The sequence below is a fragment of the Vigna angularis genome, chromosome 1 (genome assembly GCF_016808095.1).
Source record: "Vigna angularis cultivar LongXiaoDou No.4 chromosome 1, ASM1680809v1, whole genome shotgun sequence".
NCBI lineage: Eukaryota > Viridiplantae > Streptophyta > Magnoliopsida > Fabales > Fabaceae > Vigna > Vigna angularis.
The window spans coordinates 12,503,345-12,606,550 of record NC_068970.1 but is presented as its reverse complement, the minus strand read 5'-3'; the positions used below and the strand labels follow the sequence as shown (position 1 = coordinate 12,606,550).

Genomic DNA, 103,206 nt, shown 5'->3' with positions numbered 1-103,206 from the left:
ATTTAATACCACAAAATAAGATACTTAAGGTAAGAAATCATTTTATTTATACGGGTCTTACATCACGCAAACAAGAATCAATTCCATGATCAATTTCATCAAAATTAATATTATCAGAGATAGGATCAGAAGGTACCTCTGAAGAGTCAAGCTAAACCTGTGGAGAAGATTGAGCCAACCGTCTATGCCACAACCATCTATGCCACAACCAAATTTCTTTTTTGTTTTTATCTTGTATGTGATCGTTCGCAAGACAAGCCAACCCTCTTTTATGGTTTGATTGTGAGACATTTTCAAGATAATACAGTCATTCACTCTCTCTACCACTAGCAATCTTCTCCTTGGAATGGATGTTCTGAAAAAGACAATGGATTGGGTAAAATAAGTCAACACAAGAATGTGATTTGGTTAACTTGCTAACGGAGATAAGATTACAGTTTAATGTAAGAACAAATAAAACAGCAAAAATCAATAAGGAGAGTGAGAGGGATATAGTACCTATACCTTCAATAGGAGATGAGACTCCATTGGCATTAATAATAACAATTTTAGAACAATTAGAGGAAAAGTTAGTAAATATATGAGGACCACAAGTCATATGATTAGTAGCACCCGAATCAATTATCCAATCATTACCCTTAATAACAACATAAAGATTAAGGGCAGAGTTAGATATACCTGACTTGGTCACAAATCCGGCAGCAGTAAAAATATAACTCTTGGAAGCAGCGGAAGTTTCAGAATCATGTTTCTCCGATTGATTGTCATCGGAAGAAGTCATCAGAAATATTCAATGAAAAAAGCAATGATTTCTATATTGTAGAAGATATTAGTGTTTGACTCTTGATACCATAATAAAAGGTTTAAAAAATAATTCTGATGTATTATTTCAAAAGAGTAGAGTATCATATATATACATTCAAGGATCCTATAATTCTTCATCTATTAAAGAAATAAGGAATAACAGGTGCACAAATTATAATAATATTTAAATTATAACTAAAATAATATTTGATTACCTAATATCCTTTAATAGAATATTTTACATATCTTACCAATCACTCGTATATATTAGAAAGGCATGGGAAACACGTGTCATGTAAAACTAGAATTTTCAGTTAGAAAATGCATAACGTGTAAAATATGTGTTGTGCTTCTAATATATTTGTTCCACCTAAAATAAAATAAAATATTAATTTACATTTTAGTATTTACAAAATAATTGTCACTATTATTATTATTTTGTAAAATTTTATATTTGAAAAATATTTCTTTATTTAAGTAAACTCGGCTTCCCATTTATCTTCGTGATGGAAAATAAAAAAATATTTGAATTGATAATTGTAAATTTTCATTATTTATTTTATTCAATAAATTCCTTAATAAAATACATCAAACTAATGAATTGGTCACTCTGCCATTGTTTTATACATTGAATTAACTTGACATTGTTTTTTAAATCCTTTTTATACCGTAATAAAATCGATTTACTAAGATTGACTTAATCTTACCGTGTAAAAATAATGAGATGAAATCTTGATCACCATGCAACAAGACATGATATCAACCTTTACAGATATAAGACACAATAATCTAAAGTAAATAGAAATTCCAAAGAAGAATAACACTTTTCTTTAAACAAAAATAATTATTTAACAATTTATTTTATTAAAAATGTTATTATGTTTTTTTATTTTTGTTAAAATGTTCACATGTTAAGTATCAATGTGAACATTTATCATCCCAACCAAAATAATATCTTAATGTTTAAAGGTTTAATTATTCATTTTTTTTTCTTTAAGTTTCAATTGCGTTTTAATTTTTAAAAGAATATTTTTTTTTAAATAATCAAAATAGAGTTATGTTTATACTGTAATGGGACGAGGACGATGAGGATGACGCTTGTGTGCTACTCCTTTATCTGTTGAACGTTCGCTCAACTCTTTGCTCTGTGTGACCAATCGGTGTATAGGAGGTGTGCTGCAGAATACACTCTGACGCTCAAGTCAGAATTTTTCTCTATAGGTTTAAAGTAATTCAATGATGAAAAATCAGTTTACCTTGACATTAAACTTCTATTTATAAAGTTTATAAGAATCTGACAAATTAATTTACCACTTAATGGTTATTAATGCAAACCTTAATCACTTATCTGTAGTTGTTGCTGCCTTGATTGTACTTTAACTTTGTTTAACTGTTGTCGGGACCAAGTGATTGTGAGACTTTTCCATGCACGTGGACCGCTTGATCCTTTCAAGCCAATACACCACCATATTTCATCGGCCGGCTACAAGCCCATAGTAACAAGTTTTTATGACCCTTTTGACTTAAACGTCTTTAGTGAAACTAAAATTGCAAAATCTAGAAGGTAGAAAAAGGAACGAAGAGAGGCAAAGTGGAAAAAAAACATTTACAAAGTGAACGGTGTGTGTATAACTTCATCAAAGGGTAAGGGTGGGGAGGGAATGGTGAAGTTGAGAAAGAAATGAGTGTCACGTATCTAGGATAATTATCGTTCAACATTGTTTGTTATTTCTAAATACATAATTTCGTTTGGCTCACGATGATATAACTCATACATTAATATTGTAAAGAAATGAAATTGGTTCAAATTTTTAAAAGAAACAATTTCAATTTCCCGTTTAAATTCAAAAACTAAATACATATTTAATTCTAAAAAGATATTTATTCAATGGTAAATGAGTTTAGTAGTAGTTCAACAGTGGAGAATTCTTTCTCAACATTCTTTTCTTCTTCTTCACCATGAAACCTTGTGGTCCAATTATATCCAAATATCTTGCATTTTGAAATAATGCATCAATACTTAATTGAGGAAGATTGTAAAATATTTAATATTTATGTTGTATAAAAGAAATGTGTTGTTTTTATAAGTGCGTTTTAGCAAAGGTAGATACTGAAATATCAAATTGATTTGCCCTTTTCATTCATTCGAACCTCTATGCGCTCGTTCTATGATTGGTGAATGATTCACAGCTTTGAATGTCTCCACAGAGAGACCAGAGTCGGAGAAACAGAAAGAATTTAATGAAGAAATCCAGAGATAAAACTTCCTCATCTAATTTCACAACACTTCAATTCGTAACCAGAGATATACAAAAAAATTCGAGTTTTCAAATGAGCTAAGCAAAAAGCTCGCTTATTGAAATTAGCTCACGGGGCCATAAAAAAGAGCATGGAGCTAATTTCACAAATGTAAAATCTGACAAAAACCAATGTAACATGTTACAGTATTTAGTATTTACAGAAAAAAGGCTTACGCGTATTCACAGAGGAAGAAGGGGTTGGTTCCATTGAAGTTTGCAACTCATGAATCAGAATAATGATCACCAAACGTGAAGCGATCGTTCCTGCGGAGGAGAGGAACCCTTGAGTCCAGAAGTTCTAGTCTCGTGGAAGTCCTGTATAACTTTAATCAGGAACCGCGCTTTCTTTGCGCCCTGACTACTCCCACCCGTCACAAGCGAATAAAGCGATGGCATCACCGAAGGGTCCTTCGCCAGAACAGCCACCACCTCCGCCCCAATATTCACGCAAAGCGACAACAAAATCGAAGCAGAGTGCTCTTTCCCCACGTTTGACGTCACAGATCGCAGCATTCCCGTAATTAACGCCAACGCCGAACCTTCCAATATCGCACGCGCCCCGTCAGCATTCTCAGCCAGCGCTGCAAGAACCGCCAATGCTTCAGTCACAAGCTCCTCCTTATCTGAAGAAGCCAAAATGTCAAGCAGCGCAGGAACTGCTCCAGCCGCGACCACCCTTTGGTGATTCCTAGGAAGCAAAAGCAACCCGAAAATGGCAACCACGGCGTTCTTTCTCCCGCAGGTTGTTCCTTCTTTAACTAACTCCACTAAAGCCGGAATCACCTCGGGGTTCTCACCTATTATTTTCCGGTACTCTTTCACCGAAGAGAGATAAAACATGATGGCAGCAGCTACTTGACGAATTTCGAGGCTAACTCCGTTCTTCAGCACGGAGAGAATTACGTTTAGGCCCCCACTGGTTATGATATTTTTAGGTCCATTCGGATGTTTAGAGAGCTTCAATAGAGCGGAGATTGCGTTCTCTTGAGTGGGTTTATCGTTAGACGCAGATGCTAAAAGTTCTAGTAGAGGAGGCACTGCTCCCACTTCAATCAAACAAGACCTATTGAAAATGCTGGTTCTAGCCAGCACGCGAATCTCGTAAGCGGCCTTCTGCTGCTGTTCATGCGTTCCGAACGCCAGCCTCCGCGTCAGGAACCACGCCAAGAATTGCACGGCGTGCGCCGCCGCTGGACTACCTGCGACGATGTTGCGGTTACGGTTAGATGGGCTGTTGAGTGAAATGCCGTTGTCGGAGCAGAACTGTTGGATGAGCCTCTTGAGAGTTGTGTTGGGAACCAACTCTGTGTTGGTTAGCTTCTCCCCTGTTTTGGGACACGTGGTGTTCCCAGCTTTGAGCCATTTCTGAATGGAGGCTCGGTCGTAGGTTTGACCCGTTGACACCGTCACCGGATCCGTCATCAACTCGAGGGAAATCGGGCAGCGGAAATCTTCTGGATTAACGGACGTTAATAATGTTAACGTTAACGGAGTCATCTCGGTACTGCATCTGCCTTCAGATTGATTAATGTCTTCCGTAGTTTCGAAAATGACACCTCTGCAGTAACTTAAGAACCCTACCAAGCTACTGAGCAACGGAACCTCTCGCTCGTCACGATCGCGACACTCTAAGCTGATTTCTTCTTCTAGGAAACTAATCTCTTTATTGCAATCCATCCATGTTCTAATTTGGAGGTAGTCGATGATTCCCTGCATGGAGCTGAGGTCAGGTTCCGTTCCCCTCGCGAACAGCCGAAGAACATTGTGGAGAGTTTTGCACGCTCGCGCGTCGCTGGGGTCCACTTCGAACTTGGCTTTCCGCGCTTGCCTCGTTACTAACTCCGCCAATTCCCTGACTTCAGCGCACACGTCGAACTCTTGAAGAGGCAAAACGTCGAGGGAGGTGGCGACGGCGCGAATGAGGCAGCGGAACTGGGATGCGACGTGTTGCGATTTGGAAAGCATTAAAAGGCGCGCGCCTTGGAGTGTGCAATCTTGCATCAAGAAGTTGATTTTTTGCAAGGCGAAGTGGAGTTCTGCGAGGCAGAGGATGGTGGAGTGAGGGATTGATAAACCGCGGTCTCGAATTTCTTGAAGGAGAACTAAGAGTATACCGATTTGGCGTATCGTTTCTCGTGCGTTGCGACGTTGAGTAGGGAACAATTCGGGTTGAAAGTTGCATACGGACTGGGAGAGAGTGATGAGAGAGGCGAGAAGTGTGGGCGGAGATATGTCGCCGCAAGGGTGAACCGCCGGGAATGATAAGATGCGGCGATCCCTTGGAGTCATTGGATGGTTGGAAGGAATGAAAGAAGAGAAGAGAAGGAAGTTTGTGATGTGTGGATTTGGAAATGAATGGGCACAGGTGTAGGTAGTTGGCGCAAGCAGTTATTATAAGAGGAGGAGATTGTGTTGTGCTGAATGGAGAATCTTCTGGACACGTGGTTGTATCTAACAAAGAAGGGATTGTGAGACTTGTCTGGGACTGGGAGGGAAGAGCGAAGATTCCTTTTATTAATTGGAATTGGGACACGTGGAAGTGTAAGATTGCTGATTTTTTTTTTTTTTAACTTGGAAATGCGAAGGTAAAGTAACAAATGGGTAAGTGTATTTAGATTTGGTAGTGAGTTTGAAGTGATGGGTGGTGGGTCCCACTAACCGCCCTTACCTGACCGACAGGTGGATAAACCATGCGCCGACGTGTACTCCGGAGAAATCTAAAGCTGCTGACTAGAATAATCAAAATCGTTTCTTTTGCTGACCAGTTCAATTCTTTAATTTCAAATAACTTCATTTTTTATTTTACGCTGAATAATAATAGCCTTCTTTTTTTCATTTATAAAATACAGATATTTTTTTTATGAAAGAGAATATCATTTTATTTTAAATGATAATTGTTTTCTCTGTTGCAGAAACTTCAAGTTTTTAACAATTCAAACAACTTATTATCAACTAATTCGGATATTTTTTAAAAATATTTGCTTAAATGCTTGTAATTTAATTTTGCCATACTACTTTTAAAGTCTATAGGTTATAATATTTTAAGAATACAATGTCGAAAAGTAACTCGTTCAAATTAAAATTTAAGAACAATAATAAAATATATTGTTCATAAGTATATTAAAATTAAATTATATGTAAAAAATTTATTTATTCTATAACATCAGATAAATTACATAATTATATTATACGCTTACCAATAATTTAATTATTTTAAATTTAAAATAATTTTCATTTGATCGTAAATTACATGAGTACATGAATTAGAGCTAATGGTAACACAAAAATATTAAAAAAAATTGAAATATCTAAAATGTAAAAGTATTACTATATATTCTTAAGAAAGTGAAACTTTTACTAAGGAATGATATATGCTTCGTGCATTATAAAGGGCTATAGGTATCATAGCGCACAGACGTAGAACAAATACTTACACTTTGACATTTGAATGTTTTGACTGGGTAATATGAGAATCGTGTTAGACGAAATTGACCTTTACATATCAACATCCACCAAAGAGTACACGTGTCTCATACTGAGATCCTTTTTTTTTTAGAATATACAATCTCTCAATGAGGAGATGATAAGATGAAGGAACTCTAAGGAATTTAATTTTTAACCTCATCCAAGAAATGTTGAAAAGTGTGTTTGAAAGTTCTATTTACTAATGATAAGTTCAATTCATTTGTGAAAAACCATTTTTATATTCAGTATTTTATACTAGTTCAAATCTACTGGATATAATAAGAGGTATGGTGACAATTTCATAAGAGAAATTTTTTTATACTTATTTTATATATACTATGTATAGAAAAAAACTTAGTGGTAAATTTGTAATAATCAATAATAATTTTTTAAATTAAGTGGAGCTTAACAAGTATAAAAAGGTTAAAATTTTATTTTTTTAAATTGAAAATAAATATATTAAACAATCTCTATATTCTACTGACGACTTAGATATGAGTATGATGGCTCATCATACATGAAAGAGAGCTCGCCAAAGACCATTAGGGAAGTACACATCTAAGAAAGCAACGAACATATTTAGGCGCATTGTAAGTACCTTAATGCTAACATATTATTAACATATCTTATAATCTTAATTTCAGATATCTAGATTATAAGATGAGTTGGTGGAGTAAAGTGCATACCATCATTTTGAGGACATATTGGTGATTGCCATTGATCGTCCAGAACATCTTGGACGTGTTTGTGGTGTTGAAAAATTTGTTGACATCCATTAATTCTCTGATCTCTATCAACTCATCATATTAAAGCCCATGTCACTTAAGAAGTCCTCATGTCTATCAGAGAAGAAATGAGATAGGAGATAAGGGAGGAGATGAGCGACATTAAGGAGTATTGTGATATGTAGGAATAGTTGAAGAAGGAGTACTCGATATGTGGGCACAATTGTTAGTAGACATGCAAGCAGAGTTAGCCTCTACTTTAGGCCAACCTAGGAATCTCCTTAACAACCTTCTCCTATTTTTATAAGTACAAAGGAGAGTTGTGATGTTTCCCCTCAAGAGGCTTCTTCCACTATTGATACAAACTACAAGTTGTTATTGTTCAAGTCTCAATACCAACTTAGGAGGTTGAGACAGTGGAGCAAGTCCCTAAAATTTTATCCTTTGGTTAATTAGATTATAAAAAACAATTGTAAAGTAGGTCTTTATCTTTAGTTGTTTTAACTATGCACTTTTTTCTATGGTTTAATACCCAATTTTGTCCCCAGTCTCGTTGGCAAATCTCAATTTAATCCCTCGTTACAAAAGTGTTTGAAATAGGATCTTACTTTTAAATTTTTGAGTCAAATTAGTCCCTTCCGTTAAATATAACCAAACGGAGTTAAGAGAGTGATTATCTGGCATAATGCATAGTAACGTGTCATTTTTATATTATTTTTATATTTGTCAAAGGTTGAGCTGGATATTATCATTTTTAAATTGTGAAAAATTATATTGTCTGTTACTCCGGTCGCCCCACTTTCATCACACTGCAGCCACCACCCACTCCCTTTTCGCCTCTGCTTCCGTTCGGCCTCGCTTACATGACGTTCACTGAATTCGTCCTGGGAAGATGGGGCAGCCAAATTTTGTCTTTGATTCACTTTCGAATTTGGGAACCTTCTCTTTCAGCTTCCCCTAAATCCAAACCTAGAAAATTTCTAAACCTAGACAGATCTTCTTCCCACCGAAAGTGTAGTGGCCGTGGGTGAGGTGGCCGCCGGAGGGGAGATCCAAACCCATGATGCGGTCGTGGGGCTGGAGCAGTGCAGTGTAGGCGGCGAAATTGGTCGGAGAACCAGAGTGGGGTTGGACGTTGATGCCCCACCAGGAGGGATCGAGATGGAAGGCCTCGAGGGCGCGGGAACGGCACAGGTTCTCAATCTGATTTGCAGCTTTGATTGGTGGCTATGGAGGTGCTCTGTGAGTTTGGGGTTTGGGTGAACGGAGGTGATGAAGTATTTGTATGTGGAGTGATGAATGAGTTTGGAATTTGTGGAGGTGGGGGAGACATACGGACGGAGAAGGGAGAGAACTTCCCGCCTGCGACGAACGACGGAGGAGGAGAGATTTCGCCTCGACTGGCGATGGCTCCGGTGGCTCGCGGCTGCTAGTCGGGTGGAGGTTTGAACGTGCGATGAAGACGAACCCCTCCCTGGGTTGCCGGTGTCGGAGAGAGCAGATGGGATCGGAGAAGCAGTGGCACGATGGCTGGAGTTGACGAAGCAATGGCGCGGAAGAGGCGCGGTGGCCGGTTTGGCGGAGGGCTTTTCGCGGTAGACAAAAGGAGAGTGTGTCGGCCTCGCGCGTGAAGAAGAGAAGGCAGCAGAAGAGGCGCGGTGGCCGGTTTGGCAGAGGGCTGGATCTGGATCTGTTCCCCAATTAAAAAATCATTTCTGAATAAAATCCTTTCTTCCCTAATTTATTTCCTAATTAACCAACACACATAAGCACATTTTTTGACACTTAATCAATAAGTAGTGCCACATCATTAATCTATTAACTCTGTTTAGTTATACTTAACGGAAGGGACTATTTTGACTCAAAAATTTAAAAGTAAGAACCAATTTCAAACATTTTTTTAAAGAGGGACTAAATTGAGATTTGCAAACCAAACTAGGGACAAAATTGGGTATTAAACCTTTTTCTATTAATGTATACTAAATTTACTTAAGTCTTTAAATATGTATATCAGGTTAGAGCACAAGGGAGAAACATATGAATGAACCATTACCACAACTGCCATAACTGTCACAACTATCACAAGGTTGAGGCTTATTTAAGATTGCAAGAAACACATATTGTCTCTAAAAAGAAGTTGCAATTCATTGTACCAACTATAATTAGTTAATGTTTCAGAATTTTAAATACAATTATAAAGTTTATGATATTCTATGAATTTAACTTGTAGTGCTCGTGTCAACCAGAGAGTTTTGAGTTCGGATATTATGTGATGAGGCACATGTAAAAAATCATATCCACAAGCATTGTTAACTCGTGGGATTTGGTAATATGTAAAATTTATAACTTACATATATTTATCACTATAAGTTGACTCAAACTGTTCATTAATAGGTTTTTTATTAAGCGTCTCTATTAGAGCAAGAGATCCTAAAGGAAGTTTGTGAGTAATGAGCTTCGTTCCTTTTAGGTGTTTATAATAGATTAGTTAGATGATTTTATGAGGTTAGGATTGTATTATCTTTTATATATGTATTACAACAATAATTGAATATATATATATATATATATATATATATATATATATATATATATTGGTTGGCTAGTTTGGATTATTATACATTATCTTGTTGTTATGGACTATATAGTATGCAAGTTTGTATGCGGTAAGGAGCAAATACAAATTTGTCATTTTTTAAAAAACCCATGATTTTCTATATTGGTTCATTCACTAACAGGTATAGAAAGTGAATATTTTTAAACTGATTGGTAAACTAGGTATAGAAAGTTGACTTTTTAAACCGGTTAAGGTCCCAACTGATTTAAAAAGTTAGGGTCATACATATAAAATTTTGTTTTCCAAGTAAACATTTTAAATTGACTTTCCAATCAAATGAACTTTTTAAATAGATTATGGAACTAATTTAAAAAGGTTTAATATTTTCTATATATCTGCTTCTATACCTATTCGAAAGTCGGTTTAAATATCATTTTTTAAGTAGTTTTAAAAAGTTTTTCTCTACTAGTGATTTACATTATATAAATAAGTGCAAACTTCATCTTAGAAGTGGATTTCGTAAGATTAAATTATGTTTAAAGTCTGTTTAAAGTCAATTTCTTAACATAATATTAGAGTTTTGAGTTTGAATCATTCTAGTGAGATTTGTTATTTGTTTAACCTATTATATCTCTTAATATTGAATTATTCATTAATGTTTAATCTTAGGTTTGATATGTATATGTTTCAACGTGAAAAAATATATTAAAAATTCATATTAACTAATAATAAAATAAATTTATAATATATAAATAAGTGTAAATTTTATTTTATAAATTAGTTTATAAAATTAAATTATACTTAAAATTCTTATAATGAAAATGCCTAAAGATGAAATCAAAATCTTTATAAAGACCAAATTTTGTCTATCTCCTTCGCCGAACATGAACATGGTGTTTCTTCAACAGTACGGCATGATGAAACATGAATTAATGCAAATGGGTCCTTATTACGTGCATAGCTTCACAGATCCATATATGATTGTCCATGTCAAATCCTCTGTTTTCCCACACATTATTTCTGGTCACACATTCATGCAGTGCTTCTTCAATCGCTAATCCAATAACGATATGTGAAAAAACGATCCAGGCTGCACGTGGACCAATCACGCTATGCCTAACACAACGCGTTTCCCTTCTTTATCACAATTATTAAACGAAAAAATAATAATAAAAAGATCCAAGTACAGTATGAGAAAGAAAAAGTGTTAGCATCGCAAATCTGAATTAAAATAAAGAGAGAAAGTTAAAAGTCATCGTGGAGAAAATGACAACGCTTTCAACTAAAATTAATAAAATTTATTTTTCTTTTTCTCTATTCATCTTCTGAAAACCAAATAAAAACATTGTGATTCGGTATGATTTGAAAGGTAATAACTAAATGTGATGAGGTTGCTAGACAAAATGGAAATTGGGCAACGTATGTAGTTTATTTGTAAATCTATGTTTGTCCTTTCAAAGCATTTGTTGTAGCGGTCCACTGGGAGAGCTGTCATGCTATTGCATTCATGCTTGGAAATTGGAAAATCACTTAGGATTTTTTTTAGGAAATCACTAAGCACTGTGTGTCGCTTTCATATATTAGGCATAATCTACGCGTTAATAATAATTATAATAACACGTAACTGCAGCCTTCGATTCTTGAGTTGCCACGACGACACGAAATTGGATAATAATTTAGAAGAAACAACTACTACCATTTCACACTTAGACACTTAGCCAAACTTTTAAATTAATGTATGAACTGATCACGATTGTTAGAGTTCAGGTACTATGTGGGTGCCTAATATTTAAAAATAAATAAATCAAAATTAGAGCGCATTAACAACTTACGTAAAATTTTAAAACAAAAACACTATCTTGTTTGTTTTAGGATTGTCTCATGGCCATTTTGATTTAATTCCCCTTCATTGTCTCTCACCTAACACCATCTAATAGTTCAGGTCATGCATTTTCTTTTTCTTTTTGGTGTGTTACACTCAGAACGGATAGACCCATTTAACAACTTTAATTGGTACGATAAGAGAGTGAAAATGATGAATAATAAAATGAGGTTCTATTTTTTTTTTTAAAACTTAAATATGAAATTATCATAATATTATTAAAATGAATTTAAATACTAACAATGTAATTTTAAAATCTTGGTATGAATTACTCACGCACTCCAATTAAAAAAATTAAATACATTAAAAGTTTAAGTATGAATCTAAGTTCAATATTAAATAAAAATGATAAAATTGTATATCATTAATTATCTTAAAATATTGAGTTAAAAATATATATTTTTTATATAAATTAAGTTTAAGTCTTATTAGTATTATATATTTCCAATAAATTTTTCTTCGAAAAAACCATTAGAAATATGTATGTTAAAAAAAATAACAACTAGTAAGATTTTTCATAAGTATTGATGAAGTTAATAAAGAATATAAAGTTTAAGATAGTATAATTACATTTGAATAGATAATTATTAGCTTTTTAATTTGATGAAAATTCAATTAAAGGGAAAAATATATGAAAAGAAAATTTAAAAAATATTGAATGGGCAACGCGGAGAGCTGTTAAGGTGCATCATCATCAGCCTTCAAAATGAATAATTGTGATTGAGATGTTGTAAGGTGGATATTGATTATTGGGGAACCTCATTGATTGGTTTGATTTTGTTTTTGGTGGAAGTCAAACTTCAAAGCAGGAAGAAGGTAGGAAGGTAGATTCTTCAACCACAAACGCAAACAATTGGACTAATTGAAGTGATGGAAGTGCCAGATATTTATTCGGATCAAAACAAAATGTTGTACATTAAAAATATTAAGATATTAAATATTCAAAAAATTATTCGTATCTTTAAATTTAAAAGTAATTTTGTTAATATATTCTTTAGTTTAACTATACATAAAAATTCATCTACGTCACGGTTCTAATACAATAATATCTATTTACTCAAATTAAATTAAACTGAAAACACTTTTAATTAAAAATATGTTTGCCGTCATTATTAACATAAACTTTTCAATATAATTAAATTTTATGAGAACGAATTCAATATTTTAGAAATTTTATAGAGAAATAAAATATATTTTATCTGTAATTATATCAAGGTTATTTTTTATACTTTAAAATTTTCTTGGACTGTTTTCCTTCCTATTTCAGATTAAAAGATGTCCCAAAGAAGTAAAATACGGAAATATCTGGCCTCTTACATTTATACTAAAATCTTCGTTGAATGTAATTAAAAAGGAGCTATTAAATACCGTTTTGAAATAAAACAAAATTATATTAAAAAATGTGGAAACTAGAGGAAGCTTTTTTCAAATATCAAACATGAATAAACAAAGCCTTGTAATGTTTCTTTTTTTTGTTCTCCCTGTTCAGAGCTATATTACTCTAACAACCTCGTAACACCTTGAATGAAGTTCCATAAACAATGAAAACTCATAATGTCTTTAATTTGTATCTTCCGATATAGATTTTATTGAAACTATAATCCTGGTTTCAAAATCAAGATTTAAAAGTTGTAAAATTGTAACATCTTATTTACATCTTATATATGATTGTGGTAGAGTAAAATTATTAAGATTGTTAAATAAAGTCGTAAATCGTGGATAATTGTTTTTGTTTGAATTGCCCACTCGTTCACCTTTATTGATAAGTGATTAATTCAATTAAAAATATACAAACCTAATTAAAAATTAATGGGATTAAAAATTTACTTTATTATTAGTTGTAACACTACGTTAATGAATAAGATTTTATTAAAACAAAATTCAAACTTAATTAAAAATTAAAAATGTTTTTTAGATAACTATATAAGTTCTTCAAGAAAGTTTCTTGGTTGTAGGAACCCTCCCTCCCTTCGGATCTAAGGTTTCGATATCAGTTGTTGGATTTTTTTTTTTCTTTATCAGCATCAATGGTTGCAACATAAAAGACATTATATCATTTATTGAGAAGAAACGAAGTATTTATACAGTGAGAGAGTTTATTCTGGAAGGAACAGAAGAAACAGAGTATCTATATCCAAGCAGGATTCTTCAATGGTGTGACAACAGCTTTCACCTGGAGGTAGTTGTGAAGACTATAGATTCCTTTCTCCCTGCCAATACCACTCATCTTGTACCCACCAAAAGGAATCGCAGCATCAAAAACATCAAAGCAATTGATCCACACAGTTCCAGCTCTTAGTGCCCGCATCAATTTGTTGGCCGTGTCCACGTTCTTAGTAAACACGCCTGCCGCTAGACCATAACGTGTTCTATTTGCCCGTTCAATTACTTCATCAGTGTCCCTAGTGTATGTCAAATTTTATTAAAAAAAAATACCCAGATGCCACATTAAAATCAATGTTTGGTTTTTGTAGTATTGCATTAGGATTTCACAAAATGAACGATGATGATGATGATGATGAAATTAATACATTTGGAAGAATCCACCAATACCAGGATGATGTATCACCACATAGTTGCGGAGTTTATTTGATTAATAAGTTTTAGTATGAGAAAGTGGACAATCAAATTTCACTCACTTGAATTTCAAGATGGACTGAACTGGGCCAAAGATTTCGTCTTGTGCTATCAACATGTCATCCTAATTATTAGCACGTGTTAGAAAAAGCTTCAGTATAGAATCTTGTCTTACTCCATTTATGCAGATTACTTGTAACAAATAATCAATACCTGCACATTTGAGAAGACAGTTGGCTGGATAAAGAATCCTTTCGAGCCCAATCTATCCCCCCCACATTCAAGGGTAGCATTGCTTTCAATCCCAGACTTTATGTACCCAAGGACTTTCTCAAATTGTTCTCCATCAATCTGGGAATTTTGCATGAACCGTGAAATAGTGTTTAGTTACACCAGAGAGTATGATCAATTATGTACTGTTCTATAAAACGTCAACTTTTTGGATGCACTCAAGATTGCAAGGAGGAAAAAAGGTAAAAGAAAGAAAGAAAATACAAGAAGACATTTGTCACTTCGAAAGAAAATTACCTGAGGACCTTGTTCAACACCTTTCTTGAATGGATCTCCAACAACACGTCTCAAAGCTCGTTTCTTTGATTTCTCCAAGAACTCATCATAGACACGCTCATGTACAAAAGTACGAGACCCAGCACAACAACATTGCCCCTATAAAGAATCCAACATTAGGCATAAGCTTTCTTCTTGACACTTGCATTTTAGGTTCAAGGAAGCAATGGAGTCTGACTGAATAAACCTGATTAAAGAACAGAGCAAAGTGTGCAAGTTCAACAGCCTTGTCAACATCAGCATCGTCGAACACTATGAAAGGTGATTTCCCTCCAAGCTCCAATGTCACTGGCTTAAGATTGCTTCTTGCAGCCAATTCAAGTACAACTTTTCCAGTATCTGTCGATCCAGTAAATGCTAGCTGCAAAATTATAATATCTTTGAACTTTATATGTTGACAAAAATGGTTTGCGTACCACTATGTAAAGAGTAGGTTCAAAGCAAAGTGTAATTTAAGTTTAACCTTATGAAATAGATTTCCATGGGATTCAGACCAGACTGTACTCAAATATAATACACCATGACAGACTGTAACCTTAACACGTTTAGCAATCTAGAATTTCAAGATTACAACTAGAACAAAAGCATGTTTAACACCAAGACAGGTTCATTCTTTACAGAGCAATAAGAGAGTCTAAGATGCTTGGTTCTTTCCCAAAATACCTTGTCCACGTCCATATGACTTGCAAGAGCTGCACCAGCAGTTGGACCATACCCAGAAACTACATTCAGAACACCTTCCGGAAGACCAGCCTGTCCAAAAGGGTGAAAATTACATAATACAAATTATGTCGAGAAGCAGAAATGTAACAGAAATGGCCATCAGAACCAAAGAGAATATAGTACTTCATTGACCATTGACATATCATATCAAAACATTCTGTATTTCTTTATAGCTTCTGTAACATGACTCCAAAATCTATTAAGATAATGAATACCTCATGACAAATTATAGAGAAAAACATCCATGAAAACTTGTTCTGATTGTGACATAAATGAACATTGTACAAACTTCATATATTAAGTACACATTGACAAAACAAACTGTGGTTACCAGTAGATTTTTAAGTTCATCGGCTATATACAACCAGGTAGAATTTATTAATTAGAAAAGGGTAGTTCATGGATGAAGTTCCATCCATGAAGGTGAAGGGGTGGTTTCCCCAACTAAGAGAACGTGATCTTTGCATCATTAATTTTCCAATTTTGTTGGCAGGTAAAAGTACAATGAAGTGCCGCTAGAGCAATGTTAAAGGGGAATAAGCAATGACAAGCTCAACTAACAAGTGTTCAGTTTATGTCTTCATGACTAGATATTTGACTGTGTCCATGCTTAAGAGTCAGGAAAACACAGCTCTAGTTAGGAGCTGACCTCATGAAATAGTTTTGCAACAAAGAGAGCTGTTAGTGGTGTTTGCTCAGCGGTCTTCAGGACAATGGTATTACCACATGCTAGAGCTGGTCCAACTTTCCAAGCAAACATAATTAAAGGAAAGTTCCAAGGTATAATTTGTCCTGCTACACCAACTGGTTCATGCAATGTCTGAACATGATAATCTCCATCAGCTGGGACGGTCAACCCGTGAATTTTATCCGCCCAACCTGAACAATAATACTTGTTAGGATGAGGGAATCAACAAGAAATTTCTTAAAAAAAAAAAGATGGACTAGCATAATAAACGCCTAACTCTTGTTACAGTTATTACCAGCATAATAGTGAAATAAACGCACAAACAATGGAACTTCTGACTTGGCAGCCTGTTCATAAGGCTTTCCATTGTTCCATGTCTCCAGAGCAGCTAGCTCATCGTTGTGTTTCTCAACCAAATCAGCAAAGCGAAGCAATATTCGACTTCTTTCCTGAAGGAGTAATCCATAAATCATTATCAAACATTAATTGAAGGTTGAACAAGAAAAGAGGATACTCAGGAAATACCTACATATGCACTCATTTTAGGCCAAGGCCCTTCATCAAAGGCCTTGCGAGCTGCTGATACTGCACGGTTGATGTCTTCAGCATCCCCTTCAGCAACATTAGCAATCACTTCTCCCGTTCGCGGGTCATAAGCTGGAAATGTTTTCCCTGAAACCACGAGAAATCGAAGATAAGGTCCATCACATGATTTTGCAAGTGGGATAAGCAAAATTCTTTTCACTTCCACTCCCAATACTCATTCTTAAACACGTTAGTAGTACGTGTTCAAATTTCAGTTGGGAGAGTTCAGAAGTATTTTTTACTCTCCGAGCAACAAATTATTCTTTCTTCGATTGTGCATTAAAATTTGCAAGAATACTTTCCCAACTTTATTCTAAACGTGATCTTATCTGTGGGGTGTTCAAACAAGAATTCGAGCATGCTACTACAACATTTTTTCCAAGCTAGACACACCTGATGCAGCATCCACAAATCGTCCATTTATCAGGTGCTGTGTATAACGTATTGGAACTTGTGGAGTGATTAGGTCCTCAACTGCTGCAGACGTGCTAAATCTATTGATGTTTCTCCACCCTCCGGAGTTTCTTCCTGGGGGAAACAAAAAAATTCATGCGCTAAGTTTCGTGAAACGAATTGAACTAAGCTTTATAATCTTCTAGCTTTGAATCGCTATATTTGATATTGATATTAACTACTCCGTACACCATTTTAAATTACATATACATGTCCTTCAATTATATAATTATATATTTGTTCTTCCGAAACAAAAGTGAATTTTGATATGGTTTGAAATCTGGGAAAGTCATGGGCATATTGGTAAAGGATTAGGAAACCAATTAAGTATTAACATAAGAAAAAGATGAGGGTGAAACTGAGTTGGTCACCTAATGAGTGAAACAAAGAAGCTCCAGAAGAATGGGAAGAGAGAGACCGAGAGAGTAACCAGGAAAGTCTGCGAGCAGCCATAGTCAAAGATATTTTTTATGCTTCTTCGACTTACCCTCCAGCTTCTTGCTCTTATGAATCATGAAAAGGCACTCTTCAAAGATAAGAATGGTTTCACGATGAAGTTGTCATCATCAATCGCTGTCGTGAAGTGTCACGTGGTGAATGCTTCACTTGCGGGTTTTATCTGTGTTGATTTTAGGTGTAACATTATCAAGAAGGATAATTGATATTTGAAATACTTGGTTTACATTAGCCTTTCCGAACTAAGTTGATGGTAACATACAATCAATGTCTTGATTTTTGCGCGGGAGGGATTCATCATATCTGTTCAGGAAAAAAAAGTTATTTCAGAGCACCATTTACTATATTTGAAAATTCTTTCTGACAAAACTGAATTTTTGTATTTAAAATAAAGCAGTGAAAAATAACGAAGAGTAAAAAACTTTTTGATATCAAATAGCACTGTCCTTTTCTAAGAGGTTTATATTTACTTCTCTTTCATTTATTAATTATGAAATTTGTATCTTGTCATGATTGGATTGAATAGTGGATAAAACGATACTTGTATCCAGACTCTATCTTAATATCTTTGACATTAATAAATACTTTTTTATAAAAATTAAAAATCACACGCAATCTCATATAATTATGATATTTATTATTTTTTATAATGTTGATTGTGATATAAAAAGAGAGAGAATATATGTTTTCTTTTAAATTATCTAATAAATTAAGGATTTATATCATTAAATTGTGAAAATTAATAGCTAGACATTTTTATAAAACAAATAAAAATAATAAAAAAGTAAAAATTATTAAGTTTAGAGCTGTCAAAATGGGTTATCCAGTTCGGCCCATCACGTGTTGGTCACTTAGTGAGCCCGGCTTATTTATTAGCGAGCCAGAAAAATTCAAACCCGACTCCACCTACCACGGGTTGGTGGATAAACGGGTTAACTCACTAGTTCACTTAATTACAAATTTTTTTAAATAAAAAAATTACAAACTTTCTATAATTTAAATCTAAACAAATTTCACTTCATGTTTAATTAATTTTGAAAATATGAAACTTAAATAATTTTTTCAAGCAAAAACAAAATAATAAATATTTTTTATAAAATTAAAATTAAATTTTAATAAAATAAAATTAGACAGGTGGGTTGGTGGGCTAACCCGACCTACCACAGGTTCAACTCGCATGAACCAGATTTAAATGAGTCGGGTTGAAATCTGACCCGCATAAAAAAGTACAATTTTTTCAAACCCAACTCTTCTCAAACCCGTGGTGGGCCGAATTGACCCGCAGGTTGTGATAGCTCTAAAGTTTATGTTCTAGAAATAGAAATGATTTAATTTAGTAAAAATTATGTTTACAGTTTTCGATCAATACGAAGAAAATCACACAACGAAACATAAAACATATAATTAAAGTTGTAATGAGAAAGAAATATTTTTAGAATCTAAATGAATTTGCTAGACATTAAATAATTAAAAAACATAAAAAAAATATTTTATTTAACAAAAGAAAAATTCATAGAAAAAATAAAAGAACTAAGAAAAAAAACAAAAATAAATTTTAAAATAGTACCTAATACATTAAAAATACTTTAATAATTCAATAATTTAAAAGAAAATATATAGAAACAATGAATGAGTAAATAAAATATTACTAGTATCCATATTTAATTAATACAACACTTCCACGGTTAAACTTGAATTTAAATAATACTCATCAAAGAGTATTTATTTGTGTTCATGAAAGTTTTGAAATAACAAAGTTTTTAATTGAATTTGTTTGTATTATTTAAATTTTGTAATAAATTGTGTCTAGAGATAAGTCATGCAAAAAAATGGTTATATTTCTGTTAGGCAATAAAAGTTGTGTGAAGGTGAAGCGGTTTAGGTGAACCGGGATGAGGACCAGGACGGAGGATACAATGAAGCTTCTTCTGTTTGTACATGTGTCCTCCTCTCTCGTGTGTTGTACAATTGAATCTTATTACTTTGTGAATTAAAAATTTAAACTAAATTTTTCCCCCAAACGGACTGTGTTTGTCTGCTTAATGCTAATGGGTGTATAGTTTTAAACTAAAACTATTGTTAAACATGTGGTTTATCTATTTAATCCATTTAGACCTAAATTAATAATTATTTTTTTTTAATCTTAGTAAGTATTTTTAAAAATTTTCTCTTTTTTTATTAAATAACTATACACTCTTTCAATTCTGCACTCCTCTAACAAATTTTTAAAACTTGTTTTTTATTTATAATTTAATAAATATTTAATTTAATTTATAAATCTAATATTATTTAATATTTTTTCATATTTTAATAATTATTAAAAAATAATTTGTATTATTATAATAATTATATTAAACAAATTAAAATTAAAATAATTAAAATAAAAGTAATAAAAATAAATAATAATAAACATAAATAATAATATAAAATCTGATTTAATATATATAAATATATTAAAATATTAAATTAAATTAAATTATTTTTAAATTTTAAATAGAAAATAAAATTAAAAAAAGAATCAATCATCGGATATTGGTATATTATTGGATTTCCAATTCCAAAAGTTTTTAAAAATTTTGATTTTGATTTATAATTTATTAACTATTTAATTCAATTTAAAACTTTTGATATTATTTAATATATTTTATATTTAAATAACTATTAAAATATAATTTATGTTATTATAATAGTAATATTAAAAAAATTAAAATAAAAATAATAGAAATTAGGAAATCTAAAAATTTCAAAATCCTATTTCATTAATTTAATATTTTAATATAATTTAGTATATTTATATATATTCAATTAGATTTCATATTATTACTTTTATTATTTTTGTTTTTTATTTTTATTATTATTACTTTAATTTTAATTTTTTTAATATAACTATAATAATATTACAAATTATATTTTAATAATTATTAAAATATGAAAATATGTTAAATAATATTAAATTTTTAAAGTAAATTAAATAGTTATTAAATTATAAATAAGAAACAAAATTTTAAAATTTTCCGTGTAAAGGAGGTACAAGATTACTTTAATAAGAAAGAGAAAAAGTTAAAAAGATATTTATTAAGGTTGAAAAGTGAATTTTTGAAAAAGTTAAAGATGCATAAGAAGTGTTGGAGGTGTAGGATTGTCTTTATGGATTAAGTAAGAGGCCCATATATAAATGGGCTTCATATTAAGAAGCCCACAACTCTAATGAGCAATGGCACAAACAGACTACCTTAAACCTTGTGATATATTTATGATATCACGTAAATAATTTATTTTACTAATTACACATTAAAAGAGTACTATTACTAGATAGCTAACACTTGAAGTAATTTCAAATTTTTAAATTTAAAAATAGTAACAGTTAATTTTATTTATAAAGAAGTACTATCAAATAAAATGAAAACATTTTGTCAGCAACCATATAACCAAGGTTAGTGTCTAACTTATTCCTCTACTGCATAGTTCTCTTTTTAAGTATTGGATTGATTTGTTTAAAATATAATTATAAACTAATAAATCGAGTTTAAAAGGATAATAAAGTTTATTATATAGATTATTCACGTTCTGAAAAATGATATGAAAAAAATAAGAAAATTTTAGTAAATTTATTATTATATCTTAAGAATAATAACCAACAAGATTTATTAAGTTAAAATTTAACAACAACTTATTAAAACATTCAATTATTGATGAATTTTTCTAATGAATTATTTTTTTGATAAAAAATTTCATCAATAATAAATATTTTAAAATTTGTGGATAAAATTTGTTATTAACAAACTTTTTTTATCAATAAAATTTTGTCTGTGATTACAATGAATTTTGTAATCTAATGAATATTGTTTCACAAGAAACTATGAATTATAAATTGCTAAAATGGATAAAATAAAAAGTTTATCATTATGGTTTAGATTGATACTTCTTTTAGTGTAAAGTTGGAGATTAAACCTCTTTGCTTATTAAAGTTGGAGATTGTTTATCCTTCTTTTTTTAGGCTGAAATACCTACACCACATGAAGAAAGTTATGAGAGTGATCACATTAGTATTGTTGTTATATTTTATTAAAATATTAAATGTCATGCAACTAGTTAGACGCTAAATGCATGATTTTCAATAAAATCTTAAAGATAATATAATCACGAAAAACACGGAAAATAAATGATTATATCACTGTTAACTTTTACGGAAAAAAAAACATATGAAAGAAAGAAGAAAAGAAATAAATACATGGATATTAAGTCGAGTGCTACAATAGAGTTCATTAGCTTTTTATTTCACATTAGAAAGTTATTTTTAAAAAAATAAAATAACATTTAGGTTTTAGAAGTTATTAGTAAGTGATTTTTTGAAAAATAAAAAGTTGCATGATTCATATTATACACTTTTTAGCACATATAGAGAGCATTGTATTGACTTTTTCTTCCCTTAATGACTTAAATATGGAAAAAATAGTGTTCATTGGACTTTATAAATAAGTAAATTTCAATTCCCTGAACTCTATTTAATGTTACTTTAAAAAAAACTTTATCTTTAAACTTAAACATCAATTTAAAGGAATATAACTGAAGATAATTATACTTTTATTGTTTAAAAACAGGAATATCAAATGAAGTTTGACCATTATTCTTAATAAATGTAAAACTACTATTACTTACTTCTTTTTTCTTATGATTGAGTCTAGAGTACACAATTTACAGCACTAAGTTTTAACCTTTATGAATAATTTGTCAAAAAGAAAAGGATTATTTGCTAAAATTTTACCTAAAGGAATGAGATCCATTGTGGCCAAATAAAGATGTATACAATGAGAATGATTCAAATATGATGTAATATTTAATAATTAAGCCTAAGATAAAGAGATTTTTCCTTAAGATTTAAAAGGATTTATTAACTTTGAGAAGGATTTGGAAGAAAACTCCCGATACCTTTTAATCAAATGAGAATAAATAAATACAAAATATTAAAATGAGAATTAAATAAACAAATTGAAAAGAAGGAAATAATGCTTTATCTTACTATGATTTTGGATTAAACTATTATAACTAGGTAAAAAAAAAAAGGTATAATTGATAGTTAGGATATAATTCTTTCTGCGTTACAATTCTGATAAAGGTGAGTTCAAATTGACTTGTTTAGAGACAAATCCAAATTTACATAGTTTAATGTGGATTTGACTCAACTTTGCATAAGGTAAACTAGGTACAATTCATTCCATGGTGGCCCAACTTGATTGCTTGAGGTGAGTTTGATATGACTCGACTTAAATTAGACTAAGTAATTCAGTTCGACGTAGGTCTAACATAACCCCAATATAAATTTATCACGACTTGGATTTGATTGGACTCGACTCGGCCTTATGCGAATTCGACTTGTCTCAACCTAAGGTGGGTTGGACTCAATTCTGCTTGGGTTGTACCAGACTCAATTGAACTCGAAATATACCGGATTCAATTCGATTATGTCTAATGTGAACTTAATTCAACTCAACACAATGTGAACCCTATCAATCTTAACTTACTTGACATGAATATGATCAAACCATGTCTATCTTAGCCTGTGACCTACTCACACAAACTAATCCACAAGTTGAGTCTGATCCATGGAACTTTTATTATCACTTTGTCCTGTGAACCTAATTTTTCTTGTTCTATGATATTTTTTTTATATTTCAACTCACATAAATCAAAGTCAAACCTTAACCAAATTGAAAGGTTTAATAAGCATATGGTTTAGCTTGTAATAACTAGAAGAGTTAACAAGCGTGAAAAAAAGTAACATTATACTATATACTACAAAACTTAAAATTAAGTATGAAAAGTTGAAAAATGGAATAGAATAAAAGTGATGGATGATGAACTTTAGGTTTTCTAAACTTTTGGGTTTATTGGTTCATATAATCTTTACCTGACTCTGTCTTCTTTTAATTTCTATTAGATTTTTTCTCTTTGGTGGATGAACGGAGGAACCCAGTTAGAACATTTTAGTATGAAAAGTGTAAGAACCCAACTAGAATATATATTTGTTGACTAATGAACTGTATTGAGATATAAGTTGTTTTTAGTTTTAGAGGTGGATGATGTGCTTATTACTATGTTTGAATTGTAAACTCGAGATTATTACTAGTGGGACATTGATTAAAAATGTTCTAATATCGTTGTAGTTTCATTCTTAATAAAATAAAGGGAAAATTTTTAACATCAATGAAAATATTCAAACCTTTAGTTGTAATATGCATGTATCTTAAAAAATAATTTGTTTACTATTTCTTAAATTCAAAATCCTATGATGAAGTTTATAAAGGTAATGATCTATTTTAATGAAGTTATACCTACATAATTTACAAAATAAGATGAGAATATGATATGAATAACGGTTTTGATTAAATTGTTTGGAGTAAGTTTAATTATTAACAAGTAACTAAAAGTCTCTTAAAAAATCAATTCAGAAAAATGTTGATCAATGGTTAAATTTGAAAGTTTGGTATATTTGATAAAAATGACACTATCTTAAATATTCGATATTGTTATCAAACTCAACAATATCTGACCAAGTTTATCAACGTTCTTACCAATCTCAATAAACGTTAACAAAATTCAACAAAACAGTTCTTAATATAACAATGTTACATACTCCTTCACAAATGGAATTGCATAAAAAAAAACAACTTGAAGCATGCACACAAAATTCAAATCAATATATATAGTCAAACCTAGTTGGTTTTGAATTATTTCTATCTTTTTATTAATTTCAAACACTTACACTTAATTGGTTAGTTTCTCTCGTTATAGATGGTACCAATTCGTAAGAAACCAGTGATGTTCTTTCGATATACTCAAAGTAATTTGTATCTGGGACCTTACTGGCTCATGAACCCACTACATGTATACTATTATTTGTAAAAAAACTATATAAGTGCAACAAAAATAATTAGTGCAGCAGATACTGTGGCCATTAATATTTTTGAATTAGATATGAGCATGACAGAATCAGATTTGCCGCATCAATTTACGTTCTCCTAATTTATTTTATAAAAGCTTCTTAACCCAAAATATTTTAAGTTTTTCTTTATATTTTTTTGGTAACACATTTAGTTAAGCCCCATGTTAAAAATATAAATATTTTATATAACTGTAACTCATTGAACCATCATAATTATTTAAAAAATCTATTTCTTTTACATTTAAGAACATTTTATTCTTTTTTTAAACATTAACCCGACCATCTAACATACCTGCACTTTTTTAGGTACAATATCCATTTTAATAATGCTGAATGATTAGATTTAAGATCCAGGAATGTGAGTCATAATGTATCTACCAATTCAACTCTATTGGCTCATTAAAGTTATCAGTTTCCAATGGTATATAGACCCCCTCAAAATTTCATGAGACACTAGAGTACTAAATTAATTTCCTTCGCATTTAAAAAAATAAATAATGTTGCAAATCCTAACATAAACATTAAAGTCAAATAGTACAAGAATGTCATATTTATTCAGGTTCATGTTCCGACGATGAAGAGACATGTGAACCTTTTTAAACACAAAAGGAATCCTCTTTTCATGTTTACATTCCCGGACAACAAAAAGGTTGATACTCAATAATGGAGTGTATCTTTGTTACCTGCATCTCTTTTTGCATTTTTTTTTTGTTATAAATAAATAAGAAAAAAAATCCATTACGTTTTAAGTATTGGTTATTAATTAAATTGATCTAAATGAAATTTATGAATAAGTTTATTAAATAAAAAAGGGGAGTAATTTGAATCATTACATGAGATTCAATATATTTTAACATATTGCTAACCTTTGTTATGACAACAAAACATATTGAATGAGTAAAGTTATTCCTCTTCGTATTCCTGTAGAGTCAAACTTTATATTAGAGGCACCCCTTTGGCTACAACTTTTAAATTTGTATATTACTTAAGCTTACCTCTAGTATTTACTAAAAAAAGGTTTTCTTTATAGTATAATATTTGTTTTTATTCATTTTAAAGCCTTTATGTTTCGGTTGAATTGATCCGAGGATCGATCGTTCTTCCTTACTCTGTTCTCTTTTGATTGTTCAATCCTCTCTAAGAATGCAATCAACTCCGATGGGTTGTCGACCTGCAGAAGACACTCTGACGCTCAGGTTATATATGTTTGATAAAGATGTCTATATTTTATTATAATAGATCAAGATCCCAGTCCATCGATTAACCATTAGTGCCATATATTTTTAGACAATACAACCTATCAATCAATCACTCGTAAATAGCGTATATCCGCATTCAATATGGTCATTAAATGTATTAATTGGCCATAAATGATATTTACCTTTCCGGTCAGTTGCCTGTTTTGACTCTAGATTCTCATTAGCCGATTGGTCACCAGGGTATAATACAATTTATTTAACAACATTGCATTCCTATTTTTAAAAGCTAGTGGATAATTAAAAATGAAATTAAATTACGAAGATAAAAGAATTAGTTTTTCTAAAATGTAGAAGAAATTATAATGTATCAAGAATCTTGATGAATTTATGTGTTCAAAACTTAAGTTTGGGTGTAGGTGTAACAAAATATATACTCATGTTAGATGCCAACTAAATAATTCAACTAATTAAGAGACTGTTTTTCAGCAAGAAAAATGGGCAGTTTTAGAAAGGGTCTATTTGAAGATTAATTCTGTTTTAACTTTGTATTGGAGGTAAGAATGGGTAAATGCAAGAACAAAAAGAAAAAGAAAAATAGTGGTAAATAAAGTCGTAAAGAGCTAAAAAAGTAAGGGCTTGAAAAAGTAAAAAGATAAATAAAGAAACTCGTAGATTAACTTGTAAAAAAATAAAATAAAAAGACTTGTAGAGCTAAAGATATTGTACAATTAACATTATAAGCTAATAAAATAATTACTCCCACCCAATTTGTCATTTTGGGTCTATAATCACTAATTAATGTTTATTACATGTGTGAAGTTCTAGTAAACAATGATATAATTGCTACACTATTTGATTTATGATCATTATTCTAATTTAATTAATAACCTATATTATCATCATAAATCATAATATAAGTTAAGAATACCCATTACATATATAATATATACATAAGTGTAAATAAGAGATTAAACAGGTATGGCCAATGAAATATTTTATACACTCATCAGCACTCTATTATCAATTTAGTTGAGTAAGTTAGTATTTTCAGCCAATTCGCCAGCATGTTTTTTTAAAAAAATTGATTAAAATAAAAACAAAAGGACTATAAACATGCTAAATAATAAATACTTACTAATTAAATTTTAATTATTAATTATGATTGGAGTAATATTCTTTTTCAATTTATACCATTAGAGATATTAATCAATAAATTAAAAACTTATTAAACATTTTCATAATTTAGTATGGTTTTAAAAGTATATACCTTTAGTTATGACATGTCCCACTTTTTGATTTCATATCCACCATAGTTTTCCACCTATATATATTAAACCAGGTGAAGGCTAGGAAACGCATTAGAACATTCACTCTCTTTTCCCTTCTTTGTTTTCCCTACGAATATTGCATAAACTTTATAAGGCAGAGAAAATAAAAATATAGAATTGAATACCAAACTGAAAGGGGAAGCTAACAAGTTTAGATAGAAAGCAAAGTCCCATGGCATCTAGCGTTGTCTGTCAATATCCGACCAAAACACAACTTCAGGTTCAGAATTTCGATGATGAAAACGTTGTAACACCAGAAGCTAATAATGGAAAGAAGGAGTGTAATGTAGCACCTAAAGACACATCTCCTACGCTTCCTGGGTGGTATGCTGACGTATCTTGGCCAGGTACTCTTTCTTTCCTACTATCTCTAATGACCCTTCAAATTCAATTACTTCACTCATTTATTTATATATCATATCATATAATTTCATATATGCTTTATTCTAGATTTTAATTCGCTGCCTTTTTTTGGTCAATGCTCTAAATTTGGTGTTTAACTTTTTGAGTTTTCAGTGGGCGTTTGTCACACCTATCAATTGGTACAAGTAGTTTCCTGAGAGGAAAGAAGTAAAAAATGGTATCTTAATAATATTAAAAGAACACACATATTGATAAAAAATTTACTGAGTTTCTTAATTTTGTGAAGTTGTTTAAAAGGTATAAATAAGTTTCAAAACCAGAAAAAATGTATTATTGATTTGTGTTTGTATCTATGCTGATATGTCGTTTTCAAATTTTTACAATAATATAAAAAGTGTTGGAATGATTTTTTGGTACTTTTTATAAAAGAAGGAACTGTGTAAAAAGTGTAGCAAGAATGAGGCATTACTATCTGTACTAGCAACATTTTGAACTATTAACCACACCAACAACTGTACAGGAGAAGCACACATATATAAAATGGAGAAAATCATATTCCAAGGGAAATCAGAATTCCAAGAGCTTCTTGTATTTGAGGTACCTATTCTTTGTGAGCATGTCCCATACTTTATAATCATTCGATTTGTTTTTTATAACTTTGTTACTATTTGATTTTAATGCAACTTTTCGTAATCCATTTTTTTCTCATCTCTACAGTGTAGGGGTTACCATATCATCACACTGATGCATGTTGAAAGTTTGCTCTGCAAATTTCTTTAACATACTTTTCTGTATTTCTTATGAACAAAATAAAATACTGACGGGATGTTGTGAATTGTGTAGTCATCCAGGCATGGCAAGGTTGCAATTCTGGATGGGTATATCCAGCTGACAGAGAATGACGAATTTGCTTACCAAGAGATGCTCACTCACCTTGCACTCTGTTCCGTTCCAAATCCAAAGAAGGTTTTCTGTTCTTCATCCACTATTGCTTTTTAAATCAACTTTCAATTACTCAATATCCCTCAAGCCTGTGTAATGGAAAACGTGATGTGATTACCAAATTTGTTAAACAAGGGTTGATGAACATTACAGGTACTGTTAGTTGGAGGGGGAGATGGTGGAATTCTTAGGGAAATATCACGTCATTCATCTGTCGAACACATTGATATATGTGAAATAGACAAAATGGTGATTGACGTAAGTCTTCTTAACATTCCTTGGATCCACGCTGAATGAACTTTCACTGAAATGAACTACAAATAAAAAACACCCCTCTCAAAGACATTGCTTCTGTTGAATATTCTTACAACCGTGCTAATTTGTGATGCTTTTTGATTATACCCTATATAGGTTTATAAGAAGTTTTTCCCAGATATAGCCGTTGGTTACGAGGATCCCCGAGTGCATGTTCACATCAGAGATGGTAAAAATTTAAACCACTTGTTTTAATCTTACAGAACAAACATGATATATATGTATATAAACGAACCACAGGAGTTTGTGTGTTGTTATTTATAGAACAAATGTTGTAATAATTTCTGCACACGGAAGAAAAACAGGAAAAGAGAGAAGAGAAAAGTGTAATAAGATAGTTGCTTGGGGAGAAACAGAAACAACAGAAATTGCTGTATGAGCTACGTTACTCAATATACTTGTACGAATTTTGTAACAAACATATGCAGGAATTGCATTCATCAATTCTGTTCCTGAGGGCACGTACGATGTCATTATATTGGATGCTTTTCAACCAATGGGTAAAAAACCTTTCTTTCATTCAATTCTTTTACTTAAAATTGGAGCTGAAGTGAGAAAAGAACATAGACTTTGTTACCTTAAAAACAAACAGAAAGTAGTTTAAAGGCTTGAAGGAACGCAATGTGATGCAGGACCTATAGCGGAAGTTCTTGCTGATAACTGCTTCTTAGATTCAGTAGCAAAGGCTCTTCGACCTGGTGGAGTGTTGTCTGCTCCAGCAGACAGCTTGTGGCATAAGAACTTCGTAGTTGCAGATACCATAGCAAAATGCAAGAATGTATTCAAAGGCTCGGTTAACTATGCTTGGACCACAGTTCCTACATATGCAAGGCATTTCTTATATAACTACATATTTACATCTCTGAACTCTAGATATTATAAGAGAAGCTTTTGGTGAGAAGTGTTTATTTATTTGTTTTTGTTTCACAGTGGGGTGATTGGGTTCATGCTTTGCTCCACAGAGGGTCCCCCAGTCAACTTCAAACACCCAATAAATCCATTGAACACGAAGCAAAATGGGGTCGCAAAGGGACCTCCTAAGTTCTATAACTCAGAGGTAGTCCATTGAAACGGTTTCAGTTCAATTTCCTTTGCTTTTTTTCTCTTTCTTTCCAAGTTAAGAATTAACTCCTCTTTGGCCTTTTATTTTTCTTACGACAGATCCATTCTGCTGCATTCTGTCTTCCTTCTTTTGTGGACAAGGATGTTGATCCAAAAAGATATTGATAAAAATCTCAAAAGTAAAAATAAGGAATTGTTGTTAACCCTTTCTACTGTGTAGGTTTCACATGCAAAACTACCATAAAGTTTATAAAAATGAGAAGTTGATAACTTGCCGCCATGTTATTTCTTAATTATTACTCCTGATTCCAATCAGTAGAAATACAATTGATGAATAATGCAACTCATGCACTTACTTCAACTTAGATATTTATGATTCTAGCGACAAGTTGTGCCGAGTCCCACGCTACCAAATATCACGTAGTTTGATGCTTGAACAAAGCAACAACAAACCACCGTCAGTGTCACAGGCTTCTCCGCAACTCCGCCACTGGTCGTAGTGTCCGGTAATGAAAACACTAAAAAGACAACTGAATTCAAAACTCAAATGTAAAACAAAGAATCTATCCGTCAATTGTACTAATCCTCTACATTCATCTACCACCACCCGCTAAAAAGTCGCACAATGACATTTGTTAATGGGGGAATGGACAAGAAAGAACCCTCTGAACAAGTGAGGCAAAATTGAAACCAATCTTTGAAGAATGTATAAAGTTTAACTTTTGAGCTACGCGTACAAGTATCAGATCTACAATCATGAGTAAAAACAGATAAAATGTAAATAAGTTCGTAGATTGGAATGCGAGAAGAGATAAAGTAGAAATTAATCATGTTTGATTTAACAAACGAGAAATGAAAATCAAAATAAAAAATTGAGAAATATATAAAAATAGGTGAAAGAATGTAAAGAGTTTCATTATTTTCAATTGAGTGTCAGTTACAATTGTTTCTGTATATTATATACTCAATTTTCATTTTTTATATTTTTTAACTGAGCGTGTATTGTTGATTGTTTCTAATTGGGTACATGTTATCTTGCTTCACCACGTGTTTAGAGACATAAGATTTTACGATGGAAAAAAGATAATAAATAAAAATATTAAAAAAAGTATAAATATTTAAATGTAAAACATAAAAATTATTTGATTCAATATTATTAATAATACACTATTTAAACATAACAATATAAAAATTATGATAAAATAAAAAGTGATATGAGTAAATTTAATTTTATGAATATAAAATAAATCAAAACAATAAAAAAAGAAAATAAATATGTCTAGAAAAAAAAATAGTTATAAATGTAAAAACATGGGTACTTTGGTAATTTAAACAAGATTACATGTAGAGTTGTCAAAACAGCTAATCCGGTCCGACTCACCACGGGTTGATCACTTAATCCAACCCGACTCAATTATTAACGAGCTGAAAAAATTCGAACATGACCCGACCCATCACGTATTGGTGTGTTAACCATATTGACTCGCTAGCTCATTTAATTATAAGTTTTTTTTAAATAAAAAAGTTACAATTTTTTTTAATTCATCTAAATAAATGTTACACTAAAATGATTTTAAACTCCAAAGACAATTCAAAATAAATAAAAAAGTATCTATAATCCAAAAACACAAAAAAGAACAAATAAGTTTTTAATATTGATAATTTTTGTATCACTCCCATTTATAATATTAGAGTCTTGAATAGATAAATTTATAATATTTTTCTTTCTTGAAACATCTTCTTTATCATCGTCTACAATATAATAAAAAAATGCTAACTGTAACATCCCAAAAATACAGTCTAAAACTATATCATAGAATAATCACATTAAATAATATCACAGATCAGTCTTACATTAAAAGAGAACGTACGGTTGTGGCCGAACGGCCTTACAAAGAAGGACAAGAAATTTTTAAAACTCTACAGAGTGCAATTCTGACCGAACGGTTTACAAAATACTATACCGAACGGTTCTGCAAAAGAAAAGGGAAAAGGTGATCGAGCGATCACCTTACTATCATACTATACTATTGACCGAACGATTCTACTGTTCGGTCTTAACTTCTACCTCGACTAGGTTTTCTTCTTCTAGTGCCCCTTTCAGCAGCTCGTCTCCTTCTGCTCACATCCACATGGATGATCATTGCAACAGAAGGACAACCGAACGTACAAAATAGACAAGACAGAAAAACATAGGGTAAGCTTATGTAATTTAATTCATGTATAAACATACATTTCACACAATCAACCAAACAAGATAATTCATCATTCGTTCATGCAAAGCCTAATACTAGACTAACTGTCCGGACTGTATGAAATCTGTGTAGCTACGATGTTCGTGCACCCGGGTGATGTAGTAACTGGATACCCTCAACAGCTGCCACCCGAGGTTAGTCCTATCTGTCCAAATTAACCATAAAGACTAGGACCTCCTGCCGTTCCCACACATGACTTACCCTCCTCTACATGAGGACGAGTAATCACGAAACATCAGGATGAACCGCCAGCTTAGCATGCCCACATTCATACTTTACAAATTCCAATATACATTCATGAGCTATTCCTCCCCGGAACGCTCGTCCATAATCCAAAACATTTCATCTATATCATATTCTCTTCATCTTTCATTATTAATCATCTCAATTTCACCCTTCGTGCAAAGATTATTAAGGACACCAAATACCGAACGTTCAACCCCAACTCAGAACGAGACCGAACACTTGGAGCGAGACCAAGAGGTCTCCAGTTCCAGAACAGATTAATACCGAGAGGGTTACTACCGGGTTGAGAAAGAAGCCGAGTACAATCATATATCACAAGAACGAATAGAACGAATGTTACTTACAAAGTGAACCAATTAAATGAACTGACCCTTGAGAGCTCAAACTGAACACCGAAAAGACCATGCCAAGTGCTAAGACTCTAGGCCCAAACCAATGAATGCAGACACTTCAAAGAATAATACTTAGAAGAATTCACATGGAGAAACCGTATGCTTATAAATACTTAGCTTATTTGAGTTTACATCAAGAAAACCGAATGTCAGTCAATGACCGAGCACGATAGAGAGAGAACTCTATTGAAGTTGGACGAACGTCATTTTCATCAAGATAGATTATAGAAAAGGGAATGAGCGCTTGGTGTAAGACCGAGCACTACTAAACTTATAGTAGAAGGCTTGATAAATATAATAAGATACCATTTTAAGTAGTGTTTAAGAACAAACGAAAATATACAAATACATATAGATATACTTAAGTTTATAACCGAATACCAAGAAACAACTACGCTTGGCCGAACGCTCATGCACAGTATTACAAAACAAAGACGCTCGTCCTCGACTAGAATTCTTCCCAAATGAAAGAATCCAATTCCAACCAAGTTCACTAGAAAAACCGAACGGTCAAGGACCGTTCAGTGACGAACGTACACTTTCATAGGGAAATTTCATACTAGAATTATTTATCTCAACTCATTTCTCAACATTTATCTTCATAATTTCATACATTCATATCATAGTAAATTTCAATACTTCATACAATCAAAACATAGCAACCATCATATTTCATATTAATTCGGTCAATTCAACGAACGTACATGCAATACAAGCAACATACAATTAAATTATATAAGCTTCCCTTACCTCTGAGCGTGACCGAACGTTCACCGAGGCAGAATACAATTTCACCACTACAGGTTCTTCTACTGTCAACGCTCGACAATTCAAACTACACTAAGTGAAAACCCAACACTATCAGAACCACTCATTTTGAGAATGGTGATCAACACATGAAATCAGAACTGGGTTTGCATGTCTAGGAAAACGAACGACTGAGTGAAGAGAAGGACTTACCAGCTCAGCTTCACAAACCGAACGGTTTATCTGGAAGCTCTTGACGCCGGAAGTACTTCTACGGTGTCTGAACGGAGATCGGAGAAGAGAAAGGGTGAGATTTCGTAGAGAGAAGGAAGGGTTTTTAGAGAGAAGGAGGAGGAAATGGTTCAGAGATTTGGAGAAGAAGGTTGCATGCAGAGGGAGTGGCGTGAGTTTTGAAAACTGAGTTTTACTACCACCGTCAAGGACGAACAGCCTCTCCTCTGCCCACACCTGTCTCCCACTATCTGATTTTCGGATCCTCTTCGCTTGACAGCTGGCGTCCGTTCAGAGGGATTTTGGGTGCGTTTTAAATGGGTTCTGACACTAACTAATAATATTGAAACATAAAATAATAAATAATTAAATTAAATTAGGTGGGTTGGTGAGCCAACCCGACTCACCACAGGTTCAACCCGGTGAGTCAGGTTCTAAATGAGTCGGGTTGAAAACTAGCCCACATAAAACAATTACATTTTTTTCAAACCCAACTCACCTCAAACCCAACTCACCTCAAACCCATGGTGAGTCGGGTTGGGTTGACTGGTAGGTTATAACTCATTTTGACAACACTATAATTATTAGGATCATGACGAAGAAAATTGTTCCGGTTTGAACAATACTTATGGAGAGAGGAGTTTATTGGAGTAGGAAGCAACTTAATTAAGACTAGAAACTGCCTGAACTAATTATTTTGTGTTTTACTTAGTACTAAAGTTAAAATCAAATGATAATATATAAATTCCCATCTTTTAAATTGAGTTAGATTTTTAACCTGTACTTCCTATTATAACATGTTCCATATAGAAAACCACATTTGCTTCATTTTAATAACATGAATACAGATTAAACACGAAAAAGCTGTCAACATGACTTTGTGTAGTGTGTGTATATATTTATTGTAGAATTTCTTAATCATCCAAACAAATTTAACGTTAACACCTTCAAGAACCTTTATTCGAACAGCTGAATCACTCATAATGAGAGTAATAAAAAATGGAACTTGTACATTCCATCACTTTGCAACAGGTTCATGTTGAAGAGTGGAATAAGATACAGATAACAATGAACACTCTATACAAGTAAGTGGAATAAAAACCGCAGGGTCAAAAGAATCCTGATCCAAACAAGGAATGAATGGGGAATTTTACATATTGCTGGTGATTGATTGTACTATAAATACTGTTAAAGGGGAATTTGATTTGTATCAGGATCTTTTGGGGACATAGACATTATGCACAAACCGTAAGGTAGGAAAAAGTATAGAGCTAAAAACACAAGAACACCAAGATCAGCCTCTTCACCAACTGCTGGACGACGCGGACTGATCCAGTATATCTGGACTGCACACCAAAAACAGTACAACGAAGCTATGCATATCATAAGTAGCATCGACTGATATGACTTTTTCTTTATGGAGTTTGAAGAACTTGCTCTGCATGGAAATTTAGGAGAGCAAAAGTTAAAACCATTGTGTGTTTATGATATACGTTGATGATTAACGTTCTAAGTAGCAAAAACTAGAAACCTGTTGATGTAAAAAAAGCCGATGATTAAGCAAGCACATAAGAAGCCAACTACAAGAACAGCATCTGGGGTGACTGGTGCTCTGCTTTGCCACCAGCCCGTGCTCAAAATCCAAGTGTACGTGGTTGTTTTCCCATTCTCCTGAATGATTTGGGAGATAATATATGTTTGTCAATCAATTGTAGTACAAGAGTAATGGTTCAGGACAAATTATGTCAAATTGCAGCATTTTTCTTTTCTATGCACACCATTACATAATTTGCAGTACTGTCAAATTCAGCTCAATTCCAGGTTTGCCTTTGTTTCCATATAAAAAAATAGCTAACACCGTTATATTTAAATGCTATCATAAATAGAAAAGACAAATAGTAGTTCAGTAAAGTCAGCCACGGGAATCAAAACTTTCAAATTACCCTTTTAGAATTTAGACTAAATAGATAAGACATTTAGTTAGACGTAAAGTCCAATTCTTCGTATAGTTTAGAATCTCTTCAATGAAATTTGTTATTTATTAGACATATCATTCTACTCGTTATTGGACCATACATTAATATCTAGTCTCACACATGAAATTTATATACATTATGTGTGAGGAGTGTTGAAAAAACTACATTGATTAGAGATAAAATCAATTTAGAATATATATGTGTATTAAAACCTATTTTTACAAACTGATTTTATGGGATTAAATTAGAGTTAAAGTTCCCTTCTTAAAATATCTAATATAAAGATTTTAAAATCTTTGTTAGTCCATAAGTTAGTTCAAGGCAATTAATTTAAATCATTTATACATATTTAATATCTATAGCAATTTTGTACCGAAAAAGGCTAAAATGTAAAGTCCAGGTCTGTTCAAGAGTTTATAATATCTCAGGTATTGAAATGTATAATTCATACACTTTCAAAGACTAATTAGGGGTTACTTCTACCGTGGGAGAGCAGAAAGGTGTAATTCAAAGAAATGTAATTAACTTGTATATTATACTTTTACATTAATCTTAAATTACCCTTAGTCCTACTTAAATGATATTTCAACAAATTCCTCAGCGTTTCCATTGTTTGAGTTGAACTGAGGTTTGTTCGTTATCATTTGGTATCAATCAGGGTAAGTGCACAATGATCCCACACTGGCAGAGCGTGAGGGATGTTAGGCTCTTTATGGATTTATAATCTGAAAATCTAGTTTCTTTACTTTAAATGTCCATATTAATAATTTAAAGCGTGAATCCAAACATTATTCATCCTTGTGTGATTGATTACAAAATTTAGTGTTTAAAGGCTTGATTGAAAGCTTACCTTATTAGAAATAAGAGAGATAGAAAAGAAAAACTGATACATATATATACACACATAAATATACACTTTGTTATTGAATTTATATTCCACATTGTCTAACATGTGATGGAAAACTTTTATTTATTTTTCCCACATTTTGCAGTTCATCTGTTTAAGTTTCATGATAAATCTCATGGACCTATTGTAGTAAAAAACAGACGATAAAGAGTCAGATTTAATATGCACTTAAATTCATCTCCATCAAATGCATCTAAAGAGTCTGTGAATGACTGATGTAACCCATTTGATTTTATACAATTTGAACCTAAAAGCTCAAACAAACCATCACAACTACAAAAACATAAAAATCAAAGAGGAAATGGATGTATCATATTTATACAATAAACAAGCACTAACCCTTTAGACAATGATTCCTTTTCACATAGAAGAAACAAAAACATGACACGCTGATTCAGTCATCCCTAGTCACTGATTATGCAAGATGGATGGATTTCATAAGATGTATAAGACGTAGTAATATCCTTAAAGACTTGATACCGCTTGAACTAAAGCTTTTGGGTTAACTTACCAATTTATTAGATAATAGAAAACCAGAGATGTAGGAAAGCAAACACAAAAAGGCCGGCAACATAAAAGGTGCCGACATGTTACCTCAAACAGATGATCAAGAAAGAAGTGGGTAAAAGAGCCAGCAGATATCAAGAAAAAACATTGCATCCTGGTAAGGGGGACCTGCAATCGGAGGTTAATAAAGTAGAAAATGATGAATTTTGAAGAAGGAGGAAAGAAAAGGAGTGAGACTGACCCTGGAGACGGAATCAAGAAGGTGTGTGCGAAGAAGATAGGTGGATATCCGAGAATAGAGAAAAGAGAGAGGAAGACCCAAAATAAGTATGTAGTAGAAAGGATGATGGATGAGATTTGCAAGAGCGGATCCCAGAGACTGAGCAGGGCCATCAGAAAGTGAAGCAAGCCACTCTGAGAAAGAACCAATATCAGGGCCAAAGAAGGCGTTTACTGTGTAGGTAAGTGTGTGGTGAGGACTAAACCTTCCATTGGTGATGGTAGTGAGAGCTAAAGCAGAGGCCATGGCATACATGAGGTGAGGACCAGGGCCTGGCATTGCAACCTAGTTTCACTTTGTTAGTTCAGGTTTTGGTTATTCCACAAAACTAACCACCTCAATAAGTAATCTAATCCCATTTTGTTAGTTATGTTGGATACTGATACCGTTTCTTTTTTTGCCACTTTTACCCTGCAGCTTCCACATCAGCCACACCATCAAAGCTTCTCAATTAGTCCAACCACCTACGTCTCTGTTTATAATACAAACATTTTCAAATAATTTAACTTTAAATAACTTTTAACTACCATTCTGTTATTATTTTATTTTAAATATCTAACCAAATATTTTAAATTAAATATCTTATAAATCATCAAAATTTTAGTTTAAGTTTCTGAAAAGAAATTAATTTTTTCTTCTCATGTATTAGATTGTATCTTTAAATGACCATGAAGTATTTTTACACTTTTCTTTTTTATCTTTTAATTCGCTATCATAACAACTAGTGTTAGACTCGTTTTTTTTTTTAATTTATGTTAAGAAAATTAATTTATTATTATTATATTTAAAAAATATTTTATTTATATAATTAAATTTAAGTGTTATAATTATATAATCATAAATATATAATTAAATAGAGTTTGATAACAAAAAAATTAATAATTAATTACAGGTATTTATTTTTCTATGACCTTAATTAAAAATAAATAATATTTTAATATTTATTTTTCTAAGTTAATGTAATAGATTATAGAAAGTACCATTAATAATATCAATACTATATGGATTATACTAATAATAGTACTTAATAATAAAAATAATAACAATACCAATACTAATAATAATAACACAAATAATAATAATATTTGAATATGAATTTGTATATTTAAATTATAAAATTGATACAACGATTATTTAATACCGTGTGGTAAACAATTTTGTTGTATGATTAAAATATATAATTAAATTTTTTAATTATATATTATATTAAACTCAAATACGTATCTATCTATAGTTGTTAGAATAAAATATAAATATATTACGTAATGTGATTTTATATAAAATAAGTATATTACAAAATTAATGTTAAATTTGTTAAATAGAAATACATATAGATAAAAAAATTTAAAAGAGAAAAAAATATTGAAAAGGTATTACACTGTAGAACTACAGAAAAATTAAGTTTAACTTAAATAGAATTTGTAACATTCACAAACAATATTGAAATCATAATAGAAACATCATACAATCAATAAGATAGATTTGTTAACATGTTGAAAAAAAAAATATAAACCATTTCTATAGTTATTTAAGATAATCATAAAACTAACTTTATATTCAACAAGTATAAGTATAAGAACCTTTTACAAAATAGTATCTCAAAACCACCTATGAAAAGATAAAAATCAAGGAAAATAAAATATTATATCTACTAAACATCGGAACTCTTGTCTTCTAAAGTTTGTTCAATCATCACCTCCTCAAAGCTCACACCTACCAAATTATTATCTTCACAAGAAAAGAACACATAGAACAACACAACCAAGAAACATATAAAAATGATAAACTAATTGTAAAACAATTACATATGGTAAGATCAAATATAACATACAAGATTAATCACACAATAGTATAACATATTTCTCAATCACATCAAAGACTCATATTTGACCAACTCTTTACAATCTAATACAAATGTCGAGTCATGAAAAGGTTTTTCACTTTTTTTTTTTTCAATAATCATCTTTATGGTGTGAGTTTAAGAAAATGTGTGAGTTTAAGAAAATGTCAAGGGTAAGCATGTGCTAGAAACTAATGGAGCTAGAGCGTATAATAGAAAGCTTAGTTTCAAAATTTTCTTTTTTTTATAAATACCTTATTTTGTTTTTGGTTAAAAATAAGAAAATATATATTTTAAGATAGCAAATATTTTTTTATTTTCATAATACTAATATCTTATAAAAAATTTATCTTAATAATTTCTAACACTTTTATAAAGTTGATTAACAAAGTGTTGAAGACTACATAAAAAGGAAATAATAAGGCCGTGTTCACTTCTAGGAATTTTACTGTTCATAATTGTTTGTGTAGATGAATTATTGATTAATTTATGTTTCTTTGGGTTGATTTGTGAAGACTGAATTGCACTGATTTGCGAGATATCCTGATTTTATTCATCTCGTTATGTTACTTAGATTTGTAGGGAATTGCAACAAAATGTCATAAGTGCCCCAAACTATTTGTAAAATACCACAATAATACTAACGTTATTTGAGTGTTTGAAACTCAAAAAAATGAAGAAAAATGAAATTTGACTCACACATATTCGATTCGAAAAATGGATGTATTTGATTCCAAATTTCTGAACAAAAACAAAGGAACTCGTATTCCGTTCCAATGTGTGAATCTCATCATTGGACTTTCATTTTCGTATTGTTTTTTAATATATTCATTTCTAACATTTCAACTTGTAGATATTTTGTCCAGTTTTATGTCTATGTAATTCATTACTGAATCATTATTGTTTTTTCTCCTGTAGAGCAAGCATCTCTCTCCTCCTATGCTCATCAATTTTGTTCTCTTATTTCATTTTACTAAATTATAAACTTTTAAAATTAATTTTATTTTTTTTTCTTTATAAATATTTTTACAATTAAAAATAAATTCATTTTACTAAAATAATTTTTTGTAAAATATTAAAATTAATTTTAATAATTAATGTTAATTTTTGACTTTTTATAAACATTTTTACAATTAAATATAACATTAACAATTTTAATTTTATATTACTTTAATAACAAGGGGTATTTTAGTAATCTTTAATTTTTACAAATTAAACACATTTTTTTATCTGTTACATTAATCAAATCCTATACTAATTCTCACACACTTTATTTCCAAATCCACTCTCAATTATCTACGGAATCCACTAAAAAAACAACACAAATATTACTTTCAAATCCCCTCAAATCCATTTAATTACTCTTTTCCAAATCATCTCCTACAAATCACCTCATGTGAACACACCCTAAATAAAAATGGTTTGATAACTTTTTTTTATAACTAATTAATAAGCATTTTATAATAATTTACATATATCATAAATATAATAATAATAATAATAATATATTCTTATAAATAATGAAGAAAGTATTAATTTTTCAAAGAAAAATCATTTTAGAATTATTTTATTAGTAGAGAAAAAAAGATGAAAGTCCTTGCTAGCTAAGTAAAGTTGGTTGTGATTAAGTAAAAAGTAGAAAGTCCTGCACAAGCAACCGTCTTCACCATAGTTTCTTTACCAAAATGCGATCCTCTACTATGCGATGCTTCACCATATTCACCCTGGTACTTCTCCTTTCGCAGGGACACGCAGCGTCCCATAAGCTTCTCTCTTCTCCATTTTCAACCGCTCTCGAAACCCTCCAAAAACAACTCGGGTAAACCCTTTCCCTTTTCTCTCATTTTCTGTGTTCAAGCATTGCTCAAGTTTTTGTTTTTTCTGCGTCAGCTACACCTTTAAGAGCATTGATCTTCTCCGTCGCGCCATGACCCACGCCTCCTTCTCCGAAGAAAACAACAAAGCTTTCGCCATTCTGGGCGCCGCCGTCATCGAAACTTCCGTCTCTTTTCACTTACTATCTAAAGACGTTGATATTTCTCCTAAAGAGCTTAACCGTCGATTGTCCCAAATCACCAGCGTCGACTCTTCCTGCGCCGTCGACGGAACTCGATTAGGTTTGCAAAAGATCGTTCGCGTCTCGCCCAAAACCAATTCCTCCGCCCCTGCCGTCGTTTGCGGCGCATTTCGAGCAATCTTCGCTGCCATTTCTATTGACACCGGCAAGTCCGATGATGCAGGTAACGTCTTCTGGAACCTTCATGGCGGCGACCTAGGATCTGCCGTGGCTCTTTGAACTAAGTTTAGTTTTTAAGTTTCTTATGTTTGTGTTTGCTGCTCAAGATACTTCATAGTGACTTGTGTGTTGGTTGTTTATAGCTTCTTTTTAAGACAATCTAGTTACTGTTATTAGTGTTGGACCACTAGTTATGCTGTGAAGCAGCGAATGATAATCTAGTGTGATCTATAACTACTTGTTTGCTAACAGAATGAGTTATGAAGCAAGCTATGTAGCTTTTTTTTTTTTGTTATGAACTTGTCATGTCGTCTGGCTATGGTCAAATGTCAATTATTTATGCTGTTATTGTAAAACTCAATGCTTAAATTGACTTACACATAGGATATTAAATCGGTCTGCTATAAGGGTGAAGACATGAATTTGGTCCTCTAATAAAGGGTGTTTTAAGTCAGTTTTATCGAGTGTCAATCTACTTTTTTTCCTCGAAATACCCTTGAAGTTGAATACCTATTTGGTCTTTTAGTTGATGTTTATGTTTTCTTTACATCATGAAAGACAAAAATGTTGCTTGAAATGTTTGCAGGACCTATTCTGATGTAAAGTTGGGGTTACTGGTTTAAGTATTTTAACCAGGTTATTGTCTCTTTTCCTAATCATTGCCTTGGTCTGTTTTGGGTAAATCTTCCTTAGTTTTTACATCCGGTAAATTCTCATGAAGCTGGGAGGAGTAATGTGTGAAATTTATCACTAAAAGCTGATGCTTGTTTCATTTCACCGTTTTTAAACTCGTTTTCTGGGAGCTGATACCTAACTGCAGGTGGTGCAGAACCGATGTTTCTTACTTATCCTTTTATCTTTGAATAATACCTTCTGAGGGGTGTGTTAAGGTAAATAACATAATTAGGTGATTATGCAAGAAAGTTCAAGTCACAAGCGTTGAATACGATAAGGCATTATTCAGTAAGTTACTCTTTGAATCTTACTGAAATAAACTTAAAAAATAGGCCTGTAGTTATAGCCGAACCTCAATTTTCATTTTAAATGTTAATGTAAGTTGAAATAAAGCTTGTTAAAGCTCTCTTAAAACCTGCTAAATGTTGGAGAAGGGAAGTAAGACTGTGTGATCCTCATGGCTTTTGGAATGATGTGGATTATTTTCAAATACCAATGTAACATTATATGATGACAATGCCTTCATATTAGAATCGTTGCATGAAATTGTTCTCGCCACTATGGTTTGTTAACTGTCATTAGATGAGTTTGATAATGGATGACACGAAAGAATAATGACTAACAGGGTGCTCGAGAAAATAAGTTAATGTGAAGGATACATAAAATCTGAAAAAGCATGGGTGCCCATTAATTCAGATCTAAATAATTGGATTAATCTATATTTTCTAAAATAACATTTTTAAACAAAATAGTTTGTTGCCAAATGCATATCATACACATGTTATTTTCATACAAATTCAATTAATATTTAGTGAGACCCATATAAAGTTTATTCAATGATGATTAGTGTGCATGACAAAACTAATAAAAATTGGAATGTTGCACATTAGTATTCATTGCTATTCAAAACAGATTATAAAGTTAATATATACTTGACAGATATAGCAGCAAGAAATCACAATTCTAAAAATATCACATCATTAGTTTTACATGCATGTTAGTTATAAATTTTTGGGAGAATCTCATAAACTATATTCTAAAACACATTAAATAATAATTAAGGATGTCATGTACCAGAAAGAACTAGTCAAGAATCAGAAAAAATAGTTATAGGTCTTCAATATATGTTATAATAATTAGTAAGTCTTGAGAATGGATATTAGTAAGCTAATCAAGCTACTTAATTTATAATTTGTTCTTTTAAGGTTTACGTCATGTGTTTAGTATAGTGTAAATATGTTAAAAGTTTCTAAGTCTAAAATGTTAAAAATGGTTTCAGCTTATATCTTTATTTAAGAGTGAGTGAATTGGTTCTTTAGTAAAATTTGGTTTTTTAGTTAATAAAAACAATTTTCAAAAACTTCTTTAATCAATGATGTTTAATTAAGGTAACAATCACCAACATACAAAAAAATTTAATGAAAGAATGTACAATAGATACAAGTTTTTATACTGCTTCAATTTTATACAAATTTACATTTAGTTATCTAATAACATTAGTTAGATATTCACTAATAATATCAAAAGTTAGAATTATAAAATTCACTTACATAACTTACACTCTAGATATGTAAAAAATTTGAAATTTTTTCAAGATTTACAAAAAAAGAATAAAGCTACACACAATTACTCTAACTTATCACTAATAAAGTGAAAAGAACACAGAAGAGATAAATAGAAAGAAAATACAATAAAAGAATTTATCTAATTTCTAAAGATGTTATAATTTTACCTAATGTGTAGTAATAGAGTTTTCAATAAAATTTGACCTTAATATTTTTTTAAAAAGACTTTTTGCAAATGTTAATATCTTAAAACATTCTCTCTCGTGTTCTTTGTAATATAAAAAGAACTGATTAAAAAAAACATATATTTGCTTTAAAAAAAGCTGTTAATGGATTAATAGGAAGATAAAAATAATATTTCATTTTTTACTATCTTAATCGATTATCCCAAAAATTAATCAATTAATGCAAAGAAGAAAACATAATTTTAATTTTACATTTTAATATAATCGATTAAAAAGATAATTTTTGCATATAATTGTATTCATGTGAATTGAATGAAGGTGCTTTTATAATTGTTGAAAATATAATATAAAGAGAGTTGATATTTTGTATCGTATTTGTAAAGTGGAAAAAATAAAATAGAAACTAGATAATTGTGAAATTCAGATTGAAATAAAAATATGATCCAAATCTATAGTTTGGATTGTGATAGGCAATGGATCATTTAAAATATGAAGATATTAGGAGACCTTTTTGTAGTGATTATTGAACTCTGATCTTCCACAAACGTCCGTCCAGTCTAATAAATTTTATGATTGAGATGTTTGGTCTTTAATAGGATGGGTGTGCAGTGGAATTTTCATGATGAACAAAGTATATAAATAGAAAAAAGGAAAAACGCAATTTTGCTGTTAATGAAAACAATGAAATTCCTGACTTTAGTGAATGAAGTCAACGTTGGCTCTTCCTTTGAAATCGAGAATTGAGTGACCTATCCGGCCATCTCTTTGTTGCACATATTTTGCTGTTAAATAGTTACTTTGACCTTGTGAACCAGGCAGAAGCTATGATTTTGATGGGAAAGTGCATAGTTTATGGGGAGAAGTGTTGATAAGATATACATTGTTTTTAAGAGCTCAGTGTTACTAGTCCAAGCAGTCAGACCAATTACAAAATCATCTTGTTTTTCTGTGGGCGCCAAAACCATCTCTTTTTTATAAAAATAAAAATACACAAATACGATGTGACAGATAGATAAAAAAAAATAGGAAAAAGGAAATAGTGAGAAAAGTGATATTAGAATATTTTGTACTAAAACTAGGGATGGGGATAATATTAATAATTGATAAATAAAATAAAATAAAATAAAATAATAAAAGGGGTAGTGAGTGAGTGGATGGTGCGTAGTGAGGATGAAGAGAGAGCCTATTAATATCTGGAGAGCCCACTCATCTTTTTGCGTTTCTTCAGAATAACCCAAATCTCATCTCAGTTGCTGACATGTCCATCGAGTTTGAATCTCAATCCATTTCCACCCCGACGGCCCAAGCCCAAGACAGATCCAACTCCGGCTGCGCCTTGCTATTGCCTTCCTGCTGTCTGGGGCCACGACGCCGTTCCTCATGGTGGGAGCGCGTCCGCTCCACCTCCTGGTCCCACTCCAATTCACCTTCATCCGGTGACCGATGGTGGTCGCGTGGCCTCAGGGCGCTCAAGAAGCTTCGCGACTGGTCCGAGATCGTGGCCGGCCCCAGGTGGAAGACCTTCATTCGCAAGTTCAACCGCAACCGCGCCTCCAAGCGCATGCCCAAGTACCAGTATGATCCAATGAGTTACGCCCTCAACTTCGACGAGGGCCATAACGGGGATTACAGCGACGACGCCGCCCTCCGCAATTTCTCCACGCGCTACGCCGCCGTCAACGTGAAGTCAGTTTCCCCCAAGGCCCGTGACACCGACGACGCCGTTTTCGTGTGAGTGGTGGAGTGGGCACGGTACTACGCGTGGTTAACGCGGTGAGTCCTTTGGTTGGTAGCTGAGGCTGCCCCTTCGCCTTACTTTTCACTTTTCATTTCCTATCGCCAATTATTTACTCTTATTTATTTTCCTATATAGTATATACATCCCATATAAATCGGAATGGTCACATTACTGTGTATATACACTTTTTTTATTTTTTTTCCATATTCTATCATAAGTAATTCAATTTTTTTTTTATGGTTGGAGCTTGGGTTGGGTGGGTGGGTGGAGGATCCAGCAATTCATCTTTGATTTGACTTGATAATAGCATTTGGTAGTGATTATGAATATTATTATTATTATTATTATTATTATTATTATGAGGTGGGGGTTTGCTTTTTGAATAGGCAATTGCAATTAATAGACTTAGGTACAAATTGGGTATTTGTTTGAAGTATGTGACGTTCTTGAACCCTAAAAATTGTCATTTTCATGAATGTGATGAATGAAAGTGGGGTGGAAGAAATGCTCTTGTAAGTAGTGGAAGATACTTTCTTATGACAGCCTACACCCTGTAAACACATTATTCAATCAATAATTAGATTGTGACATTTCTTATCTTTTATTTTTACATAATACCACATCTTAATTGCCCTCAAATCGTTTTCTTTTTCTTTATCTATATAACCAATTCATTTAATTTGTTAAAAAAATATTATCAATGTACTAAATAAAATTCTTTTTTATTACTTTTAATGCAAAGCACACATGTTCGTAATATTTAATAAAAATCAATAGAAGAAAACGTTGAGGTAAACAAATTTAAAGTGTCGTAAAAAATGTTAAAATTTCTTAATGTACAGCAACTTAAACACCTACGACGCGTTATCTATAGTTTTGTACTTGGAGCTTTTATTTGCATTTATTTTAATATGAATGCAAAGTTACATTACGTGTTTGTTTGATAAATTCATAAAACATGCTAATAAAAAAGATTAACTAAAAAATTTTAAAATTCCATTTTGTAATTATACACCATTACAATAATTACAGCTATTAATTCAAAAATAATAAGTTTGATCATAAAAATATAAGAAAAGACTTATTTGCGTGAGGTTATATTCGATAATACTGATAGTTTTTACATATTTTAATAAAATGATATTCACATTTCCTCTATTTTTAAGATTGGCTACAATGTTTCTCATGTCTTTATGAAATGACGTCAATCTTCGTTATATTTAAAGTTGACTTCAATACTTATATTTCTAAGAAATGACATCAATCTTTGTATTCTAAACAAAGTAACAATCATATTTTATATTTTATTTAACATATTATATTAAATGAGGCTTAAATAAGTAAAAATATAAACACTAAAAATTAAAATTTAAAGATTAAACAAATTTTCATAAAGAAAAAATAAAATAATTTAAATACAATGAGAAATGTGAACGTTAGCTTTTTTTAAAACACAATAAAAATGAATGGTACCTATTAAAAATATATAGATGTGAACAATTATTTAAAAGTGAAACATGAAAAATATGGTGCTCGCTCCATTGATGGTCTTTATGGGCAATGAATTGACATTATTAATAATTAAGGAGCTAATGAGAAGAAAAAAACTAAATCCTCAAATTAGTCTTCTAAATTATATGAACTGTTTCTAGTTTTAAATACTTTAAAAGTCAATGTTTCATTGGAAAGTAAGACACTCTTATATAAATAAAACTACATTTATTTTGGTACCGATGTAATAAGAGGTTAAGATTAATTTGTTTTCGTGAACATGGGATCCTAAGATCATATTATCAATCTCCCATGTTTCAGGTCTTACTTACTTCAGACGTATATTATAATTATTTCCCACAAGCTGTCAATAAAAAATAATCAAAACGGATAACTTTCTGTAAAATAAAAGACTAAATAAATGTTAAAAATCTCAAACAGTAGAATTTTCTATTTATACAATCTAAATAATGGAAGAGTAAAATTCTGAAAAAGTTTGTCCGCTAATAGGTGGTATAATGGATAGGATTTGAGATTTTGTTTGAGACAAGACAATGAGATACTCTTTCGTTGCTTGTCTTCAATTCACATTGATACCAAACTAGTGCGCAAGGCATGTTAGGTCATATTAATCAGCTATTGCCCGAGCGTGCACATAAGAATTCGATAAATTCTCTTACAACTTTCACTTCAATGAGTACGAATTTAAATCCTCTAAATTTTTGCACACAGAGAATACGACATTTTTAAGATTTTGCAGCAACTCAACCCTTTTTTTATTACAGAAATTAATATGGATTGCAAACTTTCGTTCCACGTTATCAAATCCAAAATTTACTACGAATGAATGTCTCTTTTCCTTAGCATAAAGATCAACCTTCAGAGAAAGTTTTCACATTATGAATTACCTAATCCAGAATTTTAAAAAAAAATGTACATTGAGATTGTTGCTATACAATAAGAAATAACCCTCCATGTGATAGCTCTATATATACATATAAACATCAAGTCAATGACACCAGATTTGCAAGTACAGCTAGTAAATATTTATAATGTCAAATAATATAACAATAACTTTGCCAAAATGTCTCGGACAAGGTGGCACCTTATATCAACACGTTTGCATAGACTTGTTATCTTATGCACACAGCATCAGAGGAAGCCTTCATCCTTGAACTACTTTATTTGTAGACTTTATCTGCAACAAAATCTCACCAACTATCCATGGGAAGCTAAGAAAACACGATCTTTCTTGGCAATAATAGCTGGGGTGATAGGTCACATGATACCATGCAGAAGCCATAGGACGATATTCGTGCGGTTGGCAACTAGTTTCAAACCATTCTTTAGCTTCGCACTGAAGATTCTTCACTGAGAGCAGAATCCGATCTTTCATATCACCATATCTCCTGTTATCACGCTGCAAATATGAAGCACGGTTTTGCAAGTTACCAAGTAGCATTTCATCCTCAGTCTCGGCACCGTAGAAGTTCATCAAACTGCTCATCTTCTCTGCGTACATTTCTTTTTGACTTGAGGCTGTCTCAAGGAAGGCCTCAAAACCATTCACTTCAAAGCTGCGATCATATGCTTCTTCAGCAAGCTTCTGTGACCAAACAAAACTATATTTTATTTGCAGTTGAGACTCAATTATAGCACGATAAAGTTTTCCTAGTACCCCCTTGGAGATGTACATAGGCTTGTCCACCCTCTCCATGAAATCTGGAAACTCTCTTGGTTTCAAAACTCTTGGCATTGCAGCAGGTGCTCCGGTCTTTGCAAAATCAACAGCCATGGAGTGAAGCTCTGCTAACTCCAGACATTTTCTACTCTTGGCTTTATCTGGTTCACGATCAGCGTGAACTAGATGCGCGGTGGAGATAGCACCCAAAGTATCATTGATCATGTAATCCACGAAAAATTGTTGGATTTCCTGCTCAGTCAGGAAATAACAAATGAGGAAGTTGTTCTACACACATCAGTGTACTTTTCCGAGAAAAAAATAATAACTTTGATGAAAATTACCTCTAGGGTCACCTTATGATCCATTATACGAGGACTACGTCCTGTGTAGTCCATTGGAGCCTCGGTTTGACATGGTATTAGATCTTTGTCCCAGCTTACGAAAAACAAATCTCCATCGAGATCACCTCCAGAGCATTCATTTGGATGGGGCCTGAAGGGCAACCAACAAGTATTAGAAGCAATAAACATCCAAGATAACAATGGCTTCTTGATGCAGAACCAAGGTGCCTAAAAAACTTGTTATAACTAAGACAGCAAAAGAACAGAAATTTAATATCACCACCAAATGTCCTTCAGACAATGAACCTAATACACACCAAACGAACCCAAACAAAAACCAAGTGGCACTTAGACCATAATAAACTGATGATGACTAGAACACCAAATTATTGAAATATATGAATAACATTTTGTTTTTGCACAACGAAACGAAAACATCGAGAGTACATGCTGCAAGTTCTAGAATATAGACAATAAGTGCGACAGTGATAGCATAGCTAAAAACAACACCCCCCTTTCCCCTTGTATCTCTCAACCTGCAGTTCACATCTTTTGTTAGCATATGATTAAATGACTCATGGTAGTCGATGACACCACACAGGACCAAAGATAAATAAATGTAAAAAATGTGTTAATACCATGCTGAATAAAAAAAGGGTTACAAGCAAATAGGATTTCAAATTTAGTTCATTATATACATACCTATGTCCGTTTTGTGGAAATACAAGGCAATCCCTCAAACCCTTTTCCTCTAATTCTTCATTGTAGATAGCATCAAGGACTCTTACGTCTCCAGGGTGAAGACAAGGATTTTTCGTGACCACCACCTTTCCCACTACTATACGTGTGCTATCATCGTCATCCACTTTCCTTAAGTTGTCATCAAAGTTTTCCGTAGTTTTTTTCACCGTTACACGAACAAATACTTGACCATAATTCAAGATACCAGTTTCATCCAAGCAACCTACTAAGACCCGACCCTTGGGAACAAATATTCGGCATCTACTTTTCAAGTCAGATAATTGGTATGCATAGTAAGCCTTAAGCATCATAGATAGGTAAGGCTCACTGTTTGGCTCATTAAATTCATGCAACATCTTCACTAAAATGCTCCTTGAATCAGCTCCGTTCAAACTTTCCAAAACATCCAAAGCTGCCTTACTATCAGTCAACATCCTTCCCAACAAATTCAATTGGTCCTGTTGCCTTGCCAAAAACACTTCGTCCTTTACTCCTAAGGTAGTCAGCAGGGATATAATCTCTCGATTGAGAAAGCAAGGCATTGACTCACTCCATTTAGTGACACAAAGCATCCTATTTTTGGATTCAAACTTCAGCATGCTTCTGCGCAATGATAACTTCCTAAAGGAATGGCGATCAACAGTAATGACACCTTTAAATCCTCCAAACCGAATTTGAAATGCTGAAGGACTATGATCTAACTTGAGCTTTTGAGCAACTTGCCTAGCAAAAGATTGGGAAATTTTTCCGATACCATCTGAGAAACAATAGCTTACACCATCAGTGGTAACTTCAATATCTGGAATTATCTCAACATCTTGAGGGGACACTTCAAAAGTTTGCATGGAAGAACTGAACAACTGACCCATCCTCGCTGCACATTTAGAAACACTGCGGATATTGTTGAAGCATCCCATCCATTCTCTGATATCTGTTGCTTTCAAATTGTCATTAGAAGCAAATAACCAAACAGAATTTGATCGCAGCTGACTAGCAGAGAAGGCCAGGAACTCAAATCTCTTTGATCCAATAACAATCCCATCTCGAAGAATAGTCAATATTCGATTATATATTTCAGTTTTAGAAGGCTTTGAAAATATTCCCTTTTGCACACCAGTCGATACTGCATAATTTGGAAGCTTATTCCAATTCTCTTCAACAAAGGTAATCCTCATGAAGTCTGAAGCATAGGATGCAAAATGCTTTACCACATGGTTTGACGTTTCAAGCTCAGGACCAAGGCAATAAATCTTCGTTGGGGTAATCAAGGCTCTATGACAGCTCATAATGTTATTATCTGTCAATCTTTTCTGTGAAGATTGTGGTGGACTTTTTTTCTTATTACTCAGCACATGCAACTGAGTCTTCACGAATTTAAGAGGCTCATAACAAGTGAAGCCCATCTGGTGCAATTTCTGAAAAATCACAGCTCTAATTTCTTCATCTAAGCCTCCCAAAAGGTCAATCAATTCATCATCCACCGAAGCAAGACTAATTTTCTGAGTATGAACAAGAGAATTCAACTGGAAAAGGGCCTCGTAAGGTAACTTGGATTGCGACGCACACTTTACAAGAGGAACTGCTTCCGTGGAAGAACAGAATTCTTCCCCATCCTCCAGAGCCAAATCTGTCATATTTTCCTTGTAGAGCGGGAAACTTGTAAAAACATCCGAAGCCAAATGTTCTTCCTCAATTTCCCAACAAAATGAAGTAGAGTGCCCAATTGACTTCAGAGCCGAAAAGTCAGTCGTCCGCACCCAAAGAAACTCAGAATCCTCCTTACAAAAATGGTACCTATCACTCTTAAACTTGGTTGCCACATCTGGCCCCGTCTTTTTCTTGTAAATCCTTGGCCCAAATTTAAGCTGAGAGGGAAAAAAAACACCGTCAAATAAAATATAAAAGAAAAGAAACTCATGAATCGCACAAAACAAAAATCCCAAATACTTATTGTCATTGAACAAGACAATTTATATAGAGTCCCTAAGTGTTTTTTTAATGCTGCTACCCAATCATAATAAAATATGAAGAAAATGTACCTTCAAGAGAATGGCATTGAGTTTGGCTTCTTCTCCCAAACAATAGCCATGACACTCCAAAATATCCTCAAAAAAAATCTCGAGTCGGTAACAGTCGCCATCATGCCACACCAAGAAGTCAAGCCTCCTCCTTTGGGCCACTACCAACCCCGCAACGCCCTCCCAGGAGTCGAGAACGCTCATGCGGTGGTCGGAGAGCATGATGCCGGCGTAGAGGACACCATTTTGAAGGCGGTGGAGGGGGCGGAAGATGATGTCTTCGGAGGTATCGGAGAGGCGGAGGAAGTGGGAGTGGATGAGCAGTTGTTGAAGGTTGGAGAGAGATAGGGCGCGGGACTTAGCGTCGAGGGTCTCGAACTGGACGCGGCCGGCGCCGCGGGACTTCCAGTTGGCGTTGTCGGAGAAGATTTCGAGGGCGAAGACGGTGGAAGTACCCACCTTGGATTCGAGGAAGTGGAGAAGGTCCTTGGCGGTGGCGGAGCGAGGAATGTTGAAGACGCTAACTGTGTGCGAAAGAGGAGTTGTTGTCGTTCCCATGGTGATGATGAAGATGCCCCTTATTTGCAGAGTGAGTGACAGTGTCACACACAACACAGGGAGCGTGTTGCCATACAAATTATAAAATAGTTGAATTTGATGTTACTGGAAAACATACAAAACCCATGTTTCCTTTTACAAAGGACTCTGGTCTTCCACACTCAACTATGGGTCACAGTGTGGGCCGGGCCGAAAACAGCTTTTTTGGACAACTTATGAACCCAAGTCCACACTCACATGTGAAAGAAAAATTGAAAGTTCTTTATTTATTAAAAAATTATAAAAATACTTAGGAAAATTTTTAGTGTATAAAATTAGAACTGGATTGCTCCTGCAAATTTTGAAGCTTTTTTATTTCATTTGTTTGTAATTTTTGTGTGGTTTAATTTATAATGATTATTTTTTTTACTTTATTATAATTCTTAAATTTTCTAATTTGATGTTATCTTTTATTGTTTTATTAATTGAGTTGTTGATTTGATTCAGATCATGACTTTTGTTTCATTCAAATTCAAATTGTGTGACAAATATATTCAAACAAATTAAGATCTATTTTTTTCTAAATCATAATTAGATTGAATCGCGTTATCATCTCCACACTTTTCTTCCTCTTGTTTCAATAGAATTATTCATTGCTTTCTTTATTTGTTAATTAAGGATAAACTCTAATATTCTTGCTTTATCCGTATTTTCAACATTTATGTTTTTGCCTTTATTTATTTTTTCATGTAATGCATGGTTGACTCTACAGTGTTAAATGAGAGAGAGAGAGAGAGAAAAAAAAACAAGAAAGAAAGGATTGAGAATGTTGAATTTAAAATTCTATCGAATATGAATTGCATGTTAAATTCAGGCATCATATTTAAGATTTAAATATTTGTTTTTGAAAACATGTCACTTATTTTTAGTTCATGTATTCTTTTATTTTTTTTCCTCCAAAGTATTTTTTAAATCTCTACTATTTTATCTTACTTTAATATTTAATGTTAATATTAACTAATAAAAATGAAGATTTAGACAAAATTAAATACTATGTTTAATATCTTATTATTTATGATTTTTCATTTTAACTATTTATAATATTAATTTTTATTTATTAATAATTATTGTAATAGTTCATTATGTATTTATCTTTATTAGCACAATTATAAATTATTATTGATTATATTTATTCTTTATACGTATTTAAACACATGCATGATGAATGCAAATCAGGCGATATCTTTTCTTACTTTAGCATTCAAAATTTTGATCTATAACTACAACAATCATCCGCGATCAACCAGAAAAATGGCATCTCATCTACCCTCACTATCAAGTTGGATAGAAATAATTATCTACTATGGGAATCTTCATTGCTAATGATTAGAGACCGCAAACTTGATGACTATATGCTATGAACAATAGAATGTCTTGACCAATTCATTGTTGCGAATAATACGATAACAAAATTCAATCTTAATTATGAGACTTAGGATCAAGTCATTTCAGGATGACTGATCAGTTCTATGTCAATTGACATTGCAACTCGATTACTTCATTGTGAAACATTTAAACAATTTTGGAATGAAGCTCAAAGCTTTGCTGATGTGCACACTAGATCGAGAATCGTCTATATTAATTATGAATATCATAACACACGGAAATGAGACATGAAGGTGAGTAATATCTTGGCAAGATAAAAAAAACTTGCTAATAAGTTAAAGCTAGTAGGTTCACCAATTTATAACTCTGATTTAGTGATTTAGACACTAAATAATTTGGATTTTGATTACAATCCAACAATTATCAAACTAATCATATTAATATCGGATTGAATTGCAAACCCAATTATTAATTTTTGAAAGCCAATTAAATCAACTGAATAAGTTCAACAACCTTAATAATCTTATGTATCAAGGCCCAGGATCAAGTCATTTCAGGATGATTGATCAATTTTATGTCAATTGGCATTGTAACTCAATTGCTTCATTGTGAAACATCTAAACAATTTTGGGATGAAACTTAAAGTTTTGTTGATGTGCACACCAGATCTCGAGAATCATCTACATTAAATATGAATATCATAACACACGAAAATGAGACATGAAGGTGAGCAATGTCTTGGTAGATAAAAGAATCTTATTAATAAGATAAAGCTTGTAGGTTCACAAATTTCTACCTCTAATTTAATGATTCAGACACTAATTTTGATTTTGATTACAATCCAGCGATTATTAAACTGATCATATTAACATCGGGTTGAATTGCAAACTCAATTATTAACCTTTGAAAGCTAATTAGATTAACTTGATAATTTCAACAACCTTAATAGGAATGTTTGTGCAACCTTAAATTGATCACATTCACGATACAAATTTTATTTAACTATTCACAATATCAATTTTTATTTATTATGAATAATTATTGTATTCATTCAATATCTTTATAACACATTGTTATTATTATACGTTATTTTTTGTATTTATTTTTTTACCCACTCTTTATATTTAAAGACATTCACAATCATTCAATATCTTTTTATACTGGTTTTGTGAGAGTTTTTTAGTGTTAAAACTTAATTGTTCTATTATGTGGCTCAATGAATATTATAATGCTTTTCGCATATTGTTTGGTAGTGTTTATTAGAGGTAATAATTTTATAACATATAAAAAATGTGATGGAAAGAGAAACATAATAAAAGTAATCCACCAAACATTTTAACAGATATTAGTTACCAAAAAAGTTAATAGATATTTCACCGATAATATGGTTTTAAAACGTGTTTATATCAAGAGTTTAAAATTATGATTGGAGGCAAATCTTGTAAATTGATTAATTTTATTTTATTTGCTTATGCAAAAGTAAAAAAATATGCAAATAAATACGATACTAGATAAATAAGATTTGTCAGTATTTAACCTATCAATCCTATGTTAGAGAAAGAAAAATGAAGTCCCGTAAATATCACCAGTTTTAATATAAAATGAAATATTAAAAAATAAATGGTATTAAAATATCTTATTTGCAAATAAAAATAAATAAGTTTATTTTTATTAAAATGTTAATAAAAAAATTAAATACAATGTTTACGTAAAAAAATGACATTATCTTCATAATAATATAACAAAAAAGCTTGGTAATATATATATATTAATTTTTTTATTAAGTTGTCTTTTGAACCCCACATAAATAAAATGTGATTTAGTTTAACTTGATTTTAATTTAAGAAAGAAAATTCAATCAAATAAAAAATTGTGGTTCGTTTTGATGGGTTTAAAAATTTTCTATTGATTTTGAACTTCTACGTTACACTATAAAAGTAAATACAACATTGATATAGTTTTGTATTAGGGTGGTGAAAAGTGTTATAGACAAATAAATACTAAACAAAGCTTTATAATAAATCCCTTTAATTATTAATTGAAGTAAAAGGGAACAGAGTGTAAAAATCAGAATTTTCTCTACCAATCTATAAATTTGATTTATTTTTTACAGGTTTTCTCTGATTTTTATGTAACGTTCAATTTTTATAATACTGCTTTGTTTGATACTGAAAAGATCCAAATGTTTGTAATAATACTTGTTTCTGAAACTAATAATTAATCCTCTCAACACACAGGAACCCTTCGTTTGAAGGAAGAAGAGAGAAAGAAGCAGTGGCATGTTTAAATCGGTTTTTATTAATGGTATAATGTAAAACATAAATAAAAGCAGTATACTGTTGATAAAAAATTAGCTTCTTCTTCATACATGTTTTAAGGGAAAGGTGCATTAGAAGCATGAAATGTATGGTTCTTGGACCAAAGCCATATCTTGGAAACAGAGAAGCTCTCACCTTTGGTTGAGTCGCTTATCCTCTTTCCCTTCACATTCTCATTTTCTGAAACATCACCAGATTCAGATAAAACCACTTGCAGATTGGAATCACGAACCACATACCTATATGAACCCATGGAGTAGCATCTTCTCTCGTTCAAGCTACAACTATCTCCATTCCCTAACTCCATCCCATTGTTTCTGAATTTTCCAAGCCTCACAGAAAACACCCTTTTCCCAACTGATCTTTCACTCTCTGAAAACCCGTTCTCTTCCTCACCTCTCACCCCACTTGGCAGAACCAAGGAATTTGAATTCCCAATACCAACATTAAACAAAATAGGATTTTCATTTTCATTTTGATTCTCCACGTAGTTCGAGAGAGACGCCCTGCAAAGAGGACACGTGGAATTCGAGAGAAGCCACGTGTCAAGACAGGTCATGTGAAAGGCGTGTGTGCACATAGGAAGCAACCTCAGCTTGTCGTCCTCGGAGAACTCGCATAAACACACGGCACAATCAAACGGTTCCTTTGAACCCAGCAAGTCTTGGTAATGGAAAACTGGTAGAGCGTCTATGAGGGCTTGGTCTATACCTGAATCGTGCAAGCGGAAGAGTTGTTGAAGCTGCCTCTGAAGAACACGTGAGCGCATGGATTCGTGGAACCTGTTGGAGTTGTAGATTGATGAAGAGGTTGGTGTTTTCATGAAAAACCATAGAACCAAATGGACAAGTCCATACACGAAGAAGATAACTGCTAGAATAATTATGACCAGTAAAATGAGTGGACTGATTCTGCTGAGAGATGACGGCGTTGTTGATTCTTGCTCGTTGGTAGTGTTACCATCGTTTGGAGCTTGATAAGCTGAGAAAGGAGATTGAGGATATGACTCATACGAGTACTTCACATCACCGTTTTGCTTCGTTTCAATCTGAATGTTGCGCATTTTGGCAGGCGAATGTTATTTTTTTCAATGTAGAATGACAACAATGATGTTTGTGTCCAACACTTCATGTGAATTGTTCAAATTGCTAGCTAGTAGGTTGACTGTAGTAGACTTTAGCACATGAATATTCTGAAAACTGATTGGTTTTGAATGTGGGAGTTCAAGGGAGCATTTTCTGGCGTTGAGTTGGACAAGAGAACAAAGACTGTGATTATGAAGTTGTACTCTGTGGAAGATTCATTCCAGTGCATTAGAAAAAGTATGTTATGGTTGAATTGTTTCCTTTTTTTCTAGTTAAGATGGAAGGAGATATAGAGAGCTTATAAAGAGAAAAATGAAGGAAGAGATGATAGATGGAAGAGTGCATGTTAGCTTTTTGATAAAGTCAACAACCATACCGCATTGTCAGTTCAGTGGTTGGTTGGTGGACATGAAAATTTGTTTAACTTTACTTTCACACATCAAAAGTTATACTACTATTTAGATAGGTTTTTAATATACAATTTCTCACGTATAAATACTAAAGTTCCTGTACTAATCTTTCATGTTAATTTTTTCTGTCTCTTATTGTAGGATATGAATTTCTTTTGTATCTTTTTACTGATACACCACGTATACTGATTGGTACCGCACTTGATGACAACAGGCATTCAAACACAGTAAAAATAACTTTTTTCATTTTCTTTCTTCCCCACTGCCTCTTACTTTTATTTTTGGCATGCCAATATTATTAATAATTTATGCTAATAATTAGGTCCACTTACCCCTCAACTCATCATTAAGATTGTTAATCTCTCTGATATTACAATCATTTACGTTTCAAAACTATTTTTACATTAGCTTTCATTCTTTAATCTTCTTTTTTTATTATCATTATGAATTATTAAAATAAATTATAGTTTCTGTCCCTCGATAATGCACAAATAAGAGCATCTCCAATGTTGGCAAAGTGAATTGACAGTTTTATGCAAAGATTTCATTTTGACTTGTATGGTAACAAATACACATGTCTGTAAGGAAAAAAAAACAGAAAACAAAGAAAAAAAATAGCCAAATGATTAAGATGTTGACTTTTATATCCAATAAAAATCGATAAGTTTAAATTCCAAAGCTGTCTATTTGTAGGGTGTGTCTTCTTTGTCGAGTATAGAATCATTGCAGATAATAATGACCATTCCACGCCAATCTTGGCATGATAGCTGCAAAGAAAAAAAACAATAAAAAGTGAAATGGGGAATTTTTATTTTTTTTTCATACATGAATGCTATCTAAAGATTAATAGTTTGAACGGACCCGTGAGTTCTAAATCTTTGTGTGAGAATTTGAAAATGTTGGTGGTTGAAGGCTCGAGTTGTAACCTCAAGTTAAAGTGTAAACCTATGTAGTGTCTTTTCCAACTTCTATAGGCGTGTTTTGTTACATCATACAAGCATTTGGGCCACATTTAAAAGTTGAAATGATGAATGTTAATTCCTATAAATCGTAATAATGGCAACGGGGTGAGAAGTTCACGAGGCTCTCTTGTTAACCTTTCACATGTTGGGAGGTGATGGAAACTACAGATATGGTGAAAAGACAAAAGTAAATGGTAGGGTCGAGGATTCTTGCACGCATGGCAACTAATTAAACCTATGATTGTGTCTGTCCGAACCCCGTAGTAACCAGCAAGAAGTCAATAACATGGGTTCTGCTCTCAAGCATTCAGATGTTATTCCCTCCACAAAACTGGCCTCACTTCCTGTTCTCTCAAGCAAATCATAATATGATGGAAAAAATAGTCATTTTAAGTTCAAAGGGTTTTGATTATCTTTTGTAATGATTATCTTTTACTCTTTTACTCAATAAAAAACACGACTTTACAAATTGTTACACACCTAGAAAAGCAAATCTTGAGGTTCTAATCTTTGTCATTATACAAAGTATTCTCTTTTGACGTACAAAACCTTCTAAATTTATATCTTTTTTCATCTTCCATTGAAAATTATTTTGCACTCTGATTTAATCTCTTAACACTTCAAAAGTTTTCTGCATCTTTCCTTTTTTCTTAATTAATAATTTAGATCCATCACAAATGTGCCAAGTTCAGTTTTTAGCTTTTGGATTCGTGTGAATGTTTTGTTCTTTCTTCTGGCTATGTAGTTCCTTTTTGAGGAAAGTTTAGAGTGTGTTTGAATTAAACCGTTGAATGTGAGTCCATAGGGATCAGAAAGTGAGAAATCTAGATACCAAATGTGATTTTAGCTGTGTCCTTTCTTTGTACATCAACTTGGGTAAAATGGTACTGGTAAAAAATAGGGAAAGTTTGAATTAACATAGAGGCTAACGAAAAAAAGTTTTTTATGATCCATATTGAACGGAAAGTGTATAACTAAAATCTCTCTCGTTTCCTGTTTCATTGAAATTGCCATTCCATCACGAAAACTTTTCTCTTACTTGGACTATCAGCAGGAGAAAAATTTATACATTTTAATGCCACTTTCAACAAGTTCATCATTTTACACTAGCCTTGTGAAATAAGGACTTGTCAGAAACTCAAACGGTCCGTTTAAAGTTATTTTTGAAGAATTTTGTGTCAGATAAAATTTCAACTAATTACAGGAAAAGTCCCTCAATTTTGTGCAATTATAAGCTACAATGGCTTTGCTTTTAATTCTTTGGTTTGCGTGGAACAAAGGGCAGGATTTCATGTTTATTTAAGCTACATTGATAAAAATATGTAGTTAGAAGTAGGAAGAATTTTACCGTCATAACTGGAAGTAATATTTTTAGATAACTATACAAGAGAAAACTGAAATTTTGAACAAGAATATTCAACATCTTTTCTTTTTTGAAATCAATGAACTACATAATGTAAAATTCGACTAAAGCGCTAACTATATATTATATTATAGCTTTTCATGAAATTACTGAGGAATGAGAACTGTAATTTTACAAGCAGAAACAGTGAATATAATCCCTACGTCTTATAATTGAACAAGTAACAATGATGTAATAATGCTTTGATTGGTATTACATGGACCCTTTAAAGGTATAATTGGGAGACCATCAAACCCGCTTAAGGATCAGCATGACCAGGAATGTCATCATCACTAGATCCACTGTCTTCTTCACTGATGTCTTCCTCATCTCCACTCTCCTCACCAGCTGTAGAGTTGCTAATGTTTTCCTTCTTAGCATACCGCTCACAGTACTCTGTCCCCACAAATAGCAGAGCAATGTTTATATATCTTTTTTCACCATTAAATAGCCCCCCATTCACCAAAGCATCCTAACTTTAGAAATAAATCCAGACATTAAGAAATACATGAAGCAGTCTCGGGTACAAAAAATATCATCGTGTTTGAATAATTTACAGCCTTTGGTCAAAATATAGAATGCTGAACCATTGCATTGCATGATACAACTTCCTGATCTGGGCAGGGCGGGTGTTAGGAGAATAAAAAGGGAGTAAATACGGGTCCGCAGCACAAGGACGGTTTTATCATTACAAACCAAAGTCCAGATGTGATTCGCCCGGGAGGTTAAGCTATTCAATCAGAATAAGGAGATTTGTAAAGAGGATTACACCAAGAGTCCGTTAAGAGCATGTAATCACAATCGTAGTTGAAATGCAATTGAATTTTGGTTTAGAATCATGATTCTACTTACCTTCGGATTAAGCAAAAAAAAAAGGTAAGAATTGAATTATAATTCCATTCTAACTAGAATTACAACAAATTTAATAAAATAAAAAATTGATCCCCAATTGGCGGCGGCAAAAGGTGATGATGACAACAACGCGGTGAGCAAGCGATGGTCATGGTGGCAAAAAATAGTAACAGTGATGAAAATAGTAGTGGTACTAACAGAAATAGCAAATCAATTCCAATGTCCAATTCCCATTCTATGCACAAATCCAAACAAACACTGCCAATCAGCATACAATAGGCATTGCAGTTGGATGACTAAAATAGGGAAACCAATATATAACGTGTCTTCAATTATCAGAAAAAGTAGCCATAACAAACAATTGCTCACCTTTAACTTTCTGGTCATACAACTTTTTATCCTTCATCATTAACGATGCTGCATCGCCATTGAGAGGATCTGAAGCATTTGGATAAAGCAGGAGTTGTGGAAGAAAAACTTCAAAGACATTTAGAAGATCTGAAAAACACAATAAATCTTGGTCATTTATAAGAAACAAAAAACATAACAGATTAGCCACAAAAAGAGGGAGGACATTAATGGAGGATAATATTCATGTTGAATTTTCATTCAGATAACTATATATCTCAGTGTACATAGACTGAAATATGACACACTAATAGAACCTTCACACAATGATACTTGAAAGTTTTACTATGAAAGTATAACTGAATTACCAAACATTGGGCTCCAAGATTGGTTAATAACATCCAAGCATACAGAGCCAGATCTGAAATTTGATGAAATGTGCAAAGCAGAATAAGTCAGATCCACCAGTGCACAAACAATAGCAAGTTGTTTCAGTGACTTGATACTCCTAAGAAATATCTTGTACAAAATCCCAAAACAATGAAATATAAACAGCAGAAAGCAATTATTGACATGTATCATGGAACCCAAATATAAAGGTAATAATCCATTGACCCATATTAGTGCAGAAACTACATAGAGCAGGAGAAATATTCACCCAAAAAAATAAAGATTGACTAATAGCATATGAAGTGCTCACAACTCATCGACATTAGGATGGAATATTTTGTTCACAAAGCCAATAGAAGGGGATTTATATGGGTAAGCATCAGGAAGCTCAACACGAATTTTCCAGACACCGCCTTCATAAAGACCTGCAACAATCACGTAAATGTGATAAATCAAAGAACAACCAAATAACTTAAAGACAAGTAATTGATCTTTGTGCTCACAACCCCATTTAAAGACAAGGAAACCAGTGTCAAGCTAGAAGAAGAAGTATAGCATGCAGATATTATATGGACATTTGTGCTGATAGAAATAAAGCAGCTTCTCATCAAACTCTTTGTCTTCCCTCTTTTGTCTTGAGAAAGGAAAAAAGGGGAAATATTTATTTTAAAAAAATTGAGTGGTAAGTAATTCTTCGTACACATTTACAGTTTCATCAAACATAAGTGTAGGTTAACCAAAGAATTTTGACAGTACTTTCTTTTGGACCATGAAACTCAACATTGAATTCACTAAGTCCATCGTTTATCGTCTCCACTGCATAATCGCTCATCATCCTGAAAAGAAGTAAGGAATGTTTGAGAAATATGACTACAAAAAAAAACTTGCTGCGAGTAATCGAGCATACATGACCATGTGGATAAAATGCCAAGAGTGATAGTCTTGGACTTCAGTTCATCCAACAGATATAAGGAACAGTCATCAACATGAATTTACAAATTAGTACATGCATACGCTTTCAAATTCTAGACTGATGATAGTATATTAGCAGCATTTGATCAATGCCAAATCCCTCAAAAAGTTCAAGCCCTTGACACCATTTGGATAAACTTTTAACAAGTACTTTTAGCAGAAAAAAAAAGGAGAGAGAGAAAATGAATGGAATTTCTCTCCTAAGTTAAAATTAACTTCACATATGTCAACTGAGAAGCTCGATGATATAGCTTTTGAAAATTTGAGCTTCATAAATTAATTTTAGCTTATAAGAGAAATGGGGGTATAATTACCTTTTTTTCTCCTACAATTGTTCGTTGGAAAGTTTACTCATACTAGGCTTTTGCGACTTTGTTTTTTTTGGGTCCTAATAGAAATGCACATACTTCATATGCCTCACCAATTATGCAATGCATTTGAAGCATACAAAAGTCACTTGATATTGTTGTTAGGCACAGGTTACTAAATTATATAATTTAAAGTTTGACTACACTCTCTGATCATGTTCCTGTAACGATATCTACCAGTTCATTGTGATAACAGCCTATAAGTACCAAGTGGCACCACATAATACTATGGCATCTTTCAGTGTAACACCTTTTATTTAGGCAAAAAAAATATGCATAAATGATTATGCTACCAACACACCAACATATCATCGTCACTTAGTCAAAAACCTATAATAACTCATTACAAGACCAACAGAGTTTTACTAATTGAGCGATGTAAAGAATAGCAAGTATCATATGTTGTTAAGACATTTAATTTTTGGGAGGCAGAAAAGGAAAGTAGAGGGAATGTTCCTCTGAAAAATAAAATTATAAAAAAAGCAGTGGTTTAGTCCCCTACCACAGGGAAATATGATTGTATGACACAAGAAAAGGCACCATGGGGAAAACATAAACTGCCAACAGACCAAAACTAGGTAAGAATGTTCTTTTTCGCTTCTTTTTAATTTCCTCAATTGTTCTTAGTAATTTGCAGATCCTTATTCCCACTGAAAAGGGCAAAGTCTATGTTATGACTAAAAGTCAGCTTATGCTAAAACGTAATGTGATGGTGAAAATCATAAGCAATTTTTTTTCTTTTTAATTTTGGTGTTGGATTCTGTGCTTGGCATATCATACTATGATGAATTTGATTGTCACTTCGAGGTGATTTTTCATGACAGAAACAGTCAATTCATAATCCTGCCTTATACTATGATGAATTTGATTGTCACTTCGAGGTGATTTTTCATGACAGAAACAGTCAATTCATAATCCTGCCTTCTATCATGAATGTTAATAAATGGGGAAAACAAATTTCCTATCAAGTATTGCATTTCTAAACTTAACTCCAAAGTCTACTTTTTATCACTTAACCCTCTTGTTAACCCTCTTTTTATCACTGAAGTTTTTCTTTATCATGAATCCCCGTAATTTGTTTATTTATTACTCTTAGAATTAACTACTAAATTAGAAAAAAATAAGGAGTCTCTAAACTTTAAAATCACTACATGACTCATCTCCAGTTGATATGAGATCTCAACTATCAAGAAGACACGTCCTGGTGGCCACCCACTATAATCCTTAACTCGGCCTTTATGAAAAGGCCTCCCTCAAGGAGCCCTTTTCAACGAAGGGGTGACTGCAATTAAAGAAGTTTTCCAACAATCACATTAGGCCCCTTCAAATCTGATTTTCAGCGTCTTGTAAGCTTCTCACCGATCAAATAACAGATATTTTAACTTGAAAACAAAACTACACGGTATTTAGTAATTAACAAAAACAAAAAATTATGGTAAGTTAGGAAAGGCATGCACTTCAACGGATTTGGAAAAATTTTAATCCATTATAAATCTTACAAATTATTATATATAATGGCTATTTCATTTCAACAAAGTAGTTCAGGTCCTTTAGTGTAATTGAGCTTTAGTTTTTAAAGGGGCTTCTCTTTAAGCCAAATTAAACTTACTCAAACCCACCCACATTATGAACGTGGTTTCAAGATAAAATGATACCTCGAGAAAATAACCTACAATGTGCCAAATGTGCTTACTCATCACGTCATACTAACAGTCAAAACAAACTAACCATAATACATTTAAAAGAATTTGAGTATACCGCTTGCCACCTACTTATAGAAAAAATATACAGTAAATAATTCAAACAGTTAAAAATAATGTAACCATAAACACTCATTAAAACAGTCTACTTACAATTTCATAACATCCATTTCTCTTCTCTTGCTCGGAGATGACATTTTGATTATACAAATCACTTATTTCAACCTGCTACAGATACAATAAAGAAAGTTTAATATCTGCCAAATGTACATATCTGTTCTCATCTCCATCAAATTGGAAGATACGAAAACAAAACCCAATTTCAATGTGCAGTCTATATAAGCTCTATTCATTTGTGTTAAATTTAAAATAGGATTAGGAACTTGATATATAAGCTCAATATGTTTCTGGGGTGCCCTACATATCAAACCAAAACATATTTTTGTCCGAAAAAGATTCACCATAAGCTGATAAATGATACAGAGAAGCAGAAAACCCAAATATAAGAAACTTTAATTGTCTTGATGTTGTTGGAGATCTCACATTAACTAAGGATAAGGTTACTTTACCGTATATAAGTGAAGACAGTCCTTTCTTTACAAGCCAATTTTATGATGATGAGTTAAATTTAAATTGAAGTACGGTATTAGAGTCTATTATGACTTAGTATGGTATTAGAGTATAAAAGTGAAGACAATCCTTACTTTACAAGCCAATGAGATAAATTTAAACTAAGTATGGTATTAAAGCCAATTTTGTAAGAATGAGTTAAATTTAAACTGATTAGTATGGCCTATCATAACACCCATTATTGGACCACCACATGCATTACATGTACATGTCTCAGTGTGGGAGAGATGTGTTGGAGATCTTGACTAAAGATAAAGCAAATTTTCATAATATATAAGTGAGGTATACTCACTTTACAAGGTGCAAATTTATAATATGTAAGTGAGGATAATCCTCACTTTATAAGGTGGCGATTTTGAAAGAATGTAAACTCACTTCTCACTTTTTAATAAATACAAAAATCAAGATCAAGAAGATCTATATTGAGCTCTAAAAAGGAGCCACATCCGTAAAGAAAGACACCCTATATCATACAAAGTTAATACTCAACGTGAAGGAGGCTATTGAAGATTTTTACACCCTGTATCATTTAAAGATAATACTCAGCATGAAGGATATTGGAGATGTATTGAAGATTGTGAAGGAGGTCTATTGAAGATTCTGGATTATATAAATAGGAATCCTCACCTTGCGGTTCTGTGAGGTTAAACTCACTTCTTAATAGATATTGATCCATAAAAAGAAGCCAAATATGTGAAGAAAGAGGCCCTATATCATATAAAGATAGTACATGTTCGAAGAAACTATCTTTTTTATTGAATGTTCAAAATATCATTCGACATCAGAAATTAATTTCATTCACTTAATCTCTTTCCACCTAAAAACTACCTCTCGATTTGGGGTATTTTATAAGAATATAAAATAAAGTAATTAATGCAGTTCACAATTTAGAGGTGTTCTTTTAGAAAGAACCAAGAGAGGCTGTATATACGAAGGGAAACAACTTGATTAAGATACATCAATGCGTTTCATTGCATGTCTGATATAGATTATGTTTAGAGAAATGCCTAGTTTTCAAGTTCTACATAACACTTGAAAGAATAAGCGGTTATTCTTCCTCAATAAAAGCACATTAGCCATGGATCAAACAGAAAAGGACAAAGTGGACAAGGAAAATTAAACAGAAACATAGACATAGTTGTTTAGGTATATACTACACAGCTCTGTTCATCATAGAGCATACATGTAGAATTTACACTACAGGCAAAGTTACACCAAATTCTTACTCAGTAAAGAGTAATCCTTCAACTACGATGAAGGCAACAAAAAAACCTCTAATTTCAGAAGGACAGAAGAATACTTAAGCTGGTGAAAAATCCCAACCCAATGAGACAAACACTATCCATGTGAATAAAATACGGACCAACATTATCACCCTTCCAAGTATTGAAGCACAAGGCTACCAGGTTCAAAGGAGAACACCAAGCAACAGTGACTAATGCAAGGGTATGATGAATGTGCAGGAATAAGCAATACAAAGTGCGTGATACACAATGTGGCACAAGTGCACGTTTCATTTGGCACGAAGTGCAAATACATGAAAGTCCAAATCTTTTGCAAACGACTGCGTCCATTTGAAACAAAGGCAAATACCCAAAATTCCTTGTCTTACTGCGATAAACTTCCTAGCCACCAATTCGGCAACGGAGGGCAAAATGAGAAAAGGCATATTTGCGTTGATTGAATGAACCGATACCGACAAAGAAGGTTAGAAAAGAACTATTCTAGATTCCGGTAGAAAGATCTATGGGTGACCCATTTAACCAAAGATAGAGGAAAAACAATGCGTGAACTGCTATTGCTAAGCATGCTTGAATTAGTGCAAAATCAAAAGGAAGGGAGGATAAGAGAGGAAAAGTGGAATGGCATAAAAGAAGTGAAACTATAATTTGGGGGAAATGATGGCTTGCCTGAAACCCTTGTAGCGTTTTGGTGATGGCGTTGTGATCAGAGAGTAATTGAAAAGAAGAGAATTGAAAAAGGAAATGAGGAGAAACACATATATAGGGAGTGGGTGGGTGTGAGGGAGATAGAATGTCGACGTGGCACATAACACGTGTTATATGAAGGTTCGGCAATGTGGCAATTATGTTTCACCATTTTTCTAGTGAGTGCAATCCCTATTAATTACCTAGCTAATTCCAATTTATTACTCTAGGAGGTACAATCACCACTTCAAGTCCATTTATTATTTCCTCCATGAATCAACGGTAATTTAACATGCTATGGTCAATTTTTCTAACTATGTTAGTCTCATTTTAATTCATATATAATCCTCATCTTGATGGAAATCACAAATTTTCATAAAACCATATTTTATTTATGAGTTTTATTCGTCTCCTTAATTAATATAATGTATTAAATGTGCCAAGTATGATCATTATTTTTTTTATTATAATATATATATATATATATACATGACATGTGAAAATATATTAATTTTAATAAACATTTATTTGTATTTAAAGGTGAATTTATAAGTATATTTCAAATTAGAAAATTTAAATGAGAAAACGATTTTTTTTTCATAATATTTAAAACCATTAGTAAATTTTGTAAGACTTCTATATAGTTCTAAACTAAAAGAATAATGTTTTCATTAAACATAAGTTGGTGTTTTTGGTGTAGGGTTAAAGGTTGACTTAAAACAATTTCTTGATCACCTATTTTAATGTTATTTTCTCTTCATTTTGGTAAATTGTTCTCTAACCGAGGATACTGCTAAAAAAATTTAAATTATATATAATGTAACACGAATTTAATAAATTAGGTTGTTATCATCAAAATAGACAGGTTAGTTAATTATCCCAATCTTTAAATATTTTACTCTGCTTCAGTATTAACGTTCATACTTCATCTTTTACAAATTTAATTTTAAATATGTTTCTTTATCATATTTTTTTTTTAAATTCAGCATAGTTTAGTTTTAGAAGTTCAATTTTCTAACAACCTAATTTTTAAAAATAAAATTAAGAAACATTTCAGTTCATTTAAAACAATAATTTAGATATTTTATCTGACTAGTGCAATTCATTACTTGATCAATTGAATAATTTTCTTAACCGACAAAACGTGATATGCCTACAAAATATGAATGCATATTATGCGGAAGATAATTCCAATAAATGTAAGTATTGAATGATATAAGATAATAACATTTTCAATTTGATAATGTAATTAACCGGATAAAATAAAAGTTAACATTTTTTATGAAATTGTCTTTTGCTTGAAAGTGTAGTATATTTATCTAAATTTGCTATGTTGTATTATACATATATACACACGCATTCAATTAAAATTATTAAGTTTGCATATTAAAATTAACTAAATTTAATCTTATACAATATATTGCATCTTATCTTTAAAAAAATCTTAAAATATATATATTTCCTTTATGTAAGTCTTGTGAATAATTCAGATAGATTAAGAAAATGTATTAGCATGATTCGATTGTATAAATTTATTCTGAAAATCTACTAGAAGAGATGGTTAAAAAGTTTTGCAATATTGATATAATTAGGAGTAGGTACTAGTGATATTAATGCAGTGAGTGTTATTTGAAAAATAAGGGACGTACGATATTATAGCAACCATAATAGAGGTGAGCCACCCATAGTCATGTTGTTTGAGATATTTCTCTCTCAAATGCAATAACTAATCAAAGAAAAAGTTGAACGATTAGTCCATCCGTTGACAGTTAGATATAGTATTTAAGGAGTGAACAATGCAGATCAACGAAACATGGTAAGTTGGGTGAAGGAAAACGAGAGAAAAGTCACTTCTTAATTGTTTAATCCAAAAACTATTTTTTCTTTCTTAAAAGAACTTATGAAAATCAAAATCCAGAAATATCTTTTGAATTATACAATAAAAAGTCAAATAAATCCTGAACTGTACAACACGAAAAGAGATTAAAAAAAAGTATGAGAATGCAGGAAGAAAATTATGGAGCAGCAGAAAGAAACTGTCTCCACAAACATACTTTCCAGTCCATCCTATTCTCATATCCAGTTCCATTTTTTTTCTCACTAACCAAACAAAAGTTAAGTATGAAAAATAAAAATAGTTTCCAACATTCATTATACTCCTCGTGAGCAAAAAAGAGTGGCTAAGTTAGATTTCCTTTTTCCCCGTATCCTTGTGTCAAAACAAAGTGTTTCAATGCAAGAGCCAAGAATAATTGGAAACCTGGCTTCTATAACCATAACGAAGATAATCATGTTGCAGTCTGTTTCTCCAGACAGGAACGGTTAATCGAGTGTTTATTTCATTATAATCTATATATAAAAAAGGTACATTGGGGTGAACTCAATCGTTGTGTTCTGATAAAACTTTAAAAAATGAGATGTTGGGCAGAGGTTTTGGTCCTCAAATGACCAAGATAGGACATAAGTATAACTAAAACCAACAAGGAACCACAAACTTACAAACTTCAACTTTTGCTCCCGGCCACTATAGTTTTAACTCGATCGCCATGGATTTTCTCCATAATAAAAGGCAGTTCCAACCATGAGCGCTACTGTAGCACCTTGAACAACCACACGAGCCCTCATTAACTTCTGACCTAACTGAGAATTACCTTGTCTAAAACTGATTAAGCCAGCTGTGAGAACACCAGCAGTAACAAGTGCACCTGAAATTAACACAACAAATTTAACTAACATAAGTTGAATGACGAGGACAAGACAGCCATACAAAGAACAAGTTCCAACCAGTGAAACAGAAACACAAACATCAATATCAGCCATTTCCAGTCACCAAAAATGTAAAATCGATGTTTCCCCAAGGCCAATGCATACTCCACCCCAAATTACAATTTAAATTTGAAATCATCAAATTCCTTGTTTCTTCCTTCGGAAACGCAAAGGCTCGCATGCTGAGTGAAAGAGAATTTATTATAAAGGGAGGCACTGGATGCTACCATTATGTATGCCATGTTGTTCACATTTTGTCAATATTAAAAAACGAACTCTTTTCCCACTGTAAAAGTGATTTCTAAGCTCAAAGTTACAGGAATCAAACACCCAAAATTAGTTAATTCAATTCAAGCATTGCACATAAAGTTCAGAACCAAGGTAAATTTCTTCCATTAACATATAATCCTTCGTGAAGTAATTGCAAGGTAATCTAAATACTGATAACCTACATATAAGCAGATTCGGCACATCAAGAAACCAATTAAATAAGTAATTCTTAGGTTTTCAAATTATGTCTCACACATATGCCCGTGCAAATTATAATCATAAATCTATAAACTTTGATTTTTTTTTTCTCATCCCCTCCAACATAAGACGATACCAGTAACGTATCACTCACATTTGTTACCGCAGTCCCAAGTCCACACAACAACCCTAGATCACACCACCTTCCATTCCAACATGGAAGATAGGTCCCTACTAAAATCATTACAACAATTTCTCACTCTCTAAGTCCATCCAATATCTATCTAAAACAACAAATAATATTCCTAATTATAAACCCTCTGAACCTTTCTTTTCATCAATCCTCTTTCCAGTGAAAAAAGGACGGAAAGAAATATTGACGAATGAAAGACGAAACAAATAATGCATGAATATAACAAATGAAAGATGCGGATAATTGAAATTGAAAAACCGTAAAATTGAAAAGGAGAGGTTTTTACCAATGGGGACAAAAGGGTTCCGGACTCGCTTCTTCCCTTGTTCGAGAAAATCTTCAGACATGTTGAGAAGAAAGGAAAGCAAAGTGAAAATTGAGCCCTAATTGGAGAAAGAGGAAGAAGGTTGATGACACCGAATCAATGAATATATGGAGATGAATCGTGCAGGTGGCCTTGGGGTGGGTGCTTGGACAAACCAATGCCACGTAGCATTTTATTTTTTTAGGAATACACGCTTATTTATTTTACTTTTCTCACTTCATAAAAATCATTTTAAATTTTTCTTTACAAAATGTGATTGTTGAATGTTACATTACCCTATCTTAAGATTGAAAATATACGACCTATTCTGTTTAATTTTAATTTAATATTATAAGAATAATTTATCTTCTCCTTTTGTTAATAGTGTGAGCATTACATTGTACTGTTTTTTAAATATACTTTTATTCATTTAATCGTCATTCCATTAAACAAACTTCTAAAATGTTTTTAAAATATATTTTCAACTAAAAGAGTATAAAATAACTTTAGTTTAGGTAGTTATCTTTAATTTACTAAATACTCTAACCATTATCAATGATCTGATTAGTTTTTCCACACAATATTTTGTATTGGATAAATTATACTCTGTGCTTGCAAATGAAAAGAAAATGTAAAATTATCTTTAATAACATATATTTAAGACACTTAAAGTAAACAATTAAGTAAATATTGTTTTAGTAACAATAATTATTGTTATTATAAAATATTAGTGAATGTGACTCCAAAGCGGCGTGCATATATAATAAAGACGTCATCAAGTTATAAAAGTCAAAGCTTGAAGTACTAAGTCTTCCAACATATCATGGGTTCTACATATTAAAGTTTTTCAAAATACATAAGTTAAAATAAGGAAATCCTAATGAAACTATGGTTCAACGTCATCTTCCTCCAATGCCTGTTCCAGGGGAACCTCCTCGACATCTGCTCCCATCCAAGTGGATGATCATCACAAGAAGAAACACACACAAACATAGTACGAACACAAACAAGCAAGGGTGAGCTAATTATATAAGAAGTATACATTATAAAAATATGTGCATGCAAGAGTTAACTTCAATCAAGCAAGATAAACACGCATCCTAACATGTTATGTTCTAGACTTGACTCGTCCAGACTTTAGAATGATAGTCGAGCTATGGCGGGTCTTGCACTCGTGGTGGCTTATGAAACTTGGGTTCCCTACCCTACCACACTCACAAGGTTAGCCTGTTCCGGGCCTTGAGGCATACTGGAAGCCCCCAAGACTAAGACCTCCTGCTACTCCTCACCACATGGTGCAATCCTCTCTACGTGAGAAGGAAAACAATTGGAATTTCAGGATGACCCCCAAGACTGAGCTCCTACTCTCATTCTAAACACTAAGAATCTCACCAAGAGATTCTAAACTTTGAAACTTATACCCGTAACCTTGAGATCATACCACTTTCCTTTACAACTCATATACTTTTAATTAGCATAGACATACTCATTTAAGCTCCATAAGATAAGGCCATGGATATTAGAACATGCTTCACAAACAGTGTAACAACCACTTAATTAATTATAAAACAAAAGGAAATTAAACACTAAACTCAGGTCTTCTCGCATCGCACACATTGTTTCGCATAGCGAAACTAAAGTGGCTCGCATAGCGCACCACACTCGCCTTGCGAATTACTTCGCATAAGTGACAGACATTAAGTCTCTCGCATAGCGCTACCAAGTCGCACAGCGAGAGTCAAGACAGAGACCAACCATCCCAACCTTCTCACCTTGCGCCCCATTCGCTCTTTGAATTAAAAGGGGCAGTGGTTTCAAACCACCACCAGTCACATAGCGTCAGGATTCGCCAAGCGAATCCACAAATAGAGAGCAACACCCTCTGGTCATTCGCACAACGCACCAGCTCGCACAGCGAATGACTCAGACAGTAAGCACCCTCTACAGGGTCTCACTATGCGAGACAGCTCGCATAGCGAGTCTGCATAATCTGCAGAACGCCAAATTCTGCAGATTATGCCCACTTGCACCCTCTAGACCAATTCTAGTCCTCTTTCCCATTTTCTAAGACCTCTAGATCGTTATTATGTCCCAGTTAAGCCTGTTTATGTGATTTCTAACATCCCTCTAATGATTTTCAAGTGATCAAAACTCACTCCAGTCTCTAAAACATCTAAATCAACAACCTAATGACCTAAGATCCATTCTACTGTTTTTAACATGTTTTAGACCTTCCTTATGTGCTTAACAAGTTACATTTAACCCATCTAAGTTGTCCAAACTGTCCTATTGTGCTCTAGACCCCAAATGCCCAATTTCAATACCTCACTTCCCTTGAACTAACCTAAACCTTCTGCCTAACTGTTGAACCTGTTTACCAAATTGACACTAAGCAGAAATCTCACCCCATCCCCTTCCTACATGTTCTATTTATAGTCCTTTCGTTCATCCAAAACGATTCCCAAACAAACCACTACAGTCTCATTAACCACATATCTCAGTTCATAACATCCAACATGCTTAAAATATAAAATACAATCCAACAACACATCAGTTCAGCAGTCAACATGTATACCCATTTATAAAACAGATTCCAACAAAATAAATTCAAAAATGATAACTAGCTCCCCTTACCTAGGGTTCTCACAGTACAACAATCAACTCCACAGAACCTCTCTCAGCAAAATGCATAATACCCTACAAACCACCCAATGGGTGATAGAACAACTCTTTAGAGCTAAGTTTTGACAAGAAATTGAAGGAGAAGGTTTCTAGTTGCATGAAATCAGTAGAATAGCATGCCCTAGGTTCCAAAACAGAGAAGGAAAAAGGGAGAACTACTTACCGGTCCAAATGAAAGAAATAATCGGTTCAAAACAAAGCCCTCTCCGCTGCGGACACTTAGTCACCATCTAAACAGACATGCACTGAGTTAGTGAGTGTGAGGGTTAAAAAGAAGGCAGAGGAAAAAGAAGGAAAACTGAGTCTAAAGAAAGATGGAAAAGGTGGCTAATGAACCAAGATAATAAAAAATAAGTTTATAATTTAAAAGTCTGAATTCTTTAGTTGCATTTTCAGGTCCCAGTGAAAACATGTGTATAATATATACATGTGTGTCCTCTAATTTTTTTTTCATGTTTCAGTTTTCAAATCATTTTAATTTTTTAATAATCCAAAAGTGAAAATTCCATCCCTAAACCGTTTACATATATTTATAAAACACACTGTAATACTTAAGTCAATAAATATTCAAATATAAAATATATTAAATGTTATAATGAATACTTGAATTTTTGAATTTGTATTATTTATTATAGATTTTTAATTACTACAAATCTAATTACTGCTAAATTATACATTAATATTATTATATAATTGACTTACACTAAATCACTTTTAAACTAGTTAATTTCGATTATTATTTTTTGGGGACCAATCAACCTCTCATTTTTTACATTGGTTAATTGCTGCTTTTTATTTGACCGAAGACCTACACTATATAATAAGAGATACTTAAAACCAATAATAATAGTGATTTTAAACAAATATTTTGTTTTAAGCAATGATATTTATTATTATGATGAAAAATTAGTGAAAAAACACACACATATATATATATATATATATATATATATATATATATATATATATATATATATATATATATATATATATATATGTAATTTTTTAAACTACTGATGGATTGGTAGGTTAATTTGTACACTTTTATTTTATCTTTTTTATTTTTAAAATTTATTATATATTTTAAAAATATTTTTTTAATAATATAAATATCTTCTAAACATATTTAATTACGTAAATATTATTTAAATTTTTAATTGAATAAATTAAAATAATTATTATATTTAATTATTAAATTAATCTATTATAATTAATAATTAAAATTTATGAATATTAATAATTTAAATTATAATATTATTACATATTTATAATTTTAAAATAATACAATATAAAAATTTAATATCTTAAATTAATCTTAATTAAAAAACGAATTAATGTGCCTTTTATCCTTTAGTATATCAATTTGTTAAGTTAAACGGGATGGACAAATTCTACCAAATTTTATTGTGTAAAATGGAGTTTAATATATTTATGTTGAAAGAGAATAATGTAACTGATGATTGTATAAAGAACATATTTGAAATGCTGTTTTAGTTAAAGTCAGTAGATAAGTTTAAAATGAAAATATATTGAATTTTTAAAGGAAGAAATATTATTGTATATTTTTTAACTAGAGAAAATGGTAAGTTTGTACCTCTAAAAATTTGGAAAAAAAAATATACTTTATTAGTTTATTTCATACATTAATTAACCAATGTCTTATCTATTATAACTGTTTTTTTCTTCCCCTATAACCTTGCAAGAAAAATACTTTATACCCACCTCTCTTGAATTTGTGGTTTTACTTGAACACATAATAATTGAGACAACAAAAAGAAAAAAGCTATAAAATTTTAGATATTTTCATGAAACCACCAACTAGAAGACTTGCATAAATCTACCCTTCCCTCCTACTTTGTTTGTCTACAATTTAAACTATTCATTGATTGATTTGGTAGATAATCGATTTAAGTTCATTCTAATAATCTTTTTAGTGGTAAAATAATAGTACTTTCTAATTGATATCTACTTTTAAATTTATAGGTTAATAAAAATGATAAATACTTTTTATATGATTTTGTTAAAATAATTTCACACCTCAATAGATATACTAAAATTAAGAGTTAGATAATTGTGATATTCAATGATCAACTAATTATCTTGTGAGAAAAAATTCTGAAAAATATAACCAATAATATTTTGTACAATGAAAACATTACAAAGAGAAACTAGAAATTTTAAATACATATTATTTGAAATTTGATATTTTAGTCGTGTATGATTAAAAAAAGTTTTAAAACATTACTAAATATCATTCATTTCAACATTTAATATCAATAAAAATATTAAAATAAGTTTTATTTTATAATATAGAAACAAAAAAGAAATTATAAATTTGAGAATTAAAATAAATGATGAATGAATCTTATGTATAAAAATGCAGATCTGATCCGAAAATTAATATTTATATGAACTCATACAAATTTAATTGTAATTATTATTTTAAAAAATATTACATCTTCACATTTGTTTTATATTCTTATTAGGATTTAAATGCTTCCTGCACAATTACAAAATGTTGTCATAAATCTTATAGTAATATATTATCATTAATTAATTAACAATATATATATATATATATATATATATATATATATATATATATAGTTATCAATGTAATTATTTTTTCACCATATTAAATTAGGTGATACTGACTAATTATATACACTATTTTTAGATGCAGACATCCAACTAAGAATCTAGTGGCCACGGTTTATTTTTGTTTTTATTTTACTTAGAGTTGTTTAACACACATAACACGTTAGTAAAGTTATGGTAGTTATTATTCATCATTAACTTATATAATAGGTATTAGAAAAAAGAAACACCCCTGTATCTATGTATTTTTTAATAAATAAAAACTTGAAAAGATAATGATGAAAGTTAAATAATAAATCATGGTGATTGGTATACTGAGGAGAAATAATACGTAGCAGACATTTAGGAAACAGAGAGGAATAATTATTTAGAATGGTGACCATGTCATAAAAGAAACAAAATGTATTCATGAAAATATTACATCTTTATGATTAAATAATTATTTAGAAGGGTGACCATATCATAAGTGTCAAATAAAAGAAATTAAAATCGCACCTTTATGATTAAAATATAATGTAACAAATTTAAAATCATTAATTTGGCATTCAACTTTATTATAAATGAATGAATTGACATAAAAATTTAAATTGAGTAAGTGAAATGTAATAGAATATAGTTGAAGGGTGGCTGATTGTTGATAATTTGTCATTTTATTGTCTTTTACATTTTTTAATATGTTTTTATGTAAACTTTTTATGAAAAGTTAAAATTTTCTCAGATATTTTAATTTTTTTTTAAATCAAATACGTTTTATATTAATATTTGAATTGGTTGTATCATATTTTTATTTTAATATTATTGAGAAAAATATTTAAAAAAATTATATTTATTTATTTATAAAATTAAGATAAAGATAAAAATATATTGAATCTCTTCCCTAACCTTTTACTATTTTTTTTTCTATCAAAGAGTCTGTTCCTTTTACTGGACATCTCTCAGAGAAATTGGAGAGAGAAAATACTGGTTTGTGGCAATAATGGTGGTGTGGTAGGGAAATGATTCAATAAAAAGACAACATTTATGGCCAGAAACTGAAAAGGGTGAAATGGGAGTTGGAGGAAGATTGTTGCAATGGACTCCATTTGCAGCCATGATCATGGTAGAGTGCCTTGACGTGGGTCTCTCTACTTTAGGTAAAGCAGCCATGGAAAGAGGAATGAACCATTTCGTCTTTGTTGTCTACTCCAACGCCCTTGCTACTCTCATTCTCCTCCCTGTCTCTTTCCTCATCAACAGGTACCTTCAACTTACAGTCTCATCATGCACTTTTTCAAATCACTAACACCACCTTAACCTTCAACTTTTCAACTTTGCAGAACCACAAGAGCACCGCTTTCGTTCGCTCTTCTCTGCAAGTTCTTCCTCCTAGGCACTCTTGGGTATGTATGTATATGTTCTTTTACAAGGAAACTTTATCGCATGACAAAAATGTAAGCATGTTGTTTATGGGAGGTGTGCAGCATAACTGTTATGCAGAATTGTGTTTTCACCGCCATTGACTACAGCTCTCCCACTCTTGGATCCGCCATGAACAATTTGACTCCAGCTATCACTTTTGTGCTAGCTGTCATCTTCGGGTACTCTTTTACTTTTATTTATATAATAATACTAACAAGATTTAATCAGATTTTATGCATTTTCTATATCTTTTTAGTTTAATTCCTACGGAACATTTTTTTTTTAATCCATTGTATTCCCAGAAATCCAAAATTGTAAGGACCTAAACGGATTAAAAGTTGTACAAAGAGATATTACAGTGAGTGGTTTTTAGGTGTAGAGATTAAGATTTAAAGATTGTACGAGTGTTAGACTAAAACAATATTGATGAGGTGTTTTCCAGAACAGAATGCATAGCAAGACATTGTTTATAATTGTATTTGTAGCTCGAGTTTATTAAATATATGTTGTTAGTTTTTAGTTGTTGCACTCAACATTACAACTGGAACTAAGATAGTGAAAGCATATTGGATTATTTTACTGGCTTATTCTAGGATGGAGAAGTTGAATATTGGAAGCTCAATAAGCCAGATCAAGGTCACAGGAACAGTGCTATCCATCTCTGGAGCATTACTGGTGACCCTTTACAAGGGCATTCCCATCACCAGCTCTCGAATTCAACTCTCTCCATCGCAACCTTTGTCATCTTTGTTGGCTCAAACAAGTAACTGGGCAATTGGGGGTGCCTTCTTTGCCACTGCTTCTGTCTCTCTTGCACTCTGGAATATTACACAGGTGAGATCGAGGCCTAGTTTGGTTAGATATTTACATCACTAAGCTGAATTGGTGCAAAGGTATCCAATTGTTTTTAGTGATGGATCTGATTTGGTTGAGCTTGTTTGCAGGCAGCAATTCTTAAAGGATATTCATCACAGTCAACCATATTAGCCTTCTATTGCCTGTTTGGAACTATCCAAAGTGCAATACTGTCTATCATTGTAGTCAGGGATTCAAATGACTGGAAAATGAGCACCGACATTGAGCTCATCTCTATATTATATTCAGTAAGCACGTAAAAACAACCCAAAAACTAAGAAATCAAACACACAGAAACAAGTTGCAAACCATTGCGGGTTTATTGCTAAGCTCATTCGTCCTGTGTGGAAAACAATATTGCAGGCTATTATCGGAAGTGTGGTGTCTTTTTCAGTAATGACTTGGTGCATAAAAAGGAAAGGACCTGTTTTTGTTAGTTTGTTCAAGCCTGTGGGGATTGCCATTGCTGCCTTTTCGAGTGTTATCTTCCTTGGTGAAACGCTTCATATCGGCAGGTTACTCTCATTTCCAAAATTTTCTTTGCTATGTTATTCCATCTCGACGGGACCTTATTCATAAATGTCAAACTATCCACAGTAATTGCATGTGTAAAATTTGCTTTGCTGACAGTACTATTTCTATGTTGAATTTGTTTTGTGTGTTTCCCTTCTTTTAGTGTCCTAGGCGCTGTGATAATAGGCATCGGATTTTACACAGTATTGTGGGCACAATCCAAAGAGGAAAACGCAAAAGGCCTCCAAGTTGATGGACAATCATTGCCATCTTCTGAAGCTAGTCCTCTACTGGAGACAATAACTTAGAAGTGTTTTAGCATAACCATTTACTCGTGTATATTAGTTTACCTTCATAGATGGATTCAACATAAACGGGTGTGGTGAAAGAATCTTTGTCTTTCAGCAGAGTTCTTCACCAACCAATATATATAGTTATTTTCTGCATTGACTGCTCTGGTGTATATTGCATTGGTGAAAGTAATAAAAACTCTTTACATTTGATCTGTTCCTTCATAAATTAAAACAGGACAGTGTTTCAAAGATAACTAAGAATAAGATAAATCTTGCATACCAATTTTTCGTCCTTTCAAAATGAGGAACCATGAGAGTCATTACAACTTGAATGAAATATACCTAGCAGTAAAACTTAAGGAAACAATCTAACTGAAAGTTAAAAGTCAAGCCAACGCATTTACATCATTGTTACCTGATTCTATGCATATAATGACTTTGAGATCATGATGCAAAATTTGAAGAACATAGCAGTAATGACCTAAAATGACTAGTAATTACAACCAAACATATTCATATCATTTAAAGTGCATAAGCAAAAGAATGTACCTTCAGCCAGTCTCTTCTTTCAATCTTGTTCTCGATACACAATGGTATTGTATGCTGAAGAAGAGAGTAGGCTTAACATAGAAGATGCATCCAATTTATAGACTTTTATCTATCATAGAGTTTTTAAAGTTGAAACTGATGTGAAATTCATGACACATAATAATTGGTAACATTACTTTGATAATATAGAGTTAGCATTGATAAATGGATCACAATCGTGATAATCATGTGAAGAAAAAAAAATAACTGAAGAAACTAAATATATGAACATAGTGATTTTTCTTCTAATAATAAATAATATTTTCTATGTATCAGTTCCTCTAATAATAATGAGTATTATTCTGCATGTCTCAATATATCTCATAAAATTTAATTTGTATGTCTCAATATATCTCATCATAAACTCTTAGCTCTAATTAATCCATTTCAATTAAATGCATTTTTTCAAAATAAACAAATATGTGCATAAATAAATGAAAAAACATAAAATTAAATAAAAAGTTTAAAAATAAAAGTAAGTATAATGATGATGAAATTTTAACGAACTAACGACTCTAAAACTAGATATAAAACTTTTTAATCATAAACATAATAAGATAACTTCAAACCAAAATACGAACTCGAATGAAAATAACAATCAGTGTTTAAATTTTTTGGTTATAATTTCATAAGCTATTATAAAACATTATCAATTGTAGATCTTCTTGTCTCAGTGTAGCTAACTAAGTCTGAATGAAAGAAACATATAACCTCCAAACTATCACTATATGAGCATAAAAAAATTTATTTATTAAAGATATCACATTTCCTTCTTCATAACTTTTCAATAATCAACTAGATTCTTGCTATATCTTCCAAATATAAATGCTGACAGTTTGGTGCAAAGCTAACATATACCAGATTTTTAGTATCTAAAACAAATAAAATATTTTGTGTGCTCTTCTTCAAGATCATTTTTCAAAAATCCAATTCAAGTCGTTCACCTCTCATCCTAGAAACAATATTCGGTAAACTGTCTTATATATGTTATACTTCATTAAAACTTTGTTTGACATACATCTTTTAAGATAAATCTAAAATACCTTAAGTTTTTTATAATTTTTAATACTTGTAATATAAAATGTAATATATTATAATTAAGATGACTATTAAAAAATAACATTATACTAGTGAATCAAAATTTAAAGTTTTCTAATTAAAAAAAATTATCTCTTAATCATATGATTTTATGTTATCTCTTTATCTTTTACTATTTTTTATTTTAATTAAAATGAAAATAAAACTATTTATATTTTAAACGGAAATTAATAAACAAACATTCTTATACATTGGTATGGGTATTTTGAGATTCAATACTTTTAAAAATTCATTCCATTGCAATATCTAAATTAGTGACTCACGAATAGAAATTTTTTTCTTAAGATACATGTCTAACCAATCCAGAAATTTACTTTGACATTCTAACTCAATTTTCTGTTTGTCTGTTTAATAGTGTCTAACGTGATCTTTGCAGCAGTACATCAGCTTTGCATTTCCCTTCTTTTAATATGATTTGTACAGCCAAAATTCCCATGGATTTTACATAAATCAAGATAATATATAAGATGCAGAAGCTAAAATATTTTATTCTCAGGATGTGGATAAACTTTCAAATGAAGAAAAACCAAACATGCACTATATGGTTTTGAACCTTCGCCGCTAATATTTAGTTTCTATTTTGCGTTGCCTTCTCTGGTATATGTCACACTGGTGAAATTAATGACTCTTTACATCTCTCTAATTTCCCTCAAAATTTGAGAAAAGGTAATGTATAAGAAGATAATGAATTTTAATGTAAATCCTGCTTACTCTATCTCTCATCCCCTTTCAAAATGCGGAACCACGAGGATCACGACAAGTATTAGCAATTGAACAAAACATTACTCCCACTACCATTTATGTCAAGCCTACGTATCTGCATCATTGTTACCCGGTTAAATAATAACTTGAGATAGTGATGCATAATCTACCACATTGTGATCCAGATCATGACTTAAGATCATCAGACATCGCTGATGGAATACAGTGTGTTGCAAGAATATCAAGGGTAGTTGCTTTTGCAGTCTTTGTGCGAAGGACCACTATCTGCATTCAAGACGATTACTTAGTTTAGTTATAAAGCTACTTCCATTTTCACACAAACACATAAAACGGGGAAGGATGGCTAGGGAACCTGATCATAATCTAGATCGAATTTTAGATATTCATCATTGCAGCTCTCTACCATAGTGGCCAGGCTCTTCAGGTTTTTCACTGGTTTACCATTGAAACCAAGGACCTTCATAGATATACAGAATAAAAAGCGGTAAACAATTGAGTGGTTAAGCCAATATAGCTGTTAGCAAGGAAAGCAAAAAATGGAACATAACCATTAGCCACCTGGATGTTAACAATATCTTCATATCCAATGTTGATATCAGCCACGAGCACCTTCAAAGTGTCAAAGAGATAATCTCACTTTCATAAGATCCTTAGGAGAAACAGCATAAGGAAAAGACAGACAGAAAACATACCTGAGAGACCACAACAAGTTGTTCATCTGGTGATTGTGGCATTGAATGCAGCAATTTATCCAAAAGCTTGACTGGAGCTTCATATTCATAATCTTTTCCATACTGCTCATAGAAGATAAAATGGGTTGTAAAGGAATGGCTCCATCCACAAGAAAGTTAGCAAATGCAAGGTGAATAAATGAATTTACTAGTCAGTGCCAAAAGTGAAGTAAATTAAAAAAAAAAAAGGTACAAGTTGCTATATGCACTCTCATGTAATGAAACTTTAGAGTGAAACCTATATAAAGTGTTGTCAAAATGGGTTGTAACCTGCTAGCCAACCTGGCTCACCACGGGTTTGAGCCGGGTTGGATTTGAAAAAAATGTAATTTTTTTATGCGGGCTAGTTTTCAACCCGGCTTACTTAGAACCCGGCTCACCGGATTGAATCCGTGGTGAGCCGGGTTGGCTCACCAACCCACCTAATTTAATTTAATTATTTATTATTTTGTGTTTCAATATTATTAGTTAGCATTTTTTTTATATTGTAGATAGTGATAAAGAAGATGTTTCAAGAGAGAAAAATATTATAGATTTATCTATTTAAGACTCTAATATTATAAATGGACAAGTGAGACAAAAATTAACAATATTAAAAACTTATTTGTTCGCCTTTTGTACATGTTTTTGAATTACGCTTGGATTGTATGATACTTTTTTTTATTTTGAATTGTCTTTGGAGTTTAACATCGTTTTAGAGTGATATTTATTTAGATTTGAATTAAAAAATAATATTTTTTTTTTATTTAAAAAAAAACTTATAATTAAATGAGTCAGTGAGCCAACCCGTTTAACCCACCAACCCGTGGTGGATCGAGCCGGGTTCGAATTTTTTCAGCTCGCTAATAAGTGAGTCGGATTGGGTTGACTCACTAAGTGACCAACCCGTGATGGGCCGGGCCAGGTCGAGCCGAATTACCCGTTTTGACAGCTCTACCTATATACATATAATTTCAAAATCCTACATGTCAATATTACCAAAATAATGACAACTTTCTATTGCAATAAACACAATGACCAGTTCGACAGCCCGACATTCCTTGCACAGAAACTATAACATGGCATGATATTTTTTTTATATATTTCTACAAAATCCAAATTATTCTGCATAACATTTTTATAGATATTAAATAATTTTAATTTCTAAGTAACTCAATGTTCTCATGAATCATGATACAGTGTTTCATGCAGCAATAATGAATATTTTCCACTTGGGCATGGATATGCCACAAGTTCAAATACCAGATCAGGTTAAGTTTGTCGAGTTCGCAAACGTACTAAGCCTTCACTTGGAAGAAGAAACTTTGCAAGAGCATCCATATCAATTAAAAAATGCTAAAACAAAAGGAATCACCCAAGACACCCAATAGCTGATATATTAAAAGCATACGGATACTGGATTAACCACTGACCTCAGAACGAAGATATGGAACCGAAACAGTTGTAAAAACAAATCCAGCAATTATATAATACGAGGGAGGCTTGCCCTTGCTATGTGATGGAATAAGCCTTCTGTGAGTCTCAAGTTTAATGTCAAATTTTAAGATGTTTGCATTTCGCAGTACTTTAATTGCTGCATTATCCCCGGTATATTTCTGTGAGATGAGATAACTGAAGCCAATGCGCTCTCCATGTCGAAATGGAACTGAAAAGAACACCCACGACCAAGACTTTACAACATTATGAACTGTTAAACTCAAATCTTTGATATATTATATATTGGCCACAGGAAGATGGATTATTATATTAAGCCAAAATTATTGCTAATTAAAACAATAAACAAATACAGAAAAAACAGCAAACCAATATAGGCAGTTACTTTATGACAAAAGATCTAGAATTCATACAGTAATGTACTATGACTAACAGAGATGGCAAAGTTTTGTTTCTACTTGTCTTATCTAAATTGAAATTAGTAACACAAAACCTTAACCACAAAACCTAATCCAAATGGAAAAGGTAGACAGATCTGGAGAGAAATACACTCCATCAGTTCTATCCAATATTGAGTTTTGACATTCCTTAAAAAAGGGTCCTAGGAGTTAAGTTCTTTTACCAACGCACATTTTGTCATAAAACCAACAGTTTATGTAAAAGACACAAATTTGGTAGCATGCTGAGAGCTGAGTGCGACATCTTTAATTTAACTAATGTTGTCATTGTTCTAAAAGAGGTCATATGTTTAATATAACTACCTTCATCTATTAGAGTTGCCATCAAATAAGAAATGATAGCTCCATTCAAGATTTTTTTTTTAGTTTTTAATAAACAAATATAAACTACATACTGCACATAATTCATAAAGAAACTGAAAAATGACCACTCACCTGTTCCATCATTGGCAATATCAATCCCATCAAAACTAAGGATAACATCTGATGGCTTCAAAACCTTGGATTCTGGAGCAGTAGGATCAATTCTTCTGATGCGCACACCTTTCTGGTCAGGTCTCATGCCTGTTGCCATTCGCAGATCAGGGTTTTCCATTTTCTGCCACTCAACCCCTAGAATAGGGAACCCTTACAACAGAATGAGAAAGAACCATCTCAGCATATAAAGATTCAAATCTTGAAAAAATTAGCACACAGGTAACATCTTTTAAAATTGAAATCTATATCTTAGTTTGTAGCTACCATATTACCAGTGTAGCCTCCATTCTTCTCGTAATCCCGGATGAAATGCATGATAACTGGTGTTGGAATGACATAACCTATATTCTCCGCATCTTCGTGCTTAAGGGACTGAAATGCAATCCCCACACAGTTTCCTTTATCATTAAATGCAGGTCCTCCAGAATTGCCAGAATTTATAGCAGCATCTATCTGCAAAAGAAACCTTAACGAGGGGAAATCAGGATACATGTAATGAATCATAACTAAAGGTAAATTTGGATTTTGGGTTATACAACTTGATTAAATGCTTATTTAGTGAGCTCCAATCACATGAGGGCTAATTCAATAAATTTGACTATGAAAGTACGGAACTCTTTGGAATAAGCTAAAAAGAGCTTCTTCTTATAAGCTATAACAAGAAACTTATTGAGCTTAGGTAAAATGAGCTCCTGGGAATCTTAGGCTATTTTCATAAGCTGAAATAAGCCCCCCCACAAGCTCTTCCAAACAGACATTAAATGATAAAGATGAAGACTAATAATTTCAACCTAACCTGTAAACCTAAAAGCTCTGTAGAACCATGAACATAAGATAGAATCTCAATGCGTGATACAACACCACTGGTCACCGAGATAGTATCTCCACCAATTGGGTAGCCCACAACAGTTACCGCATCTTGAAGTGCAGGCAACTCCCCAAACTCTACAGGTGACATCCCTTGCCAGAACTCATCATCATCCACTGTAAGCATGGCTGCAAGTGTAAAATTAAATATATCAATTTGAACTATGTTCGAATGTATAACCAAAAGCCTCATATGTAATATTTTAGAGACCCTGGGGCAACAGATAGTTGCCTTTGCATTGATTTTAACGTTATTTTACAGTTAACATAGATTCCTAATGTGTTAGCAAACACCCATTATGAGCTAACACAACCAAAAGCACTTAATGAGAAAGGTTGACACAACTTATTCTTCATATTTCACAAAATAACTTAGAATATCAACAAATCATTTTCAAATATCGAATCCCAATTTATTGATCCTTAATGAAGTCATTGTGCAAATAAAATATATTTATATACATTACTTTAATCTCATTCATATAATAAGCATGTGCAGTAACAAATATATGTAGGCTCCCTTCACTTATTCACTGCTATTGTCTTATGATTCTCTTTTATTTTTAATTTCATATGCACCCTCTTTTGGAGGCAATCATGACTCAATCCTCATTAGTTATGGTCTAATGATTCCACTCCTCCAGTTCCTCTTTTTATCCCATTAAAAGTAAATAAGATTACAATTAAATCCAGAAGCTAAATGATTTTGTTCTCTCCTCCAGCAACTTCTCTACCTCCTTCCCGGTAGGTTAAAAATACACTACTGGTCCTTTTTCAAACTCAATCCTTTCAATCAAATAGCACTGCTGGAAGTAAAGATGATTCAGTTTGCTCCATTGAATGCCAACTTCCGAAAAACTACTATTCTCTATGCTCATACAAGAAGAGAACCAAGTATCGCGAATCACAAAGACAACTTTTTCTTCTGTCTAACGTAAATACGAGTTCCAATTTGGCATCCATAAAAAAATACTGCAAAGGCAAATAATAGATAAATGAAACAAGTTAACAAGGAGAGTGAGAGGTAAGGAGTTAGTTACCAATGTCACATTCGGTTCCAATGGCAAGCACAGTGGCCAAGTACTTGGTATCAGAGCCACGCTTCTTGAGCTTGACCTGTGTGTAGTGTTCCACCGAATGCGCATTCGTCAGAACCCTTCTCCCGCCAATCACAAACCCGCTACTACTCGAGCTGTACTGTCTCTTCCGCTGCCACGGCAGCGAGAAATTCGGTTCCGTGTGGACACAAAACACCTTCACCACGGAGTCCATAGCCGGCAACACCCGCGCCTCCCACCCCTTGTCCACCTCCATCGCCACCAAGGTGGACATCCCAGCGTCGCCGGGAACCGAGAAGTCTCCGTCGCCTTTGTCGAGTGGACGGGAAAGGCGGCGCCCCGTCGCAAGAGATAGGGGTTTGTCGGAGTGGACGGGGACCTTCTTGGGGCGGCCACGGTGGCGGCGAACGCGGGGAGAGACGGTGTTGTCGATGAGCTCGACATTGCTAACGGAAAAGACGTCCTCCATTGAGGCAGTGTTGGCGGCAGAGTTAGGAGCGGCAACGGCGGTGGCAGTGGCGGTGACGGGGGCAGGGGAGGGAGCGGGGGTGGGGTGGTCTAGGGTTTCCGGGGCGGAGGTTTTGGATTTGTGTGGTCTCTTACGTTTGTTACCTCCCATCTCGTATTTGGGAAGTGTTTGTTACTGTTATTTGAGATTGGGAAAGCGTGAATTTGTGCTGAGCAGAAGGAAGAAGAAAGAAAGCAGAAGCAACAAAATGAAGGCGGAGGAGGGAATCCAAATCAAACAGAACTTCGTTTTATGCGGGTCTTCCCACTTTTCATACTAATTTACTATTTAGTTTTCCTTCTTGTTTCTTTTGAAACTCTACTATTTAGGATTTTCTGTATTACATGTCACAGTAAATAAATTAATTTATAAATGTATAAAACTTCTGATGTTTTTTTAGATATTTTTTAATACATTTTTATAATTATAATTTATGCCGATTAAATATTATAATTAATGACTTTTAAATAGTTAATTTTAGGTTTAAATTATTTATTTAGTTTTCTTATTTTAAAATATTAAATTAGTCTTTTTCAATGGATTCAAACAGAATTATTGTACAATTTGACAAAAAATTAAAAGTTTAAAAACATAAATTTTTAGTTATATAAAAACAAATTAAATAAAGAATATAAATTTAAGAATAAATTGAATAAATTATGAATAGTTATACTAGGTTTTTTTATTCAATATACTTTCAGATTTATTAAAATGGATCACTTTTAAAAAAATATGAATTTGAATAAGTCATATTATCTAATGTATTTATATTAAGTTCGTGTCCGAAGATTTTACTTTTTCAATAAAAAAAAATGTGTTAATTGAAATGTTTAACGATTTATGTTTATATTCAATTTTGTTGTCTATTTGAAATTCTAACTCAGTTTTTCATTTTATTTAAATGGAACATGTTGTTAATCTTTAAAATGAGATAAAATTAATAATTAAGTTTAATTATAATTTATATATTATTTTTTTTAATTTATACATCAAATCACTTCACTGAAATATTTAAATTAATTTTATTTTTTACGTTTTTAATTTTAATAATAAATTATTATTTCAAATTTATAATTTTTTAAAAATATTAAAATGTAAAAGTAAACAATTGTAGTTTTTAAATTTTTATATTTGGTATCACAATAAATTTATAAATAAATTATCGAAGATGAAAAATATATTAAGTTAAAAGATGTAAGTGTATTAATCACACTAAATTTATAAATAAGTTAACAAAGGAAAACACATCTTTTTAAATTATTTCAAATATTAAAATTTAAAATTACAAATGTTATTTTACATTTAGATCTTTAATAATTTATGTTCTTTTGGGATCGAACACATCATGCACAAATATTATTCTTTCATCAATTTTCGATAATGTTTTACTCCTGGAAGAATACCTGTAAAAGATTCTTCAACGCTTAAGTCAGAACTTAGTCAAAACTCTTTACTCAAATCTCAATTAATGCAAAAAGTGAATTATAAATTATCATTCATGTGCTATTTATAATATTGACCTCGTTGAACATGAGTTCATTCAAATAGGTCACAACTCATATGGGTCCATCAACCCTAAAGCATAATGGCACACTTACTTGTTGAGTAAGATCTAACTTTGGCTAAGTCCATCCATGACATATCTTCAAAAGACCATTAGATATACTATCATTTGGTATCCAATTTATGAGATTCAGTCCATGTTGTCTAGTTTTAAGTATACTAAAACTACATACCTTGATTGGTATGATCAATGGGTCTTTTGCTATATATAGTATAATTTTAAAAAATATTATAAGTTTAAAATAAGTATTTTTAATTTAAATTGAAAATAAAATTAATTTTAATATTTAGGTAGAATGATTTGATGTATAAATTTAAAAATTTATTTTCACATATAAATATATTAATTACTAATTTGGTCTTATTTTTAGAGACAAACAACATTGTTCTGTCTTTAAAAAAAATTGAGATTCAATTAAATCAAAATTTTAAATATATGAACTAAATTAGATACAAGAAACTCTTAGGACATTGACATCGTTACTATCAGTGTCATGTGACACGACAATGACATGATATAGGGCAAAAAGAGTTTAAAAAATAAAATTAAAAATTAAAAATACTATGAATTGATATGTGGTATATATGGATATGACTTTAACTCCAACTTAACAACTTAACCTGATTGGATTATTTTTAAAAATACAATTACTTGATCGAACCAAATAAAAATCAAGAACTTAATTGAATAATTCAAACAAATAATAGGATGAAAAGAGATTTTAGCCTTTAAAAATAATCAAACAAAAAATATAAACAAGTTTAATTATGTATGAAAGAAAAGGAGGGATGTGACTACTTCATAAACAAACATGTGGTGTCCTCATTGACAAAAATGTGGTTTTTCCATGAGTATTAACAAATGGATTTTTCTTATGGTTATATATGTTTACACTTTCTTCTCTCATAATTTGAAATTAGGTTTATCATTTCATAGATTTAAACTTTCCTAATAATATGGGAATAATGTTATATTTTAAGCTGTTTAAATAAGATCATTCATTGAGTGTTACATGTAAAAATTACTTCAATACTAAAGTCATTAAAGATTCAGATATTAATGTTGTATTAAGTACAATCACCTATATTTTTATCTTATATTTATATTTATAAATTTTGAAATAATTTTTTAATTAATTGCGAGCTAATTATAATCCAAGTGGTGATACGTAAGGTTTCATCTCTCAACTTTAGGATCACAAATAAAATTGGTATGAGAAAGTGTATCGTTCAATCTATAGCATAAACCAATTAATCATACAATATACTTAACATTATCGCCTATGTCTTCTATTTGAGATACATTGTATTGTGTCTCCTCTTTGATCTCTGTTCAAGAAGACTTTCTTTCTCTCTTTTTTTTTCTCTTCTTTCTTGAAAAATGGTCCACATTCATCCTTATGAAAATGATTCTCTGTTTTTTATTTCTTCGACGGTTTCCTTTTCTCTCTTCCTCTTTAATTATTGTCTCAGGTTTTGCACGATTAAGAATCTCCAATTTCATCTCTGCATTTCACGTTTTTCGTCTTTCACTTTGGATTACATGTTTGTATGAATTGTTCAATGAACAAAGGCTGCAATCAAAATCGATCAACATGACATTGTTTCAAATATTTAAGGTTTGGGTATTCATATTTGGTAAACCTTATGTTTTCGAAGAGTTTAATTTTTCTTTAATGCGTCGTTTATCCTTCTTTTGACTAAATTTTACACTTCTGTATTGGATTGATTTGTTGTTAGTACCATGTTCTTACAAGTTTAGAATTGTAGATTATTTGTGTAAAGTTTCTTTAAAATCATGGAAACTTTTGAAAATAGACATGAAACTAGCCCAACAAGTTGGAGGATGTTAATTTTGTCTTTATTAGTCATGGTCTTTTTTTATATATTACCATGTTTTGGACAGTGTTGAGTGACTTATGAGATTTTGAAAACTTCCTAACCTGTATTTTTGTTTTAAATGGGTTAGTAGTAAAGTTCTGATAATCTATAATTTTTACCTGAGCTATGTTGCTACATCAAAATCCTACAAGGGGGGCTTTTGCACTTAGGATTTGGATAATAAATGGGAAATAAATTATGGCTTTTCCCTTTATCGAGATGCTAAATTCAATGTTGAACTGCCAATGTTGCTAAAATCATTGACAAGCTGTCTCAGATTTTAGATTCTAGCCATTTCATTTCTACTATTTCAAAGATATTTTGTGATATGTGATCCTGTAATTTAGTATGTTACATATATCTTTTCTTACCTGCTTTGTTCAGGGATTGGACACAATGGTTGATGAGAATGGAACTCAGCTATCCAGTCGACAAACAGAAGTAACGCATTATCCAAAAAACATCTCTTAGTTTTTTATGAAGAGGCAACTATAACATCTCTTATAAAAAAGTTAAGTTTAATACATCATTTGGTTCTATTTTAAGGGGTTTGGTTCAAAATAATCATACCTTTTAAAAAAGTTCAATAAGCCTCCACATTTTATTAAAAAATGTTCAATCGGTCCTTTCCGCTCACGCCGTTAAAAACATAACGGTACAAATATTATCGTGGCATCTCATAAGTACGTGACACGCATTAATAGGTGGACTTAAATGATTTTTTAATTTAAAAAAAAAGTCTCTGTCACGTCATCATCACCATCTCTAGACAAACCCCAATTTCTCTCCAAGAAACCCTAGCCGCCGCATCATCCAGCGCCGTCACCGCCATCCTCGCCGGTAGTCGTCCTCTCCAACGCAACACACGCCACCACCAAAGCTATGCGACGAGAACGCGAGAAACCCTAGGTCTCCACGGTTTGCTTGCAGGTCTGATTGTGGTTGCAGGTGGAGGCAAGCAGCGGCGCGATTAGTGGTGGAGAAGAGTGGCGATTCGCGATCTGCAGCAACTGGCGATTTGGTTGGTGGTTAGTGGTGGACGATTCTGTGGTGGAAATTGGACGACAGTGCTGCTGGCGCGACGATGATTTGGCTAGTGCGAGAGTGAAAATGGTGAAGATTGGTGGTCGCGGCATAGCAAGGGATCGCGTTAGGTGGTGGCGTGAGAACGAAGATGAGATGCGAAGGTAATGGAGGTGCAAAAGAAGGGAGAAAACGCTTTAGTGGTGGCGTGTGATGTGTTGGAGAGGACGACTGCCGGCGAGGATGGCGGTGACGACGCTGGATGGTGCGGCGGCTAGGGTTTCTTAGAGATAAATTAGGGTTTGTCTAGAGATGGTGATGTGGCATTTGCACCATTATGTTTTTAGCGACGTGAGCAGGAAGGACCGAATTGATATTTTTTAACGAAATATGGGATCTTACTAAACTTTTTTAAAAGATATGATTACTTTAAACCAAACTCCTAAAAGTAGAGACCAAACAATGTATTAAACCAAAAAGTTATAAGATCTTATTCCACATTATTAAAAACAATACATGCTAATAGAATCTGTTTGATTATATAACTATTCATTTCTCGCTTTAAAAACACATTATTCCTTTCACCCACTTACGCCACTCTTTGTAAATATCCAATTTCGTTCAAATGAATAAAATTTGATTTCAAGAAATAAATGCCTGAAAAATAGATGGATAAGTAATTTTTTATTTTTTATAATTTTAATTGGGTTAATTAAAAATATTTTTGGTGAAAACTTAAGTATATTTTTTTATTAAAAAAAGAAAAGAAAAAATAGAAAAGAAATAAAGAAGAAAAAAAGAGAAGAAAAATAAAAGAAAAGAGCGAGACTATGTTTTTTTTTCTCAACTCTCAAAAAATATAAAATATATATATTTGCTTTCAACTTCTTTTTTCATTTTGAAACCTTCATCCTTTACTTTCTCTTTTTTACCTTTTTTTTTTCAACTCCCAAGTTGTTTTTACTATCTACACTCCACCATTCTCATTTTTACTTTCCTTTGAACCAAGTCCAACACGTTTTAACACTCACCACATCTCATTTTCATACCCTTTTATATATATTAAGCTTGGAAAACAACCCATTTTAATGACCCCTTTCACCATTAATCCACCCAAAACTTTCTTCATTTGCTTGCCCTTAATCTTTTCATCAATGCCAAATGTCAATTAACAAAAAAAAATACAAAAATCTTTAAAAACTATAAACATTTTCAACGAACAATATTTTATTTAAGAACTACATAATCTCCATCGTGATTAGAGATACGTAGGAATATAGTCAGTTCTTATCGGGTTAACTCCAAAAAAATTAAATCATTTTTAAATAATTATAAGAATTATGTAACCTTAATTTCTCATTTTAGAGAAGAATACATACAAAAGAAGGTTAATTCTTGTCGGATCTCAAAAAACAAAAAAATATTTTTATTTTTTTAGAGTGTTATTTTCGGAGAAATTAAATATTCTAAAAACCATATCAAATTTGTATATTTAATTAAAGATATTACCTTTGGACAAACATGATAGAGTGCTAATACATTCTCTATGCATAATTGATTTTTGAACCAAAAATTTGATTTTCGTAAATCATGTTTTATTTTATAATTTTCATAAATTTTTTAAAATAAATTATGGTAACGATTCCATAATCTGTTTCTAACTCATTATTTTATGATTTGTATGTGACACTTTGTGTATATATATAGAACACATTGATTTTTCTAATTTTATAACGAAAAATTCCAATGGAATCAAATAAAACATGTCATTAATTCACTGTTTATGGATATTTTTACATTTGATAAGAAAAATAAAGACCACTCATATCTTACTTTTAAATTAGAGGTGAAAAAAGGAGTACTTTACCTATGAAATGGAAAATAGAATCTAATCCATTCCATTTTATTTTAAATACTTAAATGATAAAAAAACATCTCCACTTTATTATTCTTCTATTTCATTTTATCTTTTGCTACCAATGCAGTTGGGAATGCTCATTATTGCTAGTATTCAAACATAAGCATCATAAAATGCTTCAATAGAACGAAGCATCTAACAGTATTTGGAGTTAAAAAAAGAGAGGGTAAAAGAGAAAAGAAGATTGTGTGCATAGCGTGTTCCTTGATCCATTTGTGGGATCCCCTTTTATTATTCATGTTGCTTAATGTTTACTTAATCACACCACCAACCTGTTAATGTCACTAATAATGTGTAGCCCCTCATCCTTTTCTCACCATAAAGCTACCACAATTCCACAACCCTTTCCTCTGCTCATCTTACGAAACATTGACTCTTTTCTTTTATCTTTTACGTTCTATGGATTCTATATGATAAAATAGAATCTATCACTAATGTGTGAATTCTCTTATTCATATAACATTGATGAAATACTATTACAAAAAAGATTTCTTTTTCAAAAGTGACCAAATAGTAATGATCATTGCCCACATTCCAACCAGTTTTCTTTAATGAGAAATAATACCAATAGAAAATGAGAACAATGATACCAAAAGACAATACCTACATTTTATGGTAGAAAAATTCATTCAATGTGGGTAATAAAAACTCACTGAACAACTTCAGCAGTACATTAAAATAACAAGAGTCCAGTCAAATTTGAAAAACAAAGAAAAAAGTCTAAAATAAATTAAGAGACTAATTTCTCTAATCATAAATATTCGATTAATGAATCCAACGATTAAACTAAAGAATCATATATAACAAATATGCGTTTCTTTATGAACCAGAACATTGCTAAAAATGCTTAGATTCTATTGCTGCTGTTGCTACCCCTTTTTGAGCAATACAGTACGTAACAGTAAATGTTACGTGAGATTTGAGACATGTGTTTCGTTTGTAACAAATCAAAATTTGAGAATATAAATAAAAAAGTTAGTAGTACTTACTGATATTAGTCCCCACGACGATGATGGATACAGCACAGACATGGTAATGGTGACCACCATGGTTGTTAGCTATAACTTATAAATGCACCTAACCACCTTCACCCTAATAAAAAGAATTGAAATGAATCTCTCCACGTGATCAAAGAGTGGGTAACAAACTCATTATTTAAAATTAAAATGCTACATTCACACATTTATCTTTATGATACATTATGTCATCTTCATGGTTTAACTGTCGAATTTAATTTCCCCAAAGCCGAAAAATAAGGCAACCGAACATCAAAGATTGTACAAGCTGTTTCAGAAAAGAAAGGGACAGCAGAATCATGTGAAGTGCCGCCACATACACACACATTCACTCACTCTCCTTCTCTCTCTCCCAACCAATCACTTAAATTCAACCAAAACACACCTTTTCTGAGAACTTGTTGCTGTTGTTCTGTTGTTGGGGTGTTGGCACCAATTCGAGTTCAATGGCAGCAACAGCTTCGAGGTTCATCAAGTGTGTCACAGTTGGGGATGGAGCTGTAGGCAAAACTAGCATGCTCATTTGCTATACAAGCAACAAATTCCCCACGGTATCAACTCTTTGCTGGCTATCTTTTAGCTACAGTTATGCTTCTTGATGATATCAATATTATATTTCATGAAATCAATGTCTCTCATTTTCATGCATTCTGGTTGGGGGAGAAGGGAATTCTCTAGTTCTCTTTGAAAGGACTAAACTTTTTCATGTGGGTTGTTCCTTAATATCTTGTTTCAGTTGAATTTCTCTGCCTTTAGTTTTTGGTGTCTAATTTTTTCCTTTTGCCCCCTATGGTTTGTATATTTGATTGGGGGATGTTTGGCTATTATCAGGACTATGTTCCAACAGTGTTTGATAATTTCAGTGCAAATGTGGTTGTTGAAGGCACAACTGTCAATTTAGGCCTCTGGGATACTGCAGGTATGTTTACACAGACTTGTCAATTTTTGTATATCATATACATTTTATATGTAGAGTGGTTAGGAGTGTAAGAGATGAGAGTAGTTACCCGTGACTATTCAATGTTGCATTGATGAACAAGACTGGTTTTTCTGACCTTAGAGCATACCAGATAAAATCAATTTACATTATACAAGTTTGAACAAGTTTCACTTTCTTAACTCTATTTTATAAGATTAAGTTAAATTTAAATTTTATTTTTCAGTTTATGCAATTTAATTTCTTATTAGCCTGCATGAATTTTGTGATATCCAATGTGTCATTAGGTCAAGAGGATTACAACAGGCTGAGGCCTTTGAGCTACAGGGGGGCAGATGTCTTTGTCCTGGCTTTCTCTTTAGTTAGTCATGCAAGCTACGAAAATGTGTTGAAGAAGGTATTATAGGTTCTCAGCTATGTTATTCATTGCTTCTTGAAACTGGATTGGTTATTCAACGGGATTAAATTGTAGTTGAATGGTATTAATAAAGTATTCATAACGCTACAAAAACACTTCTACTTAATAATTAAGTTTAAGTTTTAACAAAAGTACTATAATATAAATTTCATATCACAAAATTCATGCAGGCTAATAAGAAATTAACAATATTACTGGTTTCTCTTGCATTTTCTAATTTATATATACACATTTCAGTGGGTTCCTGAACTGCAGCATTTTGCTCCTGGCATCCCAGTGGTGCTAGTTGGCACCAAATTGGGTAAGTCTCAAAAAACTGGTCTTGCAATCTGTCTCCATCATATACATTCTATCATCTATTTTCAGTTTTTTTTTTTTTTGTGATGCCCATTTTGTTCATAAGGCCTCCTTTGCTTAATGCTGTTAAGATTTTATCTGTTCAACCACAACCCATCTATATAGATTCTGCATATAATGCTGTATTTATGGTAATCTTGAAGATCTCCGAGAAGATAAGCACTATTTGGCTGAGCATCCTGGCCTGGTGGCTGTGACTTCTGAGCAAGTACAATTTCTTACTCTATCAGCCACCTAAAAAATTCAATAGACAGTGTTGATTGAAACTGTTGGTTTTTTTTTATCAGGGTGAGGAATTGCGTAAACTAGTAGGAGCTACATATTATATTGAGTGCAGCTCAAAAACTCAGCAGGTATGTTTATTCTATCAGTTAGGTACAATACTTGATCATTGTAGTGGGAAATGCAAGCCTGTGGCAGCATTTCTTTTAGATAACTTTAATCATAGTATTAATGAATTAAAAAATTTGATTCTTGGGAAAGATCGATAATGGCAATGATCCATTTGGCTGAGGTGGCTGGTGAGAAAGCTTAGTTGTTGTGTGTGGAAAAAGTTAAGTCAATTATGTTATGGGACCGTAGTATCAGTTGTCCTTTGATTTCTAAACTCTAAGGAAATTTAGTTCTCTGAAGAGAATATGCGAAAGAAGGAACCGACCCTAATGATAGGTTTGGAATTGAAATATCTGCAATAATAAAGCCATGCTTCAGAAAACAATGTTTGCCACTTTTGCAGATAAATAATAGTGACTGTTATTTCTGAAATTCTTCTGCAAATGACCCCATTGTCAATGCAATTAATTGCAGAACGTGAAGTCAGTTTTTGATGCAGCTATCAAGGTGGTCATCAAGCCTCCACAAAAACAAGAGAAGAAGAAAAAACCACGTCGAGGGTGTCTTCTGTTAGTAGACTTTTTTCATATCATAATAACTCCTGCACGTCAAACTTTCTTTCTTGTGAAAAGGGATATAGATCATTAATGTTTAGCACTGTTCACTGTCAAAATTTTCAATACATGTGATGTAACTTCACAAGGTATTCAACTGAACGTTCTAATAAAAAAACATTAAAAGAATTACTTATATGTTTAATTTTCAATGAAACATTAATTATTTTGCTACAAATTTATGTTAAAAAAAGTATATCAATGTTTTCTTTGGTCCAAATAAAAATAATGCATTGATTGTAAGAGATTTATTTGTTGTATATTATTGTTGCTGTTATTGTATTATGATGCTTCATTTGATCATCTCAATGAAATTGCAGAAATGTGATGTGTGGAAGGAGTTTAGTTCGTTTTAAATGAGAGATTTGATCCAAAGAGTTTTCTTGGGAAGGAGAAGGTCTGTTATGAGTGGAGGAAATACTAAGCTTTTGGTGCAAATTTCTTGTATAGATGAATCAGAAGAAATTTCAAATTTATTTCTTACTTTTAGTGAACACCTCCAAACATAATTTCAAGTCCATCTAGGTCACGCAAGTTTAGCTTATTGAAGCCCAAAACGCAAAAATATTTTATTCGGATCTGATTCATGTAAGCTTGGGGGCCCAAAAATTAAACACGAATTGAATTGAAACGGAGGTTTGAAATAGTAAAATGTATATTATAAAATGAAAGAATTATAGCCAAGTTAATCTGTCGAAAAAAAGAATTATATAACTTTTTTTAGAATTTATTTTTGAAAAAAATTGTGAAAAAATTATAAAATGGTAAATGGAATGGATATATTTTATAACCAATTACTATAATTATTAAAATGAGATAACTTTATCTCTTTTAAATATGTATTTTTTTCGTCCGATACTTTTATTTCTCTCGTGTTTTTAATTTGTTCCTCTTTTATTCGTTATAAAGAATTAAAGTACGTGAATATTACTTAATTAATCATATTCATTAATTTAATTGGTGAAATGGACATGTAAAGACGTGCAACCATAAATTAGAAAACAGTATAGATGTCACTAAGAAATATAACAAGTGGCACAATAACTATGGGTATAAACTATTTATATATAGAAACTATTAGTTAAATTTTAAAATAATAAAATTTTACTTTTAATGAAAGCAATGTAGCACATAGAATTAGAAAAGGTGACAAATAGTGAATCATCCCCTTTCTGTATTTTCTTTTCCAGTCTGGTGATTTTATTTTCTTTAATTTATATTCTCATTGTCACTTTATTATTTTACTTTATCATAACTCTCTTTTTCTCTTACGCTTTAAAATTTCTTCCTCAGTTGTTTCAAACTTTGTATTATTTTTTCAAACTTTGTATTATTTAGAGTTTGAGAAATAGAAAAGGACGAGTGTGTAATAATCTAAAAGATAATTTAAGAGTATAAGTGGTATATAAAGAAGAAATATTTTATTCCTTAAGCATAAAACTAACAAATAAAAAATTAATTATTTTAAAAAACACACCATTTATCTATAAAATTCTTTTTTATTTTCTTTCTCTAATTTTTTTAGAAATATGTTATTCTTTTTTGTAAGAGTTGTGTCTGTAACAAAAATCCTAGTATAGAATAAAGTAATGATGTCCAATAAAAAATTCTTCATGAATAAGTTTTTTTTTTTTTTTAAAGTTAGCTTTGGCAAGTTGCATTCATGGTGTGTGATGGGTTGTTTTGCATGTGACTTTATAAGATAGATATGAATCTCTATTAATTCAAAATTGTAGTATAATTAAAAATTTGGTTAGAGTCTTTTGCGTACATATTTAACATTTTTTTTTTGTAAGAGCATAGATTTTGAAAAGCTCACGTTTTAGATAGGAAACTTAATTAGGTAAATAAAGTTTTATTTTTTATAATACCATGATATAGATAAGCTAAATATGGAAGTAAGTAGTTGATTTTACGTCGTATGTATGATGTGTTTGATTTAATTATATATATTTGATTTGAGTATATAATATAGAGTTGTGAAAGTATAACATAATTGTATACCCTACTTTGTATACTATTTATTGATTATACTTTATACAAAAATATAGGAGAAACTCACTCAATGAAAAATTATACTTTTAATTATTATTTTCCTTTTCCAAGATAATTTATATATTTTATTTTCAATAAATAAAAAAGATTTATTTAAAAAAATTAAAAATTATATATATATATATATATATATATATAGAGAGAGAGAGAGAGAGAGATCAACTACTGAAATATTTTATGAATGTTTAGTATTAATGTGAGTAGAAAATATTGTTAAATAATGAGAAAAAACCACCAAACTCTAAATTTAACTGGTTTTGAAAGAAAACTACAAAATACATAGGTAGATAAATAGGTAGGTCTTCTTTTAACTTCTTCAAAAAATAAATATAACTTATATTGAGATCTGATTTTAAAAAGTAAGCAAATTTTTAATCTTATAATATGATTATTCTTTTCCAAAATTTATTCAAATTTGTTATTTATCTATTTCATTGTTAATAATATTGCTTGACAGTATAAAAGAAAAGAAAAATGAAGTTGAAAAATGGGGTAAGGTTGGTGTGACGTGATGTTGGAGTGGTGAGATTTTCTTCTTATATTAAACACTGCAATCATGTAACAGCAACAAGGACATTTTAACCAAGACCTAATGCAATTACTAAATTAACTTTTGAACACAAAGGACACTTCCGATTCTCTTGGTCAACAAAATCACATTCAATAATTATTAAAAAATTTATATAACAATCCGTGAGGGAAAGTGAAATTATATAATATATAACTGAGGGGTATTATGGTAAAATAAAACTTCAACTTTTTGACGGAAGATGGTGCTACATAATTAAACTTTAACTTCTTTAAATACTTTTATTAAATGTTTTAAAGAAGGTTAATTTAAATTAAGTGTCATCTTAAATATTTCTTCAAGACTATATTTTAATAATTATGTCAGAATCCATGTCATGTAAAAAGGAGGGAGTAGTAAAATTCTATTGTGCAATAAAATTTGATTACTATATTAATAAAGTAACATTTTTTTCATAATATTTTCAAAGAGAAAAAATAAGTTAAAATTATAAATTATTTATGTAAGTTTTCTTTTATGAATTTTTCTGAACGTCGCTATAAACAGTGTGCATATACTTGACCTTAAATAAGGTTGAGTGTAAAGGACAAAGATTTGCATTTAGTATATGGTAGGTTCGAGTCTTTATTGTCTTATTAGGATGAGACATCATAAGGTTATTATCCATAATCGTCGTTTCTCCTTTAAACCATCACTCTCTTTGAATATTGTAAAATAAATAAATAAATAAAAACAAAAAAATCATTATACAGTCTTAAATAATATTTATTTTAAAACTCTTAAATTCTTAAAAAAATATTATTTATTTATTTTTCCAAAAGAATGAGATTAAGGAACTTTGTTTTAATCATACCGTATCGGTATTTTTTAATGATATATATATATATTTTAATGATAAACTCTTGTTTTAATTTTGAAGATTATAAAATTAAAATTTTTTAAATTATATTTTACCTTTCGATTTGGTCCAAAATTTCAGAGATATAATGTAACATAAACTATTAAAACACTTTACTTTGAAAAACTAAAACGAAAATTCCAATCATATAAATTACTCTTGGAACACCATATGTCCACTCTTAGAAAATACTTGTGTGGAAAGTTTAATTTAGTATTATTTATCATCATATAAACCATTCTTCATCTTCACTTAATTTTTTTATTCAAAAAGTATGACGAGTGGCAACTTAAAAAAAAATAGAAATATTATCCTTTAAAAAATCAAGTTGCGTCTTCTCTACTTTCTCTTGGCCCATCATCAACCTTCTTTTATTTTGTCTTTACACCAATATTCCAAATGGTGCTTTTGGATAGGTTTAAACGTATTAATACTTTGATTGTGATTTCGCATTAATTCCTACTCCTTTATAATATTAATACCTACTTTTGGGGTTATCCAAAAGATAAAACAATATATGTACATGGCAAGAGACACAACCACATGGAGCTAGGGGTTGGCCCTACCATCCCTATATTTTCTAATTTAAATTGTGTATATTCACAGGATACTAAAAGAAAAATTATTTTAAAATTAAACTCTATTTGTGTTTTACTATTATTACTGTTATCTATTAATCTTTGTCAACATGCAGCTTACTTTTATAGGTTATATATAAGATTTATTGAACCAGGTTTGAGACTTGATAACAAAATGCTTCCTTTTTTTCACTTTCATTGTAGTGGTTTTTCTTTTTATCGTATATATATATACACACACGTATTTTGTGTGCTTTTCTTGTTATTAAGTCTACATATTTCACAGTTGAGGTTGTACATCTTATAATAAAACTATCTTCTAGGAGCAAACCTCTAATATGTGTAATTAATTTAGCATTCAATATTTATACTTAATGTGTATCTAGGATATCACATTTGATAATTAACTTATCATATTATTAAGATGAAGATTTCTTTAGCTGCACTAGATATAAAGGTCACGTTATTGTTATGTATCATCTCTTATTGTTAGACACTTTATTTCTCTTTCTTCTAATTCATCCTACATTTTATCTGCACGTGCATACCGAGCCAAAAACTAGACTATGGGTGTTAAGTTCATCCTTTTGCACCCTTCCTTTATGTATCTACCTAAACAACTATTAATATTGCATGTGTGATCCAAAATTCCTAAGGTTTGTTGTGTTATAGATTATACCGTGTATAAAACATATGCACCAATCTGAAAAAAAAAAAGAAGTTTGCCTTAGTGTTTGTATGCTTCACTCATATCCACATTCTTAATCTAGTCTTACTAAAATTTATTCTCCATCATACAATCATTTACGTCTCTTTCCAAATTTTATTTCCTTTACGATTGAGTTGTAGTAAATGAACTTGTTGAAAGCTTTCGTAAACTTTACGTATAAAATCACTATCCTTTGTTGTATATATTTCACGTTTTGGTGACTACTTTACAGTCAAAAATATATGACTTGTTTTCTGCTCTCCACAAAACATGATTGTTCAATGAAATTCTTCTATGCCTAACATTGGCCTTGGTAGGTACACCATTTGACATGATGCGCCATACAAAATAAAATAAAATATTGACATAATAGCTTTAACCCTTCATGGACTATGAACGAGTATCAAATGTTCTCCAATCCATTGAATTGTGTATATCATATATATCTTCACCATTCATTCACAATGGACAATTAACTTATTTTCTATCAATATTTTTCCTCTTTATTTTTTATGTAAAAGATTGAAATTGAATTTCTCCTATTCAAACAATTATTTCCTCGAGCAAATTCATTTCCTATCCTATTCCCACTTCCCATATTTACTTATGCTTGTTTATTTTTTATTTTAATTTACATATAATCTTGGATACAATTCTCTGAATGCTCACCCTTTTACCCATATATTTTTCCAAAACTTTATCCGAGTTTACTATCTAAGTTACATTCTCCTCAAACCAAGTTCTAATACAATAAATACTTAAAACATATTAATGAAAAATATAATTAAATAATAGTTGAAATAAAACTAATTAATTTGAATTTTGATATTTTTAATATATTTTTATTTTGAGATTTTGATACTTTCAAAACATTTATTTCAACTTTATAATATAATAAATAATCAAATAATAATATTACAATAATAAATATAATTTAATATTTAATAATTAATTTTCAAAATAGATTAAATTAAGTAATTTTATTACAGCTTTTTTATTTATTTATGAATTTATCAAATCATGACTTTATCAAACTTTCATTTTATTTCCTATTATATCTTTTTTAATACAAACAGTCTCACTTCTTT

The 103,206-nt window shown here is 31.7% G+C and overlaps 13 protein-coding genes and 1 long non-coding RNA gene across 19 annotated transcripts; 5 read left to right on the top strand and 9 right to left on the bottom strand.

The window, feature by feature from the left end:
• Positions 1–3,058: 3,058 nt before the first annotated feature.
• Positions 3,059–5,578, bottom strand: LOC108334286 (U-box domain-containing protein 18). Its single transcript, XM_017570048.2, has one exon. It carries the CDS (start codon positions 5,391–5,393, stop codon positions 3,345–3,347), a length of 2,049 nt encoding a protein of 682 aa, XP_017425537.1. The 5' UTR covers positions 5,394–5,578; the 3' UTR covers positions 3,059–3,344.
• Positions 5,579–13,764: 8,186 nt separating this feature from the next.
• On the bottom strand, positions 13,765–17,960 carry LOC108323921 (aldehyde dehydrogenase family 2 member B4, mitochondrial). The gene is made up of 11 exons (XM_017556748.2): positions 17,698–17,960; positions 17,267–17,401; positions 16,818–16,960; positions 16,584–16,737; positions 16,250–16,479; positions 15,541–15,630; positions 15,065–15,238; positions 14,839–14,976; positions 14,524–14,661; positions 14,373–14,434; positions 13,765–14,135 (listed from the first exon to the last, which is right to left on the bottom strand). Exons 1-11 carry the CDS (start codon positions 17,777–17,779, stop codon positions 13,862–13,864), a joined length of 1,620 nt encoding a protein of 539 aa, XP_017412237.1. The 5' UTR covers positions 17,780–17,960; the 3' UTR covers positions 13,765–13,861.
• A 9,464-nt stretch (positions 17,961–27,424) lies between these two features.
• On the top strand, positions 27,425–30,137 carry LOC108338007 (spermidine synthase). The gene is made up of 9 exons (XM_052867957.1): positions 27,425–27,599; positions 28,136–28,212; positions 28,459–28,581; positions 28,711–28,815; positions 28,969–29,041; positions 29,301–29,372; positions 29,505–29,703; positions 29,803–29,929; positions 30,034–30,137. Exons 1-9 carry the CDS (start codon positions 27,425–27,427, stop codon positions 30,097–30,099), a joined length of 1,017 nt encoding a protein of 338 aa, XP_052723917.1. The 3' UTR covers positions 30,100–30,137.
• Positions 30,138–34,795: 4,658 nt separating this feature from the next.
• Positions 34,796–37,814, bottom strand: LOC108335098 (uncharacterized). The gene is made up of 4 exons (XM_052871636.1): positions 37,437–37,814; positions 37,283–37,363; positions 35,337–35,476; positions 34,796–35,243 (listed from the first exon to the last, which is right to left on the bottom strand). The coding sequence occupies exons 1-4, from the start codon at positions 37,752–37,754 to the stop codon at positions 34,994–34,996; spliced, it is 789 nt and encodes a 262-aa protein (XP_052727596.1). The 5' UTR covers positions 37,755–37,814; the 3' UTR covers positions 34,796–34,993.
• A 3,115-nt stretch (positions 37,815–40,929) lies between these two features.
• LOC108335917 (protein NUCLEAR FUSION DEFECTIVE 2) lies at positions 40,930–41,907 on the top strand. The gene is made up of 2 exons (XM_017572131.2): positions 40,930–41,134; positions 41,206–41,907. Exons 1-2 carry the CDS (start codon positions 41,001–41,003, stop codon positions 41,609–41,611), a joined length of 540 nt encoding a protein of 179 aa, XP_017427620.1. The 5' UTR covers positions 40,930–41,000; the 3' UTR covers positions 41,612–41,907.
• Positions 41,415–45,951, top strand: LOC108335891 (uncharacterized). Its single transcript, XM_017572095.2, has 2 exons — positions 41,415–41,555; positions 45,205–45,951. The coding sequence occupies exons 1-2, from the start codon at positions 41,547–41,549 to the stop codon at positions 45,709–45,711; spliced, it is 516 nt and encodes a 171-aa protein (XP_017427584.2). The 5' UTR covers positions 41,415–41,546; the 3' UTR covers positions 45,712–45,951.
• Positions 45,952–48,124: 2,173 nt separating this feature from the next.
• On the bottom strand, positions 48,125–52,654 carry LOC108319587 (RNA-dependent RNA polymerase 2). 2 transcript variants are annotated; one of them, XM_052880766.1, is made up of 5 exons: positions 52,011–52,654; positions 49,933–51,836; positions 49,231–49,381; positions 48,884–49,138; positions 48,125–48,811 (listed from the first exon to the last, which is right to left on the bottom strand). In XM_052880766.1, exons 1-5 carry the CDS (start codon positions 52,545–52,547, stop codon positions 48,371–48,373), a joined length of 3,288 nt encoding a protein of 1,095 aa, XP_052736726.1. In that variant the 5' UTR covers positions 52,548–52,654; the 3' UTR covers positions 48,125–48,370. The 2 variants fall into 2 exon arrangements, with proteins under 2 accessions (XP_052736726.1, XP_017406256.1); XM_017550767.2 differs by having other exon boundaries at positions 48,125–49,138.
• Positions 52,655–56,198: 3,544 nt separating this feature from the next.
• On the bottom strand, positions 56,199–57,601 carry LOC108329418 (RING-H2 finger protein ATL47). Its single transcript, XM_017563612.2, has one exon. The coding sequence runs from the start codon at positions 57,291–57,293 to the stop codon at positions 56,286–56,288; it is 1,008 nt and encodes a 335-aa protein (XP_017419101.2). The 5' UTR covers positions 57,294–57,601; the 3' UTR covers positions 56,199–56,285.
• Positions 57,602–60,171: 2,570 nt separating this feature from the next.
• On the bottom strand, positions 60,172–67,324 carry LOC108347717 (ubiquitin-conjugating enzyme E2 4). Of its 4 annotated transcripts, none has more exons than XM_017587149.2 (7): positions 67,260–67,324; positions 64,873–64,947; positions 62,436–62,515; positions 61,990–62,104; positions 61,658–61,710; positions 61,311–61,439; positions 60,172–60,485 (listed from the first exon to the last, which is right to left on the bottom strand). In XM_017587149.2, exons 2-7 carry the CDS (start codon positions 64,914–64,916, stop codon positions 60,349–60,351), a joined length of 558 nt encoding a protein of 185 aa, XP_017442638.1. In that variant the 5' UTR covers positions 64,917–64,947; positions 67,260–67,324; the 3' UTR covers positions 60,172–60,348. The 4 variants fall into 4 exon arrangements, with proteins under 4 accessions (XP_017442638.1, XP_017442630.1, XP_052734544.1 ...); XM_017587141.2 differs by having other exon boundaries at positions 64,873–64,944; XM_017587158.2 differs by lacking the exon at positions 60,172–60,485 and adding an exon at positions 60,492–60,819 and having other exon boundaries at positions 64,873–64,944.
• A 2,268-nt stretch (positions 67,325–69,592) lies between these two features.
• Positions 69,593–71,148, bottom strand: LOC108347735 (RING-H2 finger protein ATL48). Its single transcript, XM_017587171.2, has 2 exons — positions 70,991–71,148; positions 69,593–69,982 (listed from the first exon to the last, which is right to left on the bottom strand). The coding sequence occupies exons 1-2, from the start codon at positions 71,049–71,051 to the stop codon at positions 69,810–69,812; spliced, it is 234 nt and encodes a 77-aa protein (XP_017442660.1). The 5' UTR covers positions 71,052–71,148; the 3' UTR covers positions 69,593–69,809.
• Positions 71,149–71,754: 606 nt separating this feature from the next.
• Positions 71,755–74,066, bottom strand: LOC108341167 (uncharacterized). Its single transcript, XR_001833288.1, has 3 exons — positions 73,854–74,066; positions 73,643–73,705; positions 71,755–71,950 (listed from the first exon to the last, which is right to left on the bottom strand). It is a non-coding gene; the product is annotated as an uncharacterized LOC108341167 (long non-coding RNA).
• Positions 74,067–77,187: 3,121 nt separating this feature from the next.
• LOC108335453 (WAT1-related protein At5g40240) lies at positions 77,188–79,555 on the top strand. The gene is made up of 7 exons (XM_017571477.1): positions 77,188–77,524; positions 77,605–77,667; positions 77,749–77,865; positions 78,280–78,520; positions 78,631–78,789; positions 78,905–79,056; positions 79,218–79,555. Exons 1-7 carry the CDS (start codon positions 77,334–77,336, stop codon positions 79,360–79,362), a joined length of 1,068 nt encoding a protein of 355 aa, XP_017426966.1. The 5' UTR covers positions 77,188–77,333; the 3' UTR covers positions 79,363–79,555.
• A 2,023-nt stretch (positions 79,556–81,578) lies between these two features.
• LOC108346314 (protease Do-like 9) lies at positions 81,579–87,566 on the bottom strand. The gene is made up of 9 exons (XM_017585403.2): positions 86,764–87,566; positions 85,653–85,852; positions 85,129–85,309; positions 84,815–85,006; positions 83,900–84,132; positions 82,449–82,550; positions 82,315–82,365; positions 82,109–82,213; positions 81,579–82,020 (listed from the first exon to the last, which is right to left on the bottom strand). The coding sequence occupies exons 1-9, from the start codon at positions 87,398–87,400 to the stop codon at positions 81,922–81,924; spliced, it is 1,800 nt and encodes a 599-aa protein (XP_017440892.1). The 5' UTR covers positions 87,401–87,566; the 3' UTR covers positions 81,579–81,921.
• A 7,323-nt stretch (positions 87,567–94,889) lies between these two features.
• On the top strand, positions 94,890–98,012 carry LOC108332927 (rac-like GTP-binding protein ARAC8). Of its 2 annotated transcripts, XM_017568236.2 has the most exons (8): positions 94,891–95,241; positions 95,522–95,609; positions 95,915–96,024; positions 96,283–96,346; positions 96,546–96,610; positions 96,690–96,755; positions 97,210–97,304; positions 97,670–98,012. In XM_017568236.2, the coding sequence occupies exons 1-8, from the start codon at positions 95,137–95,139 to the stop codon at positions 97,707–97,709; spliced, it is 633 nt and encodes a 210-aa protein (XP_017423725.1). In that variant the 5' UTR covers positions 94,891–95,136; the 3' UTR covers positions 97,710–98,012. The 2 variants fall into 2 exon arrangements, with proteins under 2 accessions (XP_017423718.1, XP_017423725.1); XM_017568229.2 differs by lacking the exon at positions 97,670–98,012 and having other exon boundaries at positions 94,890–95,241; positions 97,210–97,642.
• The last annotated feature ends 5,194 nt before the right edge of the window (positions 98,013–103,206 follow it).

Excerpts from the sequence above, each read along its gene's own strand:
- LOC108334286 (XM_017570048.2), bottom strand. The coding sequence starts at position 5,393 with ATGACTCCAAGGGATCGCCGCATCTTATCATTCCCGGCGGTTCACCCT.
- LOC108323921 (XM_017556748.2), bottom strand. The coding sequence starts at position 17,779 with ATGGCTGCTCGCAGACTTTCCTGGTTACTCTCTCGGTCTCTCTCTTCC. Across the intron at positions 17,402-17,697 it reads TTCTTTGTTTCACTCATTAG|GAAGAAACTCCGGAGGGTGG; the intron begins GTGACCAACTCA and ends TGTTTCCCCCAG. Across the intron at positions 14,977-15,064 it reads TTGCTCTGTTCTTTAATCAG|GGGCAATGTTGTTGTGCTGG; the intron begins GTTTATTCAGTC and ends GATTCTTTATAG.
- LOC108338007 (XM_052867957.1), top strand. The coding sequence starts at position 27,425 with ATGGCATCTAGCGTTGTCTGTCAATATCCGACCAAAACACAACTTCAG. Across the intron at positions 29,042-29,300 it reads GCATGTTCACATCAGAGATG|GAATTGCATTCATCAATTCT; the intron begins GTAAAAATTTAA and ends AAACATATGCAG. Across the intron at positions 29,704-29,802 it reads ACAGTTCCTACATATGCAAG|TGGGGTGATTGGGTTCATGC; the intron begins GCATTTCTTATA and ends TTTGTTTCACAG.
- LOC108335098 (XM_052871636.1), bottom strand. The coding sequence starts at position 37,754 with ATGCCAGGCCCTGGTCCTCACCTCATGTATGCCATGGCCTCTGCTTTA. Across the intron at positions 37,364-37,436 it reads TTCTTGATTCCGTCTCCAGG|GTCCCCCTTACCAGGATGCA; the intron begins GTCAGTCTCACT and ends CTCCGATTGCAG. Across the intron at positions 35,477-37,282 it reads TTCTTGATCATCTGTTTGAG|GAGAATGGGAAAACAACCAC; the intron begins GTAACATGTCGG and ends CAAATCATTCAG.
- LOC108335917 (XM_017572131.2), top strand. The coding sequence starts at position 41,001 with ATGCGATCCTCTACTATGCGATGCTTCACCATATTCACCCTGGTACTT. Across the intron at positions 41,135-41,205 it reads ACCCTCCAAAAACAACTCGG|CTACACCTTTAAGAGCATTG; the intron begins GTAAACCCTTTC and ends TTTCTGCGTCAG.
- LOC108319587 (XM_017550767.2), bottom strand. The coding sequence starts at position 52,547 with ATGGGAACGACAACAACTCCTCTTTCGCACACAGTTAGCGTCTTCAAC. Across the intron at positions 51,837-52,010 it reads TCAATGCCATTCTCTTGAAG|CTTAAATTTGGGCCAAGGAT; the intron begins GTACATTTTCTT and ends TTTCCCTCTCAG. Across the intron at positions 49,382-49,932 it reads TTTCCACAAAACGGACATAG|GCCCCATCCAAATGAATGCT; the intron begins GTATGTATATAA and ends GTTGCCCTTCAG.
- LOC108329418 (XM_017563612.2), bottom strand. The coding sequence starts at position 57,293 with ATGCGCAACATTCAGATTGAAACGAAGCAAAACGGTGATGTGAAGTAC.
- LOC108347717 (XM_017587149.2), bottom strand. The coding sequence starts at position 64,916 with ATGTCATCTCCGAGCAAGAGAAGAGAAATGGATGTTATGAAATT. Across the intron at positions 62,105-62,435 it reads GTTTCATGGTCCAAAAGAAA|GTCTTTATGAAGGCGGTGTC; the intron begins GTACTGTCAAAA and ends TGATTGTTGCAG. Across the intron at positions 61,711-61,989 it reads CATCCTAATGTCGATGAGTT|ATCTGGCTCTGTATGCTTGG; the intron begins GTGAGCACTTCA and ends ATCAAATTTCAG.
- LOC108347735 (XM_017587171.2), bottom strand. The coding sequence starts at position 71,051 with ATGTCTGAAGATTTTCTCGAACAAGGGAAGAAGCGAGTCCGGAACCCT. Across the intron at positions 69,983-70,990 it reads GAACCCTTTTGTCCCCATTG|GTGCACTTGTTACTGCTGGT; the intron begins GTAAAAACCTCT and ends TGTTAATTTCAG.
- LOC108335453 (XM_017571477.1), top strand. The coding sequence starts at position 77,334 with ATGGGAGTTGGAGGAAGATTGTTGCAATGGACTCCATTTGCAGCCATG. Across the intron at positions 77,525-77,604 it reads GTCTCTTTCCTCATCAACAG|AACCACAAGAGCACCGCTTT; the intron begins GTACCTTCAACT and ends TCAACTTTGCAG. Across the intron at positions 77,866-78,279 it reads GTGCTAGCTGTCATCTTCGG|GATGGAGAAGTTGAATATTG; the intron begins GTACTCTTTTAC and ends GGCTTATTCTAG.
- LOC108346314 (XM_017585403.2), bottom strand. The coding sequence starts at position 87,400 with ATGGGAGGTAACAAACGTAAGAGACCACACAAATCCAAAACCTCCGCC. Across the intron at positions 85,853-86,763 it reads TGGAACCGAATGTGACATTG|CCATGCTTACAGTGGATGAT; the intron begins GTAACTAACTCC and ends TTACACTTGCAG. Across the intron at positions 82,214-82,314 it reads AAGATATTGTTAACATCCAG|GTCCTTGGTTTCAATGGTAA; the intron begins GTGGCTAATGGT and ends ATATCTATGAAG.
- LOC108332927 (XM_017568229.2), top strand. The coding sequence starts at position 95,137 with ATGGCAGCAACAGCTTCGAGGTTCATCAAGTGTGTCACAGTTGGGGAT. Across the intron at positions 96,611-96,689 it reads TGGCTGTGACTTCTGAGCAA|GGTGAGGAATTGCGTAAACT; the intron begins GTACAATTTCTT and ends TTTTTTTATCAG. Across the intron at positions 96,756-97,209 it reads GCAGCTCAAAAACTCAGCAG|AACGTGAAGTCAGTTTTTGA; the intron begins GTATGTTTATTC and ends AATTAATTGCAG.